This window comes from Heterodontus francisci, chromosome 10 (genome assembly GCF_036365525.1).
Source record: "Heterodontus francisci isolate sHetFra1 chromosome 10, sHetFra1.hap1, whole genome shotgun sequence".
In the NCBI taxonomy this organism is placed as follows: Eukaryota; Metazoa; Chordata; class Chondrichthyes; order Heterodontiformes; family Heterodontidae; genus Heterodontus; species Heterodontus francisci.
Genome location: NC_090380.1, coordinates 74,647,125 through 74,776,476, shown reverse-complemented (window position 1 = coordinate 74,776,476; position 129,352 = coordinate 74,647,125). Strand labels below are relative to the sequence as shown.

Here is a 129,352-nt window from a genome sequence, read left to right as displayed (position 1 = left end):
TCAAGGACTTTCCCCCGCCTCTTCAGTCCCCATCCCGCCGTAAAATTTTGATATTAATCTACAAAAATCTTACCGGGTAGCAAGAATAAAGGAAATGGCAAGATTCAGAAACAACGGCAGGAAATTAAGACCTTCAGGAAAAGAAGGATTTTTTAAAAAGTACACCAAAGGGGAGGTGTCTACCTCCAATACTGTTAACTTTCTTACTTCAATATATTGCATTTCAACCAACGTTATATTTTTACAAAATCACCTGCAAAGATAACGTGAATATCTTTTATTTTACGTTTCCATTTAGCATTTATTTTAGAATTGATTTCAAGGGCTGAGAGAGACACCAATGCTTGAACTCACGTCTAAATTACTTGCAATTGAAGAGCAGTATCGATGGACAGGAGGGTTAACAAATACCTGCTTTGAGACTCTTGCTTTGTCGTCAGAATAATTATAAGGACCAGGAGAATAAACAATTCCAAAAGCTTTCATGGACACACACACAAGACGCACCTAAAAATGGGAATTAATTCTTAAATCCAATTTAGGAATTAGAATTCTGATAAATCTGCGAAATTTCATATAAAATAAGAAGCGGACATATTTGGGCAGTATTCACATGGGCAAGTGATACAAATAGAAATACAACACAGCCCAAACAAAGTTCGAAATATTGTACCATTAGTTATTGTAAAAACATATCAATAGTGATTATAGTGGTCTGTGCTGGGATAATAGTTTGCGCTGGTGTTATAATTACATAGTAGCCTGGATCAGAAAAAAATGTACATTAATCATTGCAACGGTTTCGGACAGTTTTACAATTCAGTGCACCACATTCCGGAGCTAACGGAATGTATAAGTATTTATATCTAATACATAGGCATGCTGTATAAAACTGAGTTATATATCTATATATGCGTTTTCGATATGTGTATACTATATAGCGGTAGATATATTTGTACTATCTATTAATACATGAATACGTACGTGCATGTTTAACTATCCCTTTAGTTTTGTATTTCTGTAATAAGAATTAGCTCTATTTTAGTTTGGTTGTTAGACATTATCAAAGACTAAACAACCCCAGAAGCATAATTCCAGATTCTTGTCACAAACCATCGGACTTGGGTAAAGTTTGGTGGCGGGCGACGCCCAACATCTGTTTGTCCTGAAGACACGTATTGTAATATTTAATTTTGTTTTACGGATTGATGGTTACCACCTTTCGATGCCATGAAATTACGATTTTTTAAAATACAGAAGATGAGACCAGTTTTATAAGACTTTCCCCCCAACAACCTTCTTTACATTCACGTTAAGTCAATACCTGCTATTTTCGTGCGCGTCACCCTTCTGAACACTATAGAGTAGATGTTGGCCCGGAAAATGTAGAACATTGAACATAATGAATAGGCATAGAATTCAAGAGTGATGAAATTGTCGGCAGGATTTATAATGACCTGACAATCATTGGATACATTCCTTATTTATGGTGTCCTGAAATTATTTCATTTGTCGCAAAAGTATTGCGAAACCAAAAGACTGTCAGCATTTTAAAAGTCCATTTAAGATAAAGTTGGAGTCTTTTTCTGTGATGGTGGCGTCACGTCTGACGGTGTCAGTTATTGATATGGCATGGAGCTCGGCCCGTCACACTCGCCATTGCTACAAAGCTCGAAGGAATTCATATTCACAAATATGCCATTGATATGGTGTGACATTGGGCACTAAGCAATGAATTGCACAGGGGCGATTAGTGTGCGTGGTGCTGGGCCCCAGGCAAAGTCGAATGGAAAGTGCCATTGCTAAAGTTGTGATACAGGGCTGTACTCGTGCGGTCAATGACATGCCATGACCACAGCACTATCTTAGATTTCAAACAGCCCTGCGTGGCACTCATTAATTTGGCGGGATATGTTCGCAACATTGCATTCTATTTGTATCCAAAGCAAGAAAACGAAAGAAAGCGAGAACCTACATTTACGTAATGCCTTTAATAGATTCGAAAGACGTCCCAAAGACCTTCACAAGCACTTTTGTAGTCACTGTTATATTGAAATCAGCGCAGCCAATTTGTGCACAGCAAGGCTCACACAAACAGCTAACAAATCAGTTCATGGTTTTTTGTTGGCTTTGTTTGAAGGAAGAATAGTGGTCTGGACACGGAGTGCTCTGTGCTTTTCGACTATGCCAGTTACTCGATTCTCTCCGTTCGTACAATCTAAACAAATTATTAAAGAAGTGTAAAAGTTCTGTTGAGTTCTAAACTAACTCGTGTTGCTGAGGCCCTAAACCTAAACCAAGGACAGAATCTAATGATTCAGCTCTGCTCTACTGCTTTTCTGACATTAGAAACCCTGGTTTAGACTCCAACCTTATAACTGCTTTTCTCAGAAACCTTCTGCTCTCCATGCTGTGTATTTCTAATGTTGGGGGGCAGATTGTCGAATCAGAATATAAAAATTCCAGAGTGAAATTGCAGCCCAACTGGCTCATTTTAATAACTGAAAGAAATATCAGCGGAACAAATTTCAACCGCATTTCTATCAATTCTACTTGCTGGACAACAAGAAATGATAATAAAATGCCAGTTTTCCTAGGGTCTTGAAGACGTCAATCAGAATGTATACTATATAAAAGTAACCTCTCCCCTGCGTATTGTCCTGCGTGTTCCTGTTGAAAGTTCTTAAATTGTTTATTGCAGCTCCAAGTCTGTTGAAACCTCAGCCCTGGCACACAATGATCTGATTTCTGTTTCTGTTGATAGCCTTTAAGACAGAGCAATGGGAGATCGAAGCTGCCCGCCTCGGTGAAGTGCAAAACTTCGTGAAGAACCGCGAGCGAAAGGTTGCTCTTGTCATTTGGGTTTTAGAAAAAAAGTGGAATCGTTGAAACCACGAGTTGTGCGGGTTTTGTTTCTTTTGGTTAGATTATAAAAGCCAGCCTGACCTATCAGCTCAAAGGGAACTAGAGTCTCCTGCCTCAGGTCAAAATAGTCTGGCTTTCAGCAGGTTTATTTAGAACGAAATGAAACTAACTGCAGTGTTTCCCCCTGTTTGGATAGTGGGTGGGCCAGCAAAATTCCGCTTTCCAAAAACATAAGCCATTTTGAGCATCACCATGTATTTATTTCTGTCCCGGTGTTAAATAAATGACACGCAGAAAAATCGAAGTAAGTCAGGGGATATTTATTCATAATTTTTCTTTTTGCCTTTCTTTGGCTGGAACAACTGCAATCTCAGGTTGAATAGGAACCGCGAACTTGATCCGATATCGATCGGAGATACCAGCTACATGCCCAGGCCGAGCTTGAAAAAGGAATCGGAGGTATAACTGGTTAGGAAGTGCGTCAGTGTATCTTTGTTGGAGAAATCATACCTTACAGAGACTGACTGCATCTTAGCCTCAGGGATCTTGATTCGGCAACTGGCTTTAAGAAAGCTAACGAACGTGTTCTCAGTCAGACATACAACTCCTTCCGTACAAACATCAAAAATACATAAATCGTACAAACTGATCCCTTCTTCATAAACATTCTCAGGGTCTTGCCTCACGTGTTTTAAGTTCAAAACATACACGTTTTCCCTTTTACTCGACCCATTGCTGACTCAAAGAGATGCTTTACAAAACAAAAATACCGCAAATGTTTTATAAGAATCTTGGTAAATTTAACGGATTTCCTTCAGGAGTGATGAAAGCTTTAGTCACTAATATTTAGGTTCTACAAATGAAACAAACTTAGCATTCAGAATAGCTTCGAAACCTTAATTCATGCTAATATTTGCCGGCGTATTTCTCAATATAATAACTAATTATCAGCGGTGTTGCCGATGTATTTCTTTATTTTGACTGCGAATGTTCACATTTATCATTTCTCGTCAATTTATGTCCCCCGAAAAGCGGAGCGCAACAGAAACACGGTATTTTCCCATCTGTTGGTTCATTGGAACAGTCTGATCAATGCGGCCCTTGCACCTTTGATCGGTGACGAGCACAGTTAATTGAAAATGTTCCTGTAGAAACGCAATACACAATACTGGTGTATGTGGAGTCTCTCAATGGTGAGAACGAATACATCATAAACAAGAGAGACCGAAGGATTAGAAACCAGGTCGGCTAATGGATTTCTATCGGAAATGAGGGGATTTTATTTCCAACATTAGTTAGATGTTTATCTAGGCTTTACCAACATAGTTTTGTTCTTTTGACACTCATGGTTTTTGAAATATAAATATTAGCAATTACTAAAATGTTTTAACCGTGATATTTCACCCACTTTGTTTCGTTTGTTGCACTTTGAGAATTCACCCGTGTATGGTCGCAGTTAAACTTTTTTTTAAAAACTCATTACGTCCAGAACCTCTATTTTTTGACAACTCTTTATCTTACAGAGTTTGCAATGGCAACATTTACTATCGATACAATTATTTAAGCAGATCGTTTCTGAAATATAGAACATTTTCAGTGTAGCTAGCGAGCGTCATTATTACCAATGGTAATTACTCAATACTGAAGTGTATTGGACTAGAACGCTGACCGGCATTAAAGGAATACATCATAAATGTGAGATATGCGAACTCGTAATACTTGGTGCTTTGTCTGGGTTTACGCCCTCGAGTAAACTTTTATATATTTACTAAATTGAATGAGATAAAAGGGGAACCGATGGTTTTCTCCAACTTGTTCCAAATATTCTGAGACTCTGGCGTTACATAAGCAGTCTCCAATGTTACAAGTCTACACAGGCAATCTTCAGTGTTACAGGCCTATTCAGGCATTCTCCAGTGTTACAGGTTTTTAGTTTAGTTTAGTTTAGAGATACAGCACTGAAACAGGCCCTTCGGCCCACCGAGTCTGTGCCGACCATCAACCACCCATTTATACTAATCCTACACTAATTCCATATTCCTACCACATCCCCACCTGTCCCTATATTTCCCTACCACCTACCTATACTAGGGGCAATTTATAATGGCCAATTAACCTATCAACCTGCAAGTCTTTGGCATGTGGGAGGAAACCGGAGCACCCGGAGGAAACCCACGCAGACACAGGGAGAACTTGCAAACTCCACACAGGCAGTACCCAGAATTGAACCCAGGTCACTGGAGCTGTGAGGCTGCAGTGCTAACCACTGCGCCACCCTAGTGCAGGTAGACACAGGCAATCTCCAGTGTTACAGGTACAGGCAACCTCCAGCGTTACAGGTATATTCAGGCAACCTGCAGTGTTACAGGGATACACAGGCAATATCTAGTGTTACAGGTATACACAGGCAATCTCCAGGTTTACTTGTATACACAGGCAGTTCTCAGTGTTACAGGTACACACAAGCATTCTCCAGTGTTACAGGTATATTCAGGCAGGCTCCAGTGATGCAGGTATACCCAGGCAGTCTCTGATGTTACAGGTATACATAGGAAGTCTCCAGTGTTAGAGGTGTACATGGGTAGTTCTCAGTTTTACAGGTATGTTCAGGCAGTTTCCAATGTTACAGGTATACTCAGGCTGTGTCTGGTGTTTTAAGTATATACAGGCAATCTCCAATGTTACAGGTACGCAAGGCAGTCTCCAGTGTTACAGATATACTCAGGTAATCTCCAGTGATACAGGTGTACATAGGTAGTCCTCAGTGTTACAGGTATACTCAGATGGTCTCCAGTGTTACAGGAAAATAAAAGCAAAATACTGCAGATGCTGGCAGTTCTGATGAAAGGTCACAGACCTGAAACGTTAACTCTGCTTCTCTCTCCACAGGTACTGCCTGACCTGCTGAATATTTCCATCACTTTCTATTTTTATTCCAGTGTTATAGGTATACTCAGGCAATCTCTGATGTTAGAGGTATACTCAGTCTCCAGCGTTACAGATATACTCAGGCAGTCTCCAGTTTTAGGCAGGTAGTCTCAGGTGTTTCCAGGTATACTCAGACAGTCTCTCATTAACCCGGCATTCACTATTCTAAGTCCAAACGGTAATGTTACTAGAACCGATCGATGGATTAGGCGATTCACATTCATTTTCATTGGTGTTCATAATTATTCCTGGATTCTCTAAAGGCCGGCTCAGAATTTTTTTTTATTAAATTCATAACAGAATCACAGCGTTCAATCCTGTAAAAATCCTGATCACTCCCAGGAAAGCATTACGATTATTCGTTCAGGGAAATAAATAACCGTATTAGCAAGATACATGTTGGTGTCGTTATTTTAACGTAATCGCACGAACTGGTTTTAGACAAATAGAGATACAAAATCTTCCCAGAATGGGCTAATTACAACTCAGAGGATTCTTGGGTCCCGGTTGCTCCGAGCGGCCTTTTGCCGTTAGATTTTTGTGGGTTGTTCTCCAGTTTGTACACATTTGATACATTAAACACACTGTAGTGTCCTCTACTGGCAGAGCGGAGTCACACAGCAGTAATTCAATGCACCTGGTCAGCAGAGAGTCATCTCCTTATTGCACGCACTGAACTGCATCAAGGACGGGGAAAAGGGCTGTAAGGAAAAGCTAACAAGCTCTAACATTGATCTCGTTACCGGAAACCATAATACATGTAAAAGAATATTACCATTGGTTACTATATATGGGTCCAGTAGCCTCAGAGGTCGTGAGTTCAAAACCCACGTTGTGAAATTAAATTTAATAAATCAGATAATTTGTAAGCTAAAAACTGCTGGATTGTTGTAAAAACCCAACCGGTTTATTAATGTGCACTGATATCTTCAGGGAAGGGAGTCTGCTGCCCGTAGCCAATGCCACATTAGCAGGCTGACATTTAGTGCCTCTCTTAAGCAACGCTATGCAGATCACTGCTACAAAACAGAACAAGAAGAGAAATATCATCCAACCTACTGGCAATGGCCCAGACATCAGATCAGCAAAAGACTTCCGTTGACTCTGCAAAGACCTCCTCATTAACATCTGAGGACTGGTGCCCAAATTGGGAAATGTGTCCCACAGACTAATCAGGCAACAGCCTGACACAAAAGCAAAATACTGCAGATGCTGGAAATCTGAAATAAAAACAAGAAATGCTGGAAATACTCAGCAGGTCTGGCAGCATCTGTGGAGAGAGAAGCAGAGTTAATGTTTCAGGTCAGTGATCCTTCCTCAGAACTGACAAATATTAGAAATATAAAAGATTTCAAGCAAGTAAAGTGGGGGTTGGGGCAAGAGATAACAAAAGAGGTGTTGATAGGACAAGGTCACAGAGAATAACTGACTAGAAGGTCATGGAACAAAGGCAAATGGTATGTTAATTGTGTGCTGAAAGACAAAGCATTAGTACAGAGAGGGTGTGAATTGATTGTAAAGCACAAGCACAAACATAAATAAAAAAAAGACTAACAGTGGGTAGGCACAGTCGAAATAAACTAAACACACTTTAAAAAATCTAAAATAAAATAACCAAAAAAAAAAATAACAACTAAACATAAAAGTGGTGGGGAGGGGTGGGGAGGTCATGCTCTGATATTATTGAACTCAATGTTCAGTCCGGCAGGCTGTAGCGTGAGTAGTCGGTAAATGAGATGCTGTTCCTCAAGCTTGTGTTGATGTTCGCTGGAACACTGCAGCAGTCCTAGGACAGAGATGTGAGCATGAGAGCAGTGGGGGAGGGGGAGAGGGGAGGTGGTGTTGAAATGGCCAGCAACCGGAAGCTTGGGGTTATGCTTACGGACCAAGCGGAGGTGTTCTGCAAAGCGGTCACCCAATCTGTGTTTAGTCTCCCCAATGTAGAGGAGACCACGTTGTGAGCATCAAATACAGTATACTAAATTGAAAAAAGTACAAGTAAATCACTGCTTCACCTGAAAGGAGTGTTTGGGGCCTTGGATAGTGAGGAGAGAGGAGGTAAATGGGTAGGTATTACACCTCCTGTGATTGCAGGGAAAGTGCCGTGGGAAGGGGATGAGGTGGTGGGTAGAGGTGCAGGAAATGGGACGGACACGGTTGAGGGCCCTGTCGACCACAGTGGCGGGGGGTGGGGGGAATTCTCAGTTGAGGATTTGTTTCTGTCTTTTTAGAAAAAAAATGTTTGTGCTTGGAGTGCTTTGTGCTTTACAGTCTATTCACACCCTCTCTGTACTAACGCTTTGTCTTTTAGCACACAATTACCATACCGTTTGCCTTTGTTCTATGACCTTCTGGTCAGTTATTCTCTGTGACCTTGTCTTATCAACACCTTCTCTTTTGTTATCTCTTGCCCCACCCCCGCTTTACTTGCTTAAAATCTTTTACAGTTCTAATATTTGTCAGTTCTGAAGAAGGGTTGCTGACCTGAAATGTTAACTTTGCTTCTCTCTCCATAGATGCTGCTAGACCTGCTGAGTATTTCCAGCATTTCTTGCTTTTATAACAGCCTGATATAGTTCTGTTCAGAGTCATATCTTCCAAGCAGCATCAGATTCTTCCATCACAATCCTTTGGTATGTTCTGTTCCACTGGTAGATAGGCCCACCAGAAATACCTCAGGGAATCCTCAGCATTGACTTAGAGCTCCATGATGTCTCATGGCTTCAGGCCAAGGAAACTTCCTGCTAATTACCCATCTACCACTCTCCTCAACTGATGGTTCAGTACTCCTTCATGTTTAATGACAATTGGAAGGAGCACATGGAAGACAAGGCTCAAAATGTCCATCACCAAGAATGGTTCAGTAGTACTGGCACTGATGGAGCTGACTGAGGCTTTAAGGACATAACTTCAGAATGGGCCTGCATCAAGTGATGAGGGAACTAATACAGGGGTAACCTGCTTGACATCTTCCTCACCAACCTACCTGTTGCACTGCTGAAGAAAGTTCAGAAAGACATGATGACCACACAATCTTTGTGAAATCTTGTCTTCGTTATATAATGTGGCACTACTTATTTGAGATCTACTAAATCAGGTGTAGCAGACTGGGCACCAATGAGATGCTGTAAGCCATCATCAGCAAAAAAACTGTATATCACAATCTGTAATCTGATGACTCCTTCGCCATCTAGCCAGGATAGTTGTGGAAGTTTAATGGGGAGTGTGCAAAGGTATGACCAGGAGTAGCAGCAGACATATGCATGACTGAAGCACCAATCTTGTGAAGTTACAACCCAGGACTATCTGGCATCTTCAGTCAAAACCACCATGTGTATGGTCTTACTCATCCTGCCAAGGTATTCATCATTAGAGAAGCCATTGAAGTCAATTCGCTGTCTGTGATATTAATGCTGTTGAGCACACTGGACACAGCAAAGGTATGGGCCCTAATGAGATTTCAGCTGCAGTGTGTGAAATGTGCACACAAGTACGAGCTGGTCTCTAGCAAAGCTATTCCAATACACCTACAATACTGACATTTATCTGACAATGTGGAAAGTTTCCCAGGTAGGTTCCATCCACAAAAAGACGAACAAACTTACATCAGCCAATTGCCACCCTTTCACCTTATCCCAAGCAATGGTAAAATGATGGAAGGAGTCATCAATAGTGCAATCAAGTGATACCTACCTACCAATAACTTTTGTGCCCATGTTTAGTTTGGTTTCCACCCAGAAAGTGACCTTGTTGCAGACATGAACACAAGAGTGGAATGCAGTGAGAGTATCTGCTGTCAAAATCAAAGCAGCGCTTGACCAATATTGAATATAAGTTATGTAAGCATAGTACTAGGGTAGATGTCAGAAAGTTTTTCTTTTCACAGAGGGGTAATTCAATTCTGGGAGTGTGGAATCACTGCAAATGTTCAAATTACTATGGTCAATATTGCAGCTTGCAAAAGATAGGTGGGGCATTGAGCAATGTGTCCCATGGTCATTAGTCTCCTGGAACTTGTTTTGATTACCTTTGGTGGTCAGAGAAGTATTTTCCAGATTTTCTTTTCTCCCAGAAGATCATGTGGCTACTAGTGAGTTAGGGACAGTGGGAGTCATGATGCTCAATTGCACCAAGATGAAATGAAATGGGCCTGATGTACCAGTTGGTCTTTATTTGTCTGCCATTTTCGTATGTTCATATGGCACCAAGGAGCCCTAGTAAAGCTGAGGTCAGTGGGAGTTCAATGGGAAAAGTTCATTGAAGTTATAACTGACACACATGGTTGATAGAGGCTAATCACTACAATACCAGGAGATCACTACAGGAGCTCCTTAGGGAAACATTCTCAGGCCAACCATCCTCTTGGAGGATAAGAACCAAATTCTGCGGATGCTGGAATTCTGAAATGAGAACAGAAAGTACTGGAAATACTCAGCAGGTCTGGCAGCATCTGTGGAGAGAGAAACAGAGTTGATGTTTCAGGGCTGTGACCTTTCAAGAGACTTTCTGTTCTCATCTTCTTGGAGGAAATGAGCACAGTCTTGACAAATATTTTATAACACTTATTATATGTAAAATATGTAACTATACAATGAAACATTAGCAAATTTGGTTATTCTCTAAGATTATGATAATAACATGCAATATGGAAAGGAGAATATTCGACAGAACACGGCAAGTCAGTCAGCATCTATAAAGAAAAAGTCAGGCTATGACACTTTGGATGTGTTCCCTTCATCAGAACTAACCCATCTGCTGTGTATTGCCGCCAATATTTTCTGTTTATATTCCAGATCTCCAACATTTATTAATTTTCTTCACCGTTTTATGAGAATATTTTACTAATGTGTTATTTTTCATTATCGTAAAGACTCAGAGTATGAGCATAACTTGTCACATGCAAATTTCAGAAAAAAATGAAAGGAATGACACCCTAAACGCAAGACTCTTGCTAAAAAGCTCTATGGTGCAGATCTTTAAAAGTGGGAGTGCAGACAGAAAAGCCCTTAAAAAGGCAAATGGTATTTTGGGCCGTTTACATAAGCGTTTTGAATATAAAAGCAAGGAAGTGATGTTTACTGTGTATAGGACATTGGTTAGACCACAGCTGGAATGTTACATACAGCATACTGGAGACTCCACCATATAGGAAGGATATTAGAGTCATGGAAGAAGCATTGAGAAGATTCATTAGAATAATACCAATAATGAAAGGGTATTACTATGAAGAAGTGTTCCAAAAAATAGCATTTTTTCACTAACAGAGAGGGTTAAAGGGGAGATCTTACAAAGCTTTGTAACATTATAAAAGGTTTTGCGAGGGCAAATAATAAATGACTGTTTCCACTGGATGGCAAATTATTAGCAAGGGAATGTCCACTCGGGACGATCACCAGAAGAACAAAAGTGGAAGTTAGAAGAATTTTTTCTACACAGAGGATTGTTAGAATATGGAATGCTTTATAAGGCAAGTAGCCCTTGAGGCAGAAACTATATCATTTAAAAGGAAATTGGATAAATACTTGAAAAGGAAGAATATAAAAGGATAGAGAAATGGGAGGGAAATTGGATTAGACAGTTCCAGATGCATAGCTTGGATCAGCCTATGCACAATGGGCTGAATAAACCCCCGCTGTGCTGTGCTTTTTGCATTATGAGAGTATTTTTCACAAGCTCAAGAAGAGTAATAGTACCATAACTTAATAGAATATTGCTGTGACAAAATTAATATATTTTGATTTAACTTTTGGGTAGGTGCTACCTCTTTAAACTCAAGTCAATATGCAGTTAGAATTTAACAGCCAGTTAAAACCAAAGTCATACACCGGGCTGTCCTGATATAGAATCATAGAATGGTTACAGTGCAGAAGGAGGCCATTCGGCCCATTGTGTCTGTGTTGGTTCTCTGCAAGAGCAACTCATCTCATCCTACTCTCTTGACTTTTCCCTGTAGCCCTGAAACTTTTGTCTCTTCAGATAATTATCCAATTCTCTTTTGCAGACCTCGATTGAATCTGCCTCCACCACATTCTCAGGCAGTGCATTCCAGATACTAACCACTTGTTGTGTAAAAAGGTTTTTCCTCGTGTCACCATTGCTATTTTTGCCTATCACCTTAAATCAGTGTCCTCTGTTTCTGGATACTCCACCAATGGGAACAGTTTTTCTGATTGTTACAAAGGTTTCCATTTTTTGTTAAAACTTGAGAATCTATATGTAAAAATAAAACTGAAAAGGATGCTGGAATCTTGAAGAAGCTAAACTTTGGGTGTTTTTTTAAAAAAGGAAGGTCAACAGAAAGTTGACCAGTAAACGAGTTTTTTTTCTGGAAGGCACATGATTTCAAATACCACAGCAGGGGGTTGTGTTTTGACCTTAAGAGCTTTTTGTTTATTGACAAGTCAGGATTTATGGTGTCATAGGACTTGCCTCTGGAAAGGTTTTTGTTTCATTTTAAACTGTTCAAAAAAGCCAGCTGGTTTGGCTAAAACAAGCAGTTGGAGTTTGATTATTGACCTGCCAGGAGAACAGAGGATCCAGCCCATCTTTCTCTCTTGAAAAGAAAATCCTGGATCAAGTTGTACTATTGCCTCCTGTATTTGAAGAAATCCTGAATGTTTGCAGAAACCTTGCATCCTTCAGAGAACTTTGCATTGAATGCCAGAATTGAAACCTTTGTTGCTGTACAACTGATGTAAGACCTTTGAGAAGCCTTCTGTAGCTACATTTCTTGAAAGCCTACCTAGACTGTTCCTCAACATTGCCTGGAAAGAACTGTTCTAGGAAGTCTCCTAGTGGTAGCCACCTATTTGCCTTTGGAACACCTCGTGTAAACAAAGGAATTCCATATCTTCTATTCAGGCTGTGAGATTTTTTTTTTAATTCCTTATTTTCTTTGTAGCAGCCGTAAACAAAAATCCCTTTTTCCCTGGTTAACTGGTTGTGTATGTGAGTGTGTCTATGAGGGCTAGGATAAAAGAAGGGGCTTTAATATTTCAATATGTTTGTATGTTTTACTTCATTATGGGTTAAGACTTGGTTTATAATAAATGGATAATTTAGTTGTTTATTAAAGAAACCTGGTTGGTGTGCTTTATTCTGGGGACAAATAGAGTATTTGCACTCCCTGGTGTGCAGCAAGGTTAGACTCAGACCAAAGAAGTTGCATCATTCCAAGCAGAAGGGCCACCCGCGCATAAACACGAACAGAATTTCTCACCCACAGCTGTTACAAAAATTTCTAAATTCACTTGTAACAGCCCTTCAAAACACTCCCACAGGGGATGCTGAGACCAAGTGGGCCCACATCAGAGACGCCATCTATGAGTTAGCTGTGACCACCTACGGCAAAAGTGCGAAGAGAAATGCAGACTGGTTTCAATCTCATAATGAAGAGCTGGAACCTGTCATAGCTGCTAAGCGCATTGCACTGTTGAACTACAAGAAAGCCCCCAGCGAGTTAACATTGGTAGCACTTAAAGCAGCCAGAAGCACTGCATAAAGAACAGCCAGGCGGTGCGCAAACAACTACTGGCAACACCTAGGCAGTCATATTCAGCTGGCCTCTGACACCGGAAACATCAGAGGAATGTATGATGGCATTAAGAGAGCTCTTGGGCCAACCATCAAGCAGATCGCTCCCCTCAAATCTAAATCAGGGGACATAATCACTGACCAACGCAAACAAATGGACCGCTGGGTTGAGCACTACCTAGAACTGTACTCCAGGGAGATTGTTGTCACTGAGACTGCCCTCAATGCAGCCCAGCCTCTACCAGTCATGGATGAGCTGGACATACAGCCAACAAAACGGAACTCAGTGATGCCATTGATTCTCTAGCCAGCGGAAAAGCCCCTGGGAAGGACAGCATTACCCCTGAAATAATCAAGAGTGCCAAGCCTGCTATACTCTCAGCACCACATGAACTGCTTTGCCTGTGCTGGGACGAGGGAGCAGTACCTCAGGACATGCGCGATGCCAATATCATCACCCTCTATAAAAACAAAGGTGACCGCGGTGACTGCAACAACTACCGTGGAATCTCCCTGCTCAGCATAGTGGGGAAAGTCTTCGCTCGATTCACTTTAAACTGGCTCCAGAAGCTACCCTGAGGCACAGTGTGGCTTTCGTGCAGTGAGATCGACCGTTGACATGCTGTTCTCCCTTCGTCAGATACAGGAGAAATGCCGTGAACAACAGATGCCCCTCTACATTGCTTTCATTGATCTCACCAAAGCCTTTGACCTCGTCAGCATACGTGGTCTCTTCAGCCTACTAGAAAAGATTGGATGTCCACCAAAGCTACTAAGTATCATCACCTCACTCCATGACAATATGAAAGGCACAATTCAACATGGTGGCTCCTCATCAGACCCCTTTCCTATCCTGAGTGGCGTGAAACAGGGCTGTGTTCTTGCACCCACACTTTTTGGGATTTTCTTCTCCCTGCTGCTTTCACATGCGTTCAAGTCCTCTGAAGAAATTTTCCTCCACACAAGATCAGGGGGCAGGTTGTTCAACCTTGCCCGTCTAAGAGCGAAGTCCAAAGTACGGAAAGTCCTCATCAGGGAGCTCCTCTTTGCTGACGATGCTGCTTTAACATCTCACACTGAAGAGTGCCTGCAGAGTCTCATCAACAGAATTGCGACTGCCTGCAATGAATTTGGCCTAACCATCAGCCTCAAGAAAACGAACATCATGGGGCAGGACATCAGAAATGCTCCATTCATCAATATTGGTGACCACGCTCTGGAAGTGGTTCAAGAGTTCACCTACCTAGGCTCAACTATCACCAGTAACCTGTCTCTCGATGCAGAAATCAACAAGCGCATGAGAAAGGCTTCCACTGCTATGTCCAGACTGGCCAAGAGAGTGTGGGAAAATGGCGCACTGACACGGAACACAAAAGTCCGAGTGTATCAAGCCTGTGTCCTTAGTACCTTGCTCTATGGCAGCGAGGCCTGGACAACGTATGTCAGCCAAGAGCGACGTCTCAATTCATTCCATCTTCGCTGCCTCCGGAGAATACTTGGCATCAGGTGGCAGGACCGTATCTCCAACACAGAAGTCCTCGAGGCGGCCAACATCCGCAGCTTATACACACTACTGAGTCAGCGGCGCTTGAGATGGCTTGGCCATGTGAGCCGCATGGAAGATGGCAGGATCCCCAAAGACACATTGTACAGCGAGCTCGCCATTGGTATCAGACCCACCGGCCGTCCATGTCTCCGCTTTAAAGACGTCTGCAAACGCGACATGAAGTCCTGTGACATTGATCACAAGTCGTGGGAGTCAGTTGCCAGCGTTCGCCAGAGCTGGCGGGCAGCCATAAAGGCGGGGCTAAAGTGTGGCGAGTCGAAGAGACTTAACAGTTGGCAGGAAAAAAGACAGAGGCGGAAGGGGAGAGCCAACTGTGTAACAGCCCCGACAAACAAATTTTTCTGCAGCACCTGTGGAAGAGCCTGTCACTCTAGAATTGGCCTTTATAGCCACTCCAGGCGCTGCTCCACACACCACTGACCACCTCCAGGCACTTACCCATTGTCTCTCGAGATAAGGAGGCCAAAGAAGAGTTGTTTATTAAAGAAACCTGGTTGGTGTGCTTTATTCTGGGGACAAATAGAGTATTTGATTGATTGTTTTGGTAAGTGGAAAATTAAAATATATGTTGTGACCTGTGGAGAAGTAGGACTGAATTAAGAGTGCACTCTTCCCACCTCGGTCATAACACACTCTACTCTGTCCAGACCCATCATGATTTTGAACACCTCTATCAAATCTCTTCTTAATCTTCTCTTCTCTAAGGAGAACAGCCCCAGATTCTCCAAGCTATCCACGTAACTGAAGCTTCTCATCCCCGTAACCATTCTGGTGAATCTTTTTTGCACCCTTTCTAATGCCTTCACATCCTTCCTAAAGTGTGATACCCAGAACTGGACACAATAGTTGAGGCTGAGCCAATGTTTTATACGGGTTTATCATAACTTCATTGTTCTTGTACACTATACCATGATGTATAAAGCTCCGGATCCTGTATGCTTTATTAATCACTTTCTCAACCTGCCCTGCAACCTTCAATGATCTGTGCACATATACCCCCAGGTCCCTCTGCTTCTGCAAATCCTTTAGAATTATACACTATAAGTTATATTACATCTCCTCCTCCTCGTTCTTCCTACCAAAATTAATCACTTCATTTTTCTGCATTAAATTTCATCTGCCACTTGCCTGCCCATTCCACAAGCCTGTCTATGTCCTCCTGAAGTTTATCTATCCTTCTTACAGTTCACATTACTTCAAGTGTTGTGTCATTCAAAATTGTCATTAACATACATCAAGAAAAGCAGGGGTTCTAACACTGACCCCTGGGGAAACTCATTATATATCTTTCTCCAGTCCAAAAAACAACCGTTCACAACTACTCTGTTTCCTGTCACTCAGCCAATTTCATATCCGTGCTGCTACAGTCCCTTTTATTCCATTTGCTCTAACTTTGATGACAAGCCTGTCATGTGGCACTTGATCAAGTGCCTTTTGGACATCCATGTACGCCATATCACCCGCATTATCCTTATCAACCCTCTCTGTTACCTCATCAAAAAAACTCAAGCAAGTTAGTTAAACATGATTTGCCCTTAACAAATTCATGCTGGCTTTCCTTAATTAATCCACATTTGTCCAAGCGACCATTAATTTTGTCCTGAACTATCATTTCTAAATGCTTTCAGACCACCAAAGTTAAACCGACTGGCCTGTAGTTGCTGGGCTTATCCTTACACTCTTTTTAGAACATGGACGTAAAATATGAAATTGTCCAGTCTTCTGGCACCACACCTATATGAGGATTGGAAAATTATGGCCATAATTTCCACCCTTACTTTCCTCAGTATCCTTGGATTCATATCATCTGAACCTGGTGACTTATCAGGTTTAAGGACAGCCAGCCTACCCAATACCTCCTCTTTTTCAATTTTTAGCCCATCCAGTGTCTCAAGTACATCCCCTTTCACTATGACTTGTGCAGCAGCATCTTCCTTGCTAAAGTCAGATGCAAAGTACTCATTTAGTACCTCAGCTATGCCCTCTGCCACCATATGTAAATGCCCTTTCTGGTCCCTAATTGGTCTCACTCCTCCTTTTACCACTCCTTTACTATTTACATGCCTATAGAAGACTTCAGATTCCCTGTTAGATGTCAGTCCCTTCTCATACTCTCTCTTTGCTTCTCTTAGTTGTTTTTCACTAATGTTGTCAAGATCATTGTGCTTGCTCAATGGGGTAGCAAGGGCGTCCAAGACACGGTTTTCAAAGACATATAGGCATTATGATTGTGACAGATTGTATTTCACTTACAATTTATATCTGAACTTTAATGACTGGTTTTAAAATCCATTACCAGTAATTTTTATGTTGGTCTTAAGCAGAATTTATGGAAAGGAAATTTGTGTGGGGTGTATAACAGGTGACAGATCCTCAACCACCAGATTTTCAAGTGAAAATGATGCTTATTAAATCTGATTAACCTTTTTTCAGGATATAAAAAAAAAATCAGGTCAATCATGGATTTTTGCAAAATTTCACTGAGAAAGACAGTTCTTTAAAATCTCAAAGAAACAACTGGTGGCAGTATGAAAAGAACGTATAGCTTGAAATTCCAGGATGAGAAACATTGTGTGCATTTAAAAACTTTTCTATAAAAGCTTAGCTTGGTTTCGAATTTCACATCTGGAATTGCTGCAGGGGCTCGCCTGATCCCCCACCATAAATTCAGACAAAAATTGGGGAAACCCTAGATAAATGGTAGAAACACTTCCAATTTTATTGGGTAGCTGACATTATCATAGCTATACTGGAACAGCATGGCTGGGGAAGTGATTAACTCTGCTGCACAGGTGCTTAGCACCACAGAATTTTGTCAGTGCCGCTAGGCTTCGCTGGGTCTCATGCACTTAGTGTCATATGGGGTGGACTATATTGGCTCACGCTGGTATCTATGAGGGTAGAGACCTTGGAAGTTATGCAGCATCGTCCATGCGCCCCTTTTGCTAAAGATGCTTGCCAACACTTAAGCCTTGACTCTTGTACGCATGTTAGGCTCTACCATAGTAGCCAATGGGAATATTCATGGAGTTTCCTCCTTCTGCTAGATTCCTGGTTGTCCACCACCAATTGCAATAAGAGAGAAATCATGCACTATCTGAAGTACTGGAGCAATATGAGTGCAGACTGAAGTAAACAAAGATCAGATCAATTGCTGAGCACACAGAAAATACTATTCCCAAAGCAGCTTTGCTTTATATGATACAAGTCAACATCTCAGTGATGTACTGTGACTGGATTTTACAATAGCCACTAACAGGAGGAAGAAACACCATGAACATCCTCTCCCTCTACTATGGTAGAGCCCAACATGTGAGTGCTAGAGACAAGGCTGACTTGCTTGCAAGAATTTACAGCCAAAAGGGCCTAGTAGATGATCCTACTTGGCTTCCCATAAGGTTCCTAAGTCATTCTTGTACATAACATTATGGCAGCCATTATATAACTGAAAATGGAATCAGCCTGAGGAGAAGTCACACATCTAACATGCAATAAAAGTTGTGGTTTGTTTTTTCCAGGATGGAACATTGTGCTTTTACTGCTGTGTTTGGGGTCTATAAAGCAATAGCAATTAAGCTTAGCGATGGCAAAAGACAATGGTCGAAACACTGCATGATCCATTAAACAGCTTAACCTTGGAATTCTTACAAAAGTGAATTATTTTAAAATGATACACATAAAATGAAAGCAGACACATTACAGAGTGCACATCACTGGATGCCTGTGGTACAAGTACTTTCTCACACATGGATTCGACCTCCACATGAGGAAGAGATGATTCATGGAAAAGATTTCACATATCACAAGCCACCCATATGTGTCCACACATGTGGTTTCTGGATCAGTGGTTATATTTGCACTTACTTTTAAATCGGATGTGATTTCTATCACGACAATTTAACTTGGATCACCCGAAGTGATAAGTATATACAATTTTAGTACTTTTTTCCTCTGAAGCCATATAAACCACTGGAACAAGCCACAGATAGGACTAAGATGACTTCTGATAATAAACAACTCTCAGTTTACTGGACAGGGTGGGTTATCTGCATCCTGTAACTGTGCTGGCTTATTTTGAGAAATCGCATTTATTTCTATGTGTAATTCTTTCTTTTCTTCTTTCTTTTGGGCCTCCTTATCTCGAGAGACAATGGATACGCGCCTGGAGGTGGTCAGTGGAGTGACCTCTCCATGGCGCATGCCTGGGCAAATTTATGGAGGTTGAGAGTTGCCCAGTCGTCAAAACCCCCCTCTCGGCCTTTCTGGTGGGGTCCAAAGGAGTGCAGGACACGACGTTTGGCACCAGTATGGCTGCAGGAACTGCCGGAAACATGCCAAAGGTGACACATGACCGCCTACGGGGTTCCGCTCCGGATTTTCTGTTAGGGTTTACTCCCTTAGCCTTGGTCTCTCCCGAGACGCCCACAAGGCAGTGGGGTTGTTGGGGCCCCTACACAGGTGTAGGATGGTGCCGGTGGGAGGAGGGGATGCAAGGGGGAGGGGTAGAGGGAAGACTTCATTAAACATCAGGCATCCCATATCACAATATTGGAATTGCTCCCTGAATAATGTGGGTGAATATGGCATCCTGGTGAGAGCCCTTCTATCCCTCCTCCTCTCTTTTCTAGCAGCTTGTCCTGTTCTGCAGAACCTCTGCTCATTCTCCCAGTCATACGTTATCCTAGTAATGCATCCCAAAGATTTACTGTGGACTATCTTGCTTTTCAACATTTTGCAGTGATGCTTTGCTGCTCTGTGGTCTGGTTGGAACATATTAAAGTTGAAATTTGATGATATGACATTGCAATGATTTTGGCAGCAGTTCATGTGTAGCTTTTTCCATAGTTTCATTTTATTAATATTTAGAAAAAAAAGTTGCTTATTTTGTGAGCTGTGCAGTCATATGGTGCAATTATAAAATAAGTCACAGTAGTTATATTTACCATACCACAAATGACCTTCTATTGTGGATCCAACTTGGCTAATGTTGAATAATTAAAGTCCAAAATTAACCATCTGTCTCCTGTTGGCTTTCTTAACTTGAATTCACTAGCCAATTTGGCAAAGGAGTCACAGAAAATATTATATGCAAAGAATTTGGCAGAAATAGACAAAGTCAGTAGTTACTCCGTCGTCCTCCAAAATGTCACACACTAAATCAATAACAGATACAAATACTATTGACCTTTTGGTGTTATGACATTCCAAACAAAGCTCATGTCCTTGTGTAGGTGGCAAGTTCTCATTAGCTTTAAAAATAGTTGTGTTTGGGAGGAATACATATTTAACACACAGGAAAACATAAACTGTGACTACTCTCCTGTAGAATCACACAGCAGTTACTATCAGTATTTGTCAGATTCAGGAGTGTCCAACCTTTTTTTTCCATGGATTACTCAGATGTACATATCAAAAAGACAGATATACTTGCGTTTATATCACGTCTTTTACGACCTCAGGATGTCCCAAAGTGCTTTACAGCCAATTAATTACTTTTGAAGTGTAGTAATTGTTGCAATGCAAGAATTATCATCAATGAGCACACTGGGACAAATATAAATTTTATATTGAAGTTCCCATTAATTTACATACATCCTAAGCTCTAGATGCCAATAAAACTTGTTCTCATTGAAATTCATCCATTAATAATACACAAGCATGAAGACCTTACAGTATGAGATCAATAATTTTAACATTTTTAAATTGTATATACTTACCAATATTCCATTTATTGCCAAAAAATCAATTGAATTCAATACCTCAGTAAGTAAATGCACTGCATGGCGGCAGAGAAATAATGATTAGGGACCAGGAAAATCTCAGCTTTATCCCCTGGTCCATGCTGATCTCAGTTATAAGGATGGTGCAGTTGGCTTCAACAACCAACCATGAAAAGGGTGGAGGGGGAAAGAGAGTGGGAGGGAAATAATCAATCAGTCAGGTTTACCTAGCGTTGATCAATTTTTAGAAAAATATTTGGACATTGGTTGAGGATACGATTGGACTAGATTGATTTCACCCTTCTCCTCCCACTGCAGAGAAAGCTAAACTTATCATCTAGGCTCATTCATCAAGGTATGGCAGACACTTAGCATCCATGAATGGAATTGCAACATGCGTCAGTGCCTTCAGCTTCACTGAAAAATTAACTACATTTTAGATTCAGCTACATCAGATCTTGTTTATTCTGAGATAAAATGGCTGATTTACAACAAGTCTACGGTTTTTCTATTCACCATCTCCTGTTTGATTAGGCTGTTCACACTATTTATGCAAACAGAGCCACAAGCCATGCTAATTTCCTTGTGCTTTCATTCCAATCAATAGAGAAATGAGGCCAGAATTGAACTTACAACCCAATACGTATCACAAGTATTTTAATATACATTTAAGTATTTGGATTTCACTGGCTTGCATTCCAAATACCACTTTTATTTTGCAATGAACACTTGCATATTTAGCAACAATAATTTGCCATTTTGATGACAGCGGGATTGGCCTTCAGAGAAGGTTTAAATTTGATGATTATTTTCCACTTATTTTAGGTTCATCTCCCTTTCCAGTTGATAGCAGGCTATTTACTCCAAGGCCCCTGTCATCTTCAGTTGGCAAGCAGGAAGTGCAAAGAAGGATACCAGGGTAGGTGCCTCAAAATTTCCTTCTCTCTGTACCTAGGCTCCACTCCACATCACCTCCCAATGTCACAGCAAAACCATGAAAGCACAGGCAAGTTAATCACAGGTTGCACACTCTTATGTAAGATGTCCAGAGACACTACTTAGGAAACTAGGTGGTAAAATCTTTTCCTTGGAACCTAGGATCAAATCTAAACAAGATAAAAGTTTTTCCCCTCTGACACAGGAAATAGCTGGCACTGTACATTAGACCACTGTTTTATTCACTGGAACATAAGTGCTAATCCAATTCAGAGGGGAAGACTATACAGTGTGGGGAAATGTGAAATTATCCACTTTGGTAGGAAGAATGGAAAAGCAGAATTTTAAAAAAAAAACTAGTAAATGTTGGTATTCAGAGATATTTGGGGTCCTTGTATATGAATCACAGAAAGCTAACATGCAAGTACAGCAAACAATTAGGAAGGTAAATGGTATGCTGGCATTTATTACGGGGGGGTTGCAGTATAAGTGTAGGAAGTCTTGCTGCAATTATATAGGGCTTTGGCGAGATCACACTGGGAGCACCGTGTGCAGTTTTGGTCTCCTTACCTAAGTAAGGATATAGTTGCCATAGAGGAGGTGTAATGAAGGTTCACTAGATTGAGTACTGCGATGAGAGGGTTTTCCTATAAGGAGAGATGGAGTAGAATGAGCCTATATTCTCTGGAGTTCAGAGGAATGAGATGTGATTTCATTGAAACGTATAACATTCAAAGAGGGCTTGACAGGGTAGATGCAGAGAGGCAGTTTCCCCTGTCTAGAATATGGGGTCATAATCTCAGGATAAGACTGTGATGAGCAATTTCTTCACTCAGAGGGTTTTGAATCTTTGCTCAGTTGTTAAGCACATTTAAGAACAGGATTAATGGATTTTTGGATACTATGGGAATCAAGGGATATGGGAATGGTTGGGGTTGGGGGTGGGGGGGGGGGGGGAGGAGGGAAAAGGGGAAGTGGAGTTGATGGAAAAGTTCAGCTATGATCTTACTGAATGGCAGAGCAGGTTCGAGGGACTGTATGACCTATCCCTGCTCCTGTTTCTTGCAATGCAGTGTGATTATATACATTTCATTTGCTCTGGGAACTTGTTTGAATCCCGTTTGGCTTTGACAGGCATGTTAAAAATTTGATTTTTATTCTTGAGATAATATTTTGGACACCCCCATTTCCCACCTAACCAATGCATGCTTCACAGGATCCTTTTTTAAAAAAAAAGGTACACATCATTTATGATCTTGGAATCATACCAATCATGATCAACAAACATTATATTCAGTAAATGATAACCAGTGTAGATTCGAAATGTACGTGTGCCTTAAATAATCACTGATCACCTATTTAAGTACACCATGATCAACACTTCCCCAAGGTTTTCACTTCAAACAGATTTTGCCGTAACAATAACATAACCCAGGAGCTACAGTTCATAATCTATAGATGGTTAGCTAAAGCCAACCAGTTTTCGGATTTCAAGGTACATGGGGCCTGCCAATTCTTTTGCTCTTTCAGCTCCACGGTTTAAGACTTGCTCTAGGAAACCTTTCTCAGCTCTAAGTCTTTCAATTTCATTCTTAATTGGTGCAAATTTCTCAATGACTGCCTCAGCCACCACATATTTGTAGCGTGCAGTGTCCAGCCCTTTGCTTTGATGCACAACCTCCTCGATAGTCAGTCCAGTCACTGCTGTGTGACATGCGACCAGATTTGATACCCCTGGGCGTGTCTCTGGGTCATACGTCACTTCAGAGGTGAAATCTGTTACTGCTTTGCGAAACTTTAATAATATCTCTTCTGGTGAATCAGTGATAGTCACAGTCGCTAATTTTTGAGGGTCTGACTTTGACATCTTCACAGCAGGGTTCCTCAATGATTTAATTTTTCTAGTTTTACCTGCAATGAGAGAAGAGGATAATGGAAAAATGCTCATTACTAAAGTAACCCATCGGGTTTACGAATGTCTTTTAGGGAAGGAAATCTGCCCTCCTTACCTGGTCTGGCCTACATGTGACTCCAGACTCTTAAATGCCCCAGCAAACCACTCAGTTGTACTAACTGCTATGAAGTCTAAGAAAAGGAATGAAGCTGGATGGACCACCCGGCATCGACACAGGCACTGGAAATTACAATGGCAAACTGAGTCCTGTCAACCCTGCAAATTCTTCCTTACTAATATCTGGGAACTTGTGCCAAAATTGGGAGAGCTGTCTCACAGACTAGGCAAGCAACAGCCTGGCATAGTCGTTCTCACAGAATCATACCTTACAAACAATGTCCCATACACCAGCATCACCATTCCTAGGTATGTCCTGTCCCACCGGTAGGACAGACCCACCAGTGGTGGTGGCACAGTGGTATATAGTCAGGAGGGAGTCACACTGAGAGTCCTCAACATTGACTCCGAACCCCATGAAGTCTCATGGCATCAGGTCAAACATGGGCAAGGAACCTTCCTGCTGATTACCACCTACCGCCCACCACCCCACCCCTCAGCTGATGAATCAATGCTTCTCCATGTTGAACACCAATTGGAAGAAGCACTGAGGGGAGCAAGGGCACAGTATGTACTCTTGGTAGGGGAACTTCAATGTCCATTACCAAGAGTGGCTCGGTAGTGCCAGTGCTGACCGAGCTGGCTAAGTCCTCATCGAGTCATGGAGAAACCGGCCCTTCGGCCATCAAACACCTAACTATTCTAATCCCATTTTCCAGCACTTGGCCCATAGCCTTGTATGCAATGGCATTTCAAGTGCTTATCTAAATACTTCTTAAATGTTGTGAGGGTTCCTGCCTCTACCACCTCTTCAGGTAGTGCGTTCCAGATTCCAACCACCCTCTGGGTATAAACATTTTTCCTCAAATCCCCTCACCTTAAATCTATGCCCCCTGGTTATTGACACCTCCACTAAGGGAAAACAGTTCTTCCTATTTAACCTATCAATGCCCCTCATAATTATGTATAGCTCAATCAGGTCCCCCCTCAGCCTTCTCTGCTCTATGGAAAACAACCTTAGCCTTTTCAGTCTCTCTTCATAGCTGAAATGCTCCAGCCCAGGCAACATCCTGGTGAATCTCCTCTGCACTCGCTCCAGTGTAATCACATTCTTCCCATAGTGTGCTGCCCAGAACTGTACACAGTACTTCAGCTGTGGCCTAACTAGCGTTTTATATAGCTCCATCATAACCTCCCTGCTCTTATATTCTATGCCTCGGCTAATAAAGGCAAATATCCCATATGCCTTCCTAACCACCTTATCTACCTGTGCTGCTGCCTTCAGTGATCTATGGACAAGTACACCAAGGTCCCTCTGACCCTCTGTACTTCCTAGGGTCCTACCATCCATTGTATATTCCCTTGCCTTCTTAGTCTTCCCAAAATGCATTACCTCACACTTCTCAGGATAGAATTCCATTTGCCACTGCTCAGCCCATCTATATCGTCCTGTAATCTAAGGCTTTCCTCCTCAGTATTTACGACACTAATTTTTGTGTCATCTGCGAACTTAATGAACATACCTCCTATATTCACGTCGAAATCATTAATGTATGCAACACAGCAAGGGTCCCTGCACCGATCCCTGTGGTACACCACTGGCCACTGGCTTCCACTGGCAAAAACAACCCTCGACCATTACCCTCTGCCTCCTGCCACTAAGCCAATTTTGGATCCAATTTGCCAAATTGCCCTGGATCCCATGGGCTCTTACCTTCTTAACCAATCTCCCATGTGGGACCATATCAAAAGCCTTACTGAAGTCCATGTAGACTACATCAACTGCTTTACCCTCATTTAGTCACCGCCTCGAAAAATTCAATCGTTAGTTAGACACGATTTCCCCCTGACAAAGCCATGCTGACTATCCCTGATTAATCACTGCCTCTCCAAGTGGAAATTAATCCTGTCCCTCAGAATCTTTTCCAATAGTTTCCCAACCACTGATGTTAGACACACTGGCCTGTAATTACCTGGTTTATCCCTGCTACCCTTCTTGAATAATGGTACCACATTCGTTGTCCTCCAATCCTCTGGTACTACTCCTGTGGCCAGCGAGGATTTGAAAACTTGTGTCAGAGCCCCTGCTATCTCCTCCCTTGCCTCACATAACAGCCTGGGATACATCTCATCTGGGCCTGGGGATTTATTCACTTTTAAGCCTGCTAAAACTGCTAATACCTCCTCCTTTCAATACTAATTTGTTCAAGTATATCACAATCCCCCTCCCTGATCGCTACACCTGCATCATCCTTCCCCATAGTGAACACAGATGAAAAGTAATCATTTAAAACTTCACCTACATCCTCCGGCTCCACATACAGATTACCACTTTGGTCCCTAATGGGCCTTTCCCTGGTTATCCTCTTGCCCTTAATATACTTATAAAACGCCTTAGGATTTTCCTTTATCTTGCCCGCCAGTGTTTTTTCATGTCCCCTCTTCGCTCTCCTAATTACTTTTTTTTTTAAGTACCCCCTTACATTTTCTATACTCCTCTAGTGCTTCCACTGTTTTCAGTGCTCTGAATCTCCCATAAGCCTCCTTTTTTTCTTTATCCAATCCTCTATATCCCAGAACATCCAGGGTTCCCTGAACTTGTTGGTCCTACCCTTCACCTTAATGGGTACATGTTATCTCTGAACTCTCACTATTTCCTTTTTGAATGACTCCCACTGGTCTGATGTAGATGTTCCTACAAGTAGCTGCTCCCAGTCCACTTTGGCCAGATCCTGTTTTATCATATTGAAATCGGCTTTCCCCCAATTCAGTACCTTTATTTCTGGTCCATCTTTGTCCTTTTTCATAACTACCTTAAATCTTATAGAGTTATGGTCACTATCCCTGAAATACTCGCCCACTGACACTTCTACCACTTGTCCGGCTTCATTTCCTAAAGGACAGAGCTGCGAGACTGGGTCTGCAGCAGGTGGTGAGGGAACCAAGAGGGAGAAACATACTTTACCTTGTCTTCACCAATCTGCCTGTCACAGGTGCATCTGTCAATGATAGTATCAGTAGAAGCGACCACCGCACAGTCCTTGTGGAGAATAAGTCCCACTTTCACATTGAGGGTACCCACCATTGTGTTGTGTGGCACTACCACCGTGCTAAATGAGACAGATTTCGAACAGATCGAGCAACTCAAAACTGGGCATCCATGAGGCACTGTGGGCTATCAGTATTCAACCACAATCTGTAACATCATGGCCCAGCATTTCCTCCACTCTACCATTACCATCAAACTGGAGGACCAACCCTGGTTCAATGAAGAGTGCAGGAGGGCATGCTAGAAGCAGCACCAGGCATACCACAAAATGAGGTGTCAGCCTGGTGAAGCTACAACACAGGACTATTTGCATGCCAAGCAATGGAAGCAGCATGCAATAGACAGGGCTAAGCGATCCCACAACCAACGGATCAGATCTAAACTCTGCAGTCTTGCCGCATCCAGTCGTGAATGGTGGTGGACAATTAAACAACTAACAGGAGGAGTCGTCTCCACAAATATCCCCATCCTCAATGATGGGGGAGCCCAGCACATCAATGCAAAAGACAAGGCTGAAATATTTACAACCATCTTCAGCCAGAACTGCCAAGTGGATGATCCAGCTTGGCCTCCTCCTGAGGTCCCCAGCATCACAGATGCCAGTCTGTAGCCAATCTGATTCACTCCATGTGATATCAGGAAATGGCTGAAGGCACTGAATTCTGCAAAGGTTATGGGTCCTGACAACATTCCGACAATAGTACTGAAGACCTGTGCTCCAGAACTTGTCACGCGCCTAGCCAAGCTGTTCTAGTAGAGCTACAGCAATGGCATCTATCCGGAAATGTGGAAAATTGCCCTGGTATGTGCTGTGCACGAAAAGCAGGACAAATCCAACCCGGCCATTTACCGCCCTATCAGTCTGCTCTCAATCATCAGCAAAGTGATGGAAGGAGTTGTCGACAGTGCCATCAAGCGGCACTTGCTCAGCAATAACCTGCTCACTGATGTTGAGTTTGGGTTCTGTCAGGGCCACTCAATTCCCGACATCATTACATCCTAGTCCAAACATAGACAAAAGAGCTGAACTCAAGGGGTGAGGTGAGGTGAGAGTGACTGTCTTTAACATTAAGGCAGCATTTGACCAAGTATGGCATTAAGGAGCCCTAGCAAAACTAGAGTCAACGGTAATGAGGGGGAAAACTCTCCACTGGTTGGAGTAATCTCCTATCCCTGAGCAGGGGCCGTAACAAGTAAACTGTGCGATTTCATGGAGGGAGAGGGAAGGAAGGTCGGCGCGGGTGGACGGAAAGTTGGGGGGGGGGGCGCGGGCGGAAGGGGGGGCGGATGCGGGCGGGCCACGGGCGGAAGAGGGGAGCCGCGGGCGGAAGGGGGGAATGCGCGGGCAGAAATGGAGCGCGGGCAGAAAGGGGGGGCGCGCGGGCGGAGGCGGAACGCGGGCGGAAATGGGCGGGCGCGCAGCGCGCGGGCGTAAGGGGAACGCACGGGCGGAAGGGGGGCGCACGGGCGGTTGGGGGAGGCATCCGGCGGGGGACGCGACCCTGGCGAGCGGGCCAGCCCACAGCCTCCTCGATGTCGGCATCCTCCAGGCTGACGCTGCGCTCGTGGTCACCATCCAGCTCACGGTGGAGCTTCTTTCCCTGAGGCACAGTGTGGCATTCAAGCAGAGAGATCAACCATTGACATGCTGTTCTCCCTTTGTCAGCTACAGGAGAAATGCCGCGAACAACAGATGCCCCTCTACGTTGCTTTCATAGATCTCACCAAAGCCTTTGACCTCGTCAGCAGACGTGGTCTCTTCAGACTACCAGCAAAGATTGGATGTCCAAAGCTACAAAGTACCATCACCTCATTCCATGACAATATGAAAGGCACAGTTCAGCATAGCGGTGTCTCATCAGACCCCTTTCCTATCCTGAGTAGTGTGAAACAGGGCTGGGTTCTTGCACCTACACTGTTTGGGTTCTTTTCTCACTGCTGCTCGCACATGCGTTCAAGTCTTCAGAAGAAGAAATTTTCCTCCACACAAGATCAGATGGCAGGTTGTTCAACCTTGCCCGTCTCAGAGCGAAGACCAAAGTACGGAAGGTCCTCATCAGGGAACTCCTCTTTGCTGATGATGCTGCATTAACATCCCACGCAGAAGTGTGTCTGCAGAGATTCATTGACAGGATTGTGGCTGCCTGCAATGAATTTGGCCTAACCATCAGCCTCAAGAAAACAAACATCATGGGACAGGATATCAGAAATGCTCCATCCATCAATATCAGCGACCACTCTCTGGGAGTGGTTCAAGATTTCACCTACCTAGGCTCAACTATCACCAGTAACCTGTCTCTCGATGCAGAAATCAACAAACGCATGGGAAAGGTGTCCGCTGCTATGTCCAGACAGGCCAAGAGGGTGTGGGAAAATGGCGCACTGACACGGAACACAAAAGTCCGAGTGTTTCAAGCCCGTGTCCTCAGTACCTTGCTCTACGGCAGCAAGACCTGGACAACGTACGTCAGCCAAGAGCGACGTCTCAATTCATTCCATCTTCGCTGCCTCCGGAGAATCCTTGGCATCAGGTAGCAGGACTGTATCTCCAATGCAGAAGTCCTCGAGGCAGCCAACATCCCCAGCATACACCCTACTGAGCCAACGGCGCTTGAGATGGCTTGGCCATGTGAGCCACATGGAAGATGGCAGGATCCCCAAGGATGCAATGTACAGCGAGCTCGTCACTGGTATCAGACCCACCGGCAGTCCATGTCTCCGCTTTAAAGACGTCTGCAAACGCGACATGAAGTCCTGTGACATTGATCACAAGTCGTGGGAGTCAGTTGCCAGCGACCGCCAGAGCTGGCGGACAGCCATAAAAGCAGGGCTAAAGAGTGGCGAGTCGAAGAGACTTAGCAGTTGGCAGGAAGAAAGACAGAAGCGCAGGGAGAGAGCCAACTGCGTAACAGCCCTGACAACCAATTTTATCTGCAGCACCTGTGGAAGAGTCTGTCACTCTAGAATTGGCCTTTATAGCCACTCCAGGCGCTGCTCCACAAACCACTGACCACCTCTAGGCTCTTACCTATTGTCTCTCGAGACTAGGAGGCCAAAGAAAAAGCAGGTTGGAGTCATACCAAGCACAAAGGAAGATGGCTGTGGTTGTTGTAGGTTAATCATCTCAGTCCTAGGACATCACTGCAGGAGTTCCTCAGAGTGGTGTTCTAGGCCCAACCCTCGTCAGCTGCTTCATTAATCACCTTCCCTCCATCACAAGGTCAGAAGTGGGGATGTTCGCTGATGATTGCACAATGTTTAGCACCATTTGCGAGTCCTCAGATACTGAAGCAGCCTGTGTCCACATGAACATCTCAAACAAGGAGAGAATCTAACCATCTCCCCTTGATGTTCATTGGCATTACCATCACTGAATCCCACACTAACATCATCCTGGGGGTTACCATTGACCAGAAACTGAACTGGATCAGCCACATAAATACTGTGGCTACAAGAGCAGGTCAGAGGCTGGGAATTCTGTGGTGAGCAACTCACCTCCTGCCTCCCCAATGCCTGTCCATCATCTAGAAGGCACATGTCAGGAGTGTGATGGAATACTCTCCACTTGCCTGGATGGGTGCAGCTCCAACAATACTCAAGAAGCTCAACACCATCCAAGATAAAGCAGCCCGCTTGATTCATCATTCACCACTGACCTAAACCCCAAAGACTGCAGTGGTTCAAGAAGACAGCTCACCACCACCTTCTCATGGGCAATGAGGGATGGGCAATAAATGCTGGCCTAACCTGCGATGCCCACATCCCATAAACGAGTAAAAACATTGTTCATATTCAATATTGCCATCTTTCTCTTGTGAAAAGTCAGTCCCACAGAGGCTGGGTTGGAATTTTCTCCACTTCAACACTGACCAGACAGAACCAATTCTATTCACTTCCCATCAGTAATTTCATACCCCAGGCTCTGATTACAACCCGCTTCCTGACTGCTTCTCAGACTGAATTATAGTGCAATGTCAGTGTCCTGTACCAAGTGACAAACTTCACATCTGGTCTGTCTTCAAGATGGCCTCCTTATTCTTTCTATCATTGTCTTGAGTACATCTCTACTTCAATTCCACTGCTCCTCAAACCTTCATTCATTGCTTCACCACCTTAAAGTTTGCTTCCTCCAGTGCCCTCCATGTTGACCTTATCTTATCCTACATTAAGTCCAGCCACCTCATCCTCCCTTGCCTCCCATGGTTTCCCATCTTCAAGCTCATTGACTTTGTTCTCATTTTGAAATGCCACCTCTGCAATCTTGTGTCCCCTCCCTCTATTTCACACATAGCCAGACGCTCCAGCTTTCAAGCACCTGCACCCCTCTGCCTTGCAACCTTCCACCTCACCTTCCAATGCTTTCTCAAAATCTTTCTCCTTAACAAACTCCTGTAGCTGCTTTTCCCACTTCCTACTCTGTTCCTCCAACCTCCTGTGAAACATTTTGGACAAGTGTTACATGAAAGGCACTATAACAGCATTAGCAATTGTTGTACTCACTTAGAATAGCTTTTGGTACAGGAAAAGAGTAGCCATATTGGTTGTTGAAGATCCGGGCTATATCCTGTGCCAGCTCCAGGTGTTGTATCTGATCCTCTCCAACAGGGACATGCGTTGACCTTATAGGACATAAAGAAAAATCAATTACAACAAGATCCTTCCAAAAGGATGAAGTATTTAACAGTTTAAAGAGAGGGTTAATAGCAAGCACTTTGGCTACCCGATGATGCGTAAGGCCTGCCTGATGCAATTTTCAGGCAGGTCTGTAACAGGCTACACAGCACCTTTGCAGCGAGGTTGCTTAATATGCAAATCAGGTTCCACCAGAATTCCTACCCTCCAACAAATGTTAGACTTCAGTGAGGTGGTCACATTGTGCCCATAGCTCATTGGAGGCATTGAAATGAAACTCAAACCTTGAAATAGTTTGAACCTCCCAATGCCAACTTTGGGCTGGGGGTATAGGTGCTCTGCCAAATGTCTATTCCGAGCGGAATTAAAAGTTGCTCCTGTGAAGAGCCCTGATCGATCACTCATGCCACTGTGAAGCAAAGCATTCAGGTTAAAGTTGCAGAATATATACAGATTATGAGCCTGCCCTGAATCTCTGGTGGGACGTGGTACGATATTGCCTAGTCTCACACCAGTTGACAGCAGATGAATTGCAATTCCAGTGTGTAGGGAAACCTGGTTTTCAAAGTGCCCATGGAATCCTCTTGGCCTCCTGGACTTTTGTTAAACCTATCTACAGTTAAATATTTACAGAGTGCAGACATGGCTACCTGGATCCCTAAACATTAAATTATCTAGCACTGAGGGAGAACCTCTCAGTATGCAGGTGCACAGAGGGCTCTTCTGGGCAGGATAATTGGAGTTCCAGCCAGGCAGTATAAATGGTGTACTGTCTGATTGGAGCCAACACTGTAATCTCAGGTGGAGGTAAAAGATCCCATGGCTCTATTTTGAAGAAGAGCAGGGGAGTTATCCCCGGTGTCCTGGCTAATAATTATACTTCAATCAACATCACAAGAACAGATTATCTGGTCGTTAGCACATTGCTGTTCGTGGGTGCTTGTTAGGCACAAATTGCTGCCGCATTTCCTATATTACACAGTGACTATACTTCAAAAGTACTTCATCAGCTGTAAAGTGCTTTGGGACATCGTCTGGTTGCAAAAGGCGCTATATAAATGTAAGTCCTTCTTTCTCTTTTACTAGTCTGAGATAAGCAGCTGTAGTATTATGCAACAGAATGTTTATCCTGGAGAAATCGATGGAGACAATAGTATTTAAGTCAGCCACATAACAGCCATGGCTAATGACCAGGCATCCATTAGACGCTTAAAAGTAAGAACCAATGCTGACAAACAATCCAAGTCTAGAACAGTAGGCAAATCAGTTCTGGTAAAATGGACAGTCTACTACTGCATCCAAGGGTGGCTGAATGTTCCTGATCAAATCTGAATGCCCACATGGGGATGATCCTAGGAAGGGACTGGATGGAAGACAGAATGCATCTATGAATTGGAGTAGGCTAAAACAAGGGGTAGGGGGAATATCCAAGAACATGCAAGTGCAGAACAGACCAATAAGGCTTGTTGAATGTTGATTGAAGTTTGCATCTTAGATAAAAAAAGAGGACCTGATGTATCCAAATAACACACATGTATTCACCAAGACATTGACTAGCAAATCCACAGATCTGATTCGAATTATTTGTATGCTGATTAATATCTCTTACCTGTATAACAGAATATCTGCAGACTGCAGGACTGGGTAAGTAAACAGACCCAGACTTCCCTCTTCCTTCTGACCAGAGCTTTTCATCTGCAAAAATATAGTAAAAATACCAATCATTACAAGGAATTCAGCAATTTGTTTTTAATTTAAAGCAGTTTGCAAGCATCAATTGCTTTGCAATGGTTGGACTCTTCAAGCAGACTTTGTTCAGAAAACTAGAGTCTTGCATACAGGGATGTTCTGAAGCTACCCTTTGCTTTTCTCTTAACAATAAACCAAATAAATGAAATGCTTACATTTATTAAAATGCTGTTAGATATATGATGGATCACTCTTTGGTTAAGAACAATAAAAGCACCTTTCACACTCTCAGGATATCTTAAAGTGCTTCATAGCCAATGAATTACTTTGAAGCGTAATTATTGTTGTGTGGGGAAACCAATAGCCAAGTCATGCACAGCAAAACTCCACAAACAGCAACAAAATCTGCTTTTGCTGGTTTTGGTTGAATGTAAAATGTTGGGTAGGACATGAGGTGGACTTTGCTGCTTTTCTTCAAATAGTGCCATGGGATCTTTTACATCCACCTGAACAGGCAGCCAGCGCCTCAGTTTAACATTTTATCTGAAGAAACAACATGGCACTGTCAGTACTACATTGAAGTATCAACTTAGATGCTCAAGTCTTAGAGTAGGGCTTGAACCCATGACTTTTTGACTCAGCGGAGAGTGCTTTATCACGTAACCAAGCTGACGTATTAAGAATTAATTGAAACAAAAACAGAAAATGCTGGAAACACTCAGTGGTCAGGCAGCATCTGTGGAGAGAAAAACAGAGTCAGCATTTCAGGTCTGTGTGACCTTTCATCAGAACTGGCAAAAGTTAGAAATGTAATAGGTTTTTGAGCAGGTGAAAGGGGGGGGGGGGGGGGGAAAGAGGAGAAAAAGAACAAAAGGGGAGGTCTGTGATAGGTGGAGGGCAGGAGAATTTAAATGACAAAAGGTTTCATGGTAGAAAGCCAAAGGGAGTGCTAATGGGACAAGTAAAGAAACAAAAGATGCGTCTGGATGAGGTGTAGATGGCAGGATAGCAGCTGTCCAAACACAAAGTAAAGGGATTAAGAAAGAAATGGGGGCAATGGGGTGGGAAACAAACCAGCAAAAATAACACAAAAAGAATGAAAGCAGAAGGGGCAGGAGTTAAGATCTAAAATTATTGAGCTCAAGTTTGAGTCCGGAAGGCTGTAAAGTGCCCAGTTGAAAGAGGTGGTGCTGTTCCTCAAACTTGCCTTGAGCTTCATTGGAACACTGCAGCAGGCCACTGAAAGATAGATCAGAGTGGGAGCAAGGTGGAGAATTGAAATGACAAGAGATAGGAAGCTCAGGGTTACACTTGCAGACTGAAGGGAGGTATTCCGCAAAGCGGTCACCCAGTCTCCGTTTAGTTTCCCCAATGTAGAGGAGACTACATTGTGAGCAGTGAATAGAGTATACTAAATTGAAAGAAGCAAATTGCTGTTTCACTTGGAAGAAGTGTTTGGGGCTCTAGACGGTGAGAAGGGAGGTGGTAAAAGGGCATGTGTTGAATATCATGCGCTTGCATGAAAGGTGCCATAGGAAAAGCGGGGAGGTGTTGGGGGTGACTGACAAGTGGACCAGGGTGTCGCAGACGGAATGGTCCCTTTGGAATTTTGAAAGGAGAGAGGAGGAGAAGATGTATTCGGTGGTGGAAGATTATCTGTTGAATACAGGGGCTGGTGCAATGGAAGATGAGGACAAGGGGAACCTTAACATGGTTCTGGGGAGGAGGGGAAGGGGTCAAAGCAGAAGTGCATGAAATAGATTGGACACGGTTGAGGGCCCTGTCAATCATGGTGTGGGGGGTGGGGGGAGGGTACTCCTCGGTTGAGGAGAAAGGAAGAGATATCGGAAGCACTAGTATGGAAGGTTGCATTGTCCAAACAGATCTGAGGGAAATGGAGAAACTGGAAGAATGGAATTAAGTCCTTGCAAGAAGTGAGATTTAAGGAAGTGTAGGCTAGGTAGCTGTGGGAGTCCGTGGGCTTATAGTAATGATTGGTGGTTAGCCTAACCTCAGAAATTGAGACAGGATTAATTGCACACTTTACACTGTCGTGCTCAAGTTTAACTTTTGTAGAGGTAGAATATAAAGTAAGTTGCACCAGCTCAGAGTTTACTCACTGTCTAAGTTCTTTTTGTATTACACCTTGAAACATGGCTACAGGGTTCTTAAATGATAATATAAATGCTATTTATTTTCACTGATAATTACATTACTAATCCCCCTTTTGGTTTGTTCGGCTCCTGATTGCCATTGACCAAGTCTGAAATACCATACTTATTTGAAAAAAAAAAGATAGATATTTACAAACTGAATCTGTATTTTCAGATATCTATACCCATATCACCACAGACAGATGCTGTTGCAGTAATGAGTTCCTACAGACTTTACTTTAAATGATTCAACAAGAAAGAGAGTACCTTCCATTGAGGTAAATGACATAATCGTGGCATACTTGTCAGACAACTCAGAATCCAAGCTAATTCTGTGTGTTCGGAGATCTGTAAGACAAATAATACATATAAACAGGTTGGTGATTAGGAAATGCATTGAGAGTTTGGGAAGCTGCCAAACATTAGAGTATATGAATCTTCTGAGAGCAGCCATATTTACTATGCAATAGTTACTGAGTCAGTGAAAGGCTGCCTGATGGCATTTTACTCACAATGCATGTTTACAATGACAAATAAGAATGTAAGAAATAGGTGCTGCAGTCGGCCATTTGGCCCTTCAAGCCTGCTTAGCCATTCAAGATCATCGATCATCTTCTACTACCTCAACTCTACATTCCCGCACTGTCCTCTTAGTTCCCTTCGTACCCAAACATCTATTGACCTCTGTCTTGAATACACTCAATGACTTAGGTAGAGAATTCCAAAGATTCACAAGTCTTTGAGTGAAGAAATTTCTTCTCACCTCTGTCTTAAGTGGCTAACCCCTTATTCTGAGACTGTGACTCTGTTTTCTGGATTCCCCAGCCAAGGGAAATATTTTCTCAGCATCGACCCTGTTAAGTCCCTTAAGAATTTTATGTTTCAATTAGATCACCTCTCATTCTTCTAAGCTCCAGGGAATAAAGGCCTAGTCTACACACTCTTTCCCCATAGGACAATCCCCTCATCCCAGGAACCAGCCTAGTGAACTTTTGGTGCACTACCTCTATATCCTTCCTTAGGTAAGGAGACCAAAGCTGCACACAGTACTCCAGGTATGGCCTCACCAACGCCCTGTATAATTGTACTAAGATTTCTTTACTCTTATACTCCAATCTCTTTGTAACAAAAGCTAACATACCATTTGTCTAATTGCTTGCTGTACCTACTTGTTAACTTTCGGTGGTTCATGTACAAGGACACCCAGGTCCCTGTGAATGTAAACATTTCCCGTCTCTCACCATGCAGAAAATATTCAGCATTTTTATTTTTCCTACCAAACTGGACAATTTCACACTTCGCCACATTGTATTCCATCTGCCACATTCTTGCCCACTCACCCAAGCTGTCCATATCCATCTGCAACTTTTTGCATCCTCCTCACTGCTTACTTTCCCACCTAACGTTACATCGTCATCAAACATGGATATGCTACACTCAGTCCCCTCATCTAAGTCATTAATATAGATTGTAAATAGTTGAGACCCAAGTACCGATCCTCATGGTACCCCAGTAGCTACAACCCAAAAATGTCCTGTTTATTCCTACTCTGTTTTTTGTCCATTAACCAATCCTCAAACCATGCTAATATATTACCCCAATCCCATCATTCCTAATTTTACATAATAACCTCTTGTGTGGCACCTTATCAGGTGCGTTTTGAAAATCCAAAACTAGACTCACTGGTTTTCCCTTATCCATCATACTAGTTCAAAAAACATCCTCAAAAAACTCTAAGAGGTTTGTTAAACTTGATTTCCCTTTCATAATATGATTAAGCAAAGTCAACATGGATTTATGATTTTCTAAGTGCCCTGTTATCACATCCCTAATAATAGATTCTAGCATTTTGCCTACTATTGATGTTAGGCTAACTGCCTATAGTTCCCCATTTTCTTTCTTTCTTTCTTAAATATTAGAGTTATGTTTGCTACCTTCCAATGCTTGGGAACCATTCTAGAATCCAAGGAACCCTAGAAGAACAAAACCAACGCATCCACTATCTCTGCAGCTACCTCTTTCAAGACCCTAGGATGCAGGTCATCAGGTCCAGAGAATAGTTGCCACTTAGTCCGATTAATTTCTCTGGTACTATTTCTTTACTTCTACTGATTTCTTTAAGTTCCTCATTCTCGTTAGACCCTTGATTCTCCATTATGTCCAGAATATTTTTTTGTACCTTCTACTGTGATCATCAGCGATCTCAGCTGCCTGTCTGGCTGTTGAAACCTTCTGGTTCTCTACATGGGTTCTTACTAATGGAGGCAGTGAATTTTTAAACTCTTCCAGAAGAATTATGTCCCTAAGGGTGTCATATGTGGCCTTTACCTTTACTGCCCGCATCCAACAATCAAAATTAATTTGCTTTACCCTCTCAAATTCTATACAGGTCTGCCCAGGCTGTTTCCGGAGGTACCGAAATTTCTGCCGGTAAACTTCAGGGACTAACTCATAAGCAGCATGAATAGGTTTTTTTTGCCATCTCATAACCTGCAGAAGCCTCCTCAGAAAGCATGGCATAAACTTCATGAGCTCTGCCCATCAATCTGCTTTGCATAAGAAGTGTCCAGTTTCCTTTGGCCACTTCATCTGTCTAGCTATCTTTTCAAAAGAAATGAAAAATGCCTCTGCATCCCTTTCCTCAAACTTCGGGAGGACTTGCAGAAATTTAAACAGCTCTCCACTGGGTCCTGGGCTGGAGTCAGTTCTTTCCTCACCAGAATTTCCATCAAGGTCAAGGCCAACCTTTTTTTTTTCAATTCTAGCTTTTTTAATTCGAATACTCTTTCTTGCTCCCTTTCTTTTTCTCTTTCCTGCCTCTTTTCTCTTTCCTTTTGAAATTGTTGCTCAAGTTTTTCATTTCTTTTTCCTGTTCAAGCTCAAGTATTTTCGTTTGCAATTCTTTCCTTTTTCTGTCTTTCTTCTGTTATGACCAGGTGAGTAATGTGTCTAGGGGGTCTCTTGCTGTCTTCACCTGCTCTTATTGTAACAGGGTTTAATTTTAAACACACTGTTTTGAGCTCCTCTTTTGTGAATCAGTGTTCACAGATTCCAATTATCAGGCAAATAACTGAGCACAGACAGGCTTTCTTTGGTTTAAAGCAGAAAGATAAAATTTATTAAACCTTAATTCTAACATGCCTGCAGATATACGACGCGCTCACGCTAGCATGCACACGGGATATAAACATGCAAGATAGGGTCAGAAAAGAGTAGAAGAGATAAGTAGAACAGTTTGAGGCAATATCTTGGTACTGTTTCTCGAGCTCACTGTAGTTCTTGACTGACGTTATATTCGTGCATTCCGTTGGGGCCCAGGAATCCTCTTAAAACTTTGTTCACGTGGCAAACCTTTCTCTCTTTGCATTTCACGCGTCTTCAATGGTTCCCTAAGAGGTAGCAGGCAGCCAGGCAGCAGGAAGGCAGGTGCTCTTAGTTCCAGGAGAGCACACGGTGTTCTGCCTCAAAACCCTTTGTCTGGGAGTTCAAATTCAAAAAGCTCTTTGGGTGCTCAGCAGGTTAGTCATGTGACTAATTTCTTATATGGAACAGTCTCTTCACATCCCTTGTTGAAGACGCAAACTTTTCTGCCCTAGCCAGCTAGCCATGTGACTAAACCTAGTTTGACCACTTCTGTGTATTGGACAGCTAACGCAGAGTCTCCATTGATTCAACATGGTCTGTTACCATGGAAATGTCTTTCTTGTCAGAGACTGCAATTTTTAAAGTTTTCATGTCCATGTGGCGAAATAATGTGCCTCTCAGTCTTGGCAGGTGGGGGTGTGCCTGACCCTTCCTTTTCCCTTTCCAGTTCACGCTGCCTCATTTGCAACTGTATCCTAGCTAATTCAACTGAACTACCATCTCGATTGTCTTTTCCTTCTTCCAGTTTCAAATTCTGTGCTATTACTTCAATTATGTCTTCTTTCTTAGCTCCTGGTTTTAACTCTAACTTTGCTGCCAATTTCTTTAGCCTAGCCTTGTTTAAGATTTGCAAATCACTCAGGGATACGTCCTCCCTCCCCACAAAGCTCAGCAACTGACGACGCCATTTCGGTAGTATAAAATTTACTCTAATGCACGAGAAACCTGGTGTTTTCCTTTTCCCTTTTTCAGTTATTATTGCCCCACTTACAATTGCACGTCATTGGCTTTGGGTTGGTCCACACAGCGCCCCCAATGATATGTTACGACCGAGGTGGGAGTAGTGCATTGTCTTTCTCTAGTTCCACTTCTCCACAGGTCACAACATATATTTAAAAGTTTACCAGTTACCAATACGGCCAATTATATACTCTATTTTTATTTCAGAATAAAATTCACCAACCAGGTTTCTTTAATAAACAACAAAATTATCAATTTATTATAAAACAAGACATATTTAGTAAAGATGCAATGCATTAACACACAGATTGAAATATAAAGGTTCCCTTCTAACTTAGTCCAACACGCGCGCACCGGTTAAAGAAAAATAAAGACGTTTTCTTCTCATCAAAAATAAAGACGTTTTCGTCTCGACAGAGATCTTCTTACAAAAAGACAAAGAGAAATACTTCGGCCAAATATTTGTTAATTCTTGAAGGAAAAGGAGAAGATATGGAATGATATCAGTTGTCCCATTTTTCTAGCATCCGAAATACGTGTAGACGCTGTCACTGGGATCTTTTTGGAACAGTTCTCTTTAGGCGACGTCAAGGATTTCCAGGAGAAATGCGGCATCGGGGTCAGGGCTTCAACTATCACACTGGATTCGCAGAGTTTTTCAGAGAGGTGGAGAAAAGATGAACTGATGGCTTCTCTCTTAGCAGGCTGATCTCCAGCGGACTCAAAACAATGTCCAAAACGAAACAAACTCTTGACCACAAGTCTTGACATGTCACTTCTCAGTAAACAACTCCCCCTAGCATCAAGGTGTTTGCTATTTACTTAGCTGAAGACATGCGACTTCCAGTAAGTGTTGTTTTTAAAACAGAAAGCTCAAGTCCCAAAATACTTCTGGTGACCTTTTAAAAAAAAACCAAGGCCAGCATCCATGGAATCCCTCCAATCTTCAACCCTGAGTCCTCAAATTTTTTTTAAAAAAAGCACTTTCATAATAAGAAAAAGAAAGACACATATCCAAATATGCCAATGAAATAACAATAGTCTGTATTGTAAGTAGTGTAGATGGAAGCGTAAAATCACAAAGAGATCTTGATAGATTAAGTGAATGGGAAAAACTGTGACAAATGGATTTCAATGTAGGCAAATGTAAGGTCATCCACTTTGGACCTAAAAAGGATACTTTCTAAATGATGAAAAGCTAGAAACAGCAGGTTGGGGGTGGGGGCAAAGAGATTTGGGTGTTCTTACGTACATAGATCATTAAAATGTCATGGACAGGTACAGAAAATAATCAAAAAGGTTAATGGAATACTGGCGTTTATATCTAAAAGACTAGAATACAAGGGGGTAGAAGTCATGTTCCAGCTTTACAAAGCACTGGTTAGACCATACCTGGAGTACTGTGAGCAGTTCTAGGTACCACGATTTAAGTTATATTGACCTTGGGGGGAGTGCAGCATAGGTTTATGAGAATGATACCTGGACTCCCAAGGGTTAAATTACAAGGAGAGATTACATAAACTAACACTGTATTCATTGGAACATAGAAGGGCAAGGGGTGATTTGATTGAGGTTTGCAAGATATTAAGGGGAATAGATAGACAGGAACTATTTCTGCTGGTTGGGGAGTCTAGAAGTAGGGGTTATAGTCTAAAAATTGGAGCTTGACCTTTCAGGAGTGAAGCTTGGAAACACTTCTACACATAAAGAGTAGAAGTTTGGAACACGCTTTCAGCAAATGGCAATTGATGCTAGAGCAATTATAAATTTGAAATCTTAGATGGTTGTTTTATGTTAAGGGATATGGGGCAAAGGCGAACATATGGAGTTAGGTCACACATTAGCCATGATTTCAGTGAATGGAGGAACAGGCTTAAGGGGCTAGATGGCCTACTCCCATTCCTATGTTATGTTCCTATGTTCCTGAATGGCAGTAGAAGAATCTGCTTTCCAGACATTACTCTTTGCTTTAACAATGCAATATCTGCAGTGTCAAAACTAGTTGAGTTTCACTTTCCTTATTAATTCCATTCACAGTGACATGACTCAGACCAATAGTAATATTTTCATTACACAATATGGTTTGCATTGAAACAAGAGGTCACTCAGCTGTTCAAGCCTGTTTCCCCACTAAATATCATCACAGCTCATCTGTGTCCTAACTCCATCCCGCTTTGGTTCCAAATCTGATTACCCTTGGCTAGCAAAAAAATAGTGATCTCAGATTTAATATTATGAATTGAGCTAGCATCTACCTTTTGTAGGAGAGTGTAGCACGCTTCTACTACCCTTTGCATGAAGAAATATTTCCTAACATCTCTCCTGAACGCCTTGGCTCTAACTTTAAGGTTATGTCCCCTTTTCCTAAACTCCCCCATTGGTGCCTATCAAGCATTCTTCAAAGGAATTAACTGGAAGAAATAGTTACAAGAGAATTAGCAGCATTTCAACAAGACAATCAGTGACCAAGAGGAAAGCTAATTTTGAGAAACAGATTGGAAAAATAATTTTGCATTATTAAAGGAATTAAGTGATGACCTGGAATACAACCTTGATTTCACAGCCTGTTTATGCAGTTTATACATCTTACTTTGGTAGGAGGCTATATTTTTGTAAGGAATGATTAATCTAATCCATTTTCCATGTATTTCACATCAACTCCTCCAGACAACAATTAATTAATTTGAAGAGAGGGGGCAAAAAAAAGCACACATTTCAAGCAATGCTATACATGGAACCTACACATCAACTGGTTATCTTTGTAACCTGAGGTCTAACAGGTGAAAACCATTATTTCTAATTATTCTGAATAGTTGCTAAACTTGAGATTGATTCACTAAGCAACAACCAGGCTCCTGGCTCATGCAGTTTTAATACAGTGGTCTAACTTTTCCAATGAATCAAGCAAGAACTAAAATTGGAGAATCACTCCTCTGCTCCTCAAAGCCTAGCTATCTATCTTCCAGGTTCTTACCATCATCTAAATCTCTGAATTAAATACCTGGGTCCTTCCCTCTCTGGCTAATGACACTAACTAAGCTTGGTAAGAGTTAGGTATCAGGCCCTCATGCTAAGCAAGCATGCTGTGAGTGCACGACAGGTAGGCATGTTTTTTTTTTTTAGGTAGAATGTACTCTGGATGGGGGAGTTCAACATCCAGCACCAAGAATAGCTTAGCAGCACCACTGCTGACTGAGTGAGCTTTGAAAGACATAGCTACCACACTGGTTTGCGAGAACCAACACAAGGAAAAAACCTACTTGACCTCACCATCGCCAATCTACTTGTTGCAGCTGCATCTGTCCATTACAGTACATAACCGCAAAATCATTGTGGAGACAAAGTTCCATCTTCACACTGAGGCCACCCTTCATCGTGTTGTATGGTATTACCACCGCGCTAAATGGGATGGATTCAGAACAGATCTAGCTGCTCAAAGCTTGACACCAGCAAGATGCTGTGCGTCATTAGCTGTAGCAGAACTATATAACACCACAATCTGTAACCTCATGGCCTGGCAGATCCCTCCATTATCAAGCCAAAGGATAAACCTTAGTTCAATTGGGATTGTAGAACAGCATACCAGGAGTAGTACCAGGAATACCTGAAAATGAGATGCCACCCTGATGAAGCTACAACACAGGACTACATGCATGCTAAACACAAGAAACACGCTATAGACAGAGCTAAGCAATCTCACAACCAACTGACCAGATCAAAGCTCTGCAGTCCTGCCAAGTCCAATTGTGAATGGTGGCGGACAATTAAATAATCAACAGGAAGCTCCATGACATCTGAATCCTCAACGATGACTAAGTCCAACACGTGCGCAAGGCTGAAGCATTCACAACCATCTACAGCCAGGTAGATAATCCATCTCAGCTTCCTGCTGAGGTCTCCACAATCTGACAATGCCAGTCATCAGCCAATTTGATTCACTTCAATGTGATATAAAGAAAGGGCTGAGTGCACAGAATACAACAACGGCTACGGACCCTGGCAACATCGCAGTTGCAGTGCTGAAGACTTCTGCTCCAGAACTAGCCACGCTTCGAGCCAAGCTGTACCAGTATAGCTACAACACTGAAAACGCGAAAAATTTCCCAGCTATGTCCTGTACACAAAAAGCAGGAGTAATCCAATCCAGTCGATTACCGTCCCATCAGTCTACTCTCAATCGTCAGCAAAGTGATGGAAGGGGTCGTCAACAGTGCTATCAAGCGGCATTTACTCACCAATAACCTGCTCACCGAGCATAGTTTGGATTCGGTCAGGACCACTCAGCTCCAGACCTCATTACAGCCTTGGTCCAAACATGGACAAAATGCTGAATTCCAGAGATAAGGTGAGAATGACTGCCCTTGACATTGAAGTACTGTTTGACTGAGTGAAGCACCAAGGAGTCTTAGTTAAAATTTCTGTCCATGGAAATCATAGTGAAAACTCTCTGCTAGCTGGAGTCATATCTAGCAGAAAGGAAGATGGTTGAAGTTGTTGAAGTCCAATCATCTCAGCCCCAGGACAATGCTGCAGGAGTTCCTGAGAGTAGTGACCTAGGCTCAACTATCTTCAGCTGTTTCATCAATGACTTTCCCTCAGAAAGCTCAGAAAATGGGATGTTCTACAATTGCACAGTGTTCAGTACCATTTGCAACACCTCAGATAATGAAACAGTCTGAGACCTGGACAACATTCAGGCTTGGGCTGATAAGTGGCAAATAACATTTGCGTCACACAAATGCTAGGTAATGACTATCTCCAAAAAGAGAGAGTCTAAATAACTTCCCTTGACATTCAAAGGCATTATCACTACTGTATCCCCCACCATCAACATCCTGGGGCAGGTCATCATTGGCCAGTAACTTAACTGGACCATATTGCAGCTACAAGAGCACATCATAAGCTGAGTATTCTGTGGTAAGTGACTCACCTCCTGACTCTCCAAAGCCTATCCGCCATCTACAAGGTACGAGTCAGAAGTATGATATAATGCTCTCCACTTGCCTAGATGACTGCAGTTCCAACACTCAAGAGGTTCAACACCATCCAGGACAAAGTAACCTGCTTGATTCGCACATCATTCACCACCTTAAACATTCACTCCCTCCACCACCAGCACGCAGTGGCACCAATGTGTACCATCTGCAAGATGCACTTCAGCAGCTCACCAAGGCTTCTCTGACAGAACCTTTCAAACCTGTAAACTTTACCAGCTAAAAGGAGAGGGGCAGCAGGTGCACAGGACCACCACCACCTCCTGTTCCCATCCAAATCACACCACCCTGACTTGAAACTATATCACTGTTCCTTCACTGTCATTAGGTCAAAATCCTGGAACTCTCTCCCTAATAGCATTGTGGAGTAGCTTCATCACATGGACAGCAGTGGTTCAAGAAAGTGACTCGTCATCACCTTCTCAAGAGCAATTATGGATGGGCAATAAATGCTGGACTTGCCAGAGGTGGCCACATTTTGCGAATGAATAATAAAAGACAGTAAGATGCAGGGTTAGCAGAATCTTTAGGGGCATAACATAAAAACAAAATTTGTTGGGGAAAAAACAATGTCTTATGACATACATTTCAGAGGATCTTGAATCCAATATTTTTAGAATGTTATTCTTCAAAGTCACACAATGAATAGAAACACAGAACATGAACCACATTGAAAAAACGTAAAATTTAGCATTACAGTTAAGCTCCCAAGCTTTGTAATATAATAAATACCATTTTACTGCTTTGAAACAATCTCATACGAGAAAGTTGAGGCTTCAAGTGCCACAGCATAAGGCCTCAATCAAGACCAGAGTGAGCATGAGCATGATCAGGAGCTGGAGAAAGCAGATTTAAGTAATAAAATGTTCTGAGGCAGAAAAAGGAAAATTAAAAAAAAAAATTCAGCCACAAAACTTTGTGGCAATCCCTATAAAAACAGCCAATTAATGGCATAAAGTTATTTTCACAATTCAAGACACATTGTAACAACCACCTGTGTGTCCAACTGCAAAAAGCTGGTTCAGTGCTGCTGAGTCTGCTTGGATCTTACAGCCCAGTTAAGTCAAGTATTTTCTTTGGATGAATGTGTTATTTGTACATGTGGAATGCAAAATGTTCAATAATCTTCAGGAGGTCTACAGCTCTGCCAAAATTAAGGGGGAGCGGGAAATAAAAGGATTTAGAAAGTTAGCTGGAACTGACCTTGGATTGTTGAAATAGGACTGATTGCTCAGGGTTAATACCACATGCCAAGAGACTGGCTGTCATGTCGAGAATGTTTTGCCTGAGTTTGCCAGCGTCGTGAGGAATAGTGATGGAGTGCAGGTCCACAATACTGTACAGAATGGAGCTGTATTCATCCTGCAGCCTCACCCAGCTGTCTATAGCTCCAAGATAGTTTCCTAGGTGAGGGACCCCAGTTGGCTGGATTCCAGAGAAGACTCGGCTCGCAACCTGCATTTAAAAGTAAATATTGTTTTCCTTATAAATGTACAACTTACTAAATAATCAGTTTTAAGAACATACAGTAGACTCGCCCCAGACTGGATGGATTATATCAGTATCTTGAACATACCTGTGTAGCGATTGAATAATAATCCAGATAGGTTATTTTTACATTCTGCATTTTTTCCCTAATTTATTCTTACTCCTTCCAAAAGCACTGACTCACACTGGTATATAGTTCCACAGATACTGGCTGCCCATCAGAAGTCACCCAAGTGGCCATTTTTCACGAGTGAGTCTAGACATGGAGTATTTTCAGGCTAGTTAATTACAGGGTACATCCATCATAGCCAAGGCCACTCAGGTCCACATTGAACATCTATTTTCTAGGTGGGCTCACTGAGTAGCAATAAGGAGCTGGAACGCTTGTCCAGAGACCCAGGTTCAATTATACTAATACTCCACAGGAGGGCGGCTAATTGTAATCTGGGATCGTCCTGGTCTGTACACTTCAGTACCATACTGGCAATGCACACATCAACTGAACTTCCGTGGGCTCTGAATTTTAGTTTTAAACCAAGCACATTTTATTCAAATAGAAACAATTTCATGCATTGCACTGTTGTAAAGGTTAGATCTGTTAAATAGCAGAGGATCAAAAGTTGCTCACTCCCCAAGATCTGTAGGTAATGAAGATATGCCTGAAGGTGCAACTTATGAAATTTTATGGTTTAATACAAAAAAATTGAACAGTCATTTGGGGATTGGTTATGAAAAATCCTATTTCAGATCAAACTACACGTCTTAAAGACAAACTATGGACTGGCCCTCACAAGAATCTTTAGAAAAACGACCAGCATGGCAGAGGGAGAAATATGTGTGCAGTAGGGAGGATGTGGAGGCTTTAATTTGAAAGTTGGCTGTTGGTGTTGGGATTTCTCACTGCAATGCTTGTTGTGAATACTTGTAAACAAGAGGTGGAGAAGTGGGGGGATGGGGGGATGGGGGGGGGGGGATGCAATGGGAAGCTGATTTCTGAGGTATTTTAACGGTACCATTTAAAATCTTAAGACTCTTCCACACCTTGTCAAAATGGAACTGTTTATAAATATGATTCAGTTTAGCCTTGACAAACAAATACTGAAGTTAGCATTCCAGTTACCCTCAGGGATTGAATTTACAAAAATTTCCAGCTGGTTTAGTTGGTGAGATCCCAGTGTTAGATCAATCAAAACAGTGAAATGTTAAATCACACATTCCAAACTGCACTTGGGCTTCCCTTTCTATAATTTAACCATTAATATTTGGGTCAGCAAGTCACAAGACTGAAGTAGAAAATCAGTTTAAATTTCTTTAGATTGAATGTATCCAGGGAGCATTACTATATGTGGTAGCAAAGGCTAAATGCTGAACAATGGACTGATGTCTCAAGCAAATGACATAGGTGCAGAAACATTAAGATATACCCCTGCCGTAAGACTGGCTTCTTGTTTTGTTTGGTGCATTTTAAAATTTTAATCAAATTATGCATTGCAATGCTCCAGTGTAATAAAGTTCCCATACTATTAAATATAGTAACATTGTACAGCCTTTCCATTTCACTCCACAGAATAAATGCTAATGGGGTACTAATGTGTTTCTGGATAAAAATGGGCTCACACAGTTCTTTCGAGCCTGCATGCAGAAGAATCTGTGAGGCTTTTTTTTTCCTCCCAAGAGTACTAGCACAAATAAATAAAGTTAGTTTAAAAAATAAAGTAACAGCAGTTTTATGGCTATGTGCCATTTGTAGGCCACTCAAGCAGGATTTTACTGTGCTGGCTATGCCACCTAAAAATAGTCAAAAGTTTCAGTGCCACTAGGATCATCTCCTTAGCAGCACACCTCAGTTTACCATGGCCTGATATATAATGGACGATGTTGATGCTGCAGACATAGTCACACCAAATTCCGGAGCAAATATGTGAACTAGATTTCAGTTCTTGTTACACCTTCAAATTGCAGTAATGCTGTCTACTGTAAGTGCCGAAATATTAAGGTCATTAACACAACACCAAAAGCATATTTGCAGGGGATAATTCAGCTTCTTAGGAAGGGTCTGTTGTATGACAACAGCAGCAAACCACCATGCTGGCTACACTTCATTGATGTATTGGTCCGGATTTTGCAGTACTAATAACCATGAAGCAGTCAGTGTTCATCCTTGTTACAGGGTAAAACTGACAGCAACGTCTGGCATCTGCTCCTCCACAGACTGCGCTGTTCTAGTCTTCGCCAATGGAATTTGCACAGAGATTGCTGTAAACTTAGGGTAATTACTGACTAGTGCCACACTAAAAGACAGATGAAAAAGTTAGAGATTGTGCAATTGGAAGTAACTGAGTTTTTAACAGCATAAGAAGTGATAATTATCTTTATTTTGCTTCCTGTACAATTATTTAAATGTAATTTCTATTTCTCTTTGTTTTGCATCCAGTTTTGTCACCTGTATGCCTCACTGAGGATTCTTCAATCTGATGTTTCAAGAGCTTCAGTGCTGCTTATCCTGCTCACAAACAGCACAGATCCGCACTGGAGCAGATGCCCGAAAACGAGAAATCTCCAATCACAAGCCCATGAAAAGTCTCCAACCAACTGTAAGTGAGGCGAAAAGCAGAAGCCATTCCTTCCATCAGCTTCTGTTGTAACGTAGTCAATTTGTGCACAGCTGGCTCCTACAAACAGCAATGTGATAATGACCATATAGTCTCTTTTTGTGATTTTGATTGAAGGATAAATTTAGGCCAGGACACTGGGGATAACTCCCCTGCTCTTCAAAAAAGCATCATGGGATCTTTTACCTTTTGAGAGGGCAGAGGGAGCCTTGGTTTAACGGCTCAGCTGAAAGACGGCTTTACAACAACAACTTGCACTTACATGCCTTTATTACACCAAAATGTTTGTGCAGAAATCTTTGAAGATAGTAGGACAAGTTGAGAGACTGTTAAAAAATATATGGGATCATTGGCTTTATTAATACAAGCATAGAGTACAAAAGCAAGGAAGTTATGCTAAATTTTATAAAGCACTGGTTTAGGAAGGATGTCAAGGTTTTAGATAGTTTGAAGACATTTACTAGAATGGCACCAGGGATTAAGGGCTTCAGTTACATTGAAAGGCTGGAGAAGCTGTGGCTGTTTTCCTTAGAGCAGAGAAGGCTAAGTGGAGATTCGAGTGGTGATGTAAAAAATCATGAATGGTTTTAATAAAGTAAATAAGGAGAAACGGTTTCCGGTGACAGAAGGGTCAGTAACCAGAGGACACAAATTTGAAGTAATTGGTAAAAGCAGAGGCGATGTGAGGGGAAAAAAATTATAGAGCAATTTGTTATGATCTGGATTGCACTAATTGAAAGGGTGGTGGATGCAGGTTCAATAGTTGCATTCAAAAGGAAATTGGATGAATACTTGAAGGGGAAAAAAATATACAAGGTTATGGGGAAAGAGCAGGGGGATCTGGATGAATTGAATAGCTCTACCAAAGAGCTAGCACAGGCATGCTGGGCTGTATGGCCTCCTTCTGTGCCGTATGAATCTATGAAATTGTCCAGAAGTGCTTTACTGGGGCAATTAAAAAAAAAAATTGTTCATGGGATGTGGGTGTCGCTGGTTAAGCCAGCATTTATTGCCCATCCCTAATTGCCCTTGAGAAGGTGGTGGTGAGCTGCCTTCTTGAACCGCTGCAGTCCATGTGAGATAGGTACACCCACAGTGCTGTAAGAAAGGGAGTTCCAAGATTTTGACGCAGTGACAGTGAAGGAACGGCGATATAGTTCCAAGTCAGGATGGTGTGTGACTTGGAGGGGAACTTGCAGGTGGTGGTGTTCCCATGCATTTGCTGCCCTTGTCCTTCTAGGTGGTAGAGGTCGCAGGTTTTGAAGGTGCTGTCTAAGGAGCCTTGGTGCGTTGCTGCAGTTCATCTTGTAGATGGCACCAACAGCTGCTACTATGCGTCGGTGGTGGAGGGAGTGCCAATCAAGCAGGCTGCTTTGTCCTGATGGTGTCGAGCTTCTTGAGTGTTGCTGGAGCTGCACCCATCCAAACAAGTGGAGGGTATTCCATCACACTCATGACTTGTGCCTTGTAGATGGTGGACAGGCTTTGGGGAGTCAGGAGATGAGTTACTCGCTGCAGGATTCCTAGCCTCTGACCTGCTCTTGTAGCCACAGTATTTATATGGCTACTTCAGTTCACTTTCTGGTCAATGGTAACCCCCAGGATGTTGACAATGGGGGATTCAGTGATCGTAAGCCATTGAATGTCAAGGGCAGATGGTTAGATTCTCTCTTGTTGGAGGTAGCCATTGCCTGGCACTCGTGTGGCGCAAATGTTACTTGCCACTTATCAGCCCAAGCCTGGATATTGTCCAGGTCTTGCAGCATTTCTACACGGACTGCTTCAGTATCTGAGGAGTCGTGAATGGTGCTGAACATTGTGCAATCATCAGCAAACATCCCCACTTCTGACCTTATGATGGAGGGAAGGTCATTGATGAAACAGCTGAAGATGGTTAGGTCTAGGACACTACCCTGAGGAACTCCTGCAGTGATGTCCTGGAGCTCAGATGATTGACCTCCAACAACCACAACCATCTTCCTTTATGCTAGATACGATTCCAACCAGTGGAGAGTTTTCCCCCTGATTCCCATTGACTTCAGTTTTGCTAGGGCTCCTTGATGCCATACTTGATCAAATGCTGCCCTTGATGTCAAGGGCAGTCACTCTCACCTCACCTCTGGAGTTCAGCTCTTTTGTCCTTGTTTGAACCGAGGCTGTAATGAGGTCAGCAGCTGAGTGGTGCTGGCGGAACCCAAACTGAGTGTCACTGAGCAGGTTATTGCTAAGCAAGTGCTGCTTGATAGCACTGTCGACGACACCTTCCTGCACTAAAAATAAGCAGACATTGAGCAGCATGAGAGAAGGGTTAGGGATGGCGGTCAAAAGCAAAATGAAACAACTGATTTGAAGAGGGGAGATAGCAAGAGTGTTTTAGGTGGAGTGTTCCATAGAGTGGGGCCGAGATGGCTGAAGCCTCTACACTGAACATGAAGCAGAGGGAGAGACGTACAAAAGGGGCCAGAGTTGAAAGAGTGAAGGGTAGATGCTGAAACAGGGCTGAAGGAAGTTTAATGGCATACAACTGAAACACAGTTCCTTTTGTTTCAGATACAGTCAAATGTAATTATAACAAACTATTACAATTCTCTTCTTACAAGCCATTTCGCTGGTCCCCAAAGTGGTTTCCTGTAGTCAGTAAAGTTCAAATTTAATATACACCTCCACAAATAACCCTTTGCCAACTCACTGAATTAATGAAGAAATCTGACTGTACACCACAGTTTCAATGTCAGCTTTCAATAAAAAAAATTCCAACAGTCCAACTACTTCACTCATATAACAGTGTGTTCATCACTGGATTTATAAAAACATTTAAACTCACTGTGACAAATGCACTGACTCTTATGCAATATTTGAATTGCCTTTTAGCAGAAATTTTGCTGTAAGAAATGTAAACCACATTGACTTTTAAGAAAAAAAACCTTGCAGTTATGTCCAGTGCAATAAAATACTGCTCATCTAATTCCCTGCGCTCTGCAGTGGTGAGACAAACGTTGTGGTCCCAGTTCCCTTCATGGGGAAAGTCCGGCCTTCGTTCTATCATTGGAGAGATGCCAAGTTGAGATAAGGTGCATCTTCATGTACAGGGATGAAAAGGAAAAACACCCACTAAATGACAGTTTAACACAAGTTGTTCTTGTGCAGACTGACATCAGTTATAGAATCATAATAAGAGGTTGCCTGCTTATTTTCATAGGCAGGGGTATTTCCCCATGGAGTTGGAGGGCGCGGGGGTAGGGGATGGTGGGATGAATCTTGAAGCAGAGAAATTAATTCTTCTTTGATAAAATTGACCATCAAGTATGCAATTCACTGCTCATTCTGTACATTTAATATTCACTTTTACAAATGCATTGCTTATTCCGTCATAAAATGCAAGTGGGTGATGAAAGTTAAAGCTACGTTTCTACGAAATGACAAAGGTAAGGAAAATACCATGTACTAAATTACCACGCCTTTTGAAACATTGTTCTGCTCCTTTTATCTTAAAAGTCATGACTGCAAACTCATTATTACTGAACAACAACAACTTGCTTTTATGAAACCTTTAATGTAGCAAAATATACTGAGGCATTTCGTAGGAGTATCAAACAAAATTTGACACTGAGCCACAGAGGAGATAATCGGGCAGATGGCCAACAGCTTGGTCAATGAGGTAGGTTTTAAGGAGCGTCTTGAAAAAAGAGAGGGGTAGAGATGTAGAGAGGTTTAGGGAGGGAATACCAAAGCTTAAGACCTAGGCAGCTGAACGCATGACCTCTAATAGTGGAGCGACTAAAATCGGGAATGCACCAGAGGCCAGAATAAGAGGAGCACAGTGATCTCAGAGGGTTGTGGGGCTGAAGGAGGCTCCAGAGATAAAAGGAGATGGAATGATTTGAGAACAAGGATGAGAATTTTAAAATTGAGGCATCACTGGACTAGTAGCCAATGTATTTCGGCGCGCACAGGGCGAATGGGAATTGATGCCAGTTAGGATGTAGCCAGCGGATGAGCTCAAATTATGGAGGGTGAAAGGTGGGAGGCTGGTCGGGAAAGAATTGGAATAGTCAAACCTCGAGGTAACAAAGGCATAAATGTGGGTTTTAGCAGCAGATGAGCTGAGGCAGGGGTGGAGATGGACGATGTTACAGAGATGCAAGTGGGCGATATTGACAAGGAACAGAATATGGGGATGGAAGCTCAGTTCAGGGTCAAGGTTTCAAATGATCTGGTTTCCCTCAGATGGTGTCAAGGAAAGGGATGGAGACAGGAACGGAGTTTGTGGCAAGTACATCACCTTTGGGCAGGTCAAGCATTGTCAGGTGCTTACCATCGCCTAACTTCACAAGAATTTTCTCCATATGAAGAATAGGACATACATTAGCTACTGTCAGGTCATTATGTCTTTGATAATTCACCCCCAAAATGAAATTACCTGCCGTACTCTCCTCTTTATGCATTCTCGTATACAGTACAGACCAGATATGCATGCTGGCAGACTGGTACCCATCTCCTGCCTGGGCTGAAAACTAACAGCTCCTCCGTCTGTTGTCCTCTGGGCAGATGATAACTCGACATCTGTAGCAATTTGCTCATTGAGCAATCACCTTTGTTCTTGGTTGCCAAAATTGATTATGCCATCATCCTCACCTTCCTCAAGGCTAAAAGGCTACATAAGCCAGCTAATAATGATCAAGACAAAGTTTCAAAATATTTATATGATACACCTGTTGCTTATATTGTCTGGATGGTAACATGATCACCTAATTTGCCACAAGGGTGCCTGGAACTCATTTCACCTCACTGGCAGTAACACTAACAGTCTTGAGCCTACTCATATGGGTAAGTTCTTGCACTGCAGTTGTACCAGATTTTCTGGTGTTTCTGCCCCAGATTCTTCAAAGTGCACTATGCCAAAGTAATCAGTTCTCTATTAACTTGAGCACATACCAAACTAAATACCTCCATGGAATTGAGCTCCGTGGCATATGGATACCTGGACCATTGTTTACCACTGTCAATTCAGTTGCTCGTGAGATTGGTGGGCGACTGCTCATATCTACAACCAACCTTTTTAAATAGCTCCTTAATTATGGATTAGGATTGCTATGTGGGTTTGCATCAAGTCCTCATTTATCAATTCTCTGGCACAGGACACATGTCCTAATACCACCTAGACTGAGATCTGCACAGACAGGATGTTAGGGTCTTTGTGGATCTGTCCTGCTCAGCTATTCCCTGGTTAAACTTGGTAGGGAAGGACTGCTCTGCACGCTTTGTGTAATAAAATCATAGACCAGTTTATAAAATGTTATTGTGTTCAAACATGTTTACCTGCCCCACTGAGCTACCTTGTGCTATGATTCTATAACAATTGAACATTTTCTGTTTAAATTTACAATAATTAGATAAATGACCAATTCTTATAGAATCATTATGCCACATTGTTTTGAAACAGTACTAAAAGTTTTGGGAGAAAAATATTTACTGTTGCAAATTTAAAACTGTCTCCAACATTACAACTGTGACTAAACGTCAAAAAGTACTTAATTGGCTGTGAAGTGCTTTGGGACGCCGGTGGTCATGAAAGGTGCCATGTAAATACGAACATACGAATTAGGAGCAGGAGTGGGCCATTCAGCCCCCTGAGCCTACCCTGCCATTTGAAAAGATCATGGCTGATTTGATTGTGGCCTCAACTCTACTTCCTATACCCTTTGACTCCCTCATCAATCAAGAAACTAAATAACTCAGCCTTAAAAATATTCTATGACCCAGCCTCCACTGCTCTCTGGAAGAGAATTTCACAGACTAACATCCCTCAGAGAAAAAGTTTCTCCTCATCTCCATCTTAAACGGGAGACCCCTTGTTTTTAAACTGTGTCCCCTAGTTCTAGTCTCTCCCACAAGGGGGAAAACATCCTCTCAGCATCCACCCTGTCAGGCCCCCTCAAGATCTTTTGTTTCAATACCTCTCATTCTTCTAAACTCCAATGGATACTGGCCCAACCTGTTCAACCTTTCAGAAGATAACCCCTGCATCCCAGGAATCAGTCGAGTGAACCTTCTCTGAACTGCTTCTTTATCCCTACTCGCTGCTTCCTGTTAACTAACCAATCCTCTATCCATACCCTCATGTTACCCCCATACCATGACCTCTTATTTTGTGTAGTAACCTTTGATGTGGCACCTCAACAAATGCCTTCTGGAAATCCAAGTGCACCACATCTACATGTTTTCCTTTATCCACGTTGCTTGTTACTTCCTCAAAGAACTCTAATAAATTAGTCAAATATGATTTCCCCTTCACAAAATCATGTTGACTCTGCCTGATTGTATTAAGATTTTCTAAGCGCCCTGCTATAACCTCCTTAATAATAGATTCCAGCATTTTCCCTATGACAGATATTAGGCTAACTGGCCTGTAGTTTTCCACTTTCTGTCTCCCTCCTTTTTTGAATAGAGGAGTCACATTCACTATTTTCCAATCTGATGGGACCTTTCTAGAATCTAGGGAAGTTTGGAAAATTACAACCAATGCATCTATTATCTCAGCAGCCACTTCTTTTAAGACCCTAGGATGTAGGCCATCAGGACCTGGGGACTTGTCAGCCTTTAGTTCTAATAGTTTTCTCAATACCCTTTCCCTGGTAATTGTAATTGCTTTAAGTTCCTCCCTCCCCTTCACCTGATGATTTACAAGTACTTCTGGGATGTTATTTATGTCTTCTACAGTGAAGATGGACACAAAAAAATCTGTTCAACACTCTGCCTTTTCCTTATTTCCCATTAATTCCCCTGTCTCACCATCTAAGGGACCAACACTCACTTTATTTACTCTTTTCCATTTTAGATACTCGTAGAAACTCTTCCTACCTGTTTTTATAATTCTAGCTAGCTTCCTCTCACTCTAATTTCTCCCTGATTTTTTATAATCATTCTTTGCTGTTTTTAAAAATTCTGTCCAATCTCTGACCTACCACTAATCTTTGCAGAATTGTATGCTTTTTCTTTCAATTTGATACTATCTTTGTAACGGACTTTTTTAAAAATACAAAATTATCATTCAGCTGTTTGGATTCCTTCATTTATTTCTTAAATCTTCTAAAGACTTACTTATTCAGCAATTCCAAAAAAATTCAAATCTCTACATTGGGAGATCAGAATGAACAAAGTTTTATTTTCTTGGTTCTTCTCTCCTCCCCTTTTTCTCATAGCAGAGATACCTCCATTCAAGAGATCTATGGATACCACCAAGCTCGACATTGATGTGGGACGGTTAGTTCTTAAGGCTGGAGTGTGACTGTTTCAGGAGGGTTAATGTGTTAGACAGCGAGGATGAGAGCAGGAAAACAACCAATACTAGTCAGTCGATCATGGCATGGTTAAACCCTTCAGTATGAATGATGCATAGGATGCACACTGGGACTACAGTAGGATATGAAGTTTAATCCATCACCGAGCAACCGCTAATAATTCATAGCCAACAAATTAACAGTGAAAACTGATAAAGAATTTCTTCAACATAGAAATAAAACTTATAAACTTTCAAGGGGTCAGCTTTGTTGGATCTTAAACATGTTCTAAGGACCAAGTAATGGTGGAAATTGGGTTCCACTAGACTCCCACTCTCAAATGCAATGTCATCAGCTAAAAGCCCAAATGTGGACTTCCAACCACATCAGACAATTTTGCCTTTTTGAATTTTTAAGAGCAGTCAACATGGACATTATGACATCCAAGAACCAGGGGATCCTTGACCAGTAAGTGGTTATGTAAATGATTAATGTCTCTTCTTTCTAAATTTTATGAAGCATTCATGCCATGAGATGAACTTCCCCTCACAGGTATGAATGGGCTATCAAGGTCCACTGCCATCCTGGAATCATGCAGCAAATTCTTTGCCACTCCTTGTTCTGGAGGACTACTGTCTCCATGCATCCCCATTTGTTGAAAATCTATCAAATCATCATTACAGGCATAGTCGATTAATGATTCCAGATGCAGATTCTCCTGAAAGGCACTATGATAAGCTGCACCTCCTGAAGAGTCAAGCCAAAGATTCTTTGAGGTTTCCTCAGCACGTGGTGGTGGTGTAGCGGTAATGTCACTAGACTAGTAATCCAGAAGCCAGCCCAATGCACTGGGGACATGGTTTGAATCATGGTGAACTTTGAATTCAATTAATAAAAAATCTGGAATTAAAAGCTAGTCCAATGGCGACCATGAAACCATTGTCGATTGTTGTAAAAACCCATCTGGTTCACTAATGATCTTTTATTAAAGAAATCTGCCGTCCTTACCTGGTCTGGCTACATGTGACTCCAGACCAGTGATGTGGTTGACTCAAAAAAAAAAAAAAAATGGCCTAGTAAGGGCAATTAGGGATGGGCAGTAAATGCTGGCCTACCCAGTGACGCCCACATCCCACAAAACAAATTTTAAAAAAAATCAGACTTGCATGGTATCAAAGCAAAGTAATTGGGGACAAATCTCCGATTGTAATAAAAACAGAAATTGCTGGAAATACAAGTCTCTTCCTTCTTATTTGTTAGCTGACTGCTGCCATTTGGTTGATTTGTACTCACTGCTTGTTGTGACTGCCATGTTACCCATTTGCTTTAACGTTTAAAATATCAAAAATTAACACTAATTACTGATATTTGTTCCTCACTCATTTTCTTTTCCCGTGAGTGGTCTCCAGACCATGCATCATCCCAGCTCTACAGGTTCTAAATCAGCTGTTTTATAAAAAAAAGTTGTTACATGGTGCTAGAGGATCAATTGAACATCTACTGAAAGCATGAGTTCTCCGTGTGAGGAATTTGGGCGGAGTGTGTATTCTGGTGTACAGCTTGTTGGATACAGTCTAATGCACTGTACAAATTGGTTCACAGAACATAGCAATAAAGACCTCAATTTCCCACCAGAGAATTGGAGGTTTTAACAAGATGCATTTATTTAGCAACTCTATTGTAGGAAAACATCGCAAATTGCTCCATAGACACATAAGGAATAAAATAGATGCCGAACCAAAAGGTGGAGAGATTGGATAGGGTGACGAAAACTTGGTTAAAGAAGTGACTTTCACTCCGAGCCTTGAATGGCATTTCTCTTTTGGGGCATGGAGGCATTTCATAATTACTGCCTCAGTTGCTGGATGAAAGAAAGACTTGCATTTATATAGTGCCTTTCACAATCTCAGGACGTCCCAATGTGCTTTACAGCCAATGAAGTCACTGTTGTAATGTAGGAAATATGGCAGCCAACTTGCACACAGTAAGCTCCCACAAACAGTGATGTGATAATGACAAGAGAATCTGGTTTAGATTGAGGGATAAAGATTGGCCAGGACCCTGGGGAGAACACCCTTGCTCTTTTTCAAAAAAAGTGCCATGGGATCTTTTCACTCCAACTGAGGGGGAAAATGGGGCCGGAGATTAACGTCTCACCCGAAAGACAGCAGTGCAGCTCTCCCTCAGTACTGCATTGCAGTATCAGTCTAGATTTTTTGCTCAAGTCTGCGGAGTGGGACTTGAATCCACACTTTCTGCCTCAGGAAAGAATGCTACCCACTGAGCCACAGCCAACACTGTGAAGCAATATACCATAGTACTACATCTAGTGTATGCCACTGCTACTTATATCAGGATCAATTCTGTTCCATAAATCACATTATTTGATCAATGATGGATCTATCACCACCACTACCTGACAAAAAAAGCCTATTATCTACATCAGGGGTGCACAATGAAATTACAGTGGGCCCATCAGACTATAGCGGCAGCATGGCACACAATCACCCCTCATTTGAGAAGGGGCAGGAGGAATGGGTTAGAGAGGCAAACTAAAACAGTGGCTAAGGGAAGTGATAATACAATTGGTTGGTTGCTGAGAAAAAGTGACAGCCTTAGGGAAACAGAACCAACAGTTTGTAATAGGACTTCTGAGTATCAGGAGTATTGAAGTTGTTTGGGGACAAACTACCAATTGCAGCAAGTCTTGGAAAGCAGTGGTCAGTGATAAGAGCACTTATGACAAAGGAATCATACCTCAGAATAAGTGTGGTAGTGGGGAACACAGCACGGTGCAGAAAGGACAATGGAAGATGGTGATAATTTGGATCTAGATGTAGGCAAATGAAGAGCAATATTGTTGAATTTTCATATGAACTAAAAATGAGCCCCCTTTAGTGCATGGCAAGCAGGATTTTCCTCTTTACTTTTAGCACCATCACAGGGCAGAATATTGGGTGAGAACTCATTACACTGGACCTTCATGCATTTTTGTCTGGCCTACATTTTCTACTAAAAATGATAGAAACCCCTAGTAATGCCCACCAAATTAAGCGGTAATGACAGAGTAAAGTCATTTTCTCCATTGTTACCAAGATAGCTAGACTTAAAGAGCACCTGCATTCAACAGGTGTCCAGCATTGCTAAGCACTGGTGAACAGCTCCTAAAGGTTAAATACAAGGAGGCAGGATGACTGATGGATTGCAGCACAACAAAATGGCAAAACTACTCTGCAGCAGGACAATTTTTATTTTCTTCTAAAACGAGGTTGCCTGCAACTTTAAGCTGCTGTAGATGACAGACACATGCAGTAGTTTCCCTAAGGCTGTCACTTTTTTTCCTCCCTCTGCCTACCCCCCCATCAAATGGTGATAAGTACACAAGTGCCGACAGAAATCCTGTTGGAAACTTGCTCAAAGTTTGACTAATGTAGCAATCGCCGGATTACTCCCGGCATCACACGCGAGTATAGAAATAGGTGGCTACAGCAGATGAATGTGTGGCTGGAGGGTGGGCTTTAGATTCCTGGGACTTTGGGACCAGTTCTGGAGAAGATGGGAACTGTACAGGCTGGACATGTTGCACCTGAGCAAAGTTGAGACAATTTCCTTGTGAGGCGATTTGCTAGTGTTACTGGGGAGATTTTAAACTAACTTGGCAGGGGCATGGGAACCAGGAGATAATACAAGAGAGGAACACCAAGGTGCACAGACAAGTGCGAAAGACAGATTGCACTAGAGTTGGAAATAGTAAAGTAATAGGTGGGGTCAGAGTAAGAGAGAAAGTAATAAAGTCTAAATTAGTGTTACTGTGCACGTATGTGAATGCACGGAGTGTGGCAAATAAGGTTGATGAGCTGCAGGCGCAGATAACAACGTGGAAGTATGATATTGTGGCAACAACAGAGACCTGGCGCAAAGGAGGGCAGGACTGGGTGCTAAATATTCCTGGATACAAGGTGTTCAGGAAAGACAGAACATTGCAGTGCTGAAGAGAGGATGTCACAGAGGTCTCAAGGTCAGAATCTATTTGGCTAGAGCTGAGGAACAAAAAAGGTGCAATTACATTGTTCAGTGTTGTCTCTAGGCCATCAACTAGTGGAAAAGATGTACAGGAACAAATTTGCAACAGAGGTATAGGAATTATAGAGTAGTTATAATGGGGGACTTTAATTATCTGAATATCGACTGGGATAGTAGTAATGCAAAGGGAAGAGAGGAGCAAGAGTTCCTAGAGTATGTTCAGGAGAATTTGCTACAGCAGTATGTTTCCAGTCCAACGAGAGGGAAGGCACTGCTGGACCTTGTTCTTGGGAATGAGGTGGGACAAGTGGATCAAATATCAGTAGGGGAACAATTAGGGCTCAGTGATCATTGTATTAGGTTTAGGTTGGCTATGGAAAAGGACAAGGAACAATCCAGAGCAAAAATAATTAACTGGGAGAAAGCCAACTTCAATGGGTTAAGATTGGATCTGGCCCAGATAAATTGGAATCAAAGGTTGGCAGGCAAAACAGTAACTGAACAATGGGCTGCCTTTAAAGAGGAGATAGTTCGAGCACAGTCAAGGTATATTCCCTCAGAGGAAAGGTAGGGAAAACAAATCCAGAGCCCAGTGGATATGAAAGACATAGAGATTAAGATGATGAAAAAGTGTGCTTATGATAGATGGATAATACAACCGAGAACCAGGCTGAATATAGAAGGTTCAGAAGGGAAGAGAAAAAGCCAATCAGGGAAGAAAACAGAGAGTATGAGAAGAGACTGGCAGCTAACATAAAAGGGAATCCAAAAGTCTTTTATAGGCATATTAATAGTAAAAGAATAGTAAAAGGAGGAGTGGGGCTGATTAGGGACCAAAAAGGGGACTTATGCATGGAGGCAGGGGCATGGCTGAGGTATTAAATGAATACTTTGCATCTGTCTTTCCCAAGGAAGAAGATGCTATGAACATCATGGTGAAACGGAGTAATTCAGAAATTTGAAGGGTTTAAAATTGATAAGGAGGAGCAATTGGATAGGCTAGCCGTCCTTAAAGTTAATAAAGCATCAGGACTGGATAAGATGGATCCAAGGATACTGAGGGAAGTGAGAGTGGAAATTGTGGAGGCACTGGCCATAATTTTCCAGTCTTCCTTAGATTCAGGGGTGGTGCCAGAGGACTGGAGATTTTCAAATGTTATACCCTTATTCAAAAAAGGGTGTAAAGATAAACCCAGCAACTACAGGCCTGTCAGTTTAACCTCGGTAGTGGGGAAGCTTCTAGAAACGATAATTCGGGACAACAATAATAGTCACTTGAGCAAATGCGGGCTAATTAGGGAAAGCCAGCACGGATTTGTGAAGGGCAAATCGTGTTTAACTAATTTACTGGAGTTTTTTGATGAGGTAACAGACAAAGTTGATCAGGGTAGTGCTGTTGATGTAGTGTACATGGACCTTCAAAAAGCATTTGATAAAGTGCTGCACAGATTTGTGAGCAAAGTTATAGCTTATGGAACAAAAGTGACAGAAGCAACATCGATACAAAGTTGGCTGAGTGACAGAAAACAGAGAGTAGTAGTTAATGGATGTTTTTCAGACTGTTGGAAGGTTTGTAGTGGAGTTCCCCAGGGGTCAGTGTTGGGACCTTTGCTGTTCCTGATAGATATTAATGACCTAGACCTTGGTGTACAGGGTACAATTTCAAAATTTGCAGATGATACAAAACTTGGAAATGTTGTGAACTGTGAGGAAGATAGTGTAAAACTTCAAAAGGACATAGACAGGTTGGTGGAATGGGCAGGCAAATGGCAGGTGAAATTTAATGCAGAAAAGTGTGAAGTGATTCATTTTAGTAGGAAGTACATGGAGAGATTGCTATAAAATAAAGGGTACAATGTTAAAGGGGGTGCAAGAGCAAAGGGACCTGGGTGTATATGTGTATAAGTAATTGAAGGTGGCAGGACAGGTTGAGAACGTGGTTAATAAAGTATGCAGCATCCTAGGCTTCATTAATAGGGGCATAGAGTACAAAAACAAGGAAGTTATGTTAAACCTGCATAGAACACTGGTGCATCCTCAACTGGAGTATTGTGTCCAATTCTGGGCACAACACTTTGGGAAAGATGTGAAGGCATTACAGAAGAATGCAGAAAAGATTCACAAGAATGGTTCCAGGGTTAAGGAACTTCAGTTACGTGGATAGATATGAGAAGTTGGTACTGTTTTCCTTAAACAGAAGGTTGAGAGGAAATTTGTTAGAGATGTTCAAAATCATGATGGTTCTTAACAGAGTAGATAGGGAGAAACTGTTCTCATTGTTGGAAGGATCAAGAACAAAAGGGCACAGACTTAAGGTAATTGGGAAAAGAAGCAATAGTGACACAAGGAAAAGCTTTTCACGCAGCAAGTGGTTAGGATCTGGAATGCACTGCTTGACAGTGTGGTGGAGGCAGGGTAAATCAAGACATTCGAAAGGGAATTGGATTGTTATCTGAAAAGGAAGAATCTGCAGGGCTACAGGGAGAAGGCAGGGGAGTAGCACTAGGTAAATTGCTCTTTCAGAGAGTCAGCACAGACAATGGGCTGACTGGCCTCCTTCTGTGCTGTAACAGTTCTGTGATCCTGAGAAATTCGCTGGGATCAGCCGTGGGTCAACTTGATGTCCAGTGATCGCAGCTAAAGGAAAATATAGGCTCTCTTGTCTTTGTACATTCCAACAGCTTGGGCTGATAAGTGGCAAGTAACATTCACGGCACACGAGTGCCACACATAAATACTGTGGCTACGAGAGCAGGTCAAAAGCTGGGAATTCTGTGGTGAGTAACTCACCTCCTGACTCCCCAGTGCCTGTCTATTATTTACAAGGTACAAGTCAGGAGTATGATGGAATACTCTCCACTTGCCTGGATGGGTGCAGCTCCAACAACACTCAAGAAGCTCGACACCATCCAGGATAAAGCAGCCCGCTTGATTGGCACCCCATCCACCACTTTCAACATTTCCTTCACCACCCACCACAGTGGCAACAGTGTGTACCATCTACAAGATGCACTGCAGCACTCACCAAGGCTCCATCAACAGCACCTTCCAAACCCGCGACCTCTTCCACCTAGAAGGACAAGGGCAGCAGATGCATGGGAACACCATCCCCTGCAAGCTTCACTCCATCCTGACTTGGAACTATATCGCCTTTCCTTCATTGTCGCTGGGTCAAAATCCTGGAACTCCCTTCCTAATGGCACTGTTGGTGTAGCTACACCCCAAGGACTGCAGCGGCTCAAGGCAGCAGCTCACCACCACCTTCTCAAGGGCAATTAGGGATGGGCAGCGATGCCCACATCCCATGAATGAATAAAGAAAAACATTCAGTCCACTTTTGTCTCCTGCAGGAAATAAAAGGTTATGTTCTTTTTACAAAACAGATACATATTAGAAATCTAATTAAGGAGCAGAGCAATGTGGCATATGGTCCAAAAATAAAGTGATACAGCGATGGAAGTTGAGGATTACCAATCAGTACAATGTTTAAACAAAGCAGTTAAACAAACCAGTCCGCTGCACTCTTAAGATATAATCCTGAAATCAGCCCAGAAAGGGGGAAAGAGAAGAGGAACCCCAGCTCTCCCAAAATAGGACTGATAGTCCAATGTTAGACTAAGGTCTGCCATTTGTGCACTACTCATCTGCATTGTTCCGCCTTCTCAGTTGAAGGGGAAGTCCAATAGCTGGTTAAAAGCAGAAAACAAATTTTATAAACAGCAAACCTTCCTTGGCAGTGTTCATTTTAAAGTTTTTTTAGTTCAAAAAAAGTACACCTCAGCTGCTGACATTTGTGAGCCATTTATTACATTGCCTCTCAGACAACTCATCATACCTTAAACACTAGTTTTATTCTAAAATATCACTGACTTCAGTATTCAAGTTGAACCTATACTACCTTTATCAGAGAAACACTCAAAGGTACTTTACTGAGCAAGGGCAGGATGGAACAAGAACAGCTATGAGCAGGAGTTGGGAGTGACAAATGTCACGATTAAAGAGATGGTATTGAGGAAGAGAGTGGTACAGTTAAAAAGGCTGAACACGCAATAGGTTAGGAGTTGGTGGAAAAGAGGTCATGAAATGGAAATAGGAAGGAGGTGGTTTCACTGGAGGTATTTGTAAGTCGAAGAGACTTAGTAGTTGGCAGGAAAAAAGACAGAGGCGCAAGGGGAGAGCCAACTGTGCAACAGCCCCGACAAACAAATTTCTCTGCAGCACCTGTGGAAGAGCCTGTCACTCCAGAATTGGCCTTTATAGCCACTCCAGGCGCTGCTTCACAAACCACTGACCACCTCCAGGCGCGTATCCATTGTCTCTCGAGATAAGGAGGCCCAAAAGAAGAAAGAAAAGAAGAAAGAATTTGTAAATAATAAGGACTTTGAAATCAAATTTTTGGGAAACAGAGAGCCTGTGGATGTTGGTGAAAACAGACACATTTGACCAAAATAGGGAAAAACATGCAGATGCACAGGTGGAACTTATGAGGCTGGTGATGTGAGCATCAGAAAAACAGCGCCTGCGGTGAGATGTGTTGAGGAGAGTGACAATGGTGGCAGTAGTGAGGCAAGAGTGGAGAGAGGTTATAGAACCAGAAATAGGTGATATTGGTGATGGATTATGCAGGCTGAACAAGCAGCTGAGAACAGAATGGAATTGGAAATTTTCTAGTTGAAACAGAACAGTTGCCTTTGGTCTTTTCAATGTTCAGCTTGGGTAACCTTGTGTTAATATATCACTGACTTCAATAAGGAAATGAGCCTTCTAGGATAAGCAGGAAATGTAATGTCGTCTGAATTGTTTTTGGTACCAGTCTCAAACAGAACCATTCAATGGGCCTCATCTCTCACCTGATTGATTTGACAACTCAGAGACAGGGTTGGCTTTTGCCTCATCTGAAACCTCATTCGTTGCCAGTGTTGTAAATGAAATGCGCCAAAGCAATGAGGAACTGTCACTACAGTCACAAAAAAATGTTTGTGTATGAAATATACAGACATGCAATGTAGCAACTACACACTGTTCTCATCATTACGCTTACCACTTAGGTTATTTTAAGAAATATTACCAGTTTTCTAAAAACATGGACTATAAATAAAACTTCTATTTCATGAGCAGAGCTCTAAAACCATCAATATGAATTGCTAAATTTTTAGCTCACTTCCAATAAAGTTTTTGGGCAACAGGACACATTGCACCTTGTAAAAAAAGTTATGTTTAATCCAAGATCTACTGATCTGTCCAACGTAGCCTTTGCATTTACAACGCACAATTCTGAAATAATCAAAAGGCACAAGAGAAGGACGGCTTGAGGAAGGTTTTGCAGCTAGGATATGTACTCGATAAACCATTAGTCATTATTAGAATTGCTAATTGTTTCAATTTACAGATAGTGGAGGGGCTGAGAGAGGTCTTAGTGGGGTAGAGCTGGGTGTCATCAGCTGACATGTGGAACCTGATGTGTTTTCGGATAGTGTTGCAGCATATCTTCCTTCATACCTACTTTCTATCCCACGTCTAGTAATCCCACCACTTCCTAACCTGCTTGGCCTGAATACTAGATGGGGAGGCGGTGGCGATGTGGTTATGTTACTGGACTAGTAATCCAAAGCCCAGGCTAATGCTCTGGGGGCATGGGTTCGAAACCCACCATGGCAGATGGTGAAATTTGAATTCAATTAATAAATCTGGGATTAAAAGCTAGTCTAATGGTGACCATGAAACCATTGTCAATTGTTGTAAAAACCTATCTGGTTCACTAATGTCCTTTAGGGAAGGAAATCTGCTGTCCTTACCTGGTTTGCCCTACATGTGATGCCAGACCCATAGCAATGTGGTTGACTCTTAAATGCCCTCTGAACTGGCCTAGCAAGCCACTCAGTTGTCAAGGGCCTTCAGAGATGGGCAATAAATGCTGGCCTAGTCAGCAATGCCCACATCCCACAAACGAATAAAGAAAAGGATATAAAGAGCAAATCTAGGGTTAATCAAATCACCAGGGGTGATTAACTAGTGAAAATATAAAAACTAAGGGCAGAAAGTATGACCTGAAAGGGTGACTGACTTAGGGTAGGCGGTGGCGTAGTGGTATTATCACTGGACTAGTAACCCAGGGTATTTCTCTGGGGACATGGGTTCGAATCCCGATCTCTGATAGTCTCGCGCTACTCAGGGATACGATCGCCTACGTACAGGACAGGAGGGTGGACACCTGCCTCATCAGCCTGGACCAGGAGAAGGCTTTTGACAGGATATCGCACACCTACATGATGGACGTGCTTTCCAAAATGGGGTTTGGGGAGGGAATCTGCAATTGGATCCAACTGCTCTACACAAACATCAGTAGCGCAGTCTCAATCAACGGGTGGGAATCAGAAAGTTTCCCGATCAAATCTGCAGTCAGACAGGGCTGTCCTCTCTCCCCAGTCTTGTTTGTTTGCTGTATTGAACCCTTTGCTGAGTCTATTAGGAAGGATGCGAGCATAAGAGGGGTGACAATCCCAGGCAGCGGAGGCACTCAGGTTAAAACCTCCCTGTACATGGATGACGTCGCCGTCTTCTGCTCGGATCCGCTGTCCGTGCGCAAACTGATGAGCATCTGCGACCAGTTCGAACTGGCCTCGGGAGCCAAAGTTAACCACGGCAAGAGCGAGGCCATGTTCTTTGGGAACTGGGCTGACTGATCCTTTGTCCCCTTCACCGTCAGGTCAGATTACCTGAAGGTGCTGGGGATATGGTTCGGAAGGGCCGGGACGTGCACCAAAACATGGGAGGAGAGAGTAGCCAAGGTACGACAAAAGTTGGGCATGTGGAGGCAGCGATCTCTCTCCATTGTGGGCAAGAACCTGGTCATCAGGTGCGAGGCGCTCACGTTGTTGCTCTACGTGGCGCAGGTCTGGCCCATACCTCACTCCTGCGCCGTGGCAGTCACCTGAGCCATTTTCCGCTTCATCTGGGGATCTAAAATGGACCGGGTCCGGAGGGACACGATATTCAAATCTCTGGACAAGGGCGGGAAAAATGTACCCAACGTGGCCCTCATCCTGATGACCACCTTCGTGTGCGGCTGCATCAAGCTGTGTGTAGACCTCCAGTACGCAAACTACAAGTGTCACTACGTGCTGAGGTTCTATCTGTCCCCGGTGTTGCGAAGGATGGGCTTGGTCACATTGCCGCGGAACGCTCCATGCAGTTGGGCCGTGCCGTGCCACCTATCCTTCGTGGAGCAGTTTCTGCGGGAAAACACCTTTGACCACCGGTCCATCAGGCAGTGGTCTGCACGGAATGTCCTCAAGGCCCTACGGGAAAAGGAGACGGTGGATCCTGTCGGATGGTTCCCCGAGCAGACCGTCAGTCATTTGGCGGAATGCCTCATCACCAGAACTTTCAAACAAGCACCAAGACGTAGCTTGGCTGGTGGTGAGAAGGGCCCTCCCAGTCAGATCCTTCATGCACACCCGAAGTCTCGCCCCCTCTGCACAATGCCCCCGCGGTGGCTGTGGTGGGGAAGAGACGGTCGCCCACCTCCTCCTGGAATGTGTCTTCGCAAAGCAGGTGTGGAAAGAGATGCAGTGGTTTTTGTCGAGGTTCATCCCAAGCAGCTCTGTAACACTCTGTGCTCTACGGGCTGTTCCCAGGGATGCACACCGAGACAAACATCAACTGCTGCTGGAGGACAATCAATTCGGTGAAAGATGCCCTTTGGTCTGCCCGAAACTTGCAGGTCTTCCAGTGCAAAGAGTTGTCCATCACCGAATGTTGCAGACTGGCACATTCCAAGGTCCAGGACTACGTGCTGAGGGACGCACTAAAGCTTGGGGGAGCCGCAGCAAAGGCTCAATGGGGAAAGACCACTATGTAAGGTCCCCCCACCAAGCTGAATGGAGGGGCTGGATCCATGGGAAACCCCTTGAACTGTATCGTTAATATTTTCATTTGCTGTAAATGTAAAACTGTAATTGGCATGACAATTGTGAAATGGAAGGGTTGTGAAGAAACTCATGATAGTATTGAAGGAAACTGATCTCCCTTGCAATGTTTGTATTTTTTGGTGCTGTTTGAAACTGTTTGGCAATGTAATTTTTACAGATTTTTATGAATAAAGTATATTTTGGAAATTAAAAAAAAAATGGGTTCGAATCCCACCACAGCAGAAGGTGGAATTTGAATTTAATTAATAAATCTGGAATTAAAAGCTAGTCTAATGACGGCCATGAAACCATCGTCGATTGTTGTAAAAACCCATCTGGTTCACTAATGTCCTTGATGGAAGGAAATCTGCTGTCCTTACCTGGTCTGGCTTAAATGTGACTCCAGACCCACAGCAATGTGGTTGACTCTTACATGCCCTCTGAAATGGCCTAGCAAGCCACTCAGTTGTACCTAACCGCTACGAAGTTAATAAAAAGGAGTGAAACCGGACGGACCACGTGGCATCGACCTAGGCACCGGAAACGACAACGGCAAACCCAGCCCTGTCGACCATGCAAAGTCCTCCTTACTAACATCTGGGGGCTTGTGCCAAAGTTGGGAGAGCTGTCCCACAGACCAGTCAAGCAACAGCCTGACATATTCATACTCACGGAATCATACCTTACAGACAATGTCCCAGCCACTGCAATCACTATCCCTGGGTATGTCCTGTCCCACCGGCAAGACAGACCCAGCAGAGGTGGTGGCACAGTGGTATACAGTAGGGAGGGAGTTGCCCTGGGAGTCCTCAACATTGACTCCGGACCGCATGAAGTCTCATGGCATCAGGTCAAACATGGGCAAGGTAACCTCCTACTGATTACCACCTACCGCCCTCCCTCAACTGATGACTCAGTACTCCACCATGTTGAACACCACTTGGAGAAAGCACGGAGGGTGGCAAGGGCACAAAATGCACTCTGGGTAGGGACTTCAATGTCCATCACCAAGAGTGGCTCGGTAGCTGGCCGAGTCCTAAAGGACATAGCTGCTAGACTGGGTCTGCGGCAGGTGGTGGGGGAACCAACACGAGGGAAAAACATACTTGACCTCGTCCTCACCAATCTGCCTGATGCAGATGCTTCTGTCCATGACTGTATTGGTAGGAGTGACCACCGCACAGTCCTTGTGGAGACGAAGTCCCGCCTGCACATTGAGAATACCGTCCATCGTGTCGTGTGGCACTATCACCGTGCTAAATGGGATAGATTTCGAACAGAACTAGCAATGGAAAACTGGGCATCCATGAGGCACTGTGGGCCATCAGCAGCAGCAGAATTGTACTCAACCACAATCTGTAACCTCATGGCCAGGCATATCCCCCACTCTACTAATACCATCAAGCCAGGAGACCAACCCTGGTTCAATGGAGAGTGCAGGAGGGCATGCCAGGAGCAGCACCAGGCATACCACAAAATGAGGTGTCAACCTGGTGAAGCTACAACACAGGACTATCTGCATGCCAAACAGCGTAAGCAGCATGCGATAGACAGAGCTAAGCGATCCCATAACCAACGGATCAGATCGAAGCTCTGCAGTCCTGCCGCATGCAGCCGTGAATGGTGGTGGACAATTAAACAACTAAGTGGAGGAGGTGGCTCCACAAATATCCCCATCCTCAATGATGGGGGAGCCCAGCACATCAGTGCGGAAGATAAGGCTGAAGCATTTGCAACAATCTTCAGCCAGAAGTGCCCGAGTTGATGATCCATCTCGGCCTCCTCGTGAAGTCCCCAGCATCACAGATGCCAGACTTCAGCCAATTCGATTCACTCCGCGTGATATCAAGAAACGACTGAAGGCACTGGAGACTGCAAAAGCTATGGGCCCTGACAATATTCCGGCAATAGTACTGAAGACCTGTGCTCCAGAACTTGCCGCGCCCCTAGCCAAGCTGTTCCAGTACAGCTACAACACTGGCATCTACCCTGCAAATGTAGAAAATTGCCCAGGTATGTCCTGTACACAAAAGGCAGGACAAATCCAACCTGGCCAGTTACCGCCCCATCAGCCTACTCTCTATCATCAGTAAAGTGATGGAAGGTGTCATCAATAGTGCTATCAAGCAGCACTTGCTTAGCAATAACCTGCTCAGTGACACTCAGTTTGGGTTCCGCCAGGGCCACTTAGCTCCTGACCTCATTACAGCCTTGGTTCAAACATGGACAAAAGGGCTGAACTCAAGAGGTGAGGTGAGAGTGACTGCCCTTGACATCAAGGCAGCATTTGACAGAGTATGGCATCAAGGAGCCCTAGCAAAACTGAGGTCAATGGGAATCGGGGGAAAACCCTCAGCTGGCTGGAGTCGTACCTAGCGCAAAGGAAGATGGTTGTGGTTGTTGGAGGTCAATCATCTGAGCTCCAGGACATCACTGCAGGAGTTCCTCAGGGTAGTGTCCTCGGCCCAACCATCTTCAGCTGCTTCATCAATGACCTTCCTTCAATCATAAGGTCAGAAGTGGGGATGTTCGCGGATGATTGCACAATGTCCAGCACCATTCGTGACTCCTCAGATACTGAAGCAGTCCGTGTAGAAATGCAGCAAGACCTGGACAATATCCAGGCTTGGGCTGATAAGTGGCAAGTAACATTCGCGCCACACAAGTGCCAGGCAATGACCATCTCCAACAAGAGAGAATCTAACCATCTGCCCTTGACATTCAACAGCATTACCATCGCTGAATCCCCCACTATCAACATCCTAGGGGTTACCACTTAGCAGAAACTGAACTGGAGTAGCCATATAAATACCGTGGCTGCAAGAGCAGGTCAGAGGCTGGGAATCCTGAGGCGAGTAACTCACCTCCTGACTCCCCAAAGCCTGTCCACCATCTACAAGGCACGTCAGGAGTGTGATGGAATACTCTCCACTTGCCTGGATGGGTGCAGCTCCAAAAACACTCAAGAAGCTCGACACCATCCAGGACAAAGCAGTCCGCTTGATTGGCACCCCATCTACAAACATTCACTCCCTCCACCACTGACGACGCACAGTGGCAGCAGTGTGTACCATCGACAAGATGCACTGCAGCAATGCACCAAGGCTCCTTAGACAGCATCTTCCAAACCCGCGACCTTTACCAACTAGAAGGACAAGGGCAGCAAATACATGGGAACACCACCACCTGCAAGTTCCCCTCCAAGTCACACACCATCCTGACTTGGAACTATATCGCCGTTCCTTCACTGTCACTGTGTCAAAATCCTGGAACTCCCTTCCTAACAGCACTGTGGGTATACCTACCCCAAATGGACTGCAACGGTTCAAGAAGGCAGCTCACCACCACCTTCTCAAGGGCAATTGGGGATGGGCAATAAATGCTGGCCTGGCCAGCATCGCCCACATCCCATGAACGAATAAAAAAAAATTAAATCTGCTAGCCCAATATACCTTTGAATATCGATTCTTCCAACAACTGCACTTGGTCTTCACTTAATGTGTAATGCTACAGGAGATCAACTATTACATTTTTGATATTCCAAAATTTTGTTCATGAGGAATAAACGATAGCTGCTCCATTCTGGAACAGTTGGTGCATTGCAGGAGGGCTCAGCCTGGATTCCATTTATTCCCTTACAACCTACTGACAGAACATTTGGGACATTTTTTTAAAGTTTCCACCCTTCATACAGGTACTCACTTGTCTGAAAGCTGAGCAGCCCCCGACAGAGTTTGATGTTGGAAACATGCATATGCTATTGTAACTCACATGCGCCATTTCTGGGCTTCAGGAAACTCCTCAAATTCAATAAATGTTCTTCAACTGATTGCAGGGAGGCACTGACATGACTTTAAAAAATGTACTACATGGCATAACCACATTTTAGTAAATTTATAGGAGGAAAATCCTAGTAAATGGTGAGCAGTGGCATTGTCATGAACCACATTAAGTTATACGCCATAATTTTTTTGTCCTTAACAAACAAGCTGTTGGTTTGAGTAATGCTTATGTGGCAAAAGAAAGGATCTGTTCATTAAATTTGCGGTTCGTGGTCAAGACAGGTAAGATTGATGCTTTCCTCCAAATTTCCCACTGAGAGAGGCGGAACAAACACAGAGACCTCTTGTAAAAGCTGGAGTGTTTGGGGGAACTACACACCATGGGGTTCTATCATAGAAAGCATTAACACTTAAACTGCCTGCTTGGACTTGACCCAAGGAGCACTGGAAAATCTTTTTATATTTCAACTGATAAAATTTCCTGCATATTACACCTGTACAGTGTAATGCTCTCTAAATTGTGAGGTATACTGAAGAAATGTACAATTCAAGGAATGCACCAACCCAAATGGCATTTATGAACTGATTGAGAGAAACTGTTTTAGTATAAAAACTGTTCTTTTTCCAACCTTAATCTATTTCCAGACAATTTATCTTTTAAATACATGCTTTTCTCCATCTTCATTAAATTCATTAAAGCATTAAATGTGTGAAAATTTAAAAATAAAGCAGAAAAAGACATTGGCTGCATTAACTACTTAATTAACTACTTAACAGCTCCATTGAAAATAATGGGAAATCGAAATGAATGTTTTCTATTTATTCTTCTTTGGTGACCCAGAGCAGTTACATCAAATTATCTAAATTATTTTAAGACGACAAAATTATTCAAGAAAAATGGATTTCACAATGAAATGAATGAGCAAGTTGTCTCAAAAATTTTAGCGGCCAACTCTTTAGCAGTTCTTACTGACAAAGTTTAAACAAGCTTTAAATTAGTCCATTTCTATATTTTTTATATGGGAACACATAAAAACAGACAAATAGGGATGGGAATGGAACAGTACACAGTGGGTCAGCACAAACTTACACAGACCAAATTTAAGTCCGACTAGAGACATCTTCATGGAGAATGTCTGAATATTTCTGTTGATGACGGCGTCTTTTTTTAAAAAAAAAGATAAGATGACCTTTTGGTCTACACACAGCTATCCTGGAGGTTTGGCCCAATGGATTTTATAACTACTATATAAACTAATGACAACAATGCAAAAAAATGTTCCTAAATTTTCTTCTTCAGATCATTGTTGCTATCCTCTTAGATAGCTAGGATGTTGTGACTGTCTGAATCACATGGATTCTGCAACTGCCAGTGCCATGATTCCAAGTTCAGCTAAATCAAGGATTGCTTTGTTGTGCGAGATTTGCTGAGGCAGTTTTCGCTCTTTGTAATGGAACACTTCTGTGACAAGGAATATTCAGGCAGCGCAACTGGCAACTATCCAAGCCAGCCTATTCCAGATTCTTATCCTCAGAGAATGGAAATCAAATGCTTCAGAGCTAGAATTACCAGGACACTTCCCTAATGGAACTTCTGGACTTCAGTAACAAAACTGTTTAATACTTATGTAGCAATGGTAATGCAAAGGTTTCGACAAAGTAAAAGTCCACACTGGATACTTTAGGCTAATTAAACGTCAACTTCAGTGGGCATGCAATGCCCAAAGATCTACATAAAAACTGATGTCTAAATATACAATAATATTCACATAATACATAATTATACAAATAATGGTGGAGATTAGTTGACAAGAAAGTCTTTTGTGTTTTAATCTTTTACTCTTCTTCCCAAATGACTGACCATCCCAAGCCTTTGCAACTGTCCACTGACAGCTGACTGAGAACTAGCAAGGGCACCAATTTTCATTCCTTTCTGCGAGAAATGTCTAGGCACCTGATGGAGGCAAGACTCAGATCGGGGTCTTGCTGTATAGGGAACTGTAGAGGTAAACCTGAATTCATCAATCTGGTGATCAGGTGGCTCTTCAAAGTTACAGACTTTCAACTAATGATCTTAAGGATTCGATCATAGACAAAGTTATATTTCAAAGCCAGAAGAAGCCTTGCAGTGTTTTTTTTTACAGTAGGACCACTTGCACAGTGTTAAATAGACTATGTTGACACTCCACTTTGTGGCTAAGCTTGGAACAAATCCTGAAATGGACATTGTGGTGTTACGTACAAGCAGCTCAAAGTTGTAAACCATCAAAACAGTCAATGTTAATTAAAAAAGTTAATAACCTCCATCACAGAAAATTGGAATCTGAAGTTACAATGAAAGATTTTTACACAATGAATTTTGCACTCATTAAGGTGAAGGATGTTAGTCCTATAGAATAATGACTGTTTCCACTTTTGGCACCAGTTATGTACTAGGCTAGAGCAGGATTCTCTCCACACTGTCTCAATAGTGGGTCATAACCTTAGAACAGCATTCCCTACTGCAACAAATATTTCCCTATCTCACATCAACTTCTTTTGTCCTTACAATTTTATGGTGTCTTGGAAATTTTACTGCATTAAAGATGCTACATAAAGGCAAATTATCATTGTTACGTGTTTCTCTGGATGAGGCAGCCGCTAACTTCGGCTTTTTCTTCCCATGTTCCTAAGCTCTGTGATCATCAGGAGTTCAATTATTAAGACCCAAGATGATTAGCATAAATACATTTACCCCACATTACAACAGCAGCTACACATCAAAAGTATTTCATTGGCTGTCAAGCACTTTGAGGTGAAAGGAACCATATAAATGCAAATTCCCTTTCACACTTCTGATGCAAATTGAAAAACATTCCAGTGAATCAGATCATGAGTATTTTCGATAAGCTGCAGAAATCCTTAGTAGTACACTGGTGTCAATACCCTCCAACCATTGGGTCAACTCCAATGCCTAAAATCCATCTTCAATCAATAATTCCATTGTTTACTCTAGCCATTCTATGGCGTAAAGATTAAAATTACTCAATTAGTTAAGAACTGCATATGTGCCCACTCGGACTAAACCAAATTTACATAACTTCAAACTATCTGAAGGTGAAGACAAGCATTATTTTTTACCAAGGCTGGAAGTGAATCCAGAGGGAAAGGAGAGTGAACAATAGCCCCTGATTAACAACAGAAGTCTTTTTCTTCTATTTGTTCCAAATTGAAACCCAGTTCCAAGTGATAAAAAAGATGAGTTTCCTTTTCACTATGTTATCAGCTCATGCAATTTTCTTCAAATGTCTAAATATTCTTGTAAGGAGCATTTACACTGTTCATGATGTGGCACTACGAAAGAGTTTTGCTTGGTATTGATCCTACAGTTACAGCGTGAATGAAACCTGAACTTGGATTCAGGGCATCTTGTAACACTAGAATGAAGGAATGCCATTGTAATTGACTCCAGAGGCAGGCTGGTCCTTAATTTTGTACTTCACTGCAAAGCGAAAATTGCTTTCCAACAATGCCAACCTTATCATGTAGATGCCCCTTTGACACAGTAAAAAAATCATCCATTATAAATTTATTTCTTAAATAAAACTAGAAAACTTTTGACTTTATAAATCTTTACAAATATTACCTGCCTAAGAAATTGTGGAATCTGAGTGGTGCTATTGGCCAAGGTTCTAAATAATCCAACAAATGCTAAACTTCAACTCCAGCCCCACCAACCTCGCTCCCTCCGCAAATCCTGGAAAAAAGCAAACCTTTTCCACATTGTGTGTTTTTTTCCCCTAAGGCATGAGATTTAATTTCCATTTAGTTTCCGCTTTGGGTGCAATCAGCAATTCCGTGCTCAAACTGCGCCTGTTTTACAAAGTGTTTTTTTAAAACCGAATTTCCGCTCACTCATTTGCATATTGCGATAAGGCTGAGATGAGGAGAAATTTCTTCACTCAGAGCGTTGTGAATCTTTGTAATTTTCTGCGCCAAAGGGTTGTGGATGCTGCATCATTGAATATGTTCAAGGTGGAGGTAGATGGACATTTTCTCTGGAAATCAAGGGATCCGGGGTGTGGGCAGGAAAGTGGAGTTGAGGTAGAAGATCAGCCATGATCATATTGAATGGCGGAGCAGGCTCGAGGGGCTATATGGTTTACGCCTGCTATTTATGTTCTTAAAAGACTGCAGAAACTCCAACTCCACTGAACTCAATTTGTGCTTAAAATTCCGCAATCTTTTGTGCCAGTTATGCTGATCTCAGGGAAATTGCACCAAAAAAAAGAGTGTAATTGAGTGGAAACTCCAGACCTATATATTTAACTTCAAAAATATCCCAAAGTTCTGAGCACAAAGGGGGGGGGGTGGGGGGGGGGGAGAAGAGAGAATATACACAGAGATTTAGCATGGGTTTTGAAAAGACTTTTAAAGACAGGAGAATTTAGAAAGGGAACTTCATATAAGGCTGTGCTGCCAGTGTAGGGTCAAAGGAAGGGGGCAACGCACAGAAGGCCAAAGTTGAAGGATAGAAGGAAGCAGGTGTGGAAACATGGGAGGATGAAGTTGCAGAGGTAGGTTGGGATGAGTCTGTGAAGGGATTTGAAGCCGGAGGCAAAGAATTCAAATTCAATGTGTTGGGGGACAATGTGGCAGCCAATCTGCACATAAGGTCCCAGGCAGCAATAAGACAAATGATTAGTTAACCTCTTTTGTTGCATATTTCCAACATATTATGTTTTATTTTTACTTCAGATTTTCAACATTCAGAGTTCTCCTTTCATCTCCGTAAAAAGTCAGGAATACTGGGGTTTACTATTGTGAATATTAGAACTGAACTTGACTTTTACAGTTCATTGAAACCATTTGACCTGCCCATTAAAGGGAACAACACCTGGTGGTTAGATATTAATCTTACATTTGCACAGAGCCTTGCATTCAAATAGAACACTGACATCACTAGGATGATAAGCAACCCCCCAAAAAAACTTACACTGATCCAAATGGCATAGAAAGTGATTTTACTATGTGTAAAGTTTTCAATTAATCGACACCCTGACCCAGAAATTTGATTCATACTTTAGACTGGAAGGAGAGTCACAAATTGGAGTTTGTCATTCTTGTTGATAATGAAATGCTGCTGTGTGTAAGCTTGGCAACAATCCAGGAACCCTGCTGCCAACAAGAACAACTTTCCTCAAAATCTTCTCAAACAGGCTCTTAATGAGGTTTAAGAGCCCTATGGTTAAGTTTCTGTAATAAATCCTGAACACCACCATCATTACCTGCAATTTCTCTTATTTCTGACAATGGCTTAAAACTCTGCATTGTGCACTGAAGAAACCCCCAATTACATTACGACAAGCAGACTGATTCACAATTAGCAATGTTGCTTTTTTAAATGAAATCATTCATTTTTATAAATACCTAGGGACCTGTGATTTGAGTTAGCACTCCATAAATTTCTGGAGTCACATGCCTCATCTGGCACAATCACTGGAATGCATTAACCTTCAGAAAAATACAGGATGACATTTGTAAACCCAGAACAACAAAAGCAAAACGAGCTTTGAAACTTCCAATTTGTTGCGAAGAAGAATGCTAAAAGACAAGGTTGGCGGATCAACAACTTGTAGGCTACTCAAAAAATGTTGGAATTGCACAGATTCATCAGCAACTGAAAGCAAAAAAACCCCAAACTGATGGACAGTTTTGGGGAGATCCTTCATCTGATGAAGACTCTTATTCACTTACCATTCTGGTTCAGATGCTCACACAGGTGCGGTATATTGCTGGCACTGTCTCAGTTGTGACTTTTCTTCTCTACTTTTTGTATATTCTTACTTAAGAAAGCCTGTTTAGAACAGCGCTTCTGTTCATCTGCATTTTCCAAGTGTGGAAAAATGCTGCAGCAACCACAAGAACACAGACCAAATGGTTCAGTGTCACAGCCACACAGGTCACTGTAATAGAGGGGAGCAAAGGAATTCAGGAATATTCTGTACACATTACAAAAATCAAAGGGTGATAAAGGTACATTGGAATGTTGCATACAATAAACCACATATAACATCTGGAGCGGTCTCATACTTTTTCACCAAGGCTGCTTATGAGCTGAGATCAACAGCTTGATTAGTGCCAGGATTAAACTTCCTGTTTTAGTAGAAATGGTTACTTCCATCTGTTTAAGGTACTCAAAAGATGAACTACTGCTGTCAGTTTATTTAGTGCACTGCTAACAATAAGTTATAGGGGAAAACAAAATCACACATATGCCTATATTCTTCAAGGATGTGTGATATAACTCGTGAAATATTCTAAAATCATCTTAAATTGTTCCCACTATTAGCAGTAGTTTTCTAACAATCAGTATTTGACGCTAAAGTGCTTCTGACATATTTTAACGTTATCAGTTCCTGACACATGACACTTGTGTAATAAACAGCACCTCCAAATGTAAGCTCACTGGCCTCTGTACAACTGATAGTAGTACAGATTCCTGTTTTTTTTAGGGTGCCTGACATGCTACCAGAATTATGATCTCTCCTTGTGGTGTCAGCCTTGGCTCAGTGGTAGCATTCTCATTTCTAAATCATAAGGTTCTGGGTTCAAGTTCCACTCCAGGGCTTGAGCACAAAAATCAATGCTGCCAGGCCAGTGCAGTACTGAGAGAGTGCTGCACTGTCAGAGATTCTATCTTTCATATGAGATGCTAAACCGAGGCCCTATCTGTCTGGTCGTGTGGATGTAAAAGATCCCATGGTATCATTACGGAGAAGAGCAGGGGAATTATCCCCAGTGCTCTGGACAATATTTATCCCTCAATCAACATCACAAAAACAGATTATCTGGTCATTATAAACTGTGCTGTGTGTAGGAGTTTGCTGTGCGTAAATTGGCTGCTGCATTTTCTACATTCCAACAGTGACTATACTTCAAAAGTAATTCATTGGCTGTAAAGTGCTTTGAGACATGTGGTGATCATGAAAAGCACTATTCTATAAAAATGCAAGTCTTTCAAGTCTTTCTTTTACTTATAATAAAAGCAAAATACTGCGGATGCTGGAAATCTGAAACAAAAACAAGAAATGCTAGAATCACTCAGCAGGTCTGGCAGCATCTGTGGAAAGAGAAGCAGAGTTAACGTTTCGGGTCAGTGACCCTTCTTCGGAAGGGTCACTGACCCGAAATGTTAACTCTGCTTCTCTTTCCACAGATGCTGACAGACCTGCTGAGTGATTCCAGCATTTCTTGTTTTTGTTTCTTTTCCTTATGTTGTTACATCTGTTGCATTGTCAAATTGTCAGCATGCTTGTGCTGCAGTCTTAAGTTGAATTTCTATATAAGCAGCCTAGACACAATGGTATGGGCTCAGCATATGTTCACAAGCATGTTTTTGTTTCAAATAGAAGAATCATCACCTATATTATCTGCACGTATACAGCTCTCCACTTTCTGAACCAGACTGCCAATGGGTCTACATTATTAGATACATCATACTTTGTACAAGATGCTAAAGTGAGTTTAGTTTAGTTTAGAGATACAGCACTGAAACAGGCCCTTCGGCCCACCGAGTCTGTGCTGACCATCAACCACCCATTTATATTAATCCTACACTAACTCCATATTCCTACCACATCCCCACCTGTCCCTATATTTCCCTACCACCTACCTATACTAGGGGCAATTTATAATGGGCCAATTAACCTATCAACCAGCAAGTCTTTGGCATGTGGGAGGAAACCGGAGCACCCGGAGGAAACCCACGCAGACACAGGGAGAACTTGCAAACTCCACACAGGCAGTACCCAGAATTGAACCCGGGTCACTGGAGCTGTGAGGCTGCGGTGCTAACCACTGCGCCACTGTTATTATTGTAGTGCTTCAGGTAGTGCAGAGAACTTTACTGGTTTAATGGCCATAATTCCTCTTTGAGCTATTACCATTTAAAGAAAAAAAAATGAACTGGTGATTCATCAAATGGCAGCTTGTGGGACATTGCTGGGGCATTCAACTTCACAATAACAATTGCTGCACTTTGCATGTCAAAAAAGGATCATTGCAAACACACTTTCAAACATTCCAACATGAAAACCATTATAGAAATTGAAATATTATTTGAAAGTCTTTATAAAGAACAAAGACTTGCATTCATATAACGTCTTTCATGATGTCAGGACACTCGAAGGTGCTTTACAGCCAATGAAGTAGTTTTAAAGTGTAGTCACTGCTGTAATGTAGGAAACATGGAAGCCAATTTGTGCACAGCAAGGTTCCACAAACAGTAATAGAAACATAGAAAATAGGAGCAGCAGTAGGCCATTCGGCCCTTCAAGCCTGCTCCACCATTCATTATGATCATGGCTGATCATCCAACTCAGTAACCTGTTCCCACTTTCTCCCCATACCCTTTGATCCCTTTAGACCCAAGAGCTATATCTAACTCCTTCTTGAAAACATACAATATTTTGGCTTCAACTGCTTTCTGTGGTAGTGAATTCCACAGGCTAACCACTTTCTGGGTGAAAAAATTTCTCCTCAGCTCAGTCCTGAAAGGTTTACCCCGTATCCTTAGACTATGACCCCTGGTTCTGGACTCCCCCACCATCGGGAACATCCTTCCTGCATCTACCCTGTCAAGTCCTGTTAGAATTTTATAGGTTTCTATAAAATCCCCCCTCACTCTTCTAAACTCCAGCGAATATAACCCTAACCGACTCAATCTCTCCTCATACGTCAGTCCCGCCATCCAGGAATCAGTCTGGTAATAATAAAAGCAAAATACTGCGGATGCTGGAAATCTGAAATAAAAACAAGAAATGCTGGAACCACTCAGCAGGACTGGCAGCATCTGTGGAAAGAGAAGCAGAGTTAACGTTTCGGGTCAGTGACCCTTCTTCGGAACTGACAAATATTAAAAATGTCACAGGTTATAAGCAAGTGAGGTGGGGGTGGGGCAAGAGATAACAAAGGAGATGGTGTAGATTGGACAAGGCCACATAACTGACCAAAAGGTCATGGAGCAAAGGCAAACAATGTGTTAATGGTGTGTTGAAAGACAAAGCATTAGTACAGAAAAGGTGATAACGGACTGAATATTGAACAGCAGCAAGTGCAAACATGAAAAAAACAGTGGGTAAGCAAACTGAACAAACTAAGATGAAACGAAATAAATGCAAAAAAAGGTTGTAAAAAAGAACAACTAAAAATGAAAGTAAAATGGGGGGCTGTCATGCTCTGAAATTATTGAACTCAATGTTCAGTCCGGCAGGCTGTAGTGTGCCTAATCGGTAGATGAGATGCTGTTCCTCGAGCTTGCGTTGATGTTCACTGGAACACTGCAGCAATCCCAGGACAGAGGTGTGAGCTTGAGAGCAGGGGGGAAGTGTTGAAATGGCAAGCAACCGGAAGCTCAGGGTCCTGCTTGTGGACTGAGCGGAGGTGTTCCGCAAAGCGGTCACCCAGTCTGCGCTTGGTCTCCCCAACGTAGAGGAGACCACATTGTGAGCAGCGAATACAGTATACTACATTGAAAGAAGTATAAGTAAATCGCTGCTTCACCTGAAAGGAGTGTTTGGGGCCTGGGATAGTGAGGACAGAGGAGGTAAATGGGCAGGTATTACACCTCCTGCGATTGCAGGGGAAGGTGCCATGGGACGGGGACGAGGTGGTGGGGGTAATGGAGGAGTGGACCAGGGTGTTGTGGAGGGAACAATTCCTTCGGAATGCTGACAGGGGAAGGGAGGGGAAGATGTGTTTGGTAGTGGCATCACGCTGGAGGTGGCGGAAATGGCGGAGGATGATCCTTTGGATATGGAGGCTGATGGGGTGGAAAGTGAGGACAGGGGAACCCTGTCACGGTTCTGGGAGGGAGGGGAAGGGTTGAGGGCAGAGGTACGGGAAATGGGCCGGACACAGTTGAGGGCCCTGTCAACAACAGTGGGGGGGAATCCTCGGTTGAGGAAAAAGGAGGTCATACCAGAAGCACCGTCATGGAAGGTAGCATCATCAGAGCAGATGCGTCGAAGACGGAGAAACTGGGAGAATGGAATAGAGTCCTTTCAGGAGGTAGGGTGTGAAGAAGTGTAGTCGAGGTAGCTGTGGGAGTTGGTGGGCTTATAATGGATATTAGTAGACAACCTATCCCCAGAGATGGAGACAGAGAAGTCGAGGAAGGGAAGGGAAGTGTCAGAGATGGACCATGTAAAGGTGAGAGAAGGGTGGAAATTGGAAGCAAAGTTGATAAAGTTTTCCAGTTCGGGGCGGGAGCAGAAAACGGCACCGATACAGTCATACAATCAGTCTGGTAAACCTTCCCTGCATTCCCTCTATAGCAAGAACATCCTTCCTCAGATAAGGAGACCAAAACTGCACACAATATTCCAGGTGTGGCCTCACCAAGGCCCTGTATAATTGCAGTAAGACATCCCTGCCCCTGTACTCGAATCCTCTCGCTATGAAGGCCAACATATCATTTGTCTTTTTTACCACCTGTTGGACCTGCATGCTTACCTTCAACGACTGGTGTACGAGAGCACCCAGGTCTCACTGCATATTCCCCTCTCTGTTCCTCGACTCTATAGCCAGATAATAATCTGCCTTCCTGTTTTTGCTACCAAAGTGGATAAACGCACATTTATCCACATTATGCCGCATCCTCCATGCATTTGCCCACTCACTCAACTTGCCCAAATCACCCTGAAGCCTCTCTGCATCCTCCTCACAACTTACCCTCTCACCCAGTTTTGTGTCATCTGCAAATTTGGAGATATTACATTTAGTTCCCTCATCTAAATCATTAAAAATCATTAATATATATTGTGACTAGTTGGGGTCCCTGCACCGATCCCTGCGGTACCCCACTAGTCACTGCCTGCCATTCGGAAAAAGACCCATTTATTCCTACTCTTTGTTTCCTGTCGACCAACCAATTTTCTATCCATCGCAATACACTACCCCCAATCCCAAGTGTTTTAATGTGAAAATGATTAATTTGTTTTTGTGTGTGGTTGGTTGAGGAACAGATATTGCCCAGAACACCAGGGAGAACTCTGCTATTCTTTGAATACTGCTATGGGAGCTTTTACATTTACTTTTGAGGGCAGATGGGGTCATGGTTCAATGTCTCATCTGAAAGATGGTATCTCAGCATTTTTGTACATAAGCTTCAGTAATGTACCTCTTCAGCAACTGAATCAGTTTATTCTATTGTTTTTAGACACTAATACAATACTAAATGTGGATTTTGTACCACTCCAACCCTTAGACTATTTCAAGGTTCTTGCAGATTTTTTAAATGCTGCAGAATTAGTACCAATGTTGGAGAGGATGCCAAAGTTTACAGGTCTCCTTAAAAATGGAAGCTGCTGAAATGAGGCTAATTAGGGTAGGGAATATGCAGGTTATCATATTGAGTGGTAATAGAAGTACTGAAACTATTTACTGCATAGCCCTGTCACAGTTCGACACTAATCTTATCTCTGTACTTTGGCATAGTTTAAATAATAAAAAGCCTGAGCATTGATAAATAAAGCAATGAGATTATTTTCCCCCTCTTCCTGGCCTGTGCTATTATGACAAATCGTCAATCATATGCCAAGGGAAAAAAAAAAATCAAATGCTAAACAACCAACATCCCTCCAGTATGGTGCCACATCAAACAGGCACAAGACCCAAACTAACCAATTTAAACATCTTCTGTGGGAATCAGATTAATTTACCACCAAATGAGCTGAATGTCAGTAGCTGGAAAGTGTGAAGGCCTGTTCAATTCTGACATTATTTGCTTTTCAGGTGGGGAGCTATCCACTTGATAGAGGCTGCAGTCATCAGCAAATGGAACACTATTACGTTCAATCATATATATTGGGGCCCAGAGATCAGCTTCTTAATGAGGCTGAGTTGGTGCACACTATCACAGCTCTGGAAATGTCAAACTATTGTTCTAACTTCACTGTGGACATCAAGAATGGGAATCTTCAGAAAAGTCTGGATTTAATGCAACTTGTGCACTTGAAGCAGATGGCCTATTTTCAGCATTGGGTGAATTTAATGTCAGATCAGGTACAGAAAGAGAGAGAAAGACAAAAATATTTAAATTTAAAGTTTGACATTTTTTAAAAATCTCCAACAATTAAAATTTGAAGTGGGACTCTACACTTATAATAGTTAATTTTCAGTGCCAGTCAGGTTGTTTGACACCAGTTAACACTCATTAAGAGTACTTGGACTGAAATGGACAGGACTTCCTTTCTGTGGTGAGTTTAGTTTGTATCTACCGTGCAAGTACAGCAACTTCATGCCAATCAATGGTGAAGAATGCTGTTTTCACAAAGTTAATGGCAGGCCACCACATCTCTGACAGGAACTTTTGGATTGCTGGGTTTCTTCCTTCACCTATGGCCCATTGTCTTCTCTCTTCAGTGTACCAAGCTTCTTGTTCAAGGCTTTGTGCCACTGAAGCAGCTGCAGAAGCCCAAAAACAAACCTTTCTAAAGTGAAGCTATTGCTGTTCAGTGCATGCTGTAGGTAATGTAACCGAGCAGCTCCATTGCAATGCCATTCCTGCAAACTATGTTCCTTTGAACAACCAAGGCAATATTGGACAGAACCTTAAATGTAGAGTCAGTCATCAGTTGCTGCTGCAGCTTACATTAAGCTGTTGCTTGTTAGTGCCATTCAAGAAAAACAATATGCCAAATAAGGAATATTAATTCATCGGTTGGAAAATTACATTAAATTTTTTAATGGAAAAAAAATCTTGCAGTTAACTTTTAAAAAACTGGCAGCCAAGATGGCCACCGCAATTTGCATCTGAAACACGTCTTCACATTCCAAGGCCCAACAGAAGGCAGAGATCTGAGGAGCATGGACCCAGGACAATGGCTTGCTCTAAGCGATTGAATTACCTAAGATTGCTTCATTAGTACAGCATTCAAGGCAATCTTAAAGCCTTGACTTTGAAACAGAAAACCCCTCCAAGTGTAAATATTGGCATCTGGGGGCTTAGGGAGCGAATTCCAAACTTTGAATCTCATTAGAAGGTTCCAGAGAATACAATGAGGCAGTCATGTGACCATCTGTCCTTCTCTGTGAAAGCTGGGAGTATCCTTGAACAAAGAGTCAAGCCAGTTACTCAAAATGTGCAGCAGCAAAAAAGGTTGTGGTGCCACCCTCTCTCTCTCTCTAGATAACACCAAAAGTTTGAAAACAGTCTGTGATTGTGGACCCTCCAAGCCTACAGATTGCTACAGGCAGAGACCAGAAAAAGAGAGCCACCGACAAGTCTGCCTCCAAGAAAGCCCTGAACCGAGCAGGCCAGCCATAAAGTGCACTTTGACCAACCAAAGACTTCAAGAATACAACTTCATCCAGAAGACCACTGAATCATCCAACCTCACAGACTGTGTATGTAATTTCCATTTTTTCTGGATTCTAATTCACCCACAAAATCTACTTTTCACTCAGTAATCTATTTTTGTGTGTGTGATTCTCATGTGAATGTGTGCGTGAATACGTAGCATAGGTTTTTTTGGATCGACTTTCGATTGTCCATGGTAAACTGGGTAGATCTGTTAATGGGTCAAACGACTGAAGAACAGTGGAGAATATTTAAAGAAACATTTAACGAAATACAGAGTGAGTATATACCAGAGAGGAAAAAGCTCCGCTTCACAGAAAAAATAGCCATGGACAACTAAAGAGATCAGCGATAGCATAAAACAAAAGGAAGGGCTTACAAAAATGCAAAACGCAGCACAGATCCGGCTGAATGGGATTGAGACAAAGACCAGCAAAGGGTCACAAAGCAGCTTATAAGAGCTACTAAACGAGATTATGAAAGGAAACTTGAAAGGGCCATCAAAATCACTAAGAAGAAATTTTATAGTTACATAAAGGGAAAGCGGGTGGTCAAGAGCAATGTAGGCCCACTAAAAGCTGAAAATGGAGATGTCATTGATAATGGGGAAATGGCAGACATGTTGAACAATTACTTTGCCTCAATATTTACAGTTGAAAAGGAGGATAACTTGCCGGATGTCCCGAAAAAATTAATAGCCAATAGGGGACTTAATACAATTAACCTAAGTAAAACATCAGTAACAAGGAAATTAATGGAACTAAAGAGTGAGGAATCCCCAGGACCTGACGGTTTCCATCAGAGGGTGTTAAAGGAAGTAGGGGAGCACATTGTAGATGCCCTAACTATAGTCTTTCAGAGTTCCCTAGATTCAGAAGTGGTCCCTCTGGATTGGAAAGTTGCACATGTCACTCCACTTTTTAAAGAAGGGTGAAAGGGGGAACCAAGGAAATTACAGACCAGTTAGTTGCTGGAGTCTATAATCAAAGATAGGGTGACTGAACACCTAGAAAATTTTCAGTTAATTAGGAACAGCCAGCATAGATTCATGACTGGAAGGTCATGCCTGACAAATCACATTGAATTTTTTGAAGAGGAGACTAAGGTAGTGGACAGGGGAATGTCTATGGATGTTATTTATATGGACTTCCAGAAGGCATTTGATAAAGTCCCACATAAGAGGCTGTTAACTAAGGTAGAAGCCCTTGGAGTTGAGGGCAAATTATTGACATGGTTAGGAAGTTGGTTGAGTGGTAGGCAACAGAGAGTGGGGATAATGGGCAAGTACTCTGATTGGCAGGATGTGACTACTGGCGTCCTGCAGGGATCTGTGTTGGGGCCTCAATTATTCACATTATTCATTAACGACTTGGATGATGGCATAGTAAGTCATATATCCAAATTTGCTGAGGATACAAAGTTAGGCGGCATTGTAGACAGTCCAGATGATAGCATAAAATTGCAAAGAGATATTGACAGACTAGGTGAGTGGGCAAAATTGTGGCAGATGGATTTCAATGCGGGCAAGTGTGAGGTTATCCATTTTGGACCAAAAAAGGATAGAGCAGGGTACTTTCTAAATGGAAAGAGGTTAAGTACAGTGGATATCCAAAGAGACTTGGAGGTTCAGGTGCACAGATCTTTCAAATGCCACGAGCAAGTGCAGAAAATAATTAAAAAGGCTAATGGAATGCGAGCCTTTATATCCAGAGGATTGGAGTATAAAGACACAGAGGTTATGCTGCAGCTGTACAAAACCCTTGGTTAGACCCCACTTGGAGTACAGTGAGCAGTTCTGGGCACCACACCTTAGGAAGGATATATTGGCCTTGGAGGGAGTGCAACATAGGTTTACAAGAATGATACCTGGACTACAGGGGGGTTAAGTTACGAGGAGAGATTACACAAATTAGGCCTGTTTTCGCTAGAATTTAGAAAGTTAAGGGGTGATCTGATCAAAGTCTTCAAGATATTAACAAGAAAAGACAGGCTAGATAAAGATAAACTATTTCCACTGGTTGGAGATTCTAAAACTAGGGGGCAAAGTCTAGAAATTAGGACCAGACCGTTCAGGAGAGATGTTAGGAAGCACTTCTTCACACAAAGGGTGGTAGAGGTTTGGAACTCTCTCCCATAAACAGCAGTTGAAGCTAGAACAGTTGTTAATTTTAAATCGGAGATAGATAGATTTTTGTTAAGCAAAGATATTAAGGAATATGGGCCAAAGGTATATGGAGTTAGGCTGTGGATCTGCCATAATCTCATTGAATGGCGGGACAGGCTCGAGGGGCTGAATGGCCTACTCCTGTTCCTATCTTCCTATGTTCCTAACTATAATAAACTCACCTCGTTCTTGTTTAAACTCAAGAAAGCCTGTCCGATTGGTTCTTTCATGATTACATTATAGGCAAAAGGTAAAACACTCATGGAGGTGGTAAGCACCCCACTGTTTAACAAGGAGTAAATAGATACTGAAGCAGTCAGTGTAGAAATGCAGCAAGACATGGACAATATCCAGGCTTTTGCTCAGAAGTGGCAAGTAACATTTGCACCACACAAGTGCCAGGCAATGACCATCTCCAACAAGAGAGAAACTAACCATCGCCCCTTGACATTCGATAGCTGAATCCCCCACTATTAACATCCTGGGGGTTACGATTGACCAGAAACTGAACTGGAGTAGCCATATAAATACCGTGGCTACAAGAGCAGGTCAGAGGTTAGGAATCCTGCAGCAAGTAACACACCTCCTGACTCCCCAAAGCCTGTCCACCATCTACAAGGTACAAGTCATGAGTGTGATGGAATACTCTCCACTTGCCTGGATGGGTGCAGCTCCAACAACAATCAAGAAGCTCGACACCATCCAAGACAAAGCAGCCCACTTGATTGGCATCCCATCCACAAACATTCACTCCCTCCAGCACTGACGCACAATGGCAGCAGTGTGTACCATCTACAAGATGCACTGCAGCAACGCATCAAGGCTCCTTAGACAGCACCTTCCAAATCCACAACCTCTACCACCTAGAAGGACAAGGGTAGCAGTTGGATGAGAACACCACCACTTGCAAGTTCCCCTCCAAGCCACACACCATCCTGACTTGGAACTATAACACCGTTCCTTCACTGTCACTGGGTCAAAATCTTGGAATTCCCTTCCTAACAGCACTGTGGGTGTACCTACCCCACATGGACTGCAGTGGTTCAAGGCAGCAGCTCACCACCACCTTCGCACAGGCAATAAGGAATGGGCAATAAATGCTGGCTTAGCCAGCGACGCCCACATCCCATGAATAAATTTTAAAACCCTGTTGTGGTCAAATGAGAGGAAGGGCAAGAGGGGAGCCTGTGACCCCCCTCCTCACCTGGCCACAACATTGCCCCAGTAAGCTTACCCTGCTATAACTTCAACCTCGACCTTTTCCCCTTTTGGTGTGAGGCAAGAAAAATATAAAATGATGGTAGACACTGGTACGAGCAAATGGAGAATGACGTGGCTGATCTCCACTCATCACCTCCCAACTGACCACAGATATTGTTTTTATTAAACTAGTGTTTCAGCCCCTGTGTTAGGTTTGCCAAATAAAAAGACTGTGACAGGTTTTCTTATAGGTTTAAAACAGATGGTTAAATATTTATTGAACAATAATCACCCAAAATGATCGCAACACAACCCATGCACACGTACACACTCAAGAATAGATAGATAGAAGGTAAAGGGTAAGAGACGTTAAGAGTTCAAGGTGTAAAAGTCTGTTTTCAGGAAAAACCTGTGGGATCCTCTTGGAAGGCAAGTTTTTAAAGTTGCAGGCCTGTTTGCTGGTTGTCTTGCATTTGCTGGGGCGTTGATGTCTTCTTGCAGTTAACACTTCAGTTTGAAGACGGTGCTGGCATTTCTTAATTTTCACAGGTGGAGGACTTGTTCAAAAGTCACTCTCCTTCTCTGCTGCAGTTGGTTGCAAACTCATTTCAGCAGGGTTCAACTGTCTTCGCAGGAATTGATCTCTCTCTGCCTTGTGCTGGAATTGAAGATGGCTTTTGATGTTCTCTCTGTGGCTGGAGATCTCTAGTTGATGTCTTGATGTTCTCTTTTGTTCGCCAATAAATGTTGCCTTTAAAGGTAAAACACATTAAGTGTTAGTTTCACCCATGTGGTTTAGCCTTCGGTTCTTGATTGCAGCCCATTTTGATATGGTGAGATATTTTCACACTTTATTGTACTGATTGTAGCTGGAGATGAGGTGTCTGTGAGTGCCTTTGTTTTAGCTTGTTTTTGTGGATAGCTCATACCCATGTTTAACAAGCTGTTTACAATTTCAATGCAGACAGAGTTAATGAGTTTTAGTTCTAGCCAACATGAATGTGTATTTTAGTGCAGAAGGCGGATGTCATGTGACTTTGTCCTTCATCAAACAAGTGTGCCAGTCTTTTAATTATCAGTAACTCTCCAGTTTGTTTTTATATTTCCATCACTGCACTTCCGAAGAGCGTGACAACACAGAAACTGCTCCCAAAATGGCAATTACAAGTGTGCTTCCTCCAGAATCTGCGATCCTCAAATATAATCTCGGTTCACTGTAGGACATTATCGGCACTAGCATTAGCAAGGAACAAATTTTACAGGACTGAGATTGCTACTGAGCTGTTGGATTGCATAGCTTATGGCACACAAACAGTAATAGCATTTGGATAGGTTTATTTTTGGCCATCTGTTTCACTGTGGCACAAGGCCTTGAATAACAAGCTTTGAAACCCGAGAGAAGATAATGTAAAAATGATCTTGAAAACATAAGAAAAAGAGTGATTAAAAGCATGCAACAATTCTCTACCAGGCAGCATGAATACTGAAAGGAGAATGGCGGAGAGGAGCAAATTTAACAGAGTACTGTTACCTTGGCTCCAAGTCCCCCTCTTCCCATACAATGTCACAACAGTGGTAACCAGACAATACTAACTTATAATAAAGACAAAAAATGCTGGACATGTACAGCGGGTCTGTCTGAAAATTTTGGCCCAGAATTTATGACAAAGAGTCCACACTAAAAAGCACTAACCTACCCTTTTCTTTCCAAGTGCTATGTGCTTCCAGCATTTTCTGTTTTTTTTTCCAATTTCAGCTTGGGCACCTCTCCAGATCAGGTTTCTGACCAGTCCCATTTCTGGATTATTCTGAAATTAATCCTGGATGCATCAATTGCACAATGTATATCAGGGAAGAGAGCTCACTGGTGCAAAATGAGGTCAATTCAGAAGAGCAAATGAATAACAGCTTCTGAAAGGCAAGAGATCTCCTCATTTTTGATGATATTGATGGAGTGGCACCTCCCGCACATGACATTTCTGCTTTGAGTAACCAAGATAGATATGCAAGAGGTTGGCTGAAATACTTCTGGAGCTGATTAGATACTGGGGTCATATTAGGAGATTTGAAAATGGTTAATGTTGCTCTATCTTTAAAAAATGGCCTGAAGTGTGACCCTGGGAATGACAGACCTGCTAGTAGGAACAATTATTGGACCATATCATCACAGAAGCAACCTAAAAGTTTAGCAAGGGAAGAGAAATTAAGCTTAATCCAACATAAATTAACTAAAATAAAAGCAAAATACCGCAGATGCTGGAAATATGAAATTAAAACAAAGTGCTAGAAATACTCAGCAGGTCTGGCAGCATCTGTGGAGAGAGACCTTTGAATTTACTAAAACATGGCTAACAGATTTCTAAGTGGACAACCACAACCACCTGAATACTGTAGGCATGACACCAATTTTCAATATTACTGAGGTAGATGGAGATTCATTTGTAAATAAGCCTCCTGATTTTGTGGTAGCACCTGATAGATATGCTTCCAAAGCTCAATTCCAAATTAGGATAAAATTCAAATATCAATATAGGGATAGTCAGCGTGGCTTTGTCAGGGGGAGATCATGTCTAACTAACTTGATTGAATTTTTCGAGGAGGTGACTAGATGTGTCGATGAGGGTAAAGCAGTAGATGTAGTATACATTGATTTCAGTAAGGCTTTTGATAAGGTCCCGCATGGGAGATTAAGGTGGTAAGAGCCCATGGAATCCAGGGCAATTTGGCAAATTGGATCCAAAATTGGCTTAGTGGCAGGAGGCAGAGGGTGATGGTCAAGGGTTGTTTTTGCGATTGGAAGCCTGTGACCAGTGGTGTACCACAGGGATCGGTGCTGAGACCCTTGCTGTTTGTAGTGTACATTAATGATTTAGATGGGAATATAGGAGGTATGATCAGTAAGTTCGCAGATGACATGAAAATTGGTGGTGTTGTAAATAGTAAGGAGGAAAGCCTTAGATTACAGGAAGATATAGATGGGGTGGTAAGATGGGCGGAGCAGTGGCAAATGGAATTTAATCCCTGAAATGTGTGAGGTAATGTATTTTGGGAGGACTAACAAGGCAAGGGAATACACAATGGATGGTAGGACCCTAGGAAGTACAGAAAGTCAGAAGGTAGGTAAGGTGGTTAGGAAGGCATATGGGATACTTGCCTTTATTAGCTGAGGCATAGAAAATAAGAGCAGTGAGGTTATGATGGAACTATATAAAACACTAGTTAGGTAGGAATACTGTGTACAGTTTTGGTTGAGGGGGGACATGATTGAGGTATACAAGATTATGAGGGGCATAGATAGGGGGAACCTTTTTCCCTTGGCGGAGGGGTCAAGAACCAGGGGGCATAGATTTAGGGTAAGCGGCAGGAGGTTTAGGGGAGATTTGAGGAAACATTTTTTCACCCGGAGAGCGGTTGGAATCTGGAACGCACTGCCTGAAGAGGTGGTGGAGGCAGGAACCCTCACAACATTTAAGTAGTATTTAAATGAGCACTTGAAATGCCATAGCATACAGGGCTACGGGCCAAGTGCAGGAATATGGGATTAGAATAGTTGGGTGCTGTATGGCCAGCACAGACGCGATGGGCCGAAGGGCCTGTTTCTGTGCTGTATAACTCTATGATAGCACAATTCTCGTTTAACAAGTAGTTGCCAGTTTGTTGTAGGTACCATACCACCTTTCGCTCCATGCATCCTGTGACATAGCATTGACATAGAACACACTTTCAGTCAGCCGAGTGAGGTGGAGGATGCTGCTATTAATACACGCAAACTGCTTTTAGCATGATACTTAATTAACGGCTAGACGCATTAGCGGCCCAGAAATTGCTGGCCAGAAATAAAGGTGAGTTTAATGCACACATTATTACTCGGTAAATCACCCAGCAGTTTGAGGGGGAAGAGACACCCGTGAATTGCAAATTGCCACAAATTGTTACAAGATTTGCACCGCTTTGTCGTTAGCCTCGCGAAAACAGGAGCATACAACGGTGAGTTTCAATAATGCTGCATTTGTGCAGTAAATTCACAAAGTTAGGGCTGGTGTTAATCGCAAAAGGACTCTTTTAACGATCAGATTTATGTTCCCGCAGTGTCAATCAACCTCGCCGGCCCACAGAGGGAACAACTGAAATTGTAGAGTTTCATTACTACAAACAGAAAATTGCTCTTATTGATCTTTAAAATTTTATTTTAATTCTACATTTCTAGCTTTTTTTCTCAATCCAATTTTACTTTCCTCCATTTCTCTTTCTGTACCCAATTTGACTAATTCACCATATTTCCTTCTCTGTTATTCCTGTTTCTTTATCCTTAAATTTAATTGGTTAAGATACTATTGGTTCCGCTGTTCATCAAAGCCCTCTGTTATCAGCTGGCACTTCATGCAATTTCCAGTGCAAGATTTTCTTTTAAACATTAAGGAGAATACGTCCAATTAACAGGGGCACAGTACAAGATGCACCACTTCAAAAAATTCTGGGCTAATTATTTACTTACAATATTTTACTTGCTCCTTCCAGAATGAATTCACTGATTAGTTTTCTGATTATGAACATCCTCCTTTATTTTGACCTTTCAAAACATTAGTTTGCAAGTGATTTTACCTGAATTCAAGTTAAAAAAAAACCAAACCAAATTATAAGTAATCTTTATTTTTATTAATTTTGTGGTTGTTGACATTGTTGGTTCAATTGAATTAACAAGGTATTCAATTCATTTCAAAACCAGTTGAGCAAAGTTTGCCAAGTGTAGTAAACTGTTTGCTACTGAAGCAACCTGTACAATGGAAGCTGCTGAGACGTGGGCATTAATAGGCTCCGAGGCATGTCTCAAAGGAAGGACCACTTATGTCTCCTAAAACATACTTCTAAGTACAGCAAGAGACAACCATTAGATCCACTACAATTATGGAATGGAACAGACATTCACACAACAATTCAGTGCCAGAGCATAGATTACATTTAATTGACACAATCAACTCAGTATTCTGCTAATCCCAAACTCAGATTCTGAGCAGCCAAAAACATCTTTTTAATTATCTATTAAACATTAATAATAGGAATCAATAGCCAAAGTGTTAAAAGCTAGCATTGAGGCTGCAGGATCCATTCCATTCTCATTATTGAATCAGCATTCTTCAGCATCAGTTTCTCATTTACTAGAATTTTTTTTCTAAATCTTACGAGAGCACATTTTTCCCCCTTTCAAACTGAATTTTACGTTCTTTGTGAAGGATAAAGTGGTGCAATTATTGCGCTTACAATCTTACAGTATGCCCCTAAATAAGACCATATTGTTCATTTTATACATATTACAAGACTTTCCTCCCATTATGATGCCAGGACACTTGGGACAGCCCTCCTGGTGTTTCTAATATTACATGGAGCTACAGTTCATGGTTTGATCCTGTATTGCTTTATGATTCAAGCTTCTAGAACGTTTCTTTTAAATGGGAGCGGGTGGGGCGGGGGGGGGGGGGGGGGGGTGGGATATGTGCTTTGGAACAGAAATTTTGGATACAAAAAAGTGGATATAACATTCCAGTCTGCCGAGAAAAATATAGGAGGCATTCTGGAGGTTATGAATTTCTACCATTTCCAAGCAGTGACAGAAATGAACTAATGAAAGGGATGGGCCTTTGTAAAATCTGTACTATGATAGTAAAGCATTTCCACAGGTCTTGTGCATGTGAAGAGCACTTTAACAGTGTTAGTTATTGCAGTAAAGATTGTGTAGTATGTATGTGCATGGTCAAAATACAAAAAGGTACTTAGCGTCATACCTCTTCATCCTATTCCATGTATAATACTTGCGTCACAGAGTAATTCAATCTCTCGGTTGTAGGGAATCTTCTAACTGACTCCCCTTCACCACTGTCTGTATTTATTGAAATGTACTCAATATGGCACAGGAGCCCAGATATGAAGCCCTTATCTTAACTGGTCAGAATTGTCTGAAAATATATTTTAGCATCAAAGGATTTTACCAGATCTGATCCACATCACTGAGACAATCTCACCTCTAAAGAACCAGACAAAATCTTGTGCACTTTCCTGACCAAAATCTCCTCCCTTCTAGCATCATTCACACTCTGCACTGTCTTTCGATCCTTAAGACTTCAACTTTCACATGGACTCATCCCTGCTGTGTTATCCTGTTCTTCCTCATATTGATACCTTCACCAATCTACTTCAGAACAGCCTTGAATTTCCTTTAATGTTCTTCTTCCCAGTAGGACCCATGCAATTTCCAATCTCTCTGTTCCCATGGCACACCCTCAGACACGGATCAATCAATTTACCACTGCTCCCTCTCCTGAAAAATTTCTACAATTTCAGGATCGTTCTGGAAGGCAGGAATAATGCCATGCTTTTTTTTTTTCATCACAAGCCACCTTCTGGATCTCCTTCACCTATATCTTCAATCCACACCAAATGTGTGCATGAACTTCTGTGTGTTTCCAAGAGACATATGTTTGACAGCTTTTACATCATCCAATCCCCCCACCTCACAAGTACATCTCCTCACTGTCCTTTTCCTCATATTCCTATTCTGTCATTTAAAAATGCATCTCCTTCATGTAGTCCACTACACATTTCCTCAAACCCATTTTGTCTCAGTTATGACTATCCAATTTCTCCTTCTAGGTCCATGCTCAAAAACTAAACTCTCACTATCCACTGGTCCTGTATGTACTATTTTGAAGATGGGCATCATTACCTTTTCCCTCAAAATGTCACCCTCAACTCCTTTACATTTTATGTTGCCTTTCTTGCCAAGGTAACAATCCAACTTTGCATTTAATTCATCGATCACTACCCTGTTCAAAATGTTACAATCTGGTTTCCAACCCACCCATTGCACTGAGACTGCCCTGGAAAACCTTACCAAAAAGGTCTTGGGTGATGACAACTGTCATCCTATCTTGCTTGATTTATCTGCTGCTTTGGATATTTAGAAGTATTCAATCATATCTTCTCCATGGCCTCTCCTATAATCCATTTAACGCTACTATACTCTGCCTTGTTCCCTCACACTCCCAACATAGCCACTTCACCTCCTTGAATTATTTCCCCTCCTGTGCCACTGTTCCATCTTCAGTTGTCTCCCTGCAATCCACCACCACCGCCCCCACCACCACCAACCGCCCCCCCCCCCCCACCCCCCACCTCCTATTTAACATCTGGGACACAAATTATTTTGCTATCCCATATTCCCACCAGGTCAGATTATCCTGCAGATTCTCACTGTGCAATTGCCACACACTGTTTACGAAGTCCAAGCTTGTTTTTAATATCTTCACATTGGCTCCATTATAAACAAAATTAGCTCAGTGGTTTACCAAGATAAAGGGAGCCACCATTGGCTTAAGGGAGGAATATTATTAAAATACCAATTATTTTCTCCAGACTTAAATAATTGCTAGGTTGCCCATTTATTACATTTCGAACAGAAAGAGGGAACAGCTTTCTAGAGATCACTGATACTAAAGCATTGAGCGTTTAGTAGTTTTCATGGACAAAGTAATTTAGCAGAAGGAAAACAAAATGCTAGATGCAAGTATTTTTAATGTTGCATACTTACTGTCACTTCTGTTTTGGGTGTTGGGTGTTGGGGGGGGTGGGGGGGGGGGGGGTGCGCAAAATCACTAAGAACTTTGCTTCACCCTACAAGCAAACCGTTTGCTATGTGAAGCATTGCAGCTGAACTACAGGGACACATCTACTTTATACCATTAGCATGCATTCAGTCGGGTTACAGAATCTTAAAAAAAATGCCTGCTACAAGCAAAAGGATAACTTGCAATATGTCTGAACGAAGTTCATAATCCTGAATATACAATTTTTGCAATTCATAAGGAAAATCCCACATTTTTATAGCTGGTGAGCTGCAAGGGATTCCTTGTTTGTGGGACGTACTATATAGTCAGTGGCTCCCCTATATTAGTGTGTCCTCAAAAAAAAATCTGTTCCACATATTGTTTTTGAAAGCTAAAGTGACGAGCACAGTTGCACGTTACAAGTAAACACACACATTCTTTCAATCTTAAGTCAAACTTACCCGTAAATTACTACAAGGTCTAGTAAAGTTGAAAAGCATGATAGTATTACAGTTAATGTTTTATCCAGTGTGTTATAGTGTTGGAAGAACCAACTGCATTTCTTTTATCTGAAGCTTTAGTTGTAATTAAAATGTTCACTTAATTAATCCTGGGAAAGGGAGGGAAAAAGAGCTCTTTGGAATTATTTTGGCAACCAAGATAGCAGGAAGACAGTAGTAAGATGAGAGAATAAAAAAACAAAAATGGCAATGAAAGTAAATAAAAACATTAGAGTCAAAAGTAACAAAATGCTGAGAGTGAAGACATACACAGGCTATGGCTGGAAATACTATAGGCAGAAAGCGTGAGCTGGTCTGGTCTAAATGCAGAGTTTAGCCATGGGTAAAGTCCAATATTCAAAGTATATATATCAAGGGATGTGGGGATAGTTGGGAAAAATGGCATCGAGGTAGATGATCTGTCATGATCTGTTTGAATGGTGGAGCAGGCTTGACGGGCCGAATGGCCTACTCCTGCTTCTATTTCCTATGATGCTATCCACATTCAAACCCAATTATTTGTATGAACAATTTTCTGTCCCATTAAGACGTCGAGTCAATTTCTGAAAGCAATAAATATTTGAATATTCTTTTACTATGAAAAGCAACTCATTCCAATCACAGGTTGTAGGAACAGAAAGCTCTTTTTTCCCTTAATACAAGACAGATGAGAAGGTTTATTCAATGTGGCTCAAGTATTTATTCAACCTGTTATTGCAGCGTTTTTAACCACAGTCGAGAAGACAAGAGCTGGGACCATATCTGTCTACTTTGTACAGATTCAAACAGTGGAGTTTAACTCTGTCCAAGAACAGCCAATTACATCATTTAGATTTAAAGAAAGATGACTAACTAGTAACATTGAATTTAAAATGTTGGTAATGCTTTTCTAAAGTTTTCCAATTAAAGCTCATGCTGACTAACTTTGCTGGAGTATTGCGTCCAGTTCTGGGCGCCTCACTTTGGGAAAAATGTGAGGGCATTGGAGAGATAACAGAAAAGATTCACAAGAATGGTTCCAGGGATGAGGAATTTCAGTTATGAAGATAGATTGGAGAAGTTAGGACTGTTTTCCTTGGAGAAGAGAAGGCGGAGAGGTGATTTGATAGAGGTATTCAAAATCATGAGGGGTCGATAGAGAGAAATTGTTTCCACTCATGAAAGGATCGAGAACGAGAGGGCAGATTTAAATTATTTGGTAAGAGAAGCAAAAGTGACATGAGGAAACATTTTATTACACAGCAAGTGGTTAAGGTCAGGAATGTGCTGCCTGAGAATGTGGTGGAGGCAGGTTCAATTGAAGCATTCAAAAGGGAATTAGACAGATATATGAAAAGGAAGCATGTGCAGGGTTACGGGGAGAAGGCAGAGGAATGGAACTGAGGGAATTGCTCTTTCAGAGAGCCAGTGCGGACACGATGGGCTGAATGGCCTCCTTCTGCACTGTAACGATTCTGTGATTCTGTTCTACATAGAAACAAAATATATTAACTCTGGCTTTACTTAAAACTTGAATGCATAGAGTTAGGAAGTTGTGGCAAGTTCTGTGTAGGCTTACATGGATGAAGCTCAAGTATTTTGAATCATAGACATCTTTTGAGCCTCAGATTAAGAAATACTCCAGTACATGCCCATGTTGTTCCTTTGTTTATAAAGGGTAGCAAGGATAATCCAGGAAATTACAGGCCGGCGAGCCTTACGTCAGTGGTAGGGAAATTATTGGAGAGGATTCTTCGGGACAGGATTTACTCCCATTTGGAAACAAACGAACTTATTAGCGAGAGGCAGCATGGTTTTGTGAAGGGGAGGTCGTGTCTCACGAATTTGATTTGGGTTTTTTGAGGAAGTGACAAAGATGACTGAAGGAGGAAGGGCAGTGGATGTTATCTACATGGACTTCAGTAAAGCCTTTGACAAGGTCCCTCATGGCAGACTGGTACAAAAGGTGAAGTCACACAGGATCAGAGGTGAGCTGGCAAGATGGATGCAGAACTGGCTCAGTCGTAGAAGACAGAGGGTAGCAGTGGAAGGGTGTTTTTCTGAATGGAGGGATGTGACTAGTGGTGTTCCGCAGGGATCAGTGCTGGGACCTTTGCTCTTTGTAGTATATATAAATGATTTGGAGGAAAAAGTAGCTGGTCTGATTAATACGTTTGCGGACGACACAAAGGTTGGTGGAGTTGCGGATAGTGATGAGGATTGTCAGAGGATACAGCAGGATATAGATCGGTTGGAGACTTGGGCGGAGAAATGGCAGATGGTGTTTAATCCGGACAAATGTGAAGTAATGCATTTTGGAAGGTCTAATGCAGGTGGGAAGTATACAGTAAATGGCAGAACCCTTAGGAGTATTGACAGGCAGAGAGATCTGGGCGTACAGATCCACAGGTCACTGAAAGTGGCAACGCAGGTGGATAAGGTAGTCAAGAAGGCATAGGGCATGCTTGCCTTCATCGGTCAGGGCATAGAGTATAAAAATTGGCAAGCTATGCTGCAGCTGTACAGAACTTTAGTTAGGCCACACTTAGAATATTGCGTGCAATTCTGGTCGCCACATTACCAGAAGGACGTGGAGGCTTTGGAGAGGGTACAGAAGAGGTTTACCAGGATGTTGCCTGGTCTGGAGGACATTAGCTATGAGGAGAGGTTGGATAAACTTGGATTGTTTTCACTGGAACGACGGAGGTGGAGGGGCGACACGATAGAGGTTTACAAAGTTATAAGCGGCATGGACAGATTGGATAGTTGGAAGCTTTTTCCCCAAAGTGGAAGAGTCAGTTACTAGGGGACATAAGTTTAAGGTGAGAGGGGCAAAGTTTAGAGGGGATTTGCGAGGCAAGTTCTTTACACAGAGGGTGGTGAGTGCCTGGAACTTGTTGCCGGGGGAGGTGGTGGAAGCAGGTACGATAGTGACGTTTAAGAGGCATCTTGACAAATACATGAATAGGATGGAATAGAGGGATACGGTCCCCGGAAGTGCAGAAGGTTTTAGTTTAGGCAGGCATCAAGATCGGCGCAGGCTTGGAGGGCCGAACGGCCTGTTCCTGTGCTGTACCGTTCTTTGTTCATCCTTTGCCTCAATTGTGGGAAAGTGCATGTGTTGCATTTAGTAATTTCACAAGTTACTTGTGCATCCCACAAGTAGAGCGGCACAGTGGTGAGCACCGCAGCCTCACAGCTCCAGGGACCCGGGTTCAATTCTGGGTACTGCCTGTGTGGAGTTTGCAAGTTCCCCCTGCGTCTGCGTGGGTTTTCACCGGGTGCTCCGGTTTCCTCCCACCGCCAAAGACTTGCAGGTGATAGGTAAATTGGCCATTGTAAATTGCCCATTGTAAATTGCCCTTAGTGTAGGGAATATGGGATTACTGTAGGGTTAGTATAAATGGTGGTTCTTGGTCGGCATAGACTCGGTGGACCGAAGGGCCTGTTTCAGTGCTGTATCTCTAAATAAAAAATAAATAAATCCCCCATACTGTTGCTTCCAGAATAAAATTTTTTAAAGGTGCAGATTGAGGCCATAAATAAAAAGGGGAAGGTGACTGCACATTAGAATATGGAAACCAGTGGTTGAGGAGGGCCTAATCAAAGATTAAAAGGGCAAGGGCAGAGCTACTATTACATCAGATGTCCTGCAATACAAATACCTCTCAAATAGGTTGGCTAGATTCTCTCCCTTCACCCTGCTTCTTTTCCCACTACCCACACGCAGCCCGCCCCGCCCCACAATACCATTATTTCTTTTTGCTCTATTCTGTAGTTTTTTGTCTTTTTTCACTTTTTGCTTATTTCATTATAGTAACAAAATATCACTGAGGGAAAGAAAAGCAGCTTTTTTTTTTATTCCTTTGTGGGATGTGGGCTTTGCTGACTAGGCAAGCCTTTATTGTCCATCCCTAATTGCCCTTGAACTGAGTGACTTGCTAGGCCATTTCAGAGTCAACCACATTGCTGTGGGTCTGGAGTTACATGCAGGCCAGACAATGGTTTCATGGTCACTATTAGATTAGCTTTTAATTCCAGATTTATTAATTGAATTCAAATTTCACTATCTGCCGTGGTGAGATTCAAACCCATGCTCCTAGAGTACTTGCCTGGGCTCTGGATTACTAGCCTAGTGACATTACCACTACGCCACCACCTCCCCCATAGCTCAGTTCTCACCAATCAGGAAAACATTCTTCCTGAAGCTGAGCTCAAGAATACAGAAGAGAAGCTGGTTATTATGGTTGGGGATTGGGAGAGGGGGGGTTAAAGAGTTGTTGGACATATTGGATTACGGATGGGTTTACAACAACAACTTACATTTATATAGCGCCTTTAACATAAAATTTCCCAAGGTGCTTTACAGGAGCATTATAAAACAAAGTATGACACCTAGCCACAAAAGGAGATACTAGATCAGATGACCAAAACCTTGGTCAGAGGTAGATTTTAAGGAGTGTCTTAAAGGAGGAAAGTAGGTGGAGAAGCAGAGAGATGTAGGGAGAGTATTCCAGAGCATGGGGACGTGGCAACTGAAGGCATGACCACCAATGGTGGAGCAATTAAAATCAGGGATGCACAAGAGACCAGAATTAGAGGAGTGCAGATATCTTGGAGGGTTCTGGGGCTGGAGGAAATTACAGAGATAGGGAGGGGCAAGGCCATGGAGGGATTTAAAAACAAGGGTAAAAATTTTAAAATCAAGATGTTGCATGACTGGGAGTCAATATAGGTCAGCGAGCACATGGGTGATAGGGAACGGGACTTGGTGCGTTAAGACACAGGCAGCAGAGTTTTGGATAACCTCAAGTTTACAGAGAGTCGAATGTGGAAGACCAGCCAGGAGTGCATTGGAATAGTTAGGTCTAGTGGTAATGAAGGCATGAATAAGGGATTCAGCAACAGGTGATAGGGGCGAAGTCAGGCTATGTTGCAGAGGTGGAAATAGTTGGTCTTAGAGTTGGCACGAAATGAGGTCGGAAGCTCATCGCAGGGTCAAATGTGACACCAAGGTTGCGAATGGACAAACTGACAGAAACTGAACTGGAACAATCACATAAATACTGTGGCTACAAAAGCAGGTCAGAGATTGGAAATTCTGTGGCGAGTTACCCACTTGCTGACTCCATAAAGCCTGTCCACCATAGAATCATAGAAAGTTTAAAGCACTGAAAGAGGCCACTTGGCCCATCGTGTCTGTGTCAGCCGAAAAATGATCCACCTATTCTAATCCCGCCTTCCAGCATTTGGTCTGTAGCCCTGCAGCTTACAGCACTTGAGGTGCATATCCAGACTCCTTTTTGAATGTGTTTAGGGTCTCTGCCTCAACTACCCTTTCAGGCAGTGAGTTCCAGACCATCACCACCCTCTGGGTGAAAAAGTTTTGCCTCATCTCTCCTCTAATTTTTCTACCAATCACTTCAAATCTATGCCCCCTCTTCACTGACCTCTCTGCTAAGGCGAATAGACCCTTCATTTCCACTCTATCCAGGCCCCTCAAAATTTTGTACATTTCAATCAGATCTCCCCTGCCCTCTCTGTTCCAAGGAGAACAACCCCAGCCTATCCAATCTTCCTCATAGCTGCATTTCTGGCAACATCCTCATAAATCACCTCTGTACCAAAGAACAAAGAACAGTACAGCACAGGAACAGGCCATTCAGCCTTCCAAGCCGGCGCCAATCTTGATGCCTGCCTAAACTAAAACCTTCTGCACTTCCGGGGACTGTATAAAGAAGAACAGTACCCTCTCTAGTGCAATTACATCCTTTCTGTAATGAGGTGACCAGAACTGTTCACAGTACTCAAGTTGTGGCCTAACCAATGATTTATACAGTTCCAGCATAACCTCCCTGGCTCTTGTATTCTATACCTCGGCTAATAAAGGAAAGGATTCCATATGCCTTCTTAACCACCTTATCAACCTGTCCTGCTACCTTCAGGGATCTGTGGCCATTCACTCCAAGGTTCCTTACTTCCTCTATAATTCTCAGTATTTTTCCATTAATCGTGTATTCCTTTGCCTTGTTTGACCTCCCAAAATGCATCAACTCACACTTCTCAAAGCTTAATTACATTTGCCACTTTTCTGTCCATCTGACCAGACCATCAATATCTTCCTGCAGCCTACAGCTATCATCCTCACTATCTACCACACGGCCAATCTTTGTGCCGTCCGCAAACTTCTTGAACATGGCCTGTAGTTCAATTTTCTCTCTCCCTCCTTTCTTGATTAGTAGTGTTACATTTGCTAACTTCCAATCTGCTGGAATCCAGGGAATTTTGGAAAATCACAGCTGTAGAGATAGTGAGCGAATGTGCTGGCTCTCTCTTTTAGAACCCGAGCATGTAGGCCATCAGGTCCTGGGCACTTGTCGGATTTTAGACCCTTAAGTTTCTCCAATACTTGTTCTCTACGATATTAATTGCCCTAATTTCCTCACTCTTTTTAGTCCGTCAGTTACCCTCTATTTCTGGTATGCAACTTGTGACTTCTACTGTGAAGATAGACACAAAATATTTGTTCAATGTCTCTGCCATTTCCTCAGTCCCCATAATAATTTCTCCTGTCTCTGCTTCTAAGGGACCAATATTTACTTTAGCTACTCTTCCTTTTTATATTCTTGTAAAAGCTCTTACAATCGGTTTCAATAGTCCGAGCTAGTTTACTCTTGTATTCTATTTCTCCGTTTTTATCAACTTTTTGGTGGCCCTTTGCTGATTTCTACAATATTCTCAATCCTCAGACTTGCTACTATTCTTTGCAACATTATAAGCCTCTTCTTTTAATCTAATACTATCCTCAACTTCCCTAATAAGCCACGGATGGATCTTTCTTGCTGAGTTTTTATTTTTTAATGGAATGTATTTTGGAACATTATTGTTTCTTTAAATGTTTCCCATTGTTTATATTTTGGCATACCTTTATGTCTATTTACCCAATCAACCTCAGCCAGCTCGCTCCTCATACCTAAGTATTTGGCTTTAAGATTCTTGTTTTGATTGGAGTACGTCGCTTTCAAACATAACATGAACTGGGCGGCACAGTGGTGCAGTGGTTAGCACCGCAGCCTCACAGCTCCAGCGACCCAAGTTCGATTCTGGGTACTGCTTGTGTGGAGTTTGCAAGTTCTCCCTGTGTCTGCGTGGGTTTCCTCCGGGTGCTCCGGTTTCCTCCCACCTCCAAAAGACTTGCAGGTTGATAGGTAAATTGCCCCTAGTGTAGGTAGGTGGTAGGAGAATAGTGGGGATGTGGTAGAGAATATGGGGTTAGTGTAGGGTTAGTATAAATGGGTGGTTGTTGGTCGGCACAGACTCGGTGGGCCGAAGGGCCTGTTTCAGTGCTGTATCTCTAAATAAATAACATGGAATTCAATTTGTGGGGATCCATCATGGCTTCTCAAAGGACTCTCAAAGGATACAATTTGTTCAAATTTTAAAAAAAATTGGGAATAGGATTTTTTTTTTAAGCCCACTTATATTTGTTTAGTTCCTTGAGTCAAATTTATTTTGCATTAAATCAGCACTCTTCGCATTTTATGGATGCCATGAACTTGTGCCAAATATGAATCTTCTAGTTATATTATCCTTTGACTATTTTGCTGGTTGTCCTGTTGACTGGCACAGTTGTCCTTAAAAGTATTTTCAAATGTAGCCACTGAAATCTCATTCCTTTGCTTATCCTTCACTCCCATCACATGTTGGTCTTCTCCACTGAGAAAGAGTAAGGAAACAACTGTCATGTTTCAGCAATCCAGCCTCAGAAATACAACAAAACCTCTGGTTTCAATGGGGGAAATAACAAAGAAACATTGCATTACTTTGTGAACTTTCACTTAAAAATCAGTTATTTAAGAAAATGTTAGATTTCGGAGGTTTTGTGAATATTTGAGAGTAAGGTAATTATGTAGCCTCATTCAGCCGTGATTTTTTTAAATTATAGCTGTAAACTATAATAAAAGAACAAGCCTACATTTATGTAGAGCCCTTCACATCTTCAGATTGTTTCAAAATGCTTCACAGTCAATTAATTACTTCTGAAGGGCAATCATTGTTATGTAGACAACAGCACTCAAAATGCACACAAATTTCAGAGTACTGAAATAAATTAAGTTAATCTTGAGTTGGAGATGTCAGCTCAGGGGTAAATGTTGCTTTCTTTGAATAGTGCCATAGGAGTTTTTATGTTCACCTGAACAAGCATACAGGGCCATGGTTTGGTATCTAATCACAAAGACTGCACCTCTGACAATGCAGTACACTCTCAGTACTGTGCTATAAGCTATACAGTGGGGCTGGAATGCAAGGCATTCTGGCTCAGACTTGAGTATGCTGCCGTAACATATAATTTTAGCAATTATACACATTGCTCTATAGAGAATGAGAACAGGCAGTTAAATTAATATAGTTTTAGCAGTACTGTCCATGCTGAAGTTTATTGTATTATTACTGAACAATAATCAATTTCCTTAGTCTCACTGAAAGACAGTAATCTCACTAAGGTGTGAAGGTTAGTTGGTTTCCAACGAACATTTAAATGCCTTAAATGATGTTATCTTGTAACCATTTTTAATCTCCTTGATCTTCAAATTATTTTGCCTTAAAAGACAATCTATTTTGTATGAAACACAGACTTCTTCACTCAGTAACAAGTGACTTAGATGCACATTTGAAAAAAAATCTACTGACAGTGTTTACCCTCTGTAAACTTCAGGTCATCAAGAGCTCTATTGTCCATATCTTGATACTCCTTAAAACCTACGTATTTGACCAAGCTTTTGGTCACCTGCCCAAATATCTCCTTATGTGGGTCAGTGTCAAATTTTGTTTGATAACGCTCCTGCGAAGTGCCTTGGGACTATGTTAAAGGTGCTATATAAAAGTTATGACCCTGCGAGACTGGACTTTGGAAATTTGCAGTTCTGGCTCCTCCCCTGCCTAGAACCGGCAGTGGGGGGAGGGGGGGGGGGCGGGTGCAAAGGTGAGTTTGATTACAAGAGCCAAGACCCAGCAGATTCTGGGAGGAAAGGCAGAGGGCCTATTCACTGCCGAGGCTGACCATGAGTGAAACTGCAAATGAATCGCTTGTATTAATGTTGATGTCATTATAGAATCCAAGCAAACTAGAACAAGATAGCTCCAATTTTTATCTGGCATGACAATGTAACTGTAGAAGTATTACCCTATAATATATGCTGCATCAATTAACCAAGGTTATTTAATAACACCTCCTTTCATTCCATAATTGCTGGTAGAACCACTATTTCTTCCCAATCGGTCAGCCATGGCTCAGTTGGCACCACTCTCATCTCTCAGTCACAAAGTTCTGGGTTCAAGTCCCACTCCAGGACTTCAGCACAAGAATCTAGGCTGCCAGTCCATTACAGTACTGAGAGAGTGCTCTACTGTTGGAGGTGTCATCTTTTGGATAAGATGTTAAAATCGAGGCCCCGTCTGCCCTCCCAAGTGGAGGTAAAAGATTCCAAGGCACTATTTTGAAGAGAAGTGGAGCTATCCCCAGTGTCCTGGTCAATATTTATCCCTCAATCGTCATATGATGGTTGGTTGCTCATCTGATGAAAGGTCACAGACCTGTTTTTCCCTGCACAGATGTTGCCAGAGTTGCTGAGTAGTTTCAACATTTTCTGTTTTTGTTTCAGATTTCCAGCATCTGCAGTATTTTGCTTCTTTATCAGTGAGCCATCTTTAAAAATCTCTCAAACTGCCTTTTCAATTAAGTTTTCCATCATCTCTTCTGATGGTCACACCATGGCTCAACATCCTGCCGATTATCCACTTCATTTCTTCCTTCCCCGAGTACATAAGGTGACTTGGGTGCAATATAAACGCAAATTGTTGTGGGACCTACGTTTCAAAGCAATTGTTTATATCTCAGCACTTTGAGACAGATCTTAGAGAAATAGTAAGATAATAAATAAACAGCATTTCTTTCTGTTTCTGTGCAAGTGATGAGAACAGTACTCAGACATAACTGGCTGAGGTTTGTCAAGCCTCATACCGTTAGAAATTGTATGAACAAATATAGTTCAAATGAAAGAAACACCCTGGATTAACAAGTGATAGTAATTCAGCTGTCAGACTGGTTCTGCTATTTTGTGTTAGCAGTTAATGCTGGTGAGTTTTTTTTTTGAGAGGAAGTATACAACCAGTCTGACCCCAGTTCCTCTCAAAAAAAAACTCACCAGCATTAACTGCTAACACAAAATAGCAGAATCACGGAGTTAAATATCGCCCTTTTATATTTTGAAAAAGGAGGTACTGTTAGGGTTGCACCTTCTCGAAACACTCCTTACCATAATCATCTAATGTGATAACGGACAACGCTCGACGAATGCTTTTATTTACACACTCAACAGGCGATCAGTTTAACAGTGCAGGGCCTCAGTTACCCCGACTAATATCGGATGCACCTAGAATGACCTCACAAATCACACCACATTGATACAGGAGAGAACAAAAGGGTGGGGGGCAGAGGGAGAGGGGGGGGGGGGGAAAGAGGGAGAGGGGTTGGGGTGGGGGGGGGGGAAAAAGAGGAAGAGGGAGAGGGGTTGGGGTGGGGGGGGGAAAAAGAGGGAGAGGGGTTGGGGTGGGGGGGGAAAAAGAGGGAGAGGGGTTGGGGTGGGGGGGGAAAAAGAGGGAGAGGGGTTGGGGTGGGGGGGGAAAAAGAGGGAGAGGGGTTGGGGTGGGGGGGGAAAAAGAGGGAGAGGGGTTGGGGTGGGGGGGGAAAAAGAGGGAGAGGGGTTGGGGTGGGGGGGGAAAAAGAGGGAGAGGGGTTGGGGTGGGGGGGGAAAAGAGGGAGAGGGGTTGGGGTGGGGGGGGAAAAAGAGGGAGAGGGGTTGGGGTGGGGGGGGAAAAAGAGGGAGAGGGGTTGGGAAGGAGTGCGCGGGGAAAAAGAGGGAGAGGGGTTGGGAAGGAGTGCGCGGGGAAAAAGAGGGAGAGGGGTTGGGAAGGAGTGCGCGGGGAAAAAGAGGGAGAGGGGTTGGGAAGGAGTGCGCGGGGGGGGGGAGGGAGAGAGAGTGCGGGGGGGGGAGGGAGAGAGAGTGCGGGGGGGGGAGGGAGAGAGAGTGCGGGGGGGGAGGGAGAGAGAGTGCGGGGGGGGGGGAGGGAGAGAGAGTGCGGGGGGGGGGAGGGAGAGAGTGTGCGGGGGGGGGGGGAGGGAGAGAGAGTGCGGGGGGGGGGAGGGAGAGAGAGTGCGGGGGGGGGGAGGGAGAGAGAGTGCGGGGGGGGGAGGGAGAGAGAGTGCGGGGGGGGGGAGGGAGAGAGAGTGCGGGGGGGGGGGAGGGAGAGAGAGTGCGGGGGGGGGGGGAGGGAGAGAGAGTGCGGGGGGGGGGGAGGGAGAGAGAGTGCGGGGGGGGGGGAGGGAGAGAGAGTGCGGGGGGGGGGGAGGGAGAGAGAGTGCGGGGGGGGGGAGGGAGAGAGAGTGCGGGGGGGGGGAGGGAGAGAGAGTGCGGGGGGGGGGAGGGAGAGAGAGTGCGGGGGGGGGGAGGGAGAGAGAGTGCGGGGGGGGGGAGGGAGAGAGAGTGCGGGGGGGGGGAGGGAGAGAGAGTGCGGGGGGGGGGAGAGAGAGAGAGTGCGGGGGGGGGGAGAGAGAGAGAGTGCGGGGGGGGGGGAGGGAGAGAGAGTGCGGGGGGGGGGAGGGAGAGTGTGTGCGGGGGGGGGAGGGAGAGTGTGTGCGGGGGGGGGGAGGGAGAGAGAGTGCGGGGGGGGGAGGGAGAGTGAGTGCGGGGGGGGGGGAGGGAGAGAGAGTGCGGGGGGGGGGAGGGAGAGAGAGTGCGGGGGGGAGAGGGAGAGAGAGTGCGGGGCGGGGGGGGAGGGAGAGAGAGTGCGGGGGGGGGAGGGAGAGAGAGTGCGGGGGGGGGAGGGAGAGAGAGTGCGGGGGGGGGAGGGAGAGAGAGTGCGGGGGGGGGAGGGAGAGAGAGTGCGGGGGGGGGGGAGGGAGAGAGAGTGCGGGGGGGGGGAGGGAGAGAGAGTGCGGGGGGGGGGAGGGAGAGAGAGTGCGGGGGGGGGGGAGGGAGAGAGAGTGCGGGGGGGGGAGGGAGAGAGAGTGCGGGGGGGGGGAGGGAGAGAGAGTGCGGGGGGGGGGGGAGGGAGAGAGAGTGCGGGGGGGGGGGGAGGGAGAGAGAGAGAGTGCGGGGGGGGGGGGAGGGAGAGAGAGTGCGGGGGGGGGAGGGAGAGAGAGAGAGTGCGGGGGGGGGGGAGAGAGAGAGAGTGCGGGGGGGGGGGAGGGAGAGAGAGTGCGGGGGAGGGAGGGGGTGTGGTAGTGAGTGTGGGGCGTCGGTAGGGGAGGAGGTGGGTGGTGTGTCGGAGGGAGGATGGAAAGATTGAGTGGTCTGGCTCGGGGGAGGGAGTGGGAGAAAGGTCGCTATTTCACACCGAAAGGCCTCGTGTGTACTTACCTTTGATGCCGGGTTCGCTTCTGCGCTGAAGGATCTTATGCCGAGTTTAAAAGCTGTAAATCTTAAAATCCTCCTCACACCGGGCGCCGCCATCTTGGGGTTAAAGGTGAAGGGTCGCAACGAGAGCGCATGGCGTCATCACGGTACATCCACTGCTTTCTAAATTGGGTTAAAAATTCCCCAGAATGTATTCTGGGGATCAGGTTACAATTGAAGTCGGGCCAGTGTCTGGTTTAAGGATTGAATGGTTGTAATTGTCCCAGCAAATGTTACTGATTATTCAGACTGGGTTCAACCTCAGTGTTGCTGCACTCAGACCATCTGGTCAGGTGCTCAGGATTACTGTAGCATATTAAACATTAATTTTAAATTCTGTCCAACCTTAAGTCAGTAACACAAAACTGGTTTAAAGCAGAAAACTGAACCTATCAACCGGCCCTAGTAATTGTAAAATAAAAACAGGCAAAGAAAGCTAGTGTTAGCCCATCCAACCAAAAGGAATTCTTACCAAATCCATTTGGTTCGTCTTTACCTCTCTGAGAATATTTGTGCCGAGTATTGATTACTCTGAAGGATTCGTCCTGACCTGAGAACTAAATTTGTCTTCCAGCAGTTTGAATCTATAGCCCCACACCTTTGTTCACTGGGTTGGCCCAGTAACATCAGTTGAAAACAAGTAAACCTGTTCCACTTTTTAAAGTAGCACTACTTCAACCATAATGGAAAAAGGAAATTTAAACTAAACAATATTACTCCCAGTGCCCACTACACACTCCAGTCTTTGCGATGCCCACTGGTCATTGAGGGCTTCAAGCGTGCCAGTGGACACAGCATGCTCCTTCTCCAAGGTCACCCAGGCTTGAACAGAAGAGAGGCAGACAGAGCAGCCACCCCCATGGGTTGCATCCAACTTGGACCTGGCTATTTTGACCACATCCAGGAACAGACCCATGTCTGGTTTAAGGATTGAATGGTTGTAATTGTCCCAGCAAATGTTACTGATGTCCTACAATTTCCTCGCTCTCCTGTGCCAAGGATCATGAGCATGAGGCTAAAGTGAAGCCAGAAGTTGAGGGACAGCTCCTTCAAATAATGGAAGAGGGGACTCAACCTCTCACAGTGAATAAAGACATGAAAAACATGAATCTAGGAAGCAAACGTTACAGGTAATAAAAACAGAAAGTGCTGGAAAAACTCAGCAGGTCTGGCAGCATCTGTGGAGAGAGAAGCAGAGACTTGAAACATAACTCCGCTTCTCCACAGATGCCAAACCTGCTGAGTTTTTCCAGCACCTTGTTTTTATTTCAGATTTCCAGCTATAGGCAACCTGTATAGAGTCATAGAGTTATACAGCACAGAAACAAGCCCTTTGGCCCATCGTGTCTGTGCCGGCCATCAAGTGCCTAAGCCGGCCATCAAGTGCCTAACTATTCTAATCCCATTTTCCAGCACTTGGCCCATAGCCTTGTATGCTATGGCATTTCAAGTGCTCATCTAAATACTTATTAAATGTTGTGAGGGTTTCTGCCTCGACCACCTCTTCAGGCAGTCCATGAAGTGACATAAAAACCTATTGGGCAGTATAAGCCTTCTGCACCATGTATGCGCAGGCAGTCTCCCATCCAGGTACTAGTCAATCCTAACTTTGCTTAACTTCCAAGACCAAACTGGGTGGAGTATTTCAGAGCACCATGGAAGTCAGCCTATGTGGGACAGGGTGGATTAGGCACTTTGATTTTCTAGTCCAATCCAGATGGTTTTAATTGATATTCTGTTCTATTGCTTGCCCTGCTTCATCAACCATTTCTTTCTCTCCCTCTAGCTAGGCCTTTATGCCCACTGCTTCTACTTATACCTTTCCTCATCTAAAAGCTTGACGGCAATCCCGAACAGTTACAAATTGTTTTCTATGTTTGCTGCCAACTTGGTTCATTTAGTGCCAGCTCTGAGTTGTTAGAAATAGGCCACAGATTTACAGGGCCGTTAAGTACATGGAAACTCCATAAGCTTTAATTGAAATTCCTGCCCAATTAATAGGATTGGGATTTTTGAAAGAGATTCCTTAACTTTTTTCCAACACTGCAAACTGCAATTACAGAATGGTCACTTTAATTTCTAGTGAATGACTGTGTTGAACTGCATAGCATAAAACACTTTTGGTTGTCTTTAGACTGTCAGCAAAATTCCAGACATCTGGAAACTTGCCTACAGAATGGGACGGACAAAGGCCTGTGAAATAGGTCACTTACCCACCCTATGTGGCAGGAATGATATATGGTGCCGAGGATCTAGAAGAAGTGAATAAATAAAATTTCTCCTCGGCTCAGTGTGATTTATGTTGGATCTGTTATGGCCTTCTATACTACCTGGCTCTTTTTAAAAATGCAGACTTTCTTAAGTCATTAACAACTATTAACTCACATTTACAAACTCACAACGCCCTGCTCACATTATAGAATTTCAGCTATTTCCACCTTCACAAAGATTTGTCTGTTAACTGCTGGGATGTGGAACTAGTCAATTTTCCATTGAAAAAAAGGAAAACAAAGTTTTATATATGCCTCGGTAACAACGCTTGTGAGTCGATTTTAGCCCAACCAATCAAGCAATTCAAATGATCAGAACATTCCTGGTGTATTCAAGCAGGCCGCCATTTTAACTACTCAGTTAATCTAGATTGATGAGGAAACAGGCAGTTGCCTTGTGAGCCTCAGCTGTTATCATGCCTCGATGTGGGAGACAACCTGGGCAACAGTGACCACAATATTATATTGGTGAGACCACATCTTGAGTATTGTGTGCAGTTTTGTTCTCCTTATCTGAGGAAGGATGTTCTTGCTATGGAGGGATTGCAGTGAAGGTTCACCAGACTGATTCCTGCGATGGCAGGGCTGACTTATGAAGAGAGATTGGGTCGATTAGGCTTGCATTCACTAGAGTTTAGAAGAATGAGAGGGGATCTCATAGAAACCCACAAACTTCTAACAGGACTGGACAGACTAGATGCAGGAAGGATGTTCCCGATGGTGGGGGAGTCCAGAACCAGGGGTCACAGTCTAAGGATAAGGGGTAAGCAATTTAGGACTGAGATGAGGAAGGACTTCTTCACCCAGAGAGTGGTGAACCTGTGGAATTCTCTACCACGGAAAGCAGTTGAGGCCATATCATTAAATATATTCAAGAAAGAGTTATATATAGTTTTAAGGGCTAATGGGATCAAGGGATACAGGGAGAAAGCAGGAACAGGGTACTGAGTTTGGATGAGCAGCCATGATTGTATTGAATGGCAGAGCAGGCTTGACGGGCCGAATGGCCTACTCCTGCTCCTTTTTTCTATGTTTCTATAAGGTGGCCGATAGAAACAAAGGGGCTGAAAAGGTACAACTCTTACCAGATATAGAATACTGGTTCGGCCTCAACTGGAGTATTGTGCCCAGTTCTGGGCGCCACACTTTAGAAAACATGTGAAGGCATTAAAGAGAGTGCAGAAAACATTCAAGAGAATGGTTCCAGTGATGAGGAACTTTTCAGTTACGTGGATAGATTGGAGAAGTTAGGACTATTTTCCTTAGAGAAGAGAAAGTTGAAAGGAGATTTGATAGAGGTTTTCAAAATCATGAAGGCTCTGGACAGAGTAGATAGCGAAAAACTGTTCCCATTGGTGAAAGGATCAAGAACAAGAGGGCACAGAGTTAAGGTAATTGCCAAAGGAAGCAATAGCGAAATTATGAAAATCTTTTTCATGCAGCGAGTGGTTAGGATCTTGAATGCACTCCCTGAGAGTGTGGTGGAGGCAAGTTCAATTGAGTTGAATTGAATTGTTATCTGATAAGGAAGAATGTGCAGGGCTACAAGGAGAAGGTGGGGGTGTGGTACTGGGTACATTGCTCATTTGGAGAGCCAGCACAGACATAATGGACCGATTGGCCTCCTTCTGTGCTATAACAGTTCTGTGATTTCAGAAGGGCAACTTTACTAAAATGGCAGAAGGTTTGGAGCAGGTTAATTGGTTAACCCTACTGGATGGTGATCAAACCAATGTAGAATACTAATGGGAATTTTTAAAGAACAAATTAAACATATGGAAGACATCTACATGCCCAAAGTCATAAGAAGGGAGTGTAATAAGAAAAAAACCAGATGTTATGCAGTATGAATCCTTACAAGACACACTGGATTATTTGTTCATGTAATTAAATTAGTTGTGCAATTCTGCAGACATTTGAGAAGATCTGTATTTATTTTTCAAATCATACAGAGTACCTGAGTGATGATATCTTGAAACTCCAACATGTATTGTGGTTTATAGTAAATGATCCCAACTTGGAGCTATATCACCGTTCCTTCAGTGTTGCTGGGTCAGAAACCTAGAATTCTTTTCCTAACATAGAAACATAGAAAATAGGAGCAGTAGGCCATTTGGCCCATCGAGCCTGCTCCGCCATTCATTATGATCATGGCTGATCTCCCAACTCAGTAACCTGTTCCCGCTTTCCCCCCATATCCTTTGATCTCTTTCGCCCCAAGAGCTATATATAACTCCTTCTTGAAAACATACAATGTTTTGGCCTCAACTGCTTTCTGTGGTAGCGAATTCCACAGGCTCACCACTCTCTGGGTGAAGAAATTTCTCCTCATCTCACTCCTGAAAGGTTTACCCCGCATCCTTAGACTATGACCCCTGGTTCTGGACTCCCCCACCATCGGGAACATCCTTCCTGCATCTACCCTGTCAAGTCCTGTTAGAATTTTATAGGTTTCTATGAGATTCCCCCCTCACTCTTCTGAACTCCAGCGAATATAATCCTGATTTACTCAATCTCTCCTCATACATCAGTCCGCCATCCCAGGAATCAGTCTGGTAAACCTTTGCTGCACTCCCTCTATAGCAAGAACATCCTTCCTCAGATAAGGAGAGCAAAACGGCACACAATATTCCAGGTGTGGCCTCACCAAGGCCCTGTATAATTGCAGTAAGACATCCCTGCTCCTGTACTCGAATCCTCTCGCTATGAAGGCCAACATACCATTTGCCTTTTTTATCGCCTGTTGCACCTGCATGCTTACCTTCAGCGACTGGTGTACAGGAACAGCCAGGTCTCGTTACATATTCCCCTCTCTCAGTTTCTAGCCATTCAGATAATAATCTGCCTTCCTATTTTTGCTACCAAAGTGGATAACCTCACATTTATCCACTTTATACTGCATCTGCCATGCATTAGCCCACGCACTCAACTTGTCCAAATCACCCTGAAGCCTCTCTGCAGCCTCCTCACAACTCACCCTCTCACCCAGTTTTGTGTCATCTGCAAATTTGGAGATATTACATTTAGGTCCCTCATCTAAATCATTAATATATATTGTGAATAGCTGGGGTCCCCCACTAGTCACTGCCTAACAGCACTGTGGGTGTACCTACACTTTATGGACTCCAGCAGTTCAAGGGGGTAGCCCACCATCACCTTCTCAAGGCCAACAAATGCTGGCCTTGCCAACAATGCTCATATACCATGAAAGAATAAAAAAAGGTTCAAGGTCTCTATTCCCCACATGGTTGAGTTTCTAATTACAGTTGTGACATTGGAGCAGCAGAACAGCCAATGAAGATCAGGATTTCCATAGGGAGTGATATGGAAAGGTGAGTCACTACAGGCCACTCTCACAGATTTCTTCTAAACCAATTACAAAAACTCTGCCGTTCACACCTCCTGTAGACACATGTTTTGTTTCTTTACTTGTCCCACTACCACTCCCTTTGGCCTTGCACCACCAACTGTTTTGTCATTTAATCTCTTCTGCCTTCCATCCTATTGCAGTCCTTCCCTTTTATTCTTTTAACCACCCTTCCCCCTTTCACTTGCTTAAAACCTATTACATTTCTAACTTTTCCTAGTTTTGATGAAAGGTCATCGACCTGAAACAACTGTTTCTCTCTGCACAACATTTTTTCCATTATTACAGAAATCTGAGAGCAGGTTACTTGACTAGGTTTTCAGAATTGCTGTACTAACTTAGAATTAAGAATATCCAGATGCAATTATGGATTGTGCTGAGTCAATTGATTTTTAGCCATCACAACATTTCTAGTACTGTACTACACTAGACCACAATGTCCCTGGGCTAAACAGGGGTAAAGTCTGGCACGATTCCTGGTTATTGTAGTAGAAGGGTCTGAAAGGGTTAATGTTGAGAAAGTGTAAAGAATACCTCCCATCATGATGATGTAAGTGATCACATGTGAGAGAGACTTGGAGGGAGATGCAGCATGGCTTCAGAGGAGTCACACAGACTGGTGTGAATCTGTACATTGTTATCATGTAATAAAGAGTTAATGTTCGAAGTACTGGAGATTCAGGACTCTCTCTAAGCTAGACCATCTAAGTATATTAAGGTGGCAGCATACAAGCCAAACATATAACATGGTGATCAGCGGCGGGATCATGAACAACGGTGGTTCTTACCATTAACACCCAGAAGAAGAATTTGAAGAAATACTTTGAAGAGGGCTGACCTGAAAAAAGTGGCAAAACTGCAGAACTCGAGAAGAGGCAGTAAAAAGCTCCAGAGCTGCTCTGCGGCTGAAAGAGGCACAGAGAGATGTGGACTCGGCTTGTCGAGGCATTCAGGCTGCACCATAGAGCCGGGTAGTCTGTGAAAAAAAAATCTGGTCCAGCGAGCGCAGGCTTCAAGTCGGAGAACCAAGTAATGATCAGGGATCTGGTGAGCAATCCATAAAGAGGGTAAACATTTGTTCCTAATTGCACAAGGCAGGCATCACCGAGAAAACCAAAAGTCCTTAGCGAGGGCGGATTCGAGGTCAGCACCATTGCATGTGGCGACTGAGGCAAGTGAAAAAAATAAAAAAACTAAGAGGCTGCTAATACCCGATACTCTAAGTGAAGAGAGTAAACAGAGTATAGCAGAAACTCTACAAAATTGCATGTAAAACAAGGAAGAAATAAATCCAAATTCTAGTGGCAAGATTTCACAGGGAGAAACGATGGCCATAGCGGGAGTCAGCGCGGGGCTGAAAACGCGGGAAACTTCTGATACTGGAGGAAAATTCAAGGGAGAAAGTAAACCAAATAGAAAGCCATGGATCTTAAACTCACAATAGCAGAGTGGTTTGGACACATGAAAGGACCAAATCAAACTCAGAATTGTTCACTCTGGCGAAAAAGATTTTTGAATTGCTTCCAAATTAGACAGCCAGTCTGAAACAGAATAAGTTAACACATTAATATATATTGTAATATTATATATTATATAAGTCAACACATTGTTGTATTCCATTGGGGCAATAGCAGATTATGTTATTACATGCAAGGCTGGCTGCAGCAGTATCCCAGTTGTAAGAAGATTAAAATCTTCCAACACAGACAACATTGAACTATTGCGAATGATTTGCTGGTATATGACGAGAGGCTGATGATTCCAGAGTCACTCTGGGTAGACATCTTGGAGAAAATACACCAGGGTCATTTGGGTATAAGAAATGTAGAGCACAGGTTCAGGCATCTGTGTGGTGGCTGGGAATATCAAAAGATATAGAAGAAATGATTTCTAATTGCCAGGTATGCGCAGTGCACACACAGGATCAGAGGAAACCCATTATTTCGACTCAATTCCCAACCAGACCATGGGAACGTCTGGGGATGGATCTATTCATATTTCATGTAAAATCCTACCTGATTGTCATCAACTACTTTTCAAGGTGAATCGAAGTCAAACACAATGACAATTGAGGCAGTCATTTGAGTATTACAAGAAATTTTCGCAACACATACCTGACCAGATGGTAATATAAAAGCAAAATACTGCCGATGCTGGAAATCTGAAATAAAAACAAGAAATGCTGGAAATACTCAGCAGGTCTGGCAGCATCTGTGGAGAGAGAAGCAGAGTTAACGTTTCAGGTCAGTGACCCTTCTTCAGAACTCAGATGGTGTCTGATAATGGACCAAAATTTGCAAACGACTACTTCACACACTTTGTGGAAAGCTGTAGATTTGTACTTCTTACAAGTTCCCCTAGATGTTCACAATCTAACAGAGAAGCTGAGCGAGGAGTCAGAACTATCAAAGCACTGTGAAAGAAAAATCAAGATTTTCAAACAGCTGTTCTGAACTACAGAACTACTCCATTGCTTTGTGGATTGGCACCATTGGAACTGTTGATGAGAAGGAAGCTTTGAACACAACTGTCAATACTACCCAAAAGCTTACTTCCTGGGCTACAAGTCCAGGAGTATCAGAGAATTCAAGGCAGAGAAAAGTCTTACCGAAAACAAAATGCCTATCATTGTAATAGGAAATACTGTACCAAAAATCTACCTAAGTTGATGGAAGGAGAAAAGGTATGGGTACAAGACCAAGGCAGAGAAGGAGTAATCGTCCACAGAGATGACAATCAACAGTGATCTTATTTCGTACATTCTTCAGAAAGTACTATAGGAAGAAACAGAAGGAATCTTATTCCTATTCATCAAAGATGTCAATCAGTCATACATTTGGACACACCAGATGTTGAACCTGAAATTCAGAAGGCACCAGATACTACAAACCTCAATGAAGGCGGTCCAAGTCAAGAAACAAGAGTTCAGAGAAAGACTACTGATCTTCCACCTCTAACAACAACACGATCAGGGAGAGTTGTGAAATCTCCTGACAGATTGAATCTGTGATGTGAGAGACTTGTGGGGAGATGGGGTAGTATGTAAAATAAATATAAGTGAATGTATATGGATAAAGACTTGGGGGGAGATGTAGTATAAGGGTCTGAAAGGGTTAATGTTGAGAAAGCGTAAAGAATGCCTCTCGCCATGATGATGTAAGAGATCACATGTGAGAGAGACTTGAAGGGAGATGCAGCGTGGCTTCAGAGAACAGAAGAACACAAGAAATAGGAGCAGAAGTAGATTATATGGCCTATTGAGCCTGTTCCACCATTCAACAGGATCATGGCTGATGTTGGGCTTCAATTCCACTTTCCTGCCTGCTTCCCATATCCTTGATTCCCTGTGAGACCAAAAATCTATCTATCCCAGCCTTAAATGTATTCAACGATGGAGCACCCACATCCCTCTGGGGTAGAGAATTCCAAAGATTCACAGCCTTTTGAGGGTAGTAATTTCTCCTCATCTCAGTCCTGAATGATCGACCCCTTATCCTGAGACTGTGTCCCCGTGTTTTAGATTTCCTGACCAGTGGGAACAATCTCTCAGCTTTTACCCTCTTAAACTCTTTCAGAATCTTGTATGTCTCAATCACATCGCCTCTCATTCTTCTAAACTCCAGAGAATATAGGTCCAATTTACTCAGCATCTCATCATAGGACAACCTCCTCATCCCAGTAGTCACACAGACTGGTGTGAAGCTGTACATAGTTATAATGTAATAAAGAGTTAATTCTCTAAGTACTGAAGACTAAGGAATCTCTCTAAGCTAGATTAACTAAGTATATTAAAGTGGCAGTGTACAAATCAAACATACAACAGTTATCTCTACTGGAAAGTGTCTGTGTGTGAACATTGGATGTGAGCAGGATCGGATTCAACAGTGATGTAATCACAGTTAAATAGCCTACAGTGTTTATTATCTATACCCATACTTGAAGAATGACTATTTGAGTAATGTTCTTAAGACATTAGTACCCATTGATCTCCACTTGATACAAGTCACTGTCTTCAGGGAAAAATTGGGAAAAGCACAAGAAAATAAAAAATTGCAGAGATATTGTTGTGTACAACAAAATTACAGCACAAATACGGGTAAAAATCTATGCTGACACTCCAGTGCAGTACTGAGAGAGTGTTGCACTGTCAGAGCTGCCATCTTTCAGATGAGACAGTAAACTGAGGCCCCATCTGCTTGCTCGGGTGAATGTAAGCAGAGCATGGGTGTTATCCCTGGTGTCTTGGCCAATATTTATAACTCAATCAATGTCACAAAAAACAGATTTTCTCGTCATTATCAGATTGTTGTTTGTGAGAGTTTGCTGTGTGCAAATTGACTGCTGTGTTTCCTGCATTACAACAGTGACTACATTTCAAAAGAACTTCATTGGCTTTAAAGCGCTTTGAGACATCTAGTGGCCATGAAAGGTGCTGTATAAATGTAAGTCTTTCTTTCTTTCTTGGTGCTTGCTTTGTGTATTTTTACAAAGATTCTGCAACTGAATCCATTGTTATTGTTCCTCTCCTTACAATCTCTAAAGGGAGGGAAATGAAGGAGAGAAAGAAAAACTAAATTGTTACCCTTTATTTGTGTCTTTATGTGTCTCTCTCTGTTGGGAGGTGCACTGCCCTCCATCTGTGTCTCTGCTTGAGGCTGACATAAAAGCTATTACTAAGACAGATGATCTTGTATGGCACTGTACAATGCACATCTTGTTTGAATCAGCTAGTAATAAGACAAAAGATGTAATACCCACCTTGTTTGAATCAGCTGTGCAGACTACAAAGCCCACAAAATACAAAACTGATCATTTTATTCTACTCACACTCTCCCCCCATATATTACACACATCATGGTGGTTACAACAAATTTATTTTTAAATTGCATGAACGTGCATTAATTCAATTTTATTTACAAAAATTCTTAATTGCAATTTTTTAATATGTTATTTGACAAAGACTTTGGAAGATAGTTTTGTGAAAGTTATTTAGTTCTCAAAGGGTTAATTCTGGATAAGAGGATTAATATCTAAACAAACATGTCACTCACCAGTCTGACCTTCTTTGGTGCACAGCTTTTCAACTTTGCTTTCTTCGCCATCTGAATTATTCAAAATTTGGTGGGGAGCGACCACCTGCACAAACATGACCATTCAACAGTCAGACGCTCCAATAGAGGCATCTGATACCCTTGTGCATGTGCTTAATGCACAACAGACCCAACACCATCTTATGCCAGACAACGTCAAAAGCTTGAGCTTTACTGTTGGGTTGACAGGGTGGGCCTGATTGACAGACATCTGGCTGGAACTGGGAGGCTGAAGCCACCCTGGGAGATCACCAGTGGTTTGAAATACTCTGTGAGAGCTTTTGTTATAGATCTGATACAGTACAATCCCAGTTCTATACATAACCCTCGAGGCAGTTCTGCATAAGGCTCAAAGTTCAAGAAACCTAAAATATACTAAATGAAAAGTGTTGGAATAGTGTTACCATACATTTAATTTTGTTATAAATAATATTATTACTGACATTTATACTGCACCTTATTCTACTGAAACATCTTAAAGTGCTTTATACAATTACTTACTTTTGCTTACTGTTGTTATGTAGACACATTGATGTATTCAAAAAGTACGAGTACTAGGAAAAGAAAAAGGAATCCAGGTTAGTCAGGCACTTAGATTTTCAAACTGACACCAATATTTATACCCAACATCACAAAGTGATTTTTTTTTGTTAAGTGAGAAAGTTTCAATGTAATCCATAATTCTTCCCCTCCACTCTACCATTACTTTCATATCTGTCTGTAATATCCTGTCTGAGATGTCAGCTGCTGTATTCACATCATTGTTCTGAGTAGGTGGTATAAAAGAAAGAACTTACATTTATATAGCATCTTTCATGACCTCAAGGAGTCCCAAAGTGCTATATAGCCAATTACATACTTTAAAAATGTTGTCACTCTTGTAATGTAATAAATTTGTGCACACACAGGTCCCACAGACAGCAATGATATTCTGTTTCAGTGATGCTGATTGAGGGATAAATACTAGCCAGGACATTGGGGAGAATACCCCAGATTCTCTTCAGAATGGTAGCACAGGATATGGAATGTCCGCCTGAGAGGGCAGACAAGGCTTCAGTTTAATGTCTCATCTGAAGGGCATCACCTCCAACTGTGCTGCACTGGAGTGTTAGCCTAGATTTTTGTGCTCAGGTCCTGGAGTGGGAATTGAACCTACTAATTTTCTCAATCCCAGGATCTCAGTCATACAAACACACCCATCACTGTTCAGGAGTAAATTTTACTCATTCTTAGCCTAACCATTGAGGAGGAGGAGTAAAGAAATTTTTTAAAAACTGGTTTCATTAACTCAAACTTTGCAACATTGCATTATATTGCCTGATTGTGGAGTGGCAGCAATAAGGGAACATAAAGAAATGAAAATCTTTGTGTTTATTTTACTATTAGTGCATCTTATGTGAGATTGCTCACTAAGTGGTAAAAGCTTTTGGGGTAGATTTTTGTCTTTATTGCCTGGATGTTAAGCATTGGTAGATAAGCTGCACCGGGTGGGCAGTGAAATTCAACTTTAGCAGGGCACAAGGGGAACCTGAACAGCGCTATAGAAATACAAGTTCTTAATTTGACTGCTTGGAAAATTATACACAGTGTGCACCGAAATTTCCAATATGTACTGCCAGTGGGCAATGCTTCCTGTCAGCAGTATCAAGTCAGAAAATTATTAGCTCTGAAATTATTGTAAATCACTTAGGTGCACTGGAGCTGAAGAAATTAAGTTAAACAAAACAATAAACATTGAGTCAAGAGGAATAAATAGAATAGGTTTAAACTAATGGAAAAATATGCAGTGAAATCTCATTGCAATAACAACAGCTCAGGAGTGTGGTGCAATACTTGAACACGATAAGTGGTGTTCGATTATATTGCAGACAGCAACAGCAAATCTTAAGTAGTTAATAGAAAGAAAGAAAGACTTGCATTCATTTAGCACCTTTCATGACCTCAGGACATCCCAAAATGATTTACAGCCAATGAAGTACTTCTGAAATGTAGCTACTGTAGGAAACATGGCAGCAAATTAGCAGATAACAAGGTCCCACAGTCATATGATATGATCAGATAACCTGTTTTAGTGATGTTACTTAGAAAATAAATGTTCGTCAGGATACTGTAGAAAATGTGCAATTATTCTTCCAACAGTGTTATTGAATCTTTTACATCCACCTGGGAGGACAGACAGGGATTCAATTTAACATCTAACCTGAACGATGACACCTCCAGCAGTGCAGCACTAGATTGTCAGCTGAGATTATGTTCTCAAGTCTCTGGAATGGGACACACAACCTTCTGACTCAGAATCATGAATTCTGTCACTGAGCCAGGACTGACACTTCAATGTGTTAAGTAAATATATAAAACTTTGAAAATCGTATTTCATAGCCAGCCATGGATTAAAAAGGGATTTGTAGTGTTTATATAGTTTTAATACAGGTGTTATTAAAAACAACCTTGTATTTGAGCCAGCAAATTAATTACTATATGCATATAACTATATATTACCTAAGAAAGCAACTATATAAAATAAGTACTGTATTGTGCAATATCTTTGCTACAGTAGGGTGATTATAAAAGTTAAATAATAGTTGCTATAGTTTCTGAAAGAGTTTGAGATTATATCTCACAAAGTATGTTACTTTCTCCATTGCAATGGTTTTCCACAATGGATTCAACCATGGTGACAATTCCAGAGGCTCTCTGCAGCAGTACTTTTGGACAAAGTATAAAAATATATCAAGCTTTGCAGTTCTTTTCAAAAAATACAAGAATTGAGAAGTGATTCCATATAGTTCTCAAATGTCTCATAATAATATGGAGCATACAGCAGTGTTTGTATAAAGGACCACAATACTGAGCAATGTCTTGCTTGAGGGTCTATTTAAGGAATGTTTCAACACACTACATGACAAAATGATAGAGTGTGGGTCAGCGCCTAGGGTTTCCCGCAGAGTGAGCTCCTGAATTGAAATGTACCTCTCCTAGCAATTGCTGGGTGGAGACCAGTCGCTTCCCCATAGGAAGTGGGGGAAAAACCATAGGACTTATACTTTTACTAAAGCAACCTCTTGTATTGAGTTAATAGTCTCTTGGCTTGTTTTGTGGATGCTTAAGTAACCTGCCTTCTGTGAATATTCCCTTATTTCCTGCCACTGGGCAGCAAGGGGAGAAGACTCCCACTCATCTCCATGGTGAGTTTCTGTTCTCATCATTGCTGCCTGTTTCATTTTTTTTTGTCTTCAGTACTCATTATAACGTAAATGTTGTTATTTTACATTCTTTGGGGTGGATTTTACCAGTCTTTTGGGGACAGGCTTGGAGGTGGTGGCGTAGTGGTATTGTCACTGGACTAGTAACCCAGAGGCCCAGGGTATTGCTCTGGGGACATGGGTTCAAATTCCACCATGGCAGAAGGTGGAATTTGAATTCAATTAATAAATCTGGAATTAAAAATCTAGTCTAATAAGCTTGTTGTAAATTGTTGTAAAAATTGTTGTCGATTGTTGTAAAAAACCCATCTAGTTCACTAATGTTCTTTAGGGAAGGAAATCTGCTGTCCTTATCTGGTCTGGCCTACATGTGACTCCAGACCCACAGCAATGTGGTTGACTCTTACATGCCTTCTAAAATGGCCTAGCAAGCCACTCAGTTAGGGCAATTAGGGATGGGCAATAAATGCTGGTCTAGCCAGAGACGCCCACATCCCATGAATGAATAAAAAAAAAAGGTGGGAAGACTGGCAAAATGGTGCGGGAAGGCGGGGGATGGTGTGCCCGTCATCTTCTCACTGCCATGTCAACTTGCCAGCAGTGGAAAAGGTGGCAGATGGCTTGCCAATCAGAGCCCAATTGAGCCACTTAAGTGACCAATTATAGGCCTTTTCCCACCTCCGCTGGCATTTTACCAGCGCTTGGGGGGCCCTCTGTCGTGTGGGGAAATCGGCAAGTAAAATCTGGCAACCTCCCGGTGGGCTCCAGGGTGGGGGGGGGCCCTCCTTTACAGGCACTCTTTGGCTCACGGAGGGGCCCCTGGCAGCAGTGGCTGCAGCCCGTGGCAACAGCGTCACCTGCCCTCAGGATGGTCTGTGCTTCACACCTGAATTCCAAAAACTCACTTGTGACTTACAAAGTAGCTCACTCGTGACACAAAGAGCTAGATTTTATGCAGGCGGAAGGGGTCTCACTGCTAGGTCAAACCAAGGAAGGAATGGGCCACAAATGGTCCTGAAAGTTTGCTATCTGAGGGAGGATAATAGCTGAAGGGGAGGCAGAAACCTAGTGGAAAAAAAGGATGCAAAACCTACTGCTGCTGAAAGGAATTACGGCAGTACTGGAGAAAGCAGGTAAACTGGGCGATGAGATGGCAGCAAGGTCCTAAAGTAAAGCAGTAAGTGTCAAGGACACTTTCTTGGACAATATAGAGTAGGAGGGAAAGGCCCTCCTTATAGATGGTGGGAACATTTGGGATATGTTTTTTCTGAAGACCACCAAATATTACATCATGGCAACATTCAATTTTTTTGTGAAGAACACACTGAGAGAACAAAGAACAGCAGCTTGCTTACCTGGAGTGGCTGAAGATCCTGGACAGCAGCTGGCAGAAGACCCAACAACAGCGCAGCAAGCTATGTTACAGACAGGACTCCTGGAGGTTTTGAAACTCTGTGAGCTCTCAACAAATCTGGCAGTGGGTTGAAAAATTTGAAAAGCAATAGCTGAAGCCATTACTGTTTTAGTTTTCCCAGTTTTTTTGCTACATTCATGGGGCCTAAGCCAAAAGGGAGGGAAGACCTGAACAGTACCACTGGAGATCCAGCGCAAAGTAAGAGGCTAGTTGTGGCAGCTGCTGGTACTGTAAACTGAAGCCCTCTGGAAAAAAGTCTCAGGTTAAAATAAAAAGCTCACAGCTAAAAAAAAGAGTTGAGCAAACAGAAAGCAGCTATAGTGTCTCACACTTAAAGTGGCAGGCCTGCAGAAAACAAATCAGTCTAAACAAGAAAAAATAAGTGTACCTGTGAAAAAGAAAACCTGTAAAAAGCCCTATATTTATTAAAAGAAAAGCAGGATCATTAAGACAAAGGCTTTCAGATATCCAGGTATAGATTTGAAGATGTCGGGCATAGTGTCAGAATTTGAATTGTTCTGACAGGGAATGGAACTATGTTTCCTGGAGCAAGAAGTGAGCAAACCAGAGAAACAAGCTACCAAGATTAAGACCATACTGGGCAATCCGGGCCTGCAACAGATCAATACATCAGGATTGTCAGCTGAGGATCAGGAGGACCCTAACAAGCTATGGACATTCCTGAAGCAGCAACTCAAGGTGAAGGTAACGGGGCGGCACAGTGGTGCAGTGGTTAGCACCGCAGCCTCACAGCTCCAGCGACCCGGGTTCGATTCCGGGTACTGCCTGTGTGGAGTTTGCAAGTTCTCCCTGTGTCTGCGTGGGTTTCCTCCGGGTGCTCCGGTTTCCTCCCACAAGCCAAAAGACTTGCAGGTTGATAGGTAAATTGGCCATTATAAATTGTCACTCGTATAGGTAGGTGGTAGGGAAATATAGGGACAGGTGGGGATGTTTGGGAGGAATAGGGGATTAGTGTAGGATTAGTATAAATGGGTGGTTGATGTTCGGCACAGACTCGGTGGGCCGAAGGGCCTGTTTCAGTGCTGTATCTCTAATCTAATCTAATCTAATCATAAGCTTGAACATATGACCTACTGGCAAAGGCAAAATGTTTCCATTAATCTTTTTGTTGCAAGATGCCGCGACAAAGCTCAATATTGTGACTTCGCAGATATTGAATTGCCAGAACAGGTTATAGAGCTAGTAATCACATCCACAACACTAGAGGCCTTTCAAAAAGACCTGCTAGAAAAGAAGAAAGGGCACACCATCGATACACAACTCAATGATGGAAGGAAATTGGAAGACATCATGGCTGTGCACCAACCGTTAGAAGCGTTGGGGATGGCTACAACAATTGGTATGGTAACCAAGGCTCAGAAGTCTGCTAAGCCTTTGGCAAACCTCCCGGCATACCAGAACCAGTGCAAAGCTTGTGGCATGTGAGGACATTGAGCAAAGCAGGACAGAAGACTGAGCTCAGATACAGCACACAGGAATGGTGACAGATCATATGCAGAGAGAACGTCTGTAAGACAGCATGGCAAACGCAACAAAAGGTATGCCAACACACAACAAAAGCTTAAGCAGGTACATCAGGTCAGCAGAAAGACTGGTAGTCAGGAAGACACAGGTAAAGAATGCACTTGTACGAACAGCGAGCAAGTGTTTCACATATTTAACTTGGACCAACTAGTCAATCTGAGGCATTTGCCATGATCAGGATTGTATGTCTGCAGAAGAGTGGCAAGCATAATCTCAGAGTAAAAATTGTCACTAGAGCAAGTGCAAATATTCTGCCCATCCATATACTAAAAGATGTGCATTTAAAGAAATGGGAATCTATGGTATGACCTACTACAGCTAAGCTGACTGCCTACAATGGTTATCCAATCAAGTGCATTGGAACAATAACCTTGCAGTGTAGATATGGGAGTTCCAAATGACTACCGCAAATATTTTATATTGTTGACACAACTGGACCAGCTGTCACAGGACTTCCAGTATACCGTGGTCTACAAATTATCACAATACATGAAGTCAGTAACACACTGGAAATGATAGAAAGTATCCAGGTTGTATGTATCAGGTCAGTCCATGTAAAGGACGACACAAAGGCTGGGAGTCTTGATGCGAAGAGGCGATATGACTGGGAGTCCCTCCTCGGGCTTCAGTTCATTGCAGCAAGTAGTTTTTTTTTTGGGAAGATTGCGATATGCCTTTAAGGCTGGAAAGGGAGCAGTAGGCTCCAGAAGCTGAGTCAAAGAATGCATTCTTGTTGCCCGGGATACAGCCACTTGGAGACTGTGATTCAAAGAATATATTCTCGTTGCCCGGGATACAGCCATTCAGGACCAGAGATCGAGAGATACAATGTTACAATTTAATTTTGAACTGGCTTATAGTGACAACAGACAGTTCTAACTCACTGAGAAACAGAGAGACAGCTGTGTGTTAGCACATGAAAGGAGGGCTCTCAGACCATTTAAACTGAAGGAAGAGAATTTAGTCTGTTTATTTATTATTCACTCTCAAAATTCTAAAAGGTCAAGCCAGAACAGAGATCTCTGATAATTTAAACTGAAGGAAGGGAAGTTAGACTGTGACAATCTTTTATCCCTCAAAAATTCTAAAGTCAAATTGATTCATTAAAAACTTTTTGTAATTTGTTAATTGTTGAAATTTGTCGCTGGAGAAAGAGCAACAATTTCAACTTCTGAATTAGACTACGGACTGTTCTACTGTTGTAGAACCTTTTTTCCCCCCATTGGACAGCTGTGAGGACTTCAAGCAACCTTGGACTGTTCCACATCCAGCAGGAGCGTAAATCTGCAAGGACTCTAATTTTTTTCTATTTTAAATGCTGTTTATATCTTCATAGTGTTTAAGAATTTAGTTTTTCTCATTAAACAGTTAATTTGTTGATTTAAAGACACTTGGTTTGGTTAGCCTCATTCGGGGGTTAATAGATGGTACAATTTGGCTGGGTCTTTCTTTAATTTGGAAAGTTTCAAATGATATGTTAGGCAATCTGTGGAGGGACACGATTGAATTAACAGTGCATTTCTCCCACCCCAATCAGATTCGTATATTTTGATTGGGGGCTTTGACTGGAGTGGTGTGTCGTAACAGTATCCAGGTCGTATGTATCCAGTCAATCCATGTAAAGGACAACACAAAGGCTGGGAATCTTGGCGTGAAGAGGCGATATGACTGGGAGTCCCTCCTCGGGCTTCAGTTCATTGCAGCAAGTACCCAGAGGCCAGAGGGATTGGTGATATTGCCAGTCATTATTTTTCTAAGCTTTCTAAACAAGGCAAGGTGAAGGCATCACATGATAGGCAATCAGGACCAGAATTAGCTCCATTGCAAGGAAGGCACAAGGTCAGAGATGGGACAACCCTGTGGCATTGCAGACATGTTCAAAGAAAAAGTCTGAAGATGAACATACAGAGGCTACAAGCACAGAGGAAGAGCATGCTAACCAGAGTTCTGAGTCACCAGAGTCTTCGAGGAGTCATCAAGACAAGCTCAGCTCTGGGAGGAGGTTTACAATGACAAGATTGGGAAGAATAAGCAAACCTCCTCTACGTTTAAGAGAGTGTTAAACTTACTTACTTGTGAATAACATTTTGTTTTAATTATGTATAGTTAGTCCAAACCACAACATGTTTGTATATTGTACATATGTTTTTATCTTTGGAAAAGGGGGGATGTTGTGGGATGACCTTAAGTGAGGACCACCTTAAGAAGCTGCAAGTGAAGACTACCAGAGGAAGTGATGTCACGTCATACATGGCCAGGGTATTGTGGGTGTAGCCCAACAGAGTGAGTTGCATTTAGATGTGGCTCGAGCGATAACTGTTTGTGTATATATATATTATATATATATGTATATATATGTTCTAGTTAGGTTATAATAAAAGCCCACGTTTTCTTTGGATATTACTTGTAGTCCTGTGAGTCTTACAATAGTTCATATATCAAAGGAACAAGTAATATTACACAAATCTCTAGATAAAGTGGGGAGAAAATGTTTCCAATATTGTCCTCATCCTGATTGCCACCTTTGTGTGAGGCTGCATTAAGCTGTAATCCCTCGGTATGCAAACACCAAGTGTCACTACGTGCTGAGGTTCTAATTGTCCCTGGTGTTGTGAAGGCTGGGTCTGCACCACCTGTCCCTCGTGGAAAATTTTGTTCAGGAAAATACCTTTGACCACATGTCAATCAGGTAATGGTCCATACGTAACATCCTCGAGGCCCTGCGGGAAAAGATCATGTTGGATCCTGTCGGATGGTTCCCTGAGCAGACTGTCAAAGTCATTTGGCAGAATGCCTCATGGCTAGAACTTTCAAACAAGCACCAAGACGCAGCTGCGCAGATGTTGAGGAGAGTCCACTCGTCAGATCGTTGCTGCACACCCGAAGTCTCACTGCCTCTGCACGCTGCCCTTGAGGTGGCTGCAGTGGGGGAGAGACAGTCACCCACCTCCAACTGGAATGTGGCTTTGCAAGGAAGGTCTGGAAAGAGATGCATTGCTTTTTGTCAAGTTTCATCCCGAACAGCTCCATAATGCCTGTGCTCCACAGGCTGTTCCCAGATGCACACTGAGATAAACATCAACTGCTGCTGGAGGTCCATCAACTCAGTGAATGATGATCTTGATTTGCCTGGAACATGCTAATCTTCCAATGCATAGAGCTGGCCAATGGCCAAGTGTTGAAGACAGACATATTCCAAGGTCCAGGACAACGTGCTGAGGGATGCACAAAAACTTGAGCAGCTGCTGCAAAGGCTCAATGGGAAAGGCCACTCTAAGGCCCTCCCACCAAAGTACAAAGAACAAAGAACAAAGAACAGTACAGCACAGGAACAGGCCATTCAGCCCTCCAAGACTGTGCTGATCTTGGTGCCTGCCTAAACTAAAACCTTCTGCACTTCCGGGGCCCATATCCCTCTATTCCCTTCCTATTCATGTATTTGTCAAGATGCCTCTTAAACGTCACTATCGTACCTGCTTCCACCACCTCCCCCGGCAGCAAGTTCCAGGCACTCACCACCCCCTGTGTAAAGAACTTGCCTCGCACATCCCCTCTAAACTTTGCCCCGCTCACCTTAAACCTATGTCCCCTAGTAACTGACTCTTACCCCTGGGAAAAAGCTTCCAACTATTCACTCTGTCCATGCCGCTCATAACTTTGTAAACCTCTATCATGTCGCCCCTCCACCTCCGTCGTTCCAGTGAAAACAATCTGAGTTTATCCAACCTCTCCTCATAGCTAATGCTCTCCAGACCAGGCAATATCCTGGTAAACCTCCTCTGTACCCTCTCCAAAGCCTCCACATCCCTCTGGTAGTGTGGCAAGCAGAATTGCACGCAATATTCTAAGTGTGGCCGAACCAAAGTTCTGTACAGCTGCAGCATGACTTGCCAATTTTTATACTCTATGCCCCGACCGATGAAGGCAAGCATGCCATATGCCTTCCTGA

At 42.7% G+C, this 129,352-nt stretch overlaps 1 protein-coding gene across 2 annotated transcripts; it reads right to left on the bottom strand.

Moving 5' to 3' along the window:
* Nucleotides 1-20,443: 20,443 nt before the first annotated feature.
* Nucleotides 20,444-108,690, bottom strand: wars2 (tryptophanyl tRNA synthetase 2, mitochondrial). 2 transcript variants are annotated; one of them, XM_068040780.1, is made up of 6 exons: nucleotides 108,479-108,690; nucleotides 45,385-45,636; nucleotides 35,351-35,431; nucleotides 32,851-32,936; nucleotides 31,110-31,228; nucleotides 20,444-23,460 (listed from the first exon to the last, which is right to left on the bottom strand). In XM_068040780.1, the coding sequence occupies exons 1-6, from the start codon at nucleotides 108,569-108,571 to the stop codon at nucleotides 23,012-23,014; spliced, it is 1,080 nt and encodes a 359-aa protein (XP_067896881.1). In that variant the 5' UTR covers nucleotides 108,572-108,690; the 3' UTR covers nucleotides 20,444-23,011. The 2 variants fall into 2 exon arrangements, with proteins under 2 accessions (XP_067896881.1, XP_067896882.1); XM_068040781.1 differs by lacking the exon at nucleotides 108,479-108,690 and adding an exon at nucleotides 77,013-77,208.
* Between the last annotated feature and the right edge of the window lie 20,662 nt (nucleotides 108,691-129,352).

Excerpts from the sequence above, each read along its gene's own strand:
- wars2 (XM_068040780.1), bottom strand. The coding sequence starts at position 108,571 with ATGGCGGCGCCCGGTGTGAGGAGGATTTTAAGATTTACAGCTTTTAAA. Across the intron at positions 35,432-45,384 it reads TCCTATTTCAACAATCCAAG|ATCTCCGAACACACAGAATT; the intron begins GTCAGTTCCAGC and ends TTTGTCTTACAG. Across the intron at positions 31,229-32,850 it reads GCAGATATTCTGTTATACAG|GTCAACGCATGTCCCTGTTG; the intron begins GTAAGAGATATT and ends ATGTCCTATAAG.